Source organism: Peromyscus eremicus, chromosome 8a (assembly GCF_949786415.1).
Source record: "Peromyscus eremicus chromosome 8a, PerEre_H2_v1, whole genome shotgun sequence".
Taxonomy (NCBI): domain Eukaryota; kingdom Metazoa; phylum Chordata; class Mammalia; order Rodentia; family Cricetidae; genus Peromyscus; species Peromyscus eremicus.
In genome coordinates this window covers 27,257,636-27,401,814 of record NC_081423.1, presented here as the reverse complement: position 1 = coordinate 27,401,814, position 144,179 = coordinate 27,257,636, and the positions used below count along the sequence as shown (strand labels likewise).

Below are 144,179 nucleotides of genomic sequence, written 5' to 3'. Positions count from 1 at the left end.
TTCACAGAATGCCATTTGGGGACATGTAGACAAGCCATGACCAGGTACTCAAGAAGGAGGAAGAATCTACAGCGAGTCATTCTCTGACTGTGAAGCCAGGTGGACAGAGCAAGCCCCCCCCCCCCCCCCCGATTAAGACAACAGGAGCCTAGGCTTAACTCTGCCTGGCATCCAGTAGCTGGCTTACACTGGAACTCACTCCCAACTCTGTGCCTCAGTTTTCATACCTGAGGAACGGATCAAATGTCGGTGCTGGGCACTCCTCATATGAGAGCTGTACGAGAGCAATGAGTCAGAAACAGCATCACGTGGAGGCCCACAGCTTCTTTATTTCTTGCACTCCTGAGGTTCCCAGCCAGCACTGGAGGAAACCTGAGTCACTTCTGTTCTTAGGATGGCCTCTCGGAGTTCTAAGGCTGACTCCAACCTGACTATGCCCCTACCCCCTTCAGGGATGTTGTTGAACGCACTGTCTAGTTCAGGAGGACTGGGGTGTGCCCATATGATAGTGCTGTTGCTGGGCCATAAGAACACACTCTGAGTGGCCAGGCTCTGCAGAGGCCACAAAGGCCAAGTGGTCACATAATCCAGAGCAGGCTGGTAGAGAAGAGCACAGAGAGAGATGGGCCCTGCCCATGGACTCAGGATGCACAGCAGTAGGACTAAGGATAAGCCTTGTGGGTGGCAGGTGTTGTTCTAAATCCTGTTGTACTTACATGCCCCACAACATCCCTAAATGATAGATATATTTTTGTCCCTGTTTCACAGATTACAAAAGAAAAAAGCTACAGTCCAGAGAGGTTGTATCACTTGCCCAATGTTACACACCATGCTATCCGCAAACCTCCAGCGTCAGAGCGGCACCCGGGGCAGATGACAATGATACATGGCACATTCTTGGACCAGCTGCCCCTCTAAACCACACAGCAGAAGGACAGTCCCTGCCACAGCACACGCCTGAAGCCTGCTGGGAGCTGAGTCATTTAATGGCAGTGGCCTCAAGAGACTGTCTCCAGCTCCTCTGGCTCCTGCCCCCACAGTATCTCTCTCCTTTCCACACTGTGAACAGCTACAGCCAATGGCTGTCTTCCTTTCACATTCCACAGGGTTTGAAAGCCTGGGTTCTGATCTCAGCTTCACTCAGCTTCACTGCCTACAAGTCACTTCGCTTTGCAAGACTCTGTTTCTGTGGTCTGTTCTCTAGGATAATCAGTGTGGAGTCTACAATGGGAAGATGTTTTTTTCTTTTATGTGCAGTTTCATGCAGCCCACACTGGCCTCAAACTCACTATGTAGACAAAGATAAACTTGAACTTCCTCTCCTCCTGCCTCTGTCTCCAAGTACTGGGATTACAGGCATATACCACCATGTCTGGTTTATTCGATCCTGGGGATTGAACCCAGGACTTCATGCATATTAGCCAAGCACTCTAGGAAACTGAGCTACAACCCCAGCCTGGAGAGGATTACTGTGAAAATGAAGGCTGAGCACTTACCCTACGGACCCACACCCAGCACAGACTCTGTTATCATTGCAGATGTGATCATTAAGGTAAAAATCAAAGTGGGCTCCCAGCCCTTGGAGCGATTCAGCCTCTGGGCTTGGGCGGTGTGAATGACTCCACTTCTGGTGAGAAGTTTCCAAGCTATTGCACCTGCCAGCACGTTCACACCGCTCCTGTAGAAAATGGAGACAGTGTCACATGGACATAATCGCACATCAGGGAAGCGTTTTGCACAAACAAATGTTGCATCAACTTTTCATGGCTCTGGCCCCGGGCCGGCTATGAGTCAGACTTGCAAACCCATCTTCAAGCCAGAGGTTGTCCTGAGGCTTCCACGGCCTTTCTCCCCCTCCCCTCCTACCTGCTGTCTCCAGCCACTGCCCTGCATCCCCAAGGAGCCAGGGATGAGACAAGCTGATGAGGTGACTGGCAATTGCTACGCTGGCCCTCCAGGATTTGTTAATGCTATTAAAAGATACCCCAAGTCATTATTGCTGCATTGTGGGGCTCTGTTGATTGCGGCTAATCTCTGACTCCTTTTGTGTTCCTAATGGAGGGGAGCCTAGCATAAAAAAAAAAAAAAAGAGCCCATTCTGTGCCCTTTTTTTCTAAAATTTAGCTTAAGAGAAAATAGCTTGGGACAAAATGTGATATTCAACAGCTAAGAATGAGTGAGATAAGAATAAAAATACAGAGAAGGTAAACTGCAAAATGAAGCATTTTATTCAGCCCAGCAGACCCGGGAGACAATAGCCACACGCATGAGCTCAGGGCCAGAGGACAGGAGGCACTTGTGCCCATACTGTTCCCTCTCCACCCTCTTTCGCCACCTCTGATTACATCAGTGAGAAATTCTCTCAGTGCTAGTGAGACTTCAACACCCTCTGCACAGCTCATCTCCCTTTCCTACCAACAGGAACAGCCTGCACCAGGGGCCAGTGCGGGGCGGGCTGCTGGGCGGGCTGCGGGGCTACAGGCTGAGTACTGGGGCTCTGTGAATAAACTGTTCTGTGGCTCAGTTTCTTCAGATGAGATTAATAACAGTCTCCTTCCCGAGAGTCAAGCATCTTATATTGTAGATGACTAGATGGGGTTGGGGAGGGTTGTCAGGAGAAATTTGGCAACACTAAAAGTTTTCGGATCATGGGGCAACTGAAACTTAATTTAAAAAAATCTAAATGTAGTGAATACAAAGTGCTTCTGATAATTCCAGACTACGTCATACTGTGCGTCTTCACTGAACACACAGCACGCTGGGCATGGTATCAGGCCACAAGGCAACAGTAGGCTGCCTGGATCCCCTTAGCTCAAACCGGAGATTGATGTGTGCTATGAACTTCATGTTCTTAATTACATGAAAAATTCTCTGCTCTTAAGGAAACATAATGGCTTAATTATGGGAAACGAAGTCTTCTAATATTTTCTTACCATCATTTAAGCATCAAATTAGTGAATCTTTGGGTTGTATTGTATCATGTTAAACAAGTGCGTCTTCCCATTTCATTAAAATGCAAATTGGTCCATTTTTGCTAAATGGTAAAAAAATCATATGTATATCAAAGGAGTTTTGAAATAAAGTTATTTATGAGTTCTTAGCAGTAAATGTGTGGCTCTCATTTACTTACCTATAAAACCCATGGTCATGTAAATGTTTTTCTCATGAAAAGGTTTGTCCTGGTTGACTTTAACATTCAACTTCACACAGACTAGAGTCATCTGAGAGATCCCATCTGAGGAACTGCCTAGATTTTATTGTCCTGTGGGCATGTCCATGAAGAACTATTTTTGATTCTTAATTGATGTAGGAGGGGCCAACTCAATGTGGGTGGTACCATTTCCTGGGCAGGCAGTCCTGGGCTATATGAAAAGCTAGCTGACCATAGCTTATCTGCAAGTCAGCTAGCAAGCAGCATCCTATGGTTCCTGCTGTACTTCCCTGACTGTAATGAGTTTCTCGGTCAGAAGTAGTGCTATGTGGAATAATAACGAGCAGGCCTGCCTTCCGGCTCCTGTCTTGACTTCCCTCAGTGATGGCCTGTGGCCAGTAAGCTAAAATAAACCCATTACTTCCCAAAGTCCTGGTACATTAACCAGAAAGACTAGTAAGGAGCTTCCCAGGACACAGCCTTGGCCACAGCTAGTAGGAGCTCATTGAGTGGCTGATGCGCTGGGACATGTGCCTGGAGTATAGTGGTCTTTCCATCCTTATACTTATGCATAGGGTTACCTTTCACTTGGAGAACGTGCTCCCGTTTTTCTGTTTTTAACAACAAAACAAAAAACATATATATGTAAAACAGGTATTTCAAAGCCAGCTCAAAAGAGTATGTCAACCTGAAATAATAGAAGATTGCAGCAAAAACAGTGAAAATAGTCCTCAAATGACTAAATTTGAGGAAGCCTGAACCAGTTCAACTCATGAACATTCCAAGGAATGCCCTAAAATTCAGAGAAGGAAAAATGGCATCCGAAGGGAAGGGAAATAATGTCGGAAGTTCACACCACAAGCTAGCAACAAAATGATTCTAGGATCTTAACACACTGATTGTGGTAATAAGATTGAGAGTCTTTAGAAAGTACACAGGTATACTGTTGTGGCATAATCTTTTTGTACACTGTAAATATGTGTCTGGGCCAAGGCACCTTCTGATTGGTTTAATAAGGAGCTGAATGGCCAATAGCTAGGCAGGAGAAAATAGGCAGAACTTCTGGGAGGAGATAGGAACTCTGGGAAAAAGAGAGGCAGAATTCGCCAGTGAGACAGAGGGAGTCAGATGTACAGTATGGAGGAGAGACAATGAGCCATGTGGCATAACCTAGTGTGGTGATATTTGTAATCTAATAAATAAAGCTTGCCTGAAGATCAGAGGACAGGGCCAGCCACAGAGTTAAACATAGAGGTCAGGCAGTGGTGGCACACACCTTTAATCCTAGCACTTGGGAGGCCGAGATCCATCTGGATCTCTGTGAGTTCAAGGCCACACTGGGCTACTGCGATTGATCCAGTCTAGGAGAGAAACTGAGCCAGGCAGTGGTGGCACACACCTTTAACCCCAGTATTTGAAAAGCACACACACCATTAATCCCAGCAGTAGGAAGTGTTGAGATAGGAAGTGAAAAATGGCTGAGCAGAGGAAGGCATATTAAGACATAAGGAGACAGGAACTAGGGAGCCTTTTGGCTAAGAACTCAGAGGTATTCAATCTGAGGACTCGTAGAGACAGGATCAGCTGAGGAATTGACAAGGTTAAAAAGTGGATGTGACTTGTTTCCTCTGATCTTTCAGCATTTACCCCCAAATCTGGCTCCAGGTATTTATTATAAGACCATTTAGGATTCATAAACAATGTAGATTAATATAAATAAGTTAATTTAAGTTTTAAGAGCTAGTTGGGAACAAGCCTAGGCTAAGGCCAAGCTTTTATAATTAATAAGAAGTCTCCATATCATTATTTGGGAGCTAGAGGTCCAAAGAAAGACTGACTACAGTATACCTTAGATGGGGGAGAAGGGGAGAGGAGTGTCAACCAAGACTAAGGATGTCTGATAAAACCATAAGGAAACCTGATGCTTGGCAAGCAAATTAAAGCAAAATGTTTTTAAGAATTTGGCCAACCATGGTGGCTCACATCTTTAATCCCAGCACTCAGGAAGCCGAGGCAGGAGGGTCTCTATGAGTTCTAGGCCAGCCTGGTCTACAAAGCAAATCAGAGAATCTAATGCCACCAAAAGAACACATGTTATTGCCATTGTAATTTGTTGCCCACAAAAACTAGATGACAAGACCCTTTTGCTGAAGATGCCATACACTGTAGTTGTAGGACATAGAGAAATCAAGATGGAACTGAACTAGAAGCTTCCTCCCTGCTGGCTAGGCTAGCTTTCACAGAACCAGAAGGTGTTGTACAGGCTGATAGGATAAAAGTCATACATGGTCTTATTCTGTGAACCCTTCATGTTACAACCCTGACATGCTGAGCACAATGGGTGCATTGGTGTGATAGTGGCATGAAGGTTATGGGGGTAACCAACCACTTCCTCATTAGATTTGAAGTCCTCTATACAGGAAGGAATTTATGCCTGGTACTGTAAATCTGGTCAAAAGCCCATGGCTGGGGGAAAACATAGACACTAAATGGACATGTTTCACCTATCAAATTGCCTCTAAATACTTGAGTTTATGCCTGTAAGTTAGTACTGATGTCAGCTTTGGTCAGAGAAGCTTTTTTTTTTTTTTTTTTGCTGTGGACAGTGGTTACTGCAAAAACTCAAAGCTGGCCAAAGTCCTGTGCACGAAGGACTATTGGTCACTCAGCCCTAAACTAGACAAGCACATCACAGAAGAGGAACCAAAAAGAATCAAAGAACCAGAGGAAGGGGCAGAGTGCTGTAGAATGCTGTCTTCCAGGCCTGACATGACTGGGGTACTCATGAACTCAAAGCATTATTAATCACCTGCATGAGATTGAGCCTGTAAACATTTTGTCACTAGACATGAGGAAGCTCACCAGGCCCTATTCTTCCCTGGGGATCTGTAGGTAATTGATGGCTGCTGGTGGAGGGAGAGGCATTTTCTTCAGTGGTGTAGCCACTGGCAAGTTGTCCATGTTCCTGTAAACAAACCATCGTCCACATTCCTGTGAGTAACCCTAATGAGACTGTTGGGTTACAGATGCTCAGAGGACATGGAGCTATTTGAAAAGAGGATGAGAGGATGGAGATCAGAGGGAGTGGGGAAAGGCCAGAGAGGCAAATTATTATATATATATATATATATATACTAACAAGAGGCCAGAGAGATGGCTCAGTGGGTCAAGTTGTCTGCTGCCAAGCCTGATGACCTGAGTTTGATCCCTGTGTCCCATGTAGCAGGAGGCAAGAACCAACTCCCATGAGCCCTCCTTTGCCCTCTACATACAAACACCATGGCATATGCATGCCCACATGCATACGCACACAGTATAAATAAATAAAATGTAACAATATATACTACTAAAAAATAAAACAGTAAAATAAATAAATAGGGTTAGGGAGCTAGCTCAGTAGATAAAACACTTGCCACATAAGCATAAAGTTTGGATCCCCAGAACCCACATAAAAGGCAGACAGCTGTGGCAGCTAGCTGTGATTCCTGTACTGGAGAGACAGAGACTGGGGAACCTGGAGTAATCTGGCTGGCTAGACTAGCTGGGTTCAGCAAGCTTTGTGTTCAGTGAGAGACCCTACCTCAACAAAGTAGAGTGATTGAGGAAGACACGCAATGCCAACTTTGGGCCTCACAAGGAAACACACACAGATGCACCCCCATACATGAAAACACACACCCACACATGACAGACACAGACACACACACACACACACACACACACACACACACACACACACACAAAAGCAAATTAATAAATAGCATCCCTGGAAATGAGTGTCCGCCCCTATTAAGGCCTAGAACAAGGAGTAACTATCAGGAAGTCGTCAGCTACAATGAGCCACTTTGCTTCACAAGACAAATAAATAAATAAGGGAACCAGATCATTTTCAGGGTTTTCAAAGAATTCAGGCCGGGCACAAAAACAACTTAGAACTCTGGATACTGTTTGCTTTGGCGAATGTGCAAGCCATGCCTTTGGGTTCCTTCTTTGCACAAAAGCATACTCAGGCGGAAGCAGCAAACACTGCTGACTTTTCACAGAAGCAAAAAGGGCAGTGGGGGAGCATCGGACTCGGTGCAGAGCAAAGGATGAATTTGTGAGGTCATCAAGTAGCCTTTGCTTAACAAGATTACATCTCAGGGGGAGAGCAGTCCAACAGCAACTGACGAATAACAAACAAATCGTTTTCCAGCCCACACTGAGTGGCTACAGGCCCCGTAGCCAAACATCACATTTCCAGCCTTCCTTCTTTTTGCTCTTTAGTAGGCAGACTAGAAGTCTTGTTTTTTGTTTGTTTGCTTGCTTGTTTTGATTTGGGTTTTGTTTTTTTTTTGTTGTTGTTGTTGTTGTTGTTGTTGTTGTTGTTGTTTTTCCTCTTGAGATAGGATGTCACTGCATAGCCCTGGCTATCTTGGAACTTGCTGTGAAGACCAGGCTGGCCTTGAACTCACAGAGATCTTCCTATCTCTGTCTCTGACATGAACCCCCATACACAACTTGGAGGTCTTGTAATTCCCGGATTTGCCTGGCCAGCCACTCTAGAAACTGAACACTGGGCTCAATACTTTAGCATGAGTGGGCAGTCTCCTTCACACCCCACTTGCTTCAAAAAGCACATTAAACCTCAATAACATCCATCCCTGTTGGAAGACCAGGGACCAGGGAAAAGAGAAGAATTTGATCTAAAAACAAAAAGATCTACCTAGGGGTACAGGCTCCAGGAAATAGGGGTACAGTCAGGCTGGAGCACTGTTCATGAGGATCCCAAATGTGCACGTCTTCAGCAGCCAGGCAGGTTGTGGGGTAAGAAGAATAGGCCCCTAGAGACATTTGGGAATCAAGAGATTGTGTTCATCTCTCAGAGGACAGCTCAGCCCCCATCGCCTATTTCCTTGTGATTCAGGCTTATCACCAAATATTCCCAAAGCTAACAAGCAGCCAAGATCCAGGCTCGGGATGTACCTCCAATGGCATAGTAATTGCCTAGCACGCACAAAGCCCCCTAATTACTACATAAACCAGCTGTGATGGTACAAGACTGTAATCCCAGCACTTGGGAGGTGGAAGCAGGAGGATCAGAAGTTCAAGATCATCCTCAGCTTCATAGTAGCATAGTAAGTTTGAGTCCAGCCTGGGCTACATAAGACTCTGTATCAAAAAAAGAAGAAAAAGAAGAAAGGAAGAGGAGGAAGAAGAGCAGCAGGCAAGAATCTAGATTTGGTTTGTGTTTAAATTAGTTTGATGTTTAAATGTCAGTAACTAGTTTGTTTTTTCTAAACGCCCCTGGAAGCTCCACAGAAGCCTGTCTCCTGCAGCCATAGCCTGTGGTGTCTCAGTATCCTGTCCCTGAGGTGACTTTCTCAACTTCAGTCCCCAAACCTGAGCCGTGACTCCACAACTTACACTCCAGTCTGTTCCTCCCCATAGCTGTAGGTCTGTCCTTGTCCATCCAAGACCTCCTCTCTGCTTGAAGAAGGGCAGCGCTCTGTTTGTTTCTGGTTTTGTTTTTCTTGAGGCGGGAGACAAATAAGATTTAAGACATTAAAGAAGGGGAAGGAAGCAAGAGCAAAGAGGAGAAGTCATACAAGGGTCTCCAGCCTGGTGAGAAAGCCCAGTGACCTCTCGTCCCCCACGTTAGCTTATGCTTAAACTCAGAGTGTCAAGTACACAGTAGACACATAGTAATAATGTTGATGACCGAGTGGCATAGTGAAAGGACAGACTTGCAGGCACATGGAGTTGTCACGCTGTCTGTTCTGGAAGGAAAGATGCCACGGTCTGCAGCAGAAATGGTCAGCATGGACAGCCTGAAGCTGATGAAGTCAGGGTCAGACTGGAATTGGAGAAAGGTAGAGAATTTCAAATCACCTCGCCTGAGTCAGAGTTGGAATATGTCACTTGGAGACAGAAAGTCTGTATTTGAGTCATCGCTCTGCTAATTAGCAGCCTTGAGACTTGGGACAAATCATAAATTCCATGTGGATGTGGTTTCTGCATCTGGAACCAGGGGCCAGGAGTACCATTTCCAGGGGTGATTGGAGGGGGGAAGGTGAGTGAGAAAATGGCTTTTAAAGTGCTTTGTAAACAGAAAATCAGCCCAGGCAGGAGAGACTGAAGCAAGGGAGTCCAGTCACGCAGAGGGTGGTGAGTCAGAGGGACAGTTGGGGGTCAGCCTGTTTCCTGGGCCATCTGCATCACTGGACTGTCAAACAGCTGTTGGCTTAGCCTTGCCTTGAGTCACCCTGAGCAACAGGTGCCTGTTTCATCTGAAGTTTGACTTCAACCTAGCTGGTTGGATGACCTATCGGGGATCAGCTCATGAATCTGGCCAGTAAGTGAAGAAAGCTATGATTGAAACCAAAAGAGAAAGCGGCATTCTCCACCTGGCCCAAGGACGATTAGATGATCTATGAAACTCAACCGATGGTCTATCGCCAAGGTCCGCCTGTGATGATTCTTCCTGGGCCTCCATGTTGGCAAAGAAGGCGGACACAGGAACAAGTGCATCCAGGGTGTGGATTATTTATGTTCCTAGCGTGTGAGTTTACACAAATCCACTAGCAAAAATCATGTCTGGCAACCACTTCTAAACAATCACGGAATCTGTGGTTTTCAGTAGTGAATGAGGCAATAAAATCCAGCAGCCAGTTGAGTCTGTCTGCCCTTAGCAGCAGCAGCCAGAGGCTTGATAAGTGGTAAAGAATGTGGGCCTTTGCCACAGCTATGTCACTTTGGGCCACTTAACCCCTCCAAGCCTCAGCTTCCTCGGGAGAAAATGGAAATAATAATGGCCACTTTCAAGAAAGGTTGCTGGGACTAATGTGTTTGCAAGATGCTGAGGACAAAGTGTGTCTCAGGGGAAGTCCAAGATGGTAGCTAAGATTTCTACTTCTACAGAAACCTCAGAACCCATGCTTGGGTCTAGGCCCTTTCTTATGGAGATATGGTAGATTCTAGACTGTTGAAAGTGGAACTGCCCCTTAATCAAAACTACTTAATAGGGGCTGGAGAGATGGCTCAGTAGTTAAGAGTACATACTGTTCCTGCCGAAGACCCAGATTTGGTTCCCAGCACCAATAACATCTGACTCACAGCTGCCCATAACTCCTGCTCCAAAAGATCTGATGCCTTCTTCTGACTACCATAGGCACCATATTCAGACACACACACACACACACACACACACACACACACACACACACACACACCAGAAGGCTTGTTTCCTTTGATGTCACACACAATCTTGAAGGCCTGTCCTAAGCTCTTTGAGGAGACAAAGAGGACCTCTCCTGGGGAGAGTTCCAAGCCACCCAGGATGGCTGCACTAGGGTATGTTTGCCTAGCTTTGTGTTGTTGTTCTTGTGTGTTCTCTTACAGGAAGTTATAGTTCTTTGCTTGATGAAAGGTCTTTCCCTAATAAAAATAACTCAACCTCTTCATTGTGCAAAACACAGAAGCTGAGACCCGCAAAGCAGTAACTGGTTCAAGGACACACTAGGACTGTTAGAGACAGAAGTCTGGATTCCATGTCTCCAAATTCTTGTTAAGCATAAATCATAATTAGTCTAAATTATTAATTATTGGGTAATTACTATCTCTGGTGCAGCTCTTCTGTCATTAGGTCAATGTTACAGTTGGTACAATCCATTCCTTCTCCTGGGACACACAGGTAGAAAAGGTCCTTTGTCCCATCCAGAGGGAAGGGGAAACTCCCTCACCACTCAGTGCACTTATAGCCTACCTGGGACCAATAATACAAACCAAGAGACATCATCCTGCTGTTTTTCATTGATATTCAAACTGGTTCACAGAAATACAAACCACAACAAATAAAAGATGGAGAAAACAAAGGTTGGGGAGAATCCATTAAATCCTGAACAGAAGGGTTCTGTGTACGTACAGAATTTACTCCCGAGAAAGCCATTAAGTTTTCAGTGTGATATTCCCACAGGCGTATCCCAGGCAGCTGTTGAGTATTTATTGGAGCCAGGCCTGGCCCCAGGACTTAACACCTGTCTTCTCGGGTAAGTCTCTCAAGAACCTGACCAGGCAAGTATTATTATTCCCATCTATCAGACGAGAAAAGACAGAGAATAAAGCAAGTAGGGAATGCCCTAAGTCAGGGAAAGGCACCGTTAATTTGGAAATGATATCCTTGCTCTTAACTATCCTGTTAGTAGGCTTTCAGTTACTGTCACGAAACGCCAGAGGCAATCAACCTAAATGGAAGAAAGGTCTACTTGGGCTCATGGTTTTGAAGGTTTCGGTTCAGGATAGCTTGGCCGTGTTGCTGCCCGTGGCAGCACAGTATATCACAGCTGGAGCATGTGATAGAAGAGGCCCGGTGGCCTAACAGCTGGGTACAAAAGGCAGAGAAAGAAGAGATCAGGGCTCCACAATCCCTTTCAAGGACACCCCACTGACCAAAGACCTTCCACCTAGCCCCATTTCTTAAAGGTTATATCACCTCTCAATAGGACCAAACTTCAGACCAGGCCTTTGATATACAGGCCTCTGAGGACGGTGCCAGCGGGATGGCTCAGTAGGTAAAGGTGATCGCTGCTTAGATCTAGTCACATGATCTCCATCTCCAGAAACCACATAGAGGTGGAAAGAGAGAACCAACTTCACAAAGTTGTCCTCTGACCTCCACACACATGTCATGGCACATGTGCCCCCAACACACACACACACACACACACACACACACACACACACACACTGATTATCAATAAAACTTTTACAGCTCCAACATGTGACATATGATACTCCTTGGGCTCACTCTACAGACCCACACAACTCATGCCGATCAACTGACTACGCTCAAGCAAGCAAACACGAGAGGCAGAGCAGGCAAAGTAAGCAAGCCACAGCTTCCCTGTCCCTCTCTCCAATGACCACAGCACCAAGATGAGTGTGACACATGAGGTGTTCTGTGGTTCACCCCAACCACGCTGCATGGGGACAGTGACCCTAGAACTTAAAGGCACACTTTTTCACTACATTTACATGTGAGCCAGCTACATCACCTGAGGCTACAAATAGCAACAATATGGTTCAATACTGGGAGAAAAGTAGACATGTTTTGTCACTATTTGTCTCCAAGAGCCAGCTAGTCCTTCCGGGGAATGCTCAGAGGAAGTTTGAACCCTACCATTCCTCTTAGATATTCCCCTTAGAAGCCCCCTCCCAAAACTGTGCTTTCTGTCTCCTGACCAGAGGACAGTGATGGGGAGAAAAGCTTGCTTCTGTTCCTTTACTCTGTCATCAAATGGATGGAGACAGGAGATAGACAGGTAGCTCAGTGGTTAAGAGCTCTCTTACTGGGTGTCCCACAACCACCTGTAGACTCCAGTTCCAGGGGATCCATCACCTTCTTCTGGCCTCCACTAGCATTACAAGCACATGGTGGACATACAGACAAACTTGAATATGCACATTAATTTCTTAAGGGAGGAAGATGCTACATCTCTTCTCAAGTGGCCACTGATGATCCAGTTGATTAAAAAGCCTTCACTTTGGACTAGAGTTGAGTCTCTGCAGCCTGTGGGAACTGGAGCAAACCAAACTGAGCCCCCCCCAGGGGACCATCTACCCCCTCAGGAGACTCCAATCACATGGCACACACCCACCAACTTCCTGCCAAGGAGACCTGTGTCATTTAGATCTTCTTCCTGCTTCAGTGGAGGGGATAGAAAAGGACTGCTTCTGGGCACATCTAGGCTGGAGCTCAGACACAGACAAAAGGAAGACAAGCTACAACCCTCTCTACCCAAACAGCCCTCCTCCTCAACCCCAGCAATTGGGTACTTGATAACCCATGTCTCCACAACATAAAAACAGTGGCAAGAGCCAAGAGAATGGCAGCAATCCTTTCCAGGAAACTCAACCCAGCTTGTTTCATTACAAATAAAAGAGGAAAATGGGGGGATGACCAGAGGGAACTAGGGAGGGGTGGAGGGTGCCCAATGAAAGGCTTCAGATGAAACACGATGCTAGCAGTTTAGCCAAACAACCCTCTACATTGTCTCTGTGCTCTTGAAATGGATTGGCCTATTTCATTTGAACAATTTGTTTGGTTTCATTTGAACAGCAATTGTTGCCATGATGGGCAGCATAGTCTTTAGTGTTCCACTGGAACTTAATGAAGTTTCTCACATGACAGCCTTGCACACCTGCCCAGCTGATGGAACATGCAACTTAAACACGTAGGCCATGAGCCAATGTCATGAAAAAGTCAAACAGTCTGTGTAAGGAAGGTCCAAGGCCCTTGGAACTCTTCGGAGCTGGACCCAATCACAGAGGTTAGATCCTTCCCTGGTAGAATTGCACTCACAAGAATTGGAATGCTCTAGAACAATGGTTCTCAACCTTCCTAATGCTTCGACCTTTCAATATAGTTCCTCATGTTATGGAACTATAAATTATTTTTGTTGCTACTTCATAACTGTATTTTTGCTACTGTTATGAATCTTAATGTAAATACCTGTGTTTTCTGACGGTCTTAGGTGACCCCTGTAAAAAAGGTTGTTCAACCCCTAAAGGGGTTACAACCCACAGGTTGAGATCCATTGCTCTAAAGACATGTTTAGACCTATTTGTTTTGCTGTTTAGAACTTGCTTTGTGGTATGATGTACCCTGAGTCCTAAGGCCTGTGCACTGGAGAGGGTCCTCATGCTCCTAACTAGAGTCCTCTACTAATCAGCCTGCTTATCTGGGACTGAAGAGCCAGGCCCTCCATGCTTCCAAAGGTTGAGACAAGTATCTGCTATTGACACACAAGTGTGTGACCATGCATATGTAATTAATGTCATGTTTATCTATAAAGATATAAGTATGTATCTTATGTCTTAGGCCTGTGAGGGGTAATACCACACAGGAACGTTCACCTCCCATTGCTTTATTATTACTTACTAATATTACTACTCTTGACTTGTCTTGTGGGTGTATTTGTTACTTTAATGTTGCTGAGACAAAACAGCTGACAGATGCAACTTCAGAAAAGCAGGGTTTGAGCCGGGTGGTGGTGGCACACACCTTTAATCCCAGCACTCGAGAGGCAGAGCAAGGTGGATCTCTGTGAGTTTGAGGCCAGCCTGGTCTACAGAGCAAGATCCAGGACAGAGATACCCTGTCTTGAAAGAAAAAAAAAAAAAACAATAAAAAAGAAAGAAAGAAAAGAAAAGCAGGGTTTGTGGCAGCTCATGGTTTGAGGGGACATGAGCTCAGCTTGCTTTCTCCTTTGTATTTGATCTGGGTCCTCAGCTCAAGAGATAGTGCTGCCTACATTCAGGGTGGATTGTCCCTCCTCAGTTAAGCATCTCTGGAAATGCCCCTAAAGACATGGTCTGTCTTTAGGTGTGTTTCCTAGATGATCTCAAGTCCAGTCAAGTTGACAATGAAGATAGCCATCACAATAAGATGTCTCTCCTTCTTTTTCCAGATTATATGTCTGGTGTAGTCAGAAGTTTTCCCATATCCTGCCTGGTACCACAGCCGCTCAGAATCAAGTAAACACACAGAGGCTTATATTACTTAAAAACTGTACAGCCTATGGCAGGCTTCTTATTAGCTAGCTCTTTCATCTTAAATTAACCCATTTCTATTAATCTATGTTTTGCCATGTGGCCGTGGCATTACCAGTCTGCTGGCATCTTGCTGTTCCTTGGGCTGCGGCAGCTGACACCTCTCTCTGCCTCTGCCTTTCTTCTTCCTGTCTCATTTGTTGAATTTCCTGCTTGGCTATAACCTGACTCACTACAGGACAGAGCAGCTTCTTTATTAACCAATCATAACAACACATATTCACAGCACACAGGAAGACATGCCACAGTACTTCCCCTTTTCTATCTAATCAAAAAGGAAGGTTTTGACTTTAACATAGTAAAATAATAGAATAGTTACCAGTCACATACCATGGCAGGAAGTACCACCTTCTTTGGGCTGTATAGCCCAAGGTCATGGGTGGAGCAAATACCACTACAGTCTGGGATGTATACATGTGGGATGGAACTAACTCTCATGTCCTCAAACCAAGAAAAGACCAGTGGATCCTAAGAAAGATTTCCCTGGAATGTTTTCCACCCTGGTGTTTGTCTTTCTGTCCCAGATCCCAGTACAGAACTAGCTCACACTTGGCACTCAGTAACTATTTAGCAGCCTAATCAGGAGCTTGATTAAAAGGCTGACTAGAGTCAAAGGCATTTTCAGGTCCTTGACCCTGTCCCCTAGGTTAGGCAGAGCTGGGGGGACCCCAGCCAGGACCTAATAAACATATGCACCCATGACACCATAAGCTCCACAGAATGAGTTAGGCTCTTTTGTCCCTTCTCAGAGCTGTCACTTAACTAAGCATTTAAGTGCAAGCCCTTCATCTGGGAGGGGACCCTAGAAAGCACCAGTGTGGGAATTTAGAAAAGTAGCCATGGGTTAATATGCAACTCAGTAATGCTCCCAATAGGATTTCCAGAACACAGCATAGCATAGGCCCCCTGGCTGCCCACACTGAGGGCTGTTTTCTAGTCACTCCCACCTGTCCAGGAAAGGCTACTCCTGCATGAGTCAGTCTCCAGCACCTCCAGAGAGCCCTGCACATTGACTAAGTTGTTGCCACAGCACAAGGAACTTGAGGGGCAGAGTCCTGGGTGCATGCAAGAAGAAGCAGCTGAGTAAAGTGTCTTAGAGCTGAAGGGTGGCAGCGCAGCTGCACAACCGTAACTAATGCAACTGAACTCTAGAGCCACTATAACACAGCCTGGCATGCACTGCATATTAAAATATATACATATATATTTTTAATATATATATTTTAAATTACAAAAATACATATATATGAGTACATTTATTCCATTGGTTTATAAACTCTTCTAGTTTAAAAAAAAAAAGAAAGAAAGTCACTTCTTTCAAGGGAAATCTTATAAACCAAGTTCAAAATATAATGGAGATTAAAGAAGTATGCCCTGGGGCTGAAGAGATGCCCCAGTGGTTAACAGTGCTTGCTACTCTTGCAGAGGACCAGAGTTCAGCTCTCAGCCCCAGTGGACAACTCAACTATCTATAACTCCAGCTCCAGGGGTTCTGGTTTCCTTTCCTAACCTTCAAGGGCACCCAGACGCATGTGGCACACACTCACACAGACACACATACATGTGCATCAATAAAAATGTTTTTTTTAAAGAGGCATTCCCTGCATTAAAGCTGAAAGCCCCATCGCCCTCATCACACACAGGCATATCAGAGGAGCATGGTGGGGGGCGGGGTAGCTCAGAGCAGAGGGAAGCCCTGAGCTAATTCATCCCCCTCATTTCACAAATAGGACCCCGGGAGCCACATCTCTGCCATGAGTTTGTGCTGGTAGCTGGCAGCTAGCCGGGAGGGTGGGACAAGGAGGATGAACAGCACACCTGAACTCAGATAGAGCAGGAGTCTTCATGGAAAGTGCCTGAGAACCCTGTCTGAGCACTGAGCTGTTCCTATCCAAGCCAAAAGTCATAACCCTCCATCATTTCCAGAAACACATTGTCATTCATGTCAACACTCCGAGGCCACATGTTATCAGCCAAGGGACAAGTCAGCACAATCACTGTCAGCATTGCAGCACCTCTTTCCACAGGTGCCAGAGGGACTGTCACCATGGCGAGAAGACTCAATCCACCCACGTGGAATTGGGTCTCCTCATACTCTCAGAAGGTGTGCTGCATCTTAAGAGAGTGGCCTGGAGCGAGCTCCCGAGGAGCTTTGAGTACATGTGTTTGCACTAGGAAGCCAAGTTTGAGGTCAGGAAGCTGGAATGAACAGTCTATTTTTCTGGACAAGGAAGGAGAACAACATGGAAGGAAATGCTTCAGCCTTGCCTTCCAGGAGCTGTTAGGTTTCCTATGGCAACATCTGGATCAAGGACATGGAGCCCACCCACCCGCAGCCTCTGAAGCCAGACCTCTCACTGCCAATACTGAAATTCCCAGGCCAGCTGCTTTGCTTCCAGGCCTGACATCAGGCAGCCAAGTCACCTACCAGTTTTACGGATCCATGGGTAGGGGAGAAATATTCTTGCCTTGTCTTTATGCAATTCCTGGGTGTTCCCTCTGCTGACCTGGAAGGTGTATGGAGTTACTATAATGTGTGCTCCAATAGTGGACAAAGGTTATGTCTCAATAAAAATAATTTTTTTTTTCAAAAGAAAATTAACAGAGTGACTAGGGGTAAGCCCCAGTGGGAATTAGCTCTCTGTACTGCTCCAGTCTCTGAAAGGATCACTGATGGCTCAATCCAAACAGGACATCTTTCCTGACCCTCACATTTTGTTTATTTTGTTTTGTTTTAGTGTAGTGGGTAGCTCTTCCAGCTTTGACCTGGAAGTACTACCTCCATTGAGGCTTCGGTAACTATCACGCCTACAAGGCGGAGCCGAGATCCAGAGGGGTCAGCTCTCTTGGTTCCTGGATCCTGGATGCTGGAGGTAGATGGAGCAGAGTTCTCCAGAGAACACCGCTGGACTGCACTACACCTTTCCCAGACCCTGTAACCTATCCCTTTACTTGTAAGTTACCCCACAAAATAAACTTCCCTTTTAAGTACGTGGAGTGGCCTTAATAATTTCACCAATATTTTAGTGTGTGTTTGGATGCAGTATATGCATGTGTGTGCATGTGTTTGCAAGTATGTATACTCACTTGGAAGCATAAGTTTGACTTTTTTTTTCTCCTCTATTGCTCTCCACCTTATTTTGAGGCAGTTGAGCCTGGACCACATCATTTTGTTAATCTGGCCATCCACTGAGTCCCCTGGATCTACCTGTGTCCACACCCCCAGTGCTGGGGTTACAGACACACACCACTGCACCTGGCTTTTATGTAAGTACTGAACTCTCTCAGGTCTTCATGTTGACATAGCAAACACTTTACCCACTGAGCTCCCTCCTCAGCCCTCAACTTCGGCTTTTACAGATGAAACTCAGAAGAATGAAATAGGGTGTGGCAGTTTGAATGTGAACGGGCCCCATAGGCTCATATTTCTAATGAATGCTTGTTTCCCCATTGGTGGGACTGTTTGGGAAGGATTAAGAGGTGTGGTCTTGGTGGGGGAGGTATGTGACTAGGGCAGGCTTTGAGGTTTCAAAAGTCCACACCATTCCATTGAGAGGCCCCTCTCACTCTCTCTCTGCCCCCAGCCCTTCTCTCTCTTGTGCTTGTGGACCCTCAGCTACTGCTCCAGCACCATGCCTGCCTGCCTGCTGCCATGCTCCCCACCACGATGGTCATGGGCTCTAACCCTCTGGAACCGTGAGCCCCAATTTTTTTTTATACATTGCCTTGTCATGGTGTTTTGTCAAGCAATAGAAAAGTAACTAAGGTGGGAGGGTGGCTATTTGGCTAAGATCCTGAAGGTATCAATGGAATGTCCATGGCTAAAATATCAGTTTTCTCTGTTCCCGTCAGGCAGGTTTTTCTTTTACTTTTCATACACATTAGTTCTTTGAGAACTCCATACAGTGTGAACTTTTACCTATATCAAACAAAACAAAGTCCATTCTGTTTTGTTTTAGCTGTGCTTTTGTCTGCTTTTTCTTCCTTCCTTCCTTCCTCCCTTCTTTCCTTTCTTTCTTTTTTCTGTTTTCCTTTTTAGCTCTGTATCTAGCCTGTAAATTCTCATCAAGTGTTTGTTGAATGGGAGCTGTGGCAGTTTGAATGAGAATGGCCCCCACAGGCTCCTATATTTAAATGTTTGGTCCAGAGTTAGTGGAACTATCTGAGAAGAATTAGGAGGTGTGTCCTTGTTGGATGGAGGTATGTCACTGGGAGTGGGCATTGAAGTTTCGAAAGTCCATAACTGGCCCAGCCTCTCTCTCTCTCTCTCTCTCTCTCTCTCTCTCTCTCTCTCTCTCTCTCTCATTGCTGAGGGACGTCTTTCTGTATGCTGTAAATATGTATTGCTCTGATTGGTTGATAAATAAAGCTGCCTTGACCTATGGCAAGGCAGCTTAGAGGCAGGCAAGAAATCTAAGAAGATAGACAGGAAGAAGAAAGACAGAGGCAGAGAGACACCAGCCGCCACCAAAGGAGCAGCAAGATGCCAGCATATTGGTAATGCCAAGGCCATGTGGTTAAGTGGTTAAGAAATGGGTCAAGTTATAAGAGCTAGCTAACAAGAAGCCTGCCATAGGCCATACAATTGGTAATTAGTATAAGCCTCTGAATGATTATTTTATAAATGGCTATGGGACCTCAGGGGCAGTCAGGACCAGAGAAAACTTACGGCTCCTCTCCCTCTCTCTCTTTCTCTCTCTCTCTCTCTCGCTCTCTCTCTCTCTCTCTCTCCCTCCCTCCCTCCCTCCCTCCCTCCCTCCCTCCACCCCAGGTAACTTGCAGATCAGATATGAACTCTCAACACTACTCCAGCCCCATGGCTGCCTGCTTCCTGCCACACTCCCCATCATGACAGTCAGTCTAACCCTCTGAAACTGTAAGCAAGCCCTCAGTCAAATGCTTCTTCTATCAGCTTCCTTGGTCATGGTATTTTTTTCAAGGCAATGGAGCACTAGCTAAGACAGAAACTGAGGCAGGAGGCTGAATCTTTTTGATGTGTTATTGAATTCAGTATTTTGTTGAGAATTTTCACATCTAACTTCATCAAGGAAATTAGTCTGTGTTTTGTTTTTGTTGCTTTTATGTCTTTATGTGCTTTGGGTATCAGGATAATACTAGCTTCATGTTAATAGCTTGGTAATGTTTCTTTTCTATTTTATAAAATGGTTTGAATTTGGTGTTAGTGCCTCTTCGAAGATGTGATAAAATTCACCAATGAATCCACCAGGCTTGGGCTTCCTTTGGGTAGGAGTTTTTTTTTATTTTTTTTTTATTTTTTTTTTGGTTTTTCGAGACAGGGTTTCTCTGTGTAGCTTTGTGCCTTTCCTGGATCTCACTCTGTAGACCAGGCTGGCCTCGAACTCACAGAGATCCACCTGGCTCTGCCTCCCGAGTGCTGGGATTAAAGGCGTGCGCCACCACCGCCCGGCTTGGGTAGGAGATTTTTAACTATGCTTCTATCTCTGTGTTATAGATGCTTAAACTGTTTATCTCAGTTTAATTTCAGTAGGTCATATACATATTAGAAATTCATTTCTTTTAGATTTTCCAACCTAATAGAATGTATGTTTTCAAGGTAAGATCCAACAATGTTCTAAATTTCATTGGATTTGTTGTAATGGCTCTCTTTTGTCTCTGACTTTATTAATTTAGGCCTTCTCTCTCTTTCTTTCATTGAGTTTGACGGAGAGATTGTCAATCTTGTTTATCTTGTTGAAGAACTTTTTTTCAGTGATTCTTTGTATTTTTTTCCATTTCATTAATTTCTGATCTTATGACTACTTTACTTCAGTCTATTGATTTGGGGTTTGGCTTGTTCTTCTTTTTCCAGGACCCTAATGTGCATCACTAAGTTATTTCTTTTAGATACCTATGATTTCTTAATGTAGGCACTTGGAGCCACAAACTTCCCTCATAGGACTGTTTGGTATCCTGAATATCTCCCACATCTGGACTGGCATCACTTTTCCTAAGTCAGGGGGTGGAGGGTAAGACAGGGTCTCTTTATGTAGTCCTAGATGTCCTGGAATTCAACAGGTAGACTGGGCTCAGCTTAAACTCACAGAGATTTGCCTGCCTCAGCCTCCGAAGTGCTGGGATTATGATTATGATCTTTTCAAAATGTTTTCTATGCCACAGTTAGTTGATGTTATCACTGGGCAAATACCATACTTCCAACTCTAGCAGCAGACCACTTTGCCTTGAGAACTATTGAAGATTAAGCAGCCAAGGATAAGGTAGAGTGTATTTGGATTTTAGTTAATAAGATTAGAAGTGAGACAAGTTAGATGTTAAAGATAATGATTATGAGATCAAATCTGAAGAGGAAAGAAAAAGATTGAGGTGGGTAAAGTGGCCAAAAAAGGAAAGTTAAGATACTGTTAGTGCAGTGGGAGCAGGGGCTGTCTCCGAGTCTTTTACTGGTCTACGACCCTACTCCTCATACTGGGTCTCCTTGCCCAGCCTTAATACATGGGGAGGTGCTTAGTCTTACTGAAACTTGATATGCCATGTTTTGTTGATACTCATGGGAGACCTGTCCTTTCCTAGATGGAAATGGAGGAGGAATGGATTGGGGATTGGGAATGAGAGTGGCGGGGGGCGGGGTGTGCTAGGGAAGGGACTTGGAGAAGAGGGGGGATTGTTAAAGCTATGAAAGATTATAAGCAATAATTAAAAGGATAGATGATAAAGAAGAAAGAAAAAAAGAAAAGACTTTAGAATAAGATAAGAAGCATATAAGAGATGGCTGAAGAATATAGTTATAGACTGCATTCCTACTGAATTAAACTGAGAAACATAACCAACAGTCATAAAACCTTACTAAGGCCTGGGTAAAGGGAGGAGGGGACTGGACCTGCCTCGACTGAATCTACCAGGCTGAGCTGAATCCCCAGGGGAGTCCTTGCCCTGGCGTAGATGGGAATGGGGGGTGGATGGGGGGGAGGGCTGGAGAGCGGGAGGAGGGAGGACAGGAGAATCCGTGGCTGAGATGTAAAATTAAATTAATTATAAAATTTTAAAAAAAACCTTACTAAGAAATATACAAACAAATCCAAAAAACATCATGAGACATACATGATAGAGTGTACAAAATAAGAAATAAAAAAAAAGAATATTTATGAAGTGAATTGCTGGTGTAGCCATACCGAGTTGAACAGCGAAGTTCTCAGACTCTACTGCATCCAGCAGGCTCTCTATGGTGCTGGGTCAACTCCCTCTTTCATCCCCTTTCTCGGTGCCAGGCACTGTGCTCCAAGTCTCAGACCTTTGCCCCAATTCAGTACAGCAGGTTTTATTGTACTGTTGAGAAACCCAAGGCATGAGAAGGCCAAGTGACTCACCAGAAATACACAGCTGGTACAAGAGAGTCAAAAAGCCAAGCTGAGCCTAGTCAGTAACGTTGGAGGCAGGCACAGGGATCACCCCATGTGGGGAAACAAAGCCAGGATAGTGTGTCCTTGTAATGCCAATGCTGAAGAGCCAGGCAGCCCTGGGACTTGTTGACCAGCCAGCCTTGGTGAGTTCCAGGCCAATGAGATGCTTTGTTTTATGGGGTGGGGGGGAGACACCTGAGAATGCCTGAGGCTGTTCTTTGAGCCTCCACATATACATACACACTGACTCACACTGTACAACTCCACACACAACATATACACATACACATGTTTCACACACACACACACACACACACACACACACACACACACACAGAGTTGGATTTTTCTTTGGGCTGCCAACTCACAAAAAAGACAGAGATACTTACTAGTAATTGTAAAAGCTCGGCCTATAGCTTAGGCTTGTCCTACTGGCTCTTATAACTTAAATTAACCCATTTATATTAATATATGTTTTGCCTTGTGACTTGTTACCTTTCTTCTATCTTGCACCTCCTGCTTCTTCTCCATGTCCTCTGGTATCTCTCCCACACCTCCATTCATCTCTTCTCTCTCTCTCTCTCTCTCTCTCTCTCTCTCTCTCTCTCTCTCTCTCTTTCTCTCTCTCTCTCCCTGGAAGTCCCACCTAAGGTTTTCCTGCCTAGCTATTGGTCATTCTATTAAATCAATCAAAAGGCACCTTGGCAAAGACACATCTTCACAGTGTACAAAAAGATTATTCCACAGCAGAGAGAGAGAGAGAGAGAGAGAGAGAGAGAGAGAGAGAGAGGATCTTGACTCCTAAGTGGTCACTTTTAAGGTGCCCTGCACACCACAGGGTAAGGCAATTAGGCATAAACAACTGACACTCTACACATTGTTCTGTAATGTATCAATGTTTCCCCCAGGTAAAGGCCTTGTGAACCTGAGGGTTAGAACTTTTCATTAAGCCCAGCCTGCTCCATTCTGCCACCATTCCATCCCTCCTCCTTCCAATGCCCCCCACCACCTGACCACAGCACATACCTTGACCGTGTATGGTCGCGGAGCTCAAGCACATCGCCTCCTGGGACTTTTTCCCCTCATATTCAGCTTACCTTCCATCTGTCACTCATGCCTACTTTACAAACCAGGCATGTAAGCAGATCCTGGAACAAATTCTTAGCTGAAGTGAGAATAATTATAGTAATTAGAAATAGTATTAGATTTCTATAGTATTCGATTTCTATAGGATTAGACCTCAGTTTTATGTTTGCTTATTTATTTGTTTGATTGGTTGATTTTAATTTAAAATTTTTATGGATATATTTTGATCATGTCTTCCCCTCCCTCAGCTCTTCTCTACCTCCCTATCTACCCAGCTCGCTCGCTCTCTCTCGCTCTCTCTCTCTCTCTCTCTCTCTCTTTCTCTCTCTCTCGCAAAACAAATAAGCAAAAGACCAATAAGAGAGAAAAATGCCAAGACAAAGCAAAAATGATAAAATAAAATTGCATGGACTGCATTTTGTATTGGCCATCTACTCCTGGGAACGGAGCCTGCCCTGAAGTGCGTTGGATACAAGGTACTGTGACACTCCATTGAAGAAAGATGACTTTCCTTTAGTGACTATCAATTGCAAATAGGTACCTATTAGGCGTAGGACCCCATGTCAGTGCTGGGATCGCATCTGGATTAAACCTTTGCAGATCTTGTGTGTGCGGCCAGATGCTGCAAGTTCATCTTAAACAAACTCTCATCCCTGTCATTTAGACACTTCTGCCAAGAACTGAGGAGACACCTCACTGTAACTATTCTGCCAGCCAGCCCTCTAATCTTAAACACAACCCTTGCTTTGCAGGTATTTGCCAGCCTGCCCTGACTCCCTGGAGTAGCTCAGAACGGGTAAAGAGGTCAGCAATAGAAATCCCATCCAAGAAGCTCCAAAACCCCTTAAGTTGAACAATGAAATGCGGATCAGTTGTGGTGGCTTGTTCTTGTAATCTCGACACGTGGGAGGCAGATACAGGGAGATCAGTTCGAGGTCATTCTCACCTACAGTCTGGGCTGCACATGACCCTGAATCAAGAAAGAGATACGAAAGGGGGGAGGAGAGGAGAGCAGAAGAGGGGAGGGGAGGGGAGGGCAAGGGAGGGAAGGAGAAAACAAAAGAAACAGGGGAAAGGGAAAAAATAGACAATGTTGCTACTTCTCCTTAAACAAGGAGCTGGAAACTCATTGACAAGATGCCCAGGCCCTGCTGCTCTGAGGTTAGCATATATCCATCAAGCTAGTCATAATCTAGCTGTGTGGCTTTGGGCACGTCATTTTACCTCTCTGGTCACTGGCTTCCTTACCCATGAATCATGAGTAGAACCAGATCACACCTGGCCCTGGAAACACTGAAGTCCTATTTTCTTAGCACCTACTAAAGAAACAATCATCCAGCTGGGCAGTGGTGGTGTACACTTTTAATCCCAGCACTCAGGGAGGAAGAGGCAGGTGGATCTCTGTAAGTTCTAGGCCAGCCTGGTCTACAGAATGAATTCCAGGACAGCCAGAGATGTACAGAGAAACCCTGTCTCAAAAAGAAGAGAGAGAGAGAGAGAGAGAGAGAGAGAGAGAGAGAGAGAGAGAGAGAGAATCATTCTGATCAAGTTTACTCCCATTGATGCTTTTGTCCAATCATTAACCAGGATGACAGGCTGTTTCTGCAACCTAACAGCAAAGTTCACTTAACGGGGAAAGGAGAGTATTTGGGGAATTGTAGATATTGTTGAACATCTCTGGGGACCTAAGCCTGAGTTGGTCTTAGCTTGGTGGCAACAGCAACTCTAAGAGATCCTCACAGAAACAGTGTTCACTTCTGAGCATACGCCGTTGGTGAGTACAAAATTGTTAGCTGGCCATAGCCAAGATGAATCTACTTTTTGAAACTTTGAGTTTTTTGCTTATTTCCTTATTAAGTTTGGTTCAATCACTCGCTTTTCTCTCTGCCTTATGCAATCTTATGGGATGTGGCATCACAAAGCCGTAAGTCATTCATGGAACTCTGAGGAAAAAGAAAAAAGTCATTGGGTATAGCAGGTGAACTTAAGATGGAATGGGAGAAGGTTTTACGTGGGACGTAAAGGAAAAGCATATTTACATGTGGCTTGTAGCTGCATTGGTCACTAAATACCACAGTCACTGTCTGAGTCTATCACTGGGTCCTGGTTCTCATGCTTGGCTCACGGGAGAGAGCTGTACCCTTTACCACTGCAATGTGTTTTCCCAGAAGTCTTAGAAGGACACCTTAGTCTTGATGATCCCTGAGATGGTTGAAGATGACAGCTTTTGTTTCCTGCTTAAAGAAGCTCAGAAAGCTTCCTCTTTGTCCAAAAATGTCCTTTTTCAATAAGCTCGTCTGTGCTGCCTCTGACTCCTGTGTGTTAATTAAACTCCCTTTATAAAGCATAAATACTTTCCTCCTAAAGCCCACACACGAAAACACAAATAGCCCCAGCTGCAGTTAGCCACAAAGCGAACTCTCAAAAAGGAGGTCTTTAATAAAATTGATGTAACTAAATTATTTCTAAGGTGGTAGCTAGGTGTGATGATGTTTCTAATAAGCAGGCAAATTATCTTTCTCTAAAGCCTATTCAATGACATATTCATGACACACTGAGTTTCCCAGGAACAGCATGGACAGCTTTGTGTTCACTCAAAAACTGTAACCTTCCAAGCCCCGTGCTGGGCTGCTAAAGACATATGCAGATAATAACTTTACTTACCCTTGTATCTAGCCATGTATACTACCGTGACAGACACATAAAAACCATTTCAGAGAAGTAAACCTAAGTGCTTTGTCCTAGGTCCAACAGCAAGAAAATTCCAGAATGGAGATTTCCTCCCAAGTTTGGGTTCAGATTTCTCTTAAAGACATCCTACAGCTTTTGTTATTGAGTTTTGACCAGGCAAAGTAAGGAAAAGAAATTCCCCATGCTGGGGTTCTGTTGTTGGAGGAATGGGCTGGGTCGATTCCGGTGGGAACTAGTGGACAGGTGGCTGAAGAGAGAGGCTTCCAAGCAGAGCCCATGAGAGGAGCAGTCCTAGAGGTCAGCTTTGAAAGTTCTCCCTGTCATGGTTGGAGAGATGGCTCCGTGGTCAAGAGCACTGGCTGCTCTTCCACAGGACCCAGGTTCAATTCCCACGCACATGGCAGCTCGTAACTGTCTATAACTCCAGTACCAGGGTATCCAAGACCTTCACACAGATATATATGCAGACAAAATACCAATGCACAAACAATAAAAATAAATGATAAAAAGGAAGTTCCTCCTCTCAGCCTTGAAGGATGTCTGACCAGGGATGCCTGTGTAGGGTTGGCCCTTAAGACCTGTCTTCTTATTCTTCTTCACTTGTACTGAAAATAGTGACATACTCTTAGAGATGTTACTGTGATGGCTATTCCTGGTTGTCAATCTACTATATCTGGAATGCAGTAAAATCGAGATATGGAGGGCACGCTTGTGATCTGGATCTTGAGGCAGGAAGACAAAATGCCTTTGATCCAGATCTTGAGGCTGGATGGCACACACCTTTAATCCATATCTTGAGGCTGCAAGGCACATCTTTAATCTGGGCCACACCTTCTGTCGGAAATGTGTCACTGTGGGGGTGGGCTTAGAGGTCTTTTTCTCAAGCCTCACTCAGTGTGACAGTCAGTCGACTTCCTGTTGCCTCTGAGTCAAGATGCAAGCACTCTCAGCTCCAGCACCATGTCTACCTGCACACTGCCATGCTCCCCACCATGATAACTGAACCTCTGAACTGTAAGTGAGCCACCACAATTAAATGTTTCCTTTGTAAGAGTTGACATGGTCATGGTGTCTCTTCATGGCAATAGAAACCTAACTAAAACAGTTACCAATGATAAACATTCAATCCCTGCAATACTCTCACAATTTCAGTGATGATTCTTTAAACCCCAAGTTCTGTGGTTCAGCAAAGTTTTAAATGCTCCTCAAGATCTTTGCCTTTTCCTGGTGTTGTGATGCATATTATCTACCCTCTTCGCTACAGATCCCCCAAAAAAGTCCTTTCTCTATTTTCCATAATAAATCTGTGGGCTGGGGATGTGGCTCATTTAGTTGTATGCTTGTCTAGAATGCACAAGGCCCTGGGTTCAATTCCCAGCACCACATAGAATAGGTATGATGGATACATGCCTGGAATCTCAGCACTTGAGAAGTGGAGGATGGAGGATCAGAATTCAAGGATACTCTTGGCTACATAGCAAGCTCATGACTAACCTGGACTGTATGAGATGCTATTTTAAAGAAAATCTATTTTGCTGAAGTTTTCTATGTTTTCAAGAATTCACTGGTGACTGTCTGGTGACAGTCTTGGGGTGATTATACAGAGCACAACCTAGCACAGCTGAATAGTTCACTCCTGTGGCTCTGCAATCTTACCCCTTGTATTTCCCTCACTCCTGCCCAGTGAACACATTTCCTCTCTGTTAACACACAGCTAGACTACACACCCAGAGGCTCCGCTACTGTGGCAGGTGGACTTGTCAAGGGCTTGTCCCGACATCAAGGTCGGTATCCTCAGAAAGTCTTTTCTAATCAGTTGCTAAGACTACAGAAAGTTTCCTTGTTTCTTCCCATTCAATACCAAGATCAAAAACACCAACCACTGCTTTATTATCTCCAACATTTCCTTGGCAAAATGGAAGTCATGGCCTAGAAAGAGAGCTAAGTCATTATATTGCTTGCCACATAGGTATGAGGCCATGAATGAGCTTCATATCTAGAACCCATGTAAAAAAGCCACAATGGTGGCACATGTTGTAATCCCAGAGCTGGGAAGGCAGAAAAAGTGGATCCCTGAGGCTCACTAGCCAGCCAGTCTTGCCAAATCGGTGATCTCTAGGCCAGTGAAAGATCTTGTTCCCAAAAGAAACCAAGGTGGACAGTTCCTGAGAAACAACAGCTGAGGTTGACCTCTAACATCTGTGTGCACACACATGCACCCAAATATGTATGCACACATACAAATATATATACATATATACATACACAGAAGGACAGACAGATGGATGGGTGGATGGATAGATGACAGGTGGATGGATAGATGGATGGATGGATGGATGGATGGATGGATGGGTGGATGGATAAAAACTAACCTGGACTAGCTAGAGAGGATATTTTCATTCTGCCCTAGGAGGTTGGTCCAGTAAGTGTCCCTCCGTTCTAATTCCCATGTTCCGTGGTAGTTCTTCTATTTAGGCAGCAGATGTCCTTATCTTTCAGGTAAGAAATGTCCAGGGGTCTAATTCCATTCTACCATGAACTACATGGTGTCATTAAATGAATGCTTTTTGACTCAGGAGCCTTCATGCCTACGTTTAAGTAATAACTTCTTTTTAAAACTTCCTAGCTATGGAATCCAAAGCGAGGTAGCCTCTCCATATCTCAACTGCTTTATCTGTAAAATGTGTTTCTTGAGAGAGGGTGCTGGGGGTCAAACTGGAGCCTCGTACAAGCTAGGCAAGTACTGTCACTGAGTGACACACTCAAGCCTCTTATCTATAAAAGGGAGCGATTAGTGGTTTCAGCTTCATAGTGTTGTCATGGAGATGAAAGGAGGTGGTCTGTGAAAAACATTTTGGGACCATGGTACACAATTCAGTGTGTTTGCATCAGTATCGCGTGATCTGTGACCACTAGACAGCAGCAGTGTGTCTGAGCTAGACATTGGGTCGCCAGGCTCAAGAACACAGGCATACCTTGAAAGGTAGAATGCCACCTTTCCAGGGTTGATAGTCAGTCAAAAGGTAAGAGGGCATAAAGGTAACTGGAAGAAAAATGCCCTACACAGAAAAGAAAAAAAATAAGTAGACCTTCAAATTTGACTGTTGCTATGAAGAAAACAAAGATTCCATGACAGAGAGGAGAGGCTGGCTCATCTAGACTAGGAGGAACAAATATATATATATATATTTAGGCCTTCTCCTTTTCATGAAGTCTGGGACCCCAGCCAAGGGTGTAGTGCTGCACTCAATCAACTTGGTCAAGATGAGCCCCTCACGGGCAAGCCCCAGGCTGGTCTCCTCGGTGGTACTAGAGCTTGTCAAGTTGACGACTGAGATTAGCCATCACAGTTGACTATTGATGCGGACTTTGAAGCCCAGTTTGTCCACATCTGAGATCTGCAGTCTTGTCACACTCCGCTCTCTCAACCATCATGAAAATTTCACCAACTATGTCCTACAGCTGTGGTCAAGAATTAGACCAAGGTGCTAAGCGACAGCCTCACAAAGAATTAGCAGAAATGCCCTCTCTGGACTGAGGATATGGATTCTGGACAGGATGTAGTGACCCGCTGCTCATAACTCCTTTCAGAAAGGAGTACACAGCTAACATGGCTGACGGCAAACACTTAGGTCAGTTTGAGTTTGTCCATACCACCTACAGACAGGGCCTTGCCCAGAATGGGGCCATTCCATATAGTCCTTAGCCAGAAACCAATAAAGATTTTGCCACTGGGGCTCACGCTAACAACGCTAATGAAGATAGTGTCTCAGTTTCTTCTGTCCAGCCTTGCTTTCTCTCCTACCTCCAGGCATCCATCCCTCATGCCAAACCCTGCCTCCAGCAAGCTTTGGCATTGGCATTGTTCCCATCTTAGCACAACACGCCCCCCCATCCACATATGGTTACAAATGGTGCCCACTATGGTGGCAACGATGGTGGAGGTGGTTCCATCAGCTTTCCTCTCTAGGCTGGTTTTTCAGGTTAATTTACACTGACAAGTGAAGACACCATTGGATGCCAAGACTCATATTGTTGACAATTATTCTTTGCTGCCCTCTCCCCAGGATGAATCACCAAGTACTGAATGGCAGATCTAAAAACACACAGCCATCAGCTTGTGTGACCTTACCTCTTGTTGTTTTCTGGAGGGAGAAAAACGTGTCTTCAGAACAACTCACGGCCCTGGTGGCATTTCCCCACTGGGATTGAAAACACTGTAGTTTAGATACAAAATGGCCACTCAGGTCTCAGGTGGCAGTATTGAGTAGTGATTATGTCATGAAGATGCTGGCTTCTTACCTGTCCATTGATGAACTCATACCTGAATCAACTATAGGAGGTGAGCTCTGGAGCAGTGATTCTCAACCTTTGATATACAGTTCCTCGTGTTGTGGTGACTACCCAGCCATAAAATTATTTCATTGCTACTTTATAATTTTGCTATTGTTATGAATTGTAATACAAATATCTGATATGCAGGATATCTTACACGTGAGCCCTCTAAAAGGATTGTTCAACTGCCCCAAAGGGGTTGCAACCCCCAGGTTGAGAACTGCCAGTCTAGAGAGAGGAAGCGGGTCATTGGGAGCTTGGCTATTAAAGGTCTATCTTGTCCCCTGCCTCTTTCGCCATCTCCCTCTTTTTCCTTCCTGGTCTCCCTCCTCTCATCCCTCCTGCTCATCACCAAGGGAGCCAGTTGCACTAACACATGCCCCTTAACACGATGTTCTGCCTCACCATGCAAGGCCCACAAACAGCAGAAGTGAATGACTATGGATTGCAGCCTCTGGAACTGTGTCAGAATGAAGCTTTCCTTCTGTGTATTCTTTTCTCGGCTGTCTTGCCACGGTGACAAGTAACTGATACAGACACCTGCTCATGTTCCTCAGCAACTCCAACTTGCCCTCTAGATGTAGTTAAGGTTGTCCCTGACTGTCTATAGAATGTTCCATCTGCAGATCCCCTTATTTTTCAGAGGTGCTCAAATTCACTGATGCCTGCCAGCTCCTACAGCCATGATTAAAAGCCCAGAGCCCAGCAGAACTTCTAGAAGCTGTCAAAACCACTACTCTGCCCCTTAGAAAAGATTCACCACCACCACCTCCTCTACATCGGATTCCTTTCTTCACTGTTCCAGCTCACCATGCTCCCATCATGGCCACAAGTTGCTAAAGCTCTGTAGCATGTGACTGGCCTCCCCTACCCCGTACCCCTCCCTGCTGACTAATACCTGCCCTTTGCCTTCTTCGGTGTCAGAACTGCACCCATTATTCACAGCCTCATTGGCATTTCTTCCAAATTCCTGAAGCTGGTGGTGACTCATCCTCTCTTCAAGGATCACCGATATGCTGTACACAATGCTCCACATGAAGTTCATGTTAGCTGTTCTCTGACACCTTTCATCAAAATGCTCTGAAGACTTCATTTGATGACCCAGAGGCAAACCGGATGGTCTCCAATTTTATAGCAGACAGCGTAAAATTAGTCAGCTTGCTTGGCCCCTCTTAGGAGGGAGCCAGATTCCTAGGTCACAGGGCATTCACTTGGCTAGCATGTCCATAGCATCCCAGGCCTTCTTTAGAGGGATCTGGTTGAACTTTCCCACCAACCTGCTATTGGCACACATGGCCCTTTAACACAGGCCTCTTTCTGCACTGTCCTTGCATTCCCCAGGGGTATTTTCATTTTTCTGGAGAAGAACTGATCATTCACTAGGGTGAATTGAAACTTAGAAGGCTGCTGTGAGAAAAATATCATGAGTCTTCCTGGTACTGGTAAAAGTGTATAAAATAGCGAAGTCCTAGAAATCGCCTTCAACGTCCTAGCTTCGTGGCTGCTGCCGTTAATCTTCATTGTCAACTTGACTAGGTGTAGGATCACCATGGAAACACACCTCTGGCCGTTTGTATGAGGGCTGAGACGTTTGGCTGAGGTGGGAAGACCTATCCTGAATGTGGGTGGCATCATGCCATAGGCTAGGATCTCAGACTGAATCCCAAGGAGAAACAGAGCTGCGCACCAACATTCATCTCTTCCTGCTTCCTGACACTCACTGCAATGTTACCAGCTGCCTCAAGCTCCTGCTACCACACCTCCCCTCCCATGATAGGCTATACCCTCTGTGAGCCAGATGAAACCTTTCCTTCCTCAAGTCACTTCTTGTCAGTTATTTGGTCCCAGCAATTGTGGGATGGGGATAAGTTCTCTCCAATCCGTTTGTGTTAGTCAGCGTTCAGCACTATGACAAAATACCTGAACTAAGCAATTTACACAGAACAAAGTTTTGTCTGGGCTCACAGTTTTAGAAGTTCCAGCCCACTGTCGTTTGTCTCATTATTTTGGTGTGTGGAGGCATAGGTCACCATGGCAGAAGTGCATGGCAGAGGCTGACTGCTCACAGGTCTGGAAGTACACAGCTAAAGCCAAGTACAGATGTGTAATCCTTAGGCATGGAAGTGTTGGTTTGGTGCCTGTACTAACCTTTTCTTCATAACTTAAATGTGCACCTCAAAGTTGAGAGATACCACACAAGAATATAGCTTCCAGTTTCTTCCAAAAACTAAAAACATCTGGTCTCAGTGGGATAGCATTCCAGAATCAGAATCGGCACCACCAGCTACAGCCAAATAGAAGCACTAGCCCTTGTACAAGGTACGAGCAATCTCCAATTAGCCTCTGTTGCACGTTTTCAGGTATTGCCCTGGCCCTATGGGTATAGGAGTTTGAGTCCTTTGGATCAAGAGAGGAAAGGGGGAAAGAAGGGGTGACAAATAAGGAAATTTCCTCATATATTAGCTCAACTGCTTTGGGATAGGTGTGAATATGGATTTTCAATGCTTTACTTAACAAAAGTTGACATATTGATGATTACAGGGTTAGAACAGGGCTTGACAACATCAATGCTCTGAATCTAGTTCTCTATAATGTTTCTGGCTTTTTTCCTCAGCTGGCAAAAAAAAAAAAAAAAAGCCTCCATGGCTCCAAATCTTTATACAAATAACATACAAAAGAAAAGGAGGAGGTTCCTCCCGCCATGTCTTTCTCTGATCTGAAAGCAAACTTTTTCCAGAAGGTTCTAGGAAACTTTGACTCAGGTCACATTGGCCAGAATTGGACCATATGGCTATCCCTAAGCCAATTATTAGCAAATAAGAATCAGACTGTCATGTTTGAATGAAAACACACAAAGTCCATCCCTTGGATCTAACAGGCGAGTCTACCTTAGCACATGGCTGTACATACAATTCTGGTGAAAAAGAACATGGGGAAGATGGCAGGTGTTTGTGACATCTACCATTTGTGAAAGGGGCAGCCATATAGGTTGTCTTAACATTCTATGATGGTTAGGGTGCTGAGAAAGTCTACAGAGTTAGAGACGTGGTGTGTGAATTTGGAGTTAAGGACTCTCTGACCTTTCTATATGACTCTGTATATGGACCACTGATAGTATCATCATAATTTAATGAACTTGACCACTCTCCCTTTCATTCATGGGGTCTGATGCTTGTTTCAGACATTTACCAGCCAGTAGAAAGCAGCTCCCCATTCTGACCCAGTTCTAGAACTTTCCATGTTTTCTTCCCCTGAGGGATGGAAGACATTGCTCTTTGGAATTGGCCTGAGACTCAGTGCTGTGGTCAGAAGGTCAGTTTGTCTGCTTAAAAAGCTTTTCTGGAAATACTGCAGATGTGATGGAACAGGAGACTGAATCACTCACTCATCGGGACTCATTGCCTGGCCCTGTATGGTGCCTCACTCACTCTCAAGCAACCCAGTGCTCTGCGCTCTGAGAAACAGATATGATACAAAGCTGTAGCACCTGACTTGTCACACATCCCCTGCTAAGATGAAAGGATCCAGCACAACTGTTGGCCATGCAAGGCCCTGGGACAGCAGAGAGACTCAGTCTGAACTCCTTCCTGCACGATGCACCAGACTGAAAATGTTGCCCTGGGAGGCTGTCCTTAAGGAGCCCTCCAGGCTCTCTGGTTGCTATGTACCCAAGCCAACAGCACATCCATCAAATTCCAGAAACTGGAAAAAAAATGGCTGCTTTCATGCCCTGTGTCAGCACCATGCTCTCCAGCTTCAAATCCCTCCAGGATTTGAAATCCTTCATTTCATCAAATCCTCCTGATGACTCTGCAACCATGAGGGCAACAAATGGCATCTGATCGTAGTTCTTTACTTCCCACTGTGCCTAAGCACTTACATTCGTGATCTTGTTTAACACTCTTACAGACTCTGTAAGGTCGGTCCCATACCAACCCCTCTTCGTAAGCAAGGACCCAAAGATGATGCCACTCACCCAAGGATGCCTAAAGTAGCAAGTAGTCAAACCACGTTGTAAGTTCGGATCTGCCCAACACAAAATCTAAGCTTTTAAGTAATTACTGCTTTCTTCTCAGTCTAGGAAGAGCCCAAATAAAGGGTTCTTGAAATCCTGATGACAGATGACTGGCATTGAGTCATTCCGGTGACTAGTCTCTGGCTGAGCATGTGGTTCTGTAGGTAGACTGCTCGCCAAGCATAAACAAAGTCCTGGGTATGGTCTCCAGAGCTACATAACCTGGACAAGGTGGTACATGACTGTAATCCCAGGCCTTCGAAGGGGGAGACTGAGGATCAGTAGTTCTAGATCGTGCTCAACTACATAGCTTCAACTTGAGCTCCATGGCAAGTCTCAGGCTAGCTTGTGCTACCTGAGATCCTATCTCAAAAAAAGAATTATTCTGAGATTTTTTTTTTAAATCTGATTTTTTTTCTGGTCTCCTTCACTAACTGGCCCTCTTTGTTCACTGACCTCCCTTGGGAACAACCTGAAGGCACATGGGATAGATTGTGGGCCTTGCAACACAGATAAGCAGATTTACATATCTTCAGCTGATATAACCAGAATCCTATGGCTTCATTAGGTCCCAAAATCAAATGGGGAAACTACCAGGCAAAACCAAATGCTAGGGTGATGTCTAGGTCAGGGCCATCAAGCTCAGAGTGACCCACTGGGATCAAGAGTCCAGAGTAAGTAGGCGAGTGTTACCTAAGCCCTGTTCATGACAAGCAGCCAAGATCATGGTCCAGGGTCACAGCATGAGGTTTGCACTGAGCAGCTGGTGTCCAGTCCAAGAGCTCCCTGTCTCAGCTCAGAACACAGTTCATGGTACACTTGAACCAACTGATAGCAATGAGCTGGGAGGAGCACTGAATTCTGAGCCGTCTTTTCTCGTTGCCAAGACAACATACATGAGAACTTAAGGAGGCATCTTAAAGAAGGAGAGGTTTATTGGGGCCCACGGTTCGAGAGTACAGTCCATCATGGTGGGGAGGCGTGGCTGCAGGAGCCTGAAGTACCTAGTCGCATTGCAACCACGGTGGAGAAGCAGAGAGAGGTGAACTCTGGTACTCAGCTCTCTTTCCCAGTTTTTCTTCAGTCTGGGACCCCACTCCATGGAACGGTGCCACCCACATTCAGAGTGTGTCTTCTCATCTCAGTTAACCTAGTCTAGAAACTCCCTCATAAACATGCCCAGAAGTTTGTCTCCTGGGTGATTCTGTAGCCTGTAAAGTTGACAATGAATATTAACTGTCATGGGGACCAAAAGACCAAACAGGCCCCATAGCAGTCTTGACGTTCTGCCAAGTGAGATCTGACCAATCAACTCAACCAAAGTGTTCCTAGATGACAGTAACATCCCACTCATCTTATGTCATAGTAAGCTACTATGCTGGTACCATCTCTAATCTTTACCATGGTCCTCAAAAAGCAGTAGGTACCCAATGGGTCTCCATGTTATAGATGTATAAAATGAGGCTTGGGAGATTAGGGGGTCTGTCAAAGGTCTTCTGGCAGAAGTGGCAGATTAGAGCCCTGAACTGTCTGGCTCCCGGGAGAATATTCTTTTCTCTGTAGTATGTACCCCCCTAAGAGCTAGAGCTATGAGGTCTTTGTAACTAAGAAGTTGACAAGATCACACACGTGTCCCTCCCTCGGCTCGTGTGTCCCTCTTGAGCACCACCTCTATGTCAGGAAGAGTCCTAGGAACTTGTGGGCCATAATGCATGAAGCCCAGAGCCTACACAAGGATCTCAATGCTCAAGAGCCACCCCCACACACACACCCAGTTTTTTAGTGTCCTTCAACACCCAACAAAGGGCTAGAGAGTTAGCTCAGCCAGCAAAGTGCTTGCCTTAAAAGCACAAAAATCTGAATTCAGTCCCCAGAATTGACACAAAAGAAAAGCTGGGCATGATGGCACATATTTGTGATTCCAGCACTGAGGATACAGAGAGAAGCACCCACTGGCCAGCTACCCTTGCCTACTCGGCAAGTTCCAGAACAATGAGAGGCCCTGTCTCAAAAAATAAAGTGAATGGTGCCTGTGAGTGACAGACATGGTTGTCCTCTTGCCTGTACTTACACATACACACACATACGTGCATAAACCACACACACACACACACACACACACACACAGCAAAGAGGCATCACCCCCTCAGAAAGAAGGACAGGTCCCTGGGTGCATACTTCCCATGTCACGTGTTCTGTTTATTACAGAAGCATGACAGAGGTAGAGCATCTGGATGCAGGATTAGATTGTGTCGTTTTGAATCAAAACAGCATCCTTCCTGATCAGTGGCCTCTGTCAGCCTAGAGAGGTTCTATTTGTTCGGAGTTGGGAAGATTTGCTCAGATTAGCATAGGGATTGTCTGGACACTGGGGACAGGGGTTCAGCAACTGCCGAAGGAGCAGCTGGAGCAGTCAGCTCAGCTGCTTCTGTAGCTCCGCAGCAGCCCTAGAGTGACACAGCACTTCTCCTGGCTCCAGCTCCCAGAGCAGCAACAGGCGCCTACCTGGGAGAGAGCACAGCAGTGGGAATGACATCTTTTGGTTATCTGATCACTCTTCATCGGTGGTACTCCTTGGGAATGATTTCAGCCTCCCTCTTGAGCAGTTGGAGCTATAAATAAAGATCCCCAGAGAGGCTGAATCCTGCCCTTCATCCTGGCCGCCTCTGTGACTCATCCCACAAGCCATCTCACTGATGATGAGGGGAGGGTGAGTCTAGGCTGGTCTGGAGGTCAGAGGCACACATGTCCATTCTCACTCCATACCATGAGCAATCCACTTAGGTGCAGTCCACATGAACTCATGCATGTGAACTCATGTCTGTGTGTACACCTGTGTCTCCTGTGACAGGCCGTTCAATTTTAAGGAAGCATCTCTCACACAGGTCCAGGATGGCAGCCATTAGTTAAGACTCCTTATCACATCACAGTACCTTCCCTGCAGAACTGCCCTGTGCTAGCAAGGTGAACAGGACACATCCTCTCACATCTCTGTAGACTACTGTTGCCTAAAGAAAATAAAATCCCTGAGTGGCAGCAGACGTTGAGAAAGCAACACTTCATGAAAAGCGAGCCTCTTCTGAAAGAGAAGAACAGGAAGGCATTGGTCCCTGGGTCCTTCTTCTTCCAGCCATGCTTTCACTGAACACTGCCCAACTCCAGCCTGGGTCTCATCCCAGCATCCGTAGATGGCAAACTCGTCCCCAAAGAAGCTAAACAATCTGCCTAAAATAGTTCAAGCTGTGAGGGTTTGTAGTGAGCTCTCCATCCAGGAACTTGGGGCCGAGTCATAGTGGCCTTCTCATCCCAATGGTCATCAAATGCTTTGTGTAGCCCTCAGACTCATGAACGCTGGTCATTCTGGTCCTGGGTGGAAAAAAACACAGTGCTCAAGGCAAGCGGTTGCCGTTAGCCAGCTTCCTGACACTGGAATGGAACTCCTGAGGCAGACGGCTTGGGATGCATAGGGGTTGACTTCACTCACAGGTTCCGAAAGCACGACACCTGTGCTGGCTCAGCCCTGGCTAGTAATGCATCAACGTGGTCTCGCAGCAGAGGGCAACGGGGCTCACACCTACAGAGGCAAGAAAAGGGAGGCTAGGAGGGAGGCTCCACTGCCGGTTTTTGTAACTCATTCTCCTGAAACTTCACTGAATGCCCCAAGTGTTCCCACACAGAGTGTTCTCGCTCCCTACTTAAGCACCTTCCTCCAAGCCCCACCTCTTAAAGGTACCGTATTTACCACACTAGAAAGACACAAGCTTTCCATCCAGGAATCTACAGGGATTGGTCAAACAATACCCAGACTGCCCCACTCCTCCATCTTTACTCATTGGCAAACTCCTGGAAGGGTTGACTCCCAATCTCCCCCCTTTTCATCTCTTCCCATAAGCTTTCTTGTGCCCTCTGGCAAGAGAGAAGCCAACCCTAATCCCTTCTTCTTATCATTGCCTTTCAAATAGCCAGTGACGGCCACTGTGCTGTTTCCTCACAGAACCAGACTTTCAACCATTTCACACTTGAAAAAATTTCAAATCCCTAAATGTATTTGTTCATCACTGTATCCTTTGGGCTGGTACCCACAGTACTGTCCAGTTTAGGTTAGATAAATGCCAGTTGGAAGGATGAAGGGAAGAGTGAGCCCTTTCAGGGACCACGGTGCCATGACTTACTGCTTGAAGTCTTTTGTCTTAATTAAGGGTTGGCTGGTTGCCAGAAGAAAGAAAAAAAAAAAAAAAAAAAAAACTCTGTCCTGGCTTGTTCAGGAAAAAGTTCAGGTTTGATGGAAGGATGCTTCATACTGGAAAGAAAGCTCTGTGTAGGAAGATTGGAGTGTCTAGTAGAATGAGATAAGTATAAGAAACTACCGCCCTCTTCCTCGACCCCTCCCCTTCCCTCTTCCGCATTCCTAGCTCTATCTCGTTCTCTGAGTCTGTGTGTCTGTCTCTTGGCATGCAGCTTTCCTCTACTGCTCGTTGTCCCACATGGCAGCCGTCCAAAAGCCATATCCACACACAGCTGTGTGTTCACCCAGACCTAAATAACAGAGGCTCCTCGTCCCAGGCAGGAGAAACTAATTTGTGGCCAGACCTGGCCCAGGTGACTACTCCTAGACCAGTGAGGTGAGGAGAAATGACCTAGAAGAAAACACGTGACCGCACCTTGTTAGCAGGGATGGTTGTGTTACAGGAGAAGGAAGGTTTCGGGGGAGGCGTATGGCAGAAGAGATACTTCTTACAGAAATTGCTTTTCTTTTAAGACAGTCTCACTACATCATCCAGGTTGGCCCCTAACTCAGGAACCTCCTGTCTGAGCTCTTGAGTGTAGGGATTTCAGGTGTGGTACCCCATGTTTGAGTCATATATATATATATATATATATATATATATATATATATATATATATAATTTTTTTTTTAGTTTCAGTATTGTTCGGGAAAATTATTGTAACTGGATTTTAGGATGAGATCAGAGAAGCATTTGGCCTTAGCACATCCAGACATAAACTATGGGGACTCCGAACTGCCCAGCTCTCTTTGTGTTTCTCAAATTCAGACTCAGGCTCTACAGAGCCATGGAAAGTTTTACTGATGGCTGTAAATCCTGGAGATCCCCCAGGTTCCCCTCTTCTGGACTTGTTTATAGTCCTTTAGCATCTTGTCAACGATGCTAATGATCTCCAGAGACAGATGACCCAATCAGCAAGCAGTGAACACAAAACCCACCCACATCCTTCTTTCTTAGATTTATAAACTGTGTGGGTGCACTCATGCAAGGGAGGGGTGTGCACTATGGTATGTATCAAAGAAATTAATAGAATTATAAACTGGACAGTACCTTAGACATTGCTAGCCATGCTGCCACCAAAACACCAAAAGCTTCTTCAAACTTTTGGAATCTCACAGAAGTACCTGCAGGACCAAAAGTGAAGAAAATGGGAATCAATGGGTATGCAGGTTTCCACCCTGGAGCATCCTTCTGGCTGTCCTATTGTCATTTCTACATCTTTGGCTGCTATGTGTGGTTTTGCTATTTTATAAACGAGGAAACTGACTTGGGAGAAATGAAGGAACCTAAGTATAATCAAGAGCTAGCAAGGCCCTGGGTGGCATTGCTTCCCAGCTGTGCCAGCTCCCAAAGCCCTCTTTACGCTAGCACAGGTCATATTGAGACAAGAAAGAGAACAGTGATTTTTGACAAGGACAAGTGTCATGACAGCTAACCATCTGTGCCTTCCACCTGCAGCGAGGCGCCAGGCATTTACTACTGATGTTTCCATGGCTCAGTAGTCTGAGCATGCAGCTAGCTGTATGCTTGGCAGTGTCCACGCTGCTCAACAGTGAGGGATTGTCAGTCTCCGTCTCCCTACAGTGTCAAACTCACTCCTTGAGGATATGTTTATCTTGCAATTACTATCTAATTGGTAAAAGGGATAACTGGATGATTTCATTGCAATGGACAGATCTTAACTCTAACTGGGAGAAAGAGGGAGAGACCAAAAAAAGCAGACACACTGACTAAGAGGACGTGTTGAGTAGCTCTCCAAGTGACAGTGTCAAGGCCCCATAGCTGAAATGAGTAATGACGAATCAACATTGCAGAGAAAGAGACTAGCTGAACTCATTCCCATGGCCACTTCCACAGTGAACACATATTCACATATTCTCTTCAGCCACTGTTGGCTTTCTCTGGGCCACCTTGTTTATTGTCACGTTTATTTATTTATTTATTTATTTATTTATTTATTTATTTATTTATTTATTTATTTTGGTTTGGTTTTTTGAGACAGAGTTTCCCTGTGAACCTTGGCTGTCCTGGAACTGCTTTGTAGACCAGGCTGGCTTCAAACTCACAGAGACCCCCCCTGCCTCTGCCTCCCAAGTGCTGGGATTAAAGGGGTGTGCCACCACCACCTGGCTACTGTCACTCTGGAGCCAAGTCTTGGATGTGGTGACTCTACAGAAGCCTGTCTGATGAGTGGCTTCTCTCCCAGTCCCACCTGTGGCTTCTCATACCTCCATTTCCTGCATCACAAGACCCAAGCCCTATCAGTCCCTCAAGCAGAGTTTCTTTGCATTACCACAGTCTTGCCGGCTGGTGTTAGGATTCTTATATTTGACTCACACAAGCTATTTCTTACCACGACTTCTTTTTCTAGGAACTTTGAAGGGATCTTTGGGGTTGGAATAGAAGGCAAGATACAGAAAGTGTAGCCTACAAAATTATCACTTCTCTGAACTGGACCCAATTAAGGCAATCCTTACCTCATTGTGGTTGAAGAATTTTAGCTAGAGCAAACATTCAGCTCCAATATGTTTCTTTACTAGTTCTCCTAGAAGTCACATGGGGACTTCATACAAACAGAACCTCTGTCTTAGAGTCCCTGCAGCGGGACTCGAATTAGGTTCTCTCGGTGGACTGGCTGCAAAACCATTCAAACACATAACCTCCAAAGTCACTCCTTGTTTTAAAACATGATCCTCTGATGAAGCGAGTGGAATTTATTTCTAAAGAGAGTGCAATGAACATCCTAGTAGATGACTTGTAATTCACTCTGCCTGACTCCCAAGACTGCCTGGCTGATTCCGGAGAGTGTTCCCATGATGCCGGATTTCTACTACTTGCCTGGAAGTTTATGACATCAGAGAGCAGGGGCCTGACCTGACCCTATGAGGGAAAAAATGTTATCTCAACTATGAGGTAATACATTCACATCTCCCCTCAAAGCTAAGTGTCCCTTTCTGGGTGCCTCCGGCCAGTTGAACAACAAATGATGGGACTCTCTATATTTGGCTGAGCTGGCTGCAACAGGCAGAAGTGGTCTGAGCCATCTGCTCACCAAACAGCTTTCCCTGTGGCCAATGAAAAATTAAAAAGAAAAAAAATCAATTCAGTTATCAGTGTGGATCTAAGTCATTTCTCAGGGTGGGGTAGCAAAAACAAATCAGTTGTCCCATGCAACTAAGGAATACTTACACAACCCTCAAATGACACACTATTATGTTTAGGGGTTTTTAATCCAAAAATGGGTATGGTTTTTCATCAAGCCATCCACATTGATCCTTCTTCAAAATACAAAAAGTAATTTCGAAAAAGAAAGAAATGTGTTAACCATACAATCTGTGTCCATAGAACACAGAGGAGCTAGCTCAGTGAGCTACAAATGTTCAGATACATGCTTTTGCAACCAGAACAATTTGGGGGTTGGCTTGCCATCTCAGGTAGGGGGTAGATTTGCAGGCTAAGGTGGGAAAAGACGTTTTGTCACATAGCCAATGGTATCAACTCAGTTACACAAGACACTGGTGTGAGTGACAGATGTTGGAATCTTAAAATTAATTCCCGTTGGCTGTTTCTTGAGTACTTGGCTATTCCACATGAGGTATTTCTAAGGAGATAAGAAACTTGGAAGCAAAAATGGTACATTTCGAGTCTTTTCTCATCAGAAGAGGCAGGGACCAAAATTAGCCCAGCCCACACTGAGAACTCTGAGTAAGATCCGAAACACGGACTTTTGAAAGTGAAAAGAGACTGAAAAGCAAGCCATCTGTGGTAGTTAGTGTTAACTATCAATTTGATAAGATATAGAATTACCTAGGTGATGAGCCTTGGAAGTGTATTTAAGAGGGATTATCATTATTGAACTGACATGGGTGGGAAGGTACACCCACTGTGGGTGGCACCATTCCTTAGACAGGATCTTGAACTGCATACAAGTAGAGAAAGCAAATTGAACTCTGTTCACAGTTCTGTTCTGATTATGGATGCCATGTGACTAACTAGTTCCATCAATATCCTGCTGCTGTGATTTCCCCTGCTTTGATGGACTATAACCTGAAAGTATAAGCCAAATCTAATTGTTCTCACTAAGCTAATACTTTTCAGAGAGTTTTATAAAAGCAACAGGAAATGAAACTAAGACACAGTCCAATGTAGAAACTGATTATAATAACAGTAATAATAAAATAGTAATCCCAGTTGTCTGTATCCCAGCAATATGGAGACTGAGAAAAGAGGAATTGAGTGAGTTTGAGGCCAGCCTGGGCTATGTAGCAAGTATTATACCAGTGTGGGCTACTCTGTAAGAGCTTGTTTAAAAATATATATAATAACAATAATAGTACAGACAATTTTTATTGAAGAAAACACACATATGGACCGAAATATTTCTAACACAAAAACATGTTCTCGATCCTTTCACAAGGAAAAAGAATCAGAAGCCAAGGACTCTCAGAACCTGAAAGGTGCTGCTTCTCAAAAACACCAGTGCCATCCAAGACAAAGACAGGCTAAAGAATTTATTCTGATTAACAAATATGAAAGAGACACAAGTTCTGCGAAAACTGTTTGATCCTGTGGAAAGGAAGAGTGAATGTAAGAAAAAAGACTAAAACAATAGTGAGATGTGAATATAGGCAATGTGCATGGCACACTTTTAAACTAGTGACGACACATCTGATGTTCTTAAATGTTAAACCAGCTTTAAAGGGACATACACAAGCTTTTAGAAAATACATGCAGTAAGATACTAGCCAATATGAACATCGTATCTTCAACTACTATATAGATCAGAAAACAAAGTGATATGTATAAAGAGAAATAAGAAGAGAGGAAAGGAAATGATGAGGGGGGAATTCAGAGACTGGATAAAGAGCCTATGAGTTTATATGTATGGCTCTAAAATCATATCAAAATGAAAGAGAAACACATCATCACGATGTATACTTAAGGGGTTCATGAAGAAGCACTAAATTTGGAAATACTTGGTGGTTTCTAGTTCTGCACGTCTGAACAGTTCTTGAGGAAGGAGTGCAAGTGCCACTTCTGTCACGAATAACCCAGAGAACTATTTAATTCTGTAAAACCATGGGCATGTAACATTCGAATTAGGCTTGAGTTTTAAGAATGGCATTTCACCTGTTAGGTTAACTCGTATTTAAACGGCTGTGGAGGGCTAGCAAATGCGAGCTAATGGAAATCAGCATTGTCATCCCACCACTGCTCTGGGTTAGTCCAGGAAATATTTAAGGGCAGTTTCACAATATTGACAGAAACCAAAGGCATCCGTGGGTGGTGAACTAACATTACCTTACCTAGAGAACTATTATGTAAGAGAGAACACAAATATATTACCGTAGTTTTATAATTATCCACCACACAACACATGTAGGAGCAAAGCACATTTTTATAAACTTAAACTGCATTGTTCAAAATAAATAGCTCAATCTATTATCATGCATAATTTATATCTAATACAAAGTTGGTAAGCTCTATTTACTTGTTTGGAAATACCTCCATGATGTATTAAATAGAAAGCTTAAAAGCATTAATACAGGGGGCTGAGGATTTTGCTCATTGGAAAGAGTGCCTGCCTAGCATGCAAGAGGCCCTGGGTTTGATACCCAGCACTGTATAAACCAGGCAGGTGGAGCAGGAGTAGCAGATGTTCAAGGTCATCCTCAGCTATATAGCAAGTTTGGGACTGGGTTAGAAACTCAACCTCCAAAAAGAAGCATTAATACAAAGATCAAACATCTACAAATCCCACATACATTTATATAAACATAGAAAAGTTACTGGCTACTATATGCACCATGAATGCTTAACTCATCATTACTGTGGAATGGGCATGGAAGATTAAGAATGAATGACCAATAGGATGCTTTAATCACTGTTGATAGTCATATTTCAATGTACTAAAACATCTAATGGAACAGTAGTTTAAAAACACAACACTTTAAGGGCAAAGTATCAAAAGGCTTAAATATTTCTCCCACTAATGAATATAACTACATATTTGATCATGTAGAGGATTCAGAAAATGGGTACAAGGAAAGACGTTCTTTGTGTAACTTCTGATTCTAAATCTACCAAAGATCCTCTGGAGGAAATTAGACCTGTGTGGTAGGCTAGGGGCTGGAACATTGTGTGCTGGAGTCCAAATCTGGCCAGTATTTACCCACTGTAACTACTTACTAGGGTACAGTTTAAGAATTAGCCATAGGTGGTGTTGCACGGCAAGAACACATTCCTCATTGTAACAATCTGGCCTGTAACTCTGGGGCCTTAGACCAAGCTTTCTGACTCCCAATATAAGATGACAGGTTGTGTTATTTTCTGTTTCATGTACTGTCGCCATGTCTGATTAGAACCAAGATCAGTCTGAACTTGGAAAATATTAGCATAAGAGATTAACTGAAATACATTCATTTAACTTTGCCATTAGAAAATGAACTCCACTGCGTGTAACATAAATGGGTATATTATTAAAAAGAACACAGGTCATACCTCAGAATCTAGCTGAAATGCAATAATAATACAGTGAGAAAAGAGACATGGGTTGTACTACAAATTTATGAGATTATTTTTAAAACCAATAAATTTTCTGTTCGCTGCTTCCACCTTGAACTTGGGTTCCAGAGAACTTGGACTATCAACTAGAGTTGCCACACTTGAATGGAAAAATGCCTTTTTCAACTGAGCCATCTCACTAGCCATCTCACATCTCATTAAATCATGTGTTGGTAAACCACATAGACTTTCAAAGAAAGGGATTATTGTATAGTTGTAAAATACCTCTGGCTAGGGTGCTGATGGCTCACGTGTAACTCTAGCTCCAAGGGATCTGACTTTCTCCTCTGACTTCTCAGGTACCTGACATGCACATACCCACATACTGATACACATGCATACTCACTTTAAAAACTCCTAGCAATTGTTTTTACTATTAACAATTATTAAAACAGGTTGAGAAATGCAGACAGTAGTTAGCTGGTGAACAGTGTGGTTTATAGTCTAAAAATAGGCAACTAATTATTTAAAATAAACAGGATGTTATATTGGCTTCACTTAGTTTAAACATAAGTGAAAATCAGCACATTGTGGAATAAACTAAAATATCTTCTATACAATTTGATTTTTACTCTAACCTGAAAGAATATTTGTTATACCAATAAAATTATGATGACACCACACATTCTACAATAGCATCCCCCTGGCTCTCCTTATCAATGCAAGGGCAACACCTCTCTACATCCTCACAGATGCAATGGTATCGATGTCTAAATGTTGGAGTACTGGAGAAAAGGCAAATCACAGAGACTTATATTCCTGCCCCAGACGGAAGCCAGTGATGTCAGTAAAAACAGCAACCTAAGGATTTCCTCTAGATAATGCCATTGTGTAAGACACTCTTCTTAGGGCCTGCCTAAAATCTGAGCCTCTTATTCAGAGGGGGGTGAAACTATCTCACAAATGATGATAAAACTGGCACACAGGAAAATTCAATTAGTCAGAAAACCTTGTTATCCTCTGAAGTATACAAAAGAACCTCTGTGTACGTTAATTATACTACCCACATATAAAAGTCTCTTCCATTTTCAAAGTAAAATGTGAATAAAAATACAATGGATAAAATGCAATATGAGAGTACTCAACATACTGAAACCAGAAGTTCTGGAGATTCCAGACAATTACTTGACAAAATCATGTCTTTTCTATTTCTTGGAAGTCTTCTGCACAGATCGCGAGGAAATAAGGGTGGAATAAGACCCTAGAAAGAATAAATAATAACTCTATTTGGAAGAAGCTGTGGACAAAACCTCTGCAGAGGGTACATTTGATGCACTTTTCAAGATGGTCACCACATGGAGCAGATGCTTGTTTGGTACTTGCTTTTAAAGAGGCCGTTTCTGTTGTTGACATGGGAAGAAGAGGTCTCAGTGTTGCCAAGCTGACCTCAGACTCGCACAGTCCTCCTGTTCTAGTCTCCTGAGTAGCTAGGACTACAGTTGTGCAACACTGTTCCTGGATTAAATATAAACCACATTCTTGAGGTTGTATAGGAAGACTAAATTTTAGAGAAATCTATTCTCTCCTACCAAATCTGTTAAACGTGGTGCAAATGAAACTAAACGTCCTTTTTTTTTCAATTTGACAAATAATTGTAAGCATCAACTCTGTGACAAGATACAGGTGCTATTTTATGAAAACCCTGAGATGAAGCCAATGTCATTTCCACCAGTCTATTTTTATCCATGCAGTAGTGTCCCTAACACTCCAGTTCCTGAGTTAGTCCAACAGCAGCCACGAAAAGGTCTTTATAAACATAAAATACTGTCTTCAAAGACACCTTACCAGCTATCCCTGATTGCTTTGTTCATTTCATTTATTGATTGCAGAGATGTCTACCATATGTCTAGCCAGCAGTCATATCCTAATTAATTTCCTAAAAGCACATCAGTTTTGTTTAGGCCTCCACACAACCTCGATGAAGTGATGGCAGCCACTAATTTGAGAGTGTGCACCAATGCTCAAATGTCTCTTGCCAGTGATAGGTGAGAAGAAGCACATGGCCCAGCTCTGGTCAGCAAGACACAGGAAGACATTTGTGATTGGGATCCTATTTCCTATGAAATATTTCTTTATTCCAAATAGAGTCCTAAGAGAGACATCCTGCCTATCCCACTTCGTATCTAAAAGCCATGCCCTGGACTCATGTGAACATCCTGACATCCCAATACCAGTTAAGGTTGGGCAGCTGAAGCTCAGGATTACAAAATAGAAACAGCGGGGGGGGGGGGGGAGGCTCCCTCTGTGTGTATGTGTGTGACGTATGTATATGTGAGCATGGTTTTGGTGTATATGCATGTGTGTGTGTGTGTGTGTGTGTGTGTGTGTGTGTGTACGCATGGCAGAGGGTGGGCATGCATGTGCCACAGCACACGTGTGGTGTTCAGAAACCAGCCTCGGGTGTGTGTGCACCTCCTACTTTATTTGAAATTGGTTCTCTTTGCTGTTGGCCACTGTGTATACCAGGCTAGCTGACCCACAAGTGTCCAGACATCTCCTGTCTTACCTCCTGTCTTGCTATAGGAGTACTAGGACTGCAGCTATAATGACTCCACTGCACCAAGATTTATATGGGGCCTGGAGATTTGAACTTGGGTCTTCTCAAGCACTTTATCCCTAAGCCATCTCTCCAACCCAGACTCAGGCTCTTAAGAACTTCACGGAAACACCAACTTAACCAGCCCTAGAGACAGCTTCTTCTTCAATCTCTGCTCATCACACTTGCATTTGAAAGTCACTTGGAGTAGGAGGTTTGACTGTGGCCAAAAGCAGCCTAAATGAGATGATGCTGTGTGGTGGTCACTGCACTTGGTACTCTACAGACATTCTTCCTTAACCTTTGTGACAACTGTGTGAGATTGGGAGCAGGCTAACCCCATTCTATACAGGACAAATCTATAACCACACTGCCCTGAACATATCCCATCTCTTCAAACTTGGGGGCGGTGGGGAGAGGGGACACACAAAGCTTGAAGAGATTAAATAATTTGCTGTGAATCTACTGGTAAATGGTGGAAATGAGGTTGAAAACTGAAACAGAATGGCTCTAGGACCTGCACCCTTAGCCTCCATCCTGTATCATCCCCATAAAGGGAAAAAGCTTGTTCCAAAAAGCACTATAAGTCAATGTCATCTGAAAGTTGAAAAGAAGATGCAGTGCTCCTTTGATGCTCCTGTGACAATGATCTCAGTTTGTCACCCCTGCGCCATAACCTAAGCATCCCTTCTCATGAGACCCAGAGCTGGCCCTAACTGGTTCGGCCCATTCTGCAGTCACTGCCCTGTCCCCTTGTTCTCTGTGCCTGTCTCCCTACTACCATCTTTTCCATGTCTGCCTCTACAGCTCTTTCACTGACTTGGTGAAGCTAGTTGACAGACATGTCACTCTTTCTGGAGAGTCCCCTGCAGGTTGAGCACTCTGCCAGTGGGAAGTTCTCACCAGCAAGAAAGTCAGACTGTCTGCTGGGGCCTGGAAGAGAAGCTGGCAGGTTTCCCATGCTAATTGGCTTTGGTCTTGACTCAGCAGGTCTCCTGAGCTGGCCAACAGACTGCCCAACTGTCTCAAACATAGAAAGAAGGCAAGTGGAGGCCTAGTTGCCAGAAGCTCCACCCTGGAAACCTCACATGCCTTGGGGTGTGACTGAGTGAGGTGACAGACTGATGTTGGTACTATCACCATGCTAATACGACAAAAAGCGTGGGGCGATCACCTTGCATTGTGGGGTTCATGACATAGGAAGAAAGTTATGGGGTCTTATAATCGAGACATGGCTCATGTCTGCTTCCAGTCCAGCTATTTGCTAGACGATAAATGCAGAACAGTGAATAACAAGGCCAAAGAGATGGCTCCATTATGAGAACATGAGGACCTGAATTATATCCCCAGAACCTATATAAAAATACCAACATAGTAGCACATGGCTTGTAATCTCAGTGCTGGGGAGGCTGAGACAAACAGATCTAGGATTCTAGGGCCACAAATCTCTCCTAAGTGGTGAGCTCCAGACCAGGGGCAGACCCTGTCTCAAAGGATATGGATGGGATTCCTAAAAATGACACCTAAAAGTGTCCTCTGGCCCACACATATGTGCGCGCGCGCGCGCACGCGCGCACACACACACACACACACACACACACACACACACTTCTCTAAACCTACTTCTTTCTCTGTAAGAGGAGGGTGGGGATATAGCTCAGTTGGTAGATGGCATTCCTAGCATGCAGGAAACCTGTCTGCATAAACCAGTGTAGTGGTGCATGTCTGTAATCCCTGCATTAAGAAAATGAGGGCAGAAGGATCAGAAATTCAAGATTGTCCTCAGCTGTATAGTTAGTTAGGGGCCAGCCTAGGCTATACGAGGCCCTGTCTCAAAAAAAAAGGAATAACAATTATAAGAGTAGTAAGATGGTGAATATTAGCTATGATAAGCATACTACTTGACACAGTGATGTGCAGGGTCTTCAAAGATAACAATGTTGACTGAATGATGAGGAAGACAAAGGGGCGGGGCGGGGGGGGGGGGGTTGGTGATTGATGGTGGTGGTGGTACTGGTGGTGGTACTGGTGGTGGTGGTAGTGGTGGTGGTCGTGGTGGTAAATTTAATGAAGAGAAAAATTTGTGACAGTTTTCATGGTCAAAGTTTCTCCTTCGTAGCAACTCAGAGCAAGTCTCAGCCTTGTTAGAAGAGACTCTGTCTCTAATTTGTCCTTTGGCCCATGCTTCTTCCCTCCTTAATGAAAACAAAATTCAGCACATAAACTTACCCAAAAATATCAAATGTCTCCTCTGTGATTGCCTGCAAAGATAATTCCCCATTGTGTCAAGCTGAGATAATGATGAGTACCCACCACCACTCAATGGGTCGCTCAGTCAGCTGATGAGCCAACACAGATATGGCTCATTTCAAGAGGCCATGTTGCTAACAGGCAAACCAAGCCAAGCATTCAAAGACTTTCTGAACCGAAATGTTCAACGATATTCTGATGATGCTCTCAAGTTCATGGGGAAAAGATTTGGCCTATCTTCTTAAGACATCCCCCCCAGGATTTCATGGATATGTGTCCCTGAGTTGGTATGGTCCTTAGAGGAACAAGATATGTGTGTCTTATTTAACATGAATTTGAGGGAAAATTGCATGCAGATTTATAAGTCTACTGATAGATCGAAGGCCATGTTCCAACTCTCATTTGAGCAATGTACAGTGACGTACTGAGTGGTTTTGATCCTCACTGTGTAGAACTGGGATGTGTAGAAAAAGCCATCTAGCATAGTTATCCCCATCGTCCAGGGAGCCCTCAGGGTTTGGTATAGGTGCCAACAAGTGTTTGGGCACTTAGGAGCAGTGGAGCTAATTCTACCATTTCCACCCTTCACAGCAACAAGCACGCCTATTTCTATCTTCCAAACTGAACATTCAAATCACTTTACTTACAACTTTTAAAAGTTTGGAAATCACTATCCTAATGAAACACACTAATTTCTTGGGAGAAGAAACTGCACCCCAGAGGAATCAACTAATCTGTCCAAGATTACACAGCTAGATACTAATCAAGTCTGGGCTAGAACCTCAGATTTCAAGATCAGTGCACTTGCCTAATAAAAGCAACTGGAGGGTTGACAAGATGGCTCAGAGAGTAAAGATGCTTGCCACCAAGCCTGACTACCTGAGTTCCATCCCTGTAATCCACGGAGTGGAAAGAGAGCACTGATTCCCACAAGTTGTCCTCTGACCTCCACACATGGCCGTGATATGTGTGCCCACATATATACAGACAGATAGACATAAAAAATAAAAGGAAATGTTATTAAACGTTTCTTCTTTAGCACATACACTTGCAGTCTTCAGAACACTCACTGCAAATAAGCACTGCCATCACTTTGTATGGGACACTGCATTTGACCCTTGGGGGTGAGAGTAGTAGCAGAGAAAACTTCCTGGGAGAACTGGTACCAGAATGAAATTTTATATGGCATGTGTGAGTTCATCAGATAGAAGGGAGAAGACAAAGTGGAGCAGTCTAGACACTAGAACTTTTTGCTGTTGAGAACTACGATGCAGATGGATATTGTTTTTCACCAAATTAGGATGTATAGCAGAGTGTACTCAGGAAACTAGAACCATATGAGGAATTTCAAGTGGGGGGGGGGGAGATTTGTTCCAAGTAACTGGTTGCAAAGTCTTGAACATAAAGGGGAGAGGAGCAAGAACCAGAGACTAGGATGTCCAGAATGTAGCCACCCCTCAGGACTGGAACAAACATAAGAACATGCCATCATCCAAGCCCAGGGGCATAACGCATGTCAGAAGGGGAGTCGGAGAAGCAAGTCAGGACAGAGTCCAACAAGGGTGGCCTCTCAGACCAGCACCAAGTTCTTATGGCTAACGTTGAAATTATCAGAGTCAGTCGCTCCCGGAGCCCACACAGGGGACAGCAGCGCAGAGTGACTTCTCTCTCCAACCAGCCTTCCGCCTGCAGGGATCTGTGATTGATAGTAATCTGGGACTCAAGACAGCACAAAACATGGAACATAAGAAAGACACTGGGAATAAGTAAGCAGCTAGGCAACACATCCATATTTTCTAAATGCAATCTTCTTCCCTACTTCATTCTCTGGAGTTTTCAGATTCAAGGCCTGATTTCCATTTCATCTCAAAAATGCACATCAATATTCAAAATGCCCATAATTACAAGTCCAGAACAACCCAGAAGTGAGCATGTGAAGTTTGTAGTCTGTCCAGTACTTAAAGCACTTTGGCATCTGGGGAGATTTTTCCAACCATACAAAGATTGCCTTCTACAATAGTGGTTCCCAACCATCCTAATGCTGCAACCCTTTAATACAAGTCCTCATGCTGTGGTGACCCCCAACCATAAAATTATTTTCTTTGCTACTTCGTAACTGTAATTTTGCTACTGTTATAAATTATAATGTAATATCTGATATGCAAGATATTTTATATGTGACCTCTGTGAAAGGGTCATTCGACACCCCAGGGTTGTGACCCACAGGTTGAGAACCATTACTCAGAGTCTTGCTTTCTTGAAGCTAGGAGACAGCACATCACCTACATTCCACTAATCAGGCACATCTGCTCCTGGACTTGGAGTCAGAATCTAGTTACCAAAAGAAGCAGAGACAGGGAAGTTCCATCCAAAGAAAGAAGTCACACCCAGGTTCTTAGGACTTCAGTGATGGTCATTCCAGTGGCTCCATCTGGAGCTCAGCAATACACAAGTTCTAGATCTATGAAAGTCTCACATGCTGGCTCTCTCTGTGAACTGGCTTTTGTTCTCTAATTTTCCCAGGGATAAGAATTTCAACAATTTCATCTTCTGTTTAAATCATGGAGAACTGTGTGTTATTTACAACCAAGAACCTTTGTGAGCATGAAATCTTTGTTTAAGACCACAGATCTTGCATCTTGAACTCTGAATTTGTTGTTACCTAAGGGATTATGAAGGTTCATCTCCAACTCTAGCATAGAGAAATAAGCAATAGAAGATAAATAGGTACTGCCATGGAAGTTCTAGAAGTTTTGAGATATGGGCATGTACTGGTTTCTTAAAGCATCCAGGGGTCCAGGAGCATGCTGTTCCAGTTGTGACCATGGGGAAGGGTGCTTACTTATGACCTTGAGGGTCAACTCAAAACCTAATGGCACTCTGTCCAGTAGACACCAGGAATAAGTAGGCAGCTAGGCAACACAGTCATATTTTGGCATTCTGAGTTGTCTTCCTGTCCAGCTCACAAGGATTTGACCTACCTAGAAATTTCTTAGCTGTACCCCTGCCTCTCCCAGACCCTATCTGGCCACAAACTAATCCTTGCAAACTCTGAACCCCAAAATCCTTCCAGTGTCAACCAGGGATTGTTTAAAGAACAAGATCCTTTCCCCACACTCCTGTTCTAAGCCATCATCTATTAAATCGATCCCTTGTAGCTGTATAACAAGTCACCCCAAAACTCAATGATATACAGCAATAGTTCTTTATCATTGCTTATGGTGTCTAGGGATCAGGAAGTCAGCTATGGCCCTATAAAGATAATCTGTCTCCAACCCATACATGATACTTTGAGGTCTCAACAAGAAAACTCAAGGACTGGAGGCTGCACACTTATAGCTCATTCATTTATATGTCCAATAGTTGGAGCTGTCTGTTAGCCAGAGGCCTGGCTGAACTCAGCCACTGAAACACCCATATATGACTCCTGGATTCTCTCTACAAGATGGCTACTGGCTTCCAGGAGCCAATAGAAACTGTATTGCCTTTCACAGTCTACCTTCAGAAGCCGCGTAATGCTGCTTCTACAGTTAGTCAGTCAGGTGCAAAGATCCGGCCTTACTCAAGAGAAGACAATGGAGACGCCTGCCTCTCTGGTAGAGTACAATGTCACATGATGAAAACCAAGCCTGTGGAGTGGGAGACATTCAATGCCACCACCTTGGATAGATATTTCTGCCACCGTCACTTTTAGTAATCTCCAGGCTAAAGAGACCATTTTGGACTCACTGTTCTTGGGGCATGTGACAACTCAGTCTTACCCTGCACATGCAACCCACCACCTGAGTACAGAATCCCTGACACCTACCCACCTTCTAAAGGGGTGTCTGCTCAGTGAGATTCAGATGGTCTCCTGGCTTCTTCATCCAAAGAAAAACAAATAAATGTTATAAAGCAAATGTCATCTCAAAGGGCTCTCTGCTACAAGCATTAACTCAACAATACTCATTTCAATAACTCTCTGAGTCATACACTGCTTTATAGTTCATATGGCACTTCAGCTTGCCTAGGCCCCTTCAATCAATAAGCGCCAAGATGGCTTTTCTGATGAAAAGGTAAATAAATAAAAATGCATGCAGTGTTAAGTACAACTAAGGCTCAATAATTGCTCACACCATACTTCCTCTGCTCAACTTCTGCTTTCCTGTGTTGTATTCATTAATCCCTCAGGGGCGGGCACCCCAGCATGCACCGTTCCAACAACTCTGCTGAGAAGGGGGGGCAAGATCCAGGTAAAAAGGTGGCTTCCACTCTCCCAAAGGGGGTTGGCCATACTGCAGTCAATGCTTCTGAGCTAAGAACCCTGCAGGAACTAGATAATTTGAAGGTGGAAAAGCACCAAATAAACTGACTTCTCTTTTAGCCCTCAGGGGAACATCAGTGATTCATTGCTTAGGGTTTTCAGAACCCTCTCTTGCAGCTGCACACCCTCAGTCCTACGGCTGCAGGCCAGGCCTGCCTCCCTGGGAGACCAGGGCAAAGCTGTGTTCAGGGGAACCAGAACTGGGTCTAAATGCCAGACTGTCCAGCTAGTGTAGACACACCAGGTCCCAATTACATGAGGAAGAGCAGCTTTGGGTCTTGCTTACTTACCTAAGAGCTTAAATATTTGAAAGAGATTTCTGTGGCAAACAAAAATATTATTCCTTGAGCGTACTTAGGGTCGGCCCATCCCTGAGCTGAAGGCTTCTCAAGCAAGCACTATTTGTTCTGAGAAGAATTAATTAAGCAAATACATGTCTTTGTATACCTACCAGGATTATTATTTGATGTATTATTTGATGCTATTAGAGATCTGACTGAGAAGCGGCTGTGTGAGGTTCCAGAGCTGGGCACATCCGCAGAATCCCATGGTGATAACCCTAGTGTCTTCGGTGATGGTGCAAACGGTCCAAGGGTTGACATTGCACTGCAGGATTCAGCAGGCCAAGCTAGGAGTTTAGTACATGCCTTGGTAAACTGTGGATTGACTGGAAGGAGGAAAGCGGGGAGGCTTGAATGGGCCCAAGCTATGCAGAGGCTCATCAGGCCTGGGTTTTGCATCCAGCTCTACTACTTCCTAGCTGTGTGGCCTTGGGTGAGTTACTTCACCTCTCTGAAAAAAAGGAATAAAATGGTGAGATAATGAGCTCACTTGAGCTTCTGGCCCATGGGCAGTGGATACTCAACGCTTAATGAGGATGAAGAGGAGGAGGTTGGGAGGGGTACTCCAAGGGGTGTCAGAACCTGGAAATTCAAAGTTGCTAACTGACAGCAAACAGTACCTGCCTTTGTGTCTCTTCCTAGTGCTGTAATGAAACACCCTGACGAAAGCGGCTAGGGGAGAAAGGCTCTTTTTAGTTCTCAGTCCCACGACAGTGGGGGAAATGGAGGCAGAAGAGGCTTGCAGCAGCTAGTCACACTGCGTCTGCAGTCAGAAGAGAACAATGAATACAAGCTGCTGCCCAGGACCTCTCTCCATATAGACAGTTCAGGGTCTCGGTCAGGGAATGATTCCACCCATAGTGGGCAGCTCTTCCCACATCAATTAACATAATCATGGTAACCCTTACAAGCATGCCCAGAAGTCCATCTCCCCAATAGGCCCTGTCAAGCTAACAATTCACAGCCTCTGACTTCAGCAATGTTTTACTTTACAATAGTGTGGAACGAAACCAGTTCGGTAGAAACTGTGCTTTGATTCTGACTTTTCATCATTTCCTGGGATGGTGATATGCAATCCAATACTCTCTTGGTGCTCTGCAGTGGAGCTAGCCAGAGCTCAGTTGCCATGTATCAAGTGGGGAAGCCACTGGTCTTCTATACATGTCCTGTTGCTAAGTGACGGTGGTCCATAGGTCACATGTATCAGACACATTTCCACTTAGAATGGTTGCAACTTAGAATCGGTTTCTCAGGATGTAACCCCACCATAAACTGTGGAGTATCTGTTTACTACAAAACAAAATGGGAAGCAAGATGCATGGACCAGTGCCTCATAGGTAGAGACTAAGCCAGGAAGATTTGATATCACATGTCAAGAAAGATGCAATTTATCAATTACTTCATTCATCTATATATCCATTTATTCAGTAAATATTTCCCAGGTTCTTGCTCCATACGAGATGTCCCATTCTACTCAATAGAGGCCAGGGGCAGTGCTGTCTAAGGAAAGTGGTCAGAGTGACAGTTAGCACAACTACAATTCCAGAAGGAAGCTACTGGAAATACCAGTCCAGAGATTTGGAGGCCATTTTGATGGGTCAGAAAGCAGGCTGGGGACTAGCAAGCTCTTACAGTTCTAATACTTCAGCAGGCATCAAATCTGTGCTTGGAATGGGGACGTTAAGAGGCCAGTGGACTGGATTAGAAAGGGCACGCTGTATGACCCGTCCAAACTCTCCCAAATAAACCCAGTCACTCTTGGACCCAATTTTATGGGAATCACACCAGCCTTTCACATAGCACAAGTAGATAACATCCTATGACCACAATAGGCCAGCTGCACGTTGCTGAGCTACCAGTGACCCCCTTACCACCACCAGACATCATACTCAATAGGCACATGCCCATTGAATAGCTCTGCTCACAGATACAAAGTGCCTGCTTTGGTCCAGCTCTGATGCAGGAATGCAAGACACAGCCTTAAACCATCAAACAAGACCCCTCCTATCTGAGGTTCGTGCACTGGCCTGGGAAAACCAACAACTAAGAGCCCACAACCTCTCATCTGCAGGCCTTGTCGCCAGTTGTTTGGGAGATAAAGTTTTTTGTTTTTTTTTTTTCTGGTCTTAGAGCGATCCTGTCTGACATGTTCACCATCATCTCGTGTGTGCTACCCTGTAGCACCTGGGCCAGCACTGCAGTGTCAGGTGTGTTAACAGTTCTGCAGCTGTGCATGTAAATATTGACACCGCAAGAAGTACATTAAGAAAACAGAGAGTTTCACATCTATCAAGGTACAGATTTTGCTACAAAAAAAAAAAAAAAAAGACTGCAAATAGATAGCTTGGAGAGATAGCTCAGTTGGTAAAGCGCTTGCCTTGCAAGTATGAGGATCTGAGTTCAAATCCCCAGAACCCTTGTAGAATCACGTGAGGCAGATGGTAAGCAGAGACAGGAGGATCTCTGGAAGTGCTTGAGCCCAATGGCCTGGCCTGTGTGACAAAGTCCCTTTCCAATGAGAGACCCTGTTTCAAACCGAAAGTGAAGGGAGCCTGAGAAAAAACACCCAAGGTTGTCCTCTGACCTCCAAGTGCACACTGTGAATGTACACACCCATATCCACAGGTATGACACACACACATAAATGCACATTTGTATACATCCAAAAAATGAAAATTTATACTCATGTTATATTCATATTTTTAATATCTAGTTTTCAAGGTATTTGGGTTTTCTCAGAATTGTGGAGAGCAACTGTAAACAAGATAATTTTAGATAGTGGTATGAGAAGATAATATGAGAAGGTAACATGAAGTGGAACTAGAAGCGTTCATTCAAAGCACCACGCAGCACCCTTCACACACGTGGTCCCCTCATGTCACCCTTCCAGATGCCTAGAGGGTAATGAGGTCACTGTCAACTTGCAAACTCAGAGACAGAGACCTGGTACCACTCAAGATCTCATTCTAGGTCAGTATTCCTACGCCTCCATCAAATAAGTACCCCATGACACAATTATATGCAGCTCTTTGCTGGTCCCCAAAATTCCCCTTTACGGTCTAAGGAGGGAAGAAAGAGAATCGGATAGAGAGGGGAAGGGATCTGCCGAGGGCGGTGGGGAAGAGAGGAACAACCTATAACGACACATGAGTGATGATGCCGTGACAAAACCCATTACTTTGTACCCTAAAATGTTTAATTCGCTTTTAAATTGAATCTTTTTTAACTTACATTTATTTTAAAGGAAATGTTATGAAAAGAATGTCACAAATAGAAAGATGGCATCTTTGCAAAAACACACAGCCTCGTAAAAACTCTTCGGTCCTTCAGTATGGACAGCCTCAGTGATATCTATGCAGAGCACACTGTGAGAACTCCTGGCACAGGCCCAAAAATGGACTAAAACCTATCAGTCACTCTTTCGGACCAATGTGAGTCTAATGTCACAAATCTAGCCATGCTCCACACCGTGCAACACCACGCCATACCCTGCGCTGCTTCCTTCCCATCCATCCGCTCCCCACACCAGCCTGGCTTGGTAAGCAGACCATAGACAGGGAAGCCCCAGGCAGGGCTGGTCCAAGGCATTCTTCTGCCTCTGCCTCTCACTTAAGGAAGCCAGTCATGCAGAGGTCTCAGCAGCTGCCATATATGATTTCCTGTCTCTAAAATTCTAGTGACAACCACCTGACACCCTGACACCACCATAACCCTATTCGTCACCTGGTGTCCTGTGAACACAGACAGCAGGAAGGAAACCAAGGGACAGAGACAGAAAAAGAGACAAGGAGACTCTTGAGACAGCTGTTAGTCTCTGCCCCATCCTCTCATATTGTTAAAAACTACAAGTACTGAATTTCAAAGGGTGTGTGTGTGTGTGTGTGTGAGAGAGAGAGAGAGAGAGAGAGAGAGAGAGAGAGAGAGAGAGAGAGAGAGAGAGAGAGAGAAAGAGAGAGAGAGAGAGAGAGAGAGAGAGAGAGAGAGAGAGAGAGAGAGAGAGAGAGGAGAGACTGGGAGTAAACTGAAACTCTGATAAGCATCTAATTGCCAATAACACTCCCTAGTATTATTTTTATAACTTAGGGAATAGACTGAGAATATAGAATACAGAATGTGTGCAACTTCTAACAAGATGACTTTAAACATGCTGAGCCTTTTAGATGTTTATTATTTTAAAATACTAATCATTGGTCATTTACAAGGTGTTAGTCACTTTCTAAGGACTTTACTTGTATTATCTCATATAATCCTAGAGAGTAGGGTAAATGCCCAGGAGAAAATCATTCTGAGGATTGAGGATAGCCTCAGTCTACATACCTAGAGCAATAAGGTGAAGAGGTTTAGGCTCAGGTGCCTGCTACAGCGAAAAACTGGCAAGAAACTGGAGGGCTGAACGAGAAAGATCCCGAGACCAAGCCTGGACTAACAGGGAAAAGTGGTGTGATTGATAGGCCATGCCTGTCAGTACTGCAGGCAAAAGTGTCACTACATGAAACAAGGATTTGCCATCTTAACCGAAGAACTGATCCATCTTCCAGACGCCTAGGGATGCCCACACAGGCTACACTCTGCACAGTGTTAGTGGATACCATGCATACAGATGGTGACATCTATGGGAATTCCTAGACTTGTATGGCTGAATATCCACACAGCTGCAGATGACAGTCCTGCTTTCATGATACCTCGTGAAAATTAAACCTGGGCTAGGAGATGATAAGCTGGGCTATAGAGATGAGCTCTTAAAGGAGTGTTTCCCAACCTGTGGGTCGAGACCCCTTGGGGGTCCAATAACCCTTTCGTGGGGGTTGCCTAAGACCAATGGAAAACACAGACATTTACGTTGTTATTAATAACAGTAGCAAACTTACAGTTATGAAGTAGCAAGGAAAATAATTTTATGGTTTTGGGGTTGAAGCATTAGGAAGCTTGAGAACCACTGCCTTAAAGGGACATGCTCAGTGCAAAGAGCACCAAATGAAAACTGCAGAACCCTTGCCCCCGTTTTATGTGTTTTGTGTCTTCTAGAAAGTTCCTTCCCCTTTCTGGACCTCAGTTTTATAGGCTGTGAAATTAGTTATTTAGAATACAGTGTCCTCAGAGTCGCTGCCAAATATGTATGCAGTGAACTTTGATCTTGGGTTTGCTATTGCACATCCCTGTCCGGTGGCATCATGCGCTGTTGTACTCGGGGATCTGCCCTCTCCACCCTCAGCTTTTAAGCTTCCTCCCAGTGGTGACCATGTGATTGAGCTAGACTAAGCAGTGTGACTCACTCACCCTTGACCACAGAGATGCTCAGAGCCAGACCCACAGTCCAGTCAGGCCCAATGTGTATACAGAAACCTGGGGATTTTCTTTAAAAAGGGTTGGCTTGAGATCTTAGAGGATGTTGCCCCCAAGAAGTGTGGGCAGTGCTTCAGGTGACAGTGAAGGAAAAATTTAAAAATAGGACCCTTACCAAAGATTTGTGATCCACAAACAGAGAGACCATATTGTGGCCATGCCATGTGAGCTCTGTTCCAAGCTTCACCTGCACCAGACAGTCTCTAACATGAGCCTATTCAGCCCTTTTGCTTCATCAGTTTGGGATGCTATGTATGCAGGTATGATCTAAAGAGTGAATTTCTAACTCTGGATGAAATGTGACCTTGCTGTCACTGACAAGAGCCACACAGAGGAAAAGTCTGTGAGGTGTTTGCTCTGCGCCACCCCAGACACATCTCAGATCTTCTTGTGGCATGTAATGAGGCTGGGAATGAAATTCCTATATATCAAGACTTTCATTTCCAAATGCCATCAAAGTAGTCACTGGGAAGGGGACTATGAATTTCAATTTTCTTATCACACATGCTTCCAGTACTCTTTTGAAGGCCTTCAGACCTAGTCTGCAGAACCTGCCAATAAGACTCCAGATCAAAAGCCAAGCATGGTGATGCATGCTTATAATCCCAGGGCTGGGAAGGTAATGACTGGTGGATCCCTGGGGCTTCCTCGACAGCCAGTTTAGCCTAATTGCTGAACTCCAGACCATAGAGAGACCCTTCTCCAAACACAAAGGGTGCAGCTCCTGAGGATCAACATCCGAGGTCACCTGCCCTCTAACACATGTGCACACTGGCATATACACACACTCACAGAGGAGTCTCTAAACCAGAATTACAGCCAACCCTTATGACTACCTATCAGGTGAAAGGGGCTATTACAGACACCAGGAGCTGGGCAGGGAGAAGAGGTGCCCTCTGTCCACACAGTTGGCTGGTCTGTGCAGCCATCCTAGGTCCAACAGGCTTAGGCAATAAATACCTTGAGTTTGTACACAGACTTCCATGGGAATGTGGGAAAATGAGGTGGGCTTTTGGTGCCTCCTTCCATTCTAAGGTGTCCAAGTTGGGTCATTCTGTGGTCTTCATTCTCAACACATGAACCAAGCAAGGTTTTGTTCTGTACCATGAAACAAGAGACAGGGACAAAGAATGTATGTGAGGTTTGCTAAGGGCCTGCCCAGGATCACAGGTCCCTATGGTAAGTAAGCCCAGCTATATAATATCCTTCAAAGTGTACATTATACTCAGTTGGCCTGTAATAAATTCTGACATACGGGAAAACATAAAGTCCTTTAGAATCCTACCTTCCCTCCGCAAACAGGATTTCAGTTGATACACTCACCCATGCATCACGTAGAGGTGGAAATTTGTTCTGATAAATGCACCATCTGATAACTTAGTTGTTGTGTAAATGAATTATCTGATAATTTAGTTATTGTGTGAGAATCATAGAGGTCTAGCCTGCTACCCCATATGGGCTATTTAGTGTTGCCTATTGCTCCTAGGCTACAAACCTGTACACATGTGGCTCCCTGAATACAATAATGTATTGTAACAAAATGATAAGTCTTTGTGTATCTAAATATGCAGAAGACAGTTTTTAAAAAAACATACCAGACAGTAGAGATTTTTTAGTTCTCTGGTAACCCTATGGGACTGCTCTTCTCTGCCACTGACCTAAGAGCACAAGAGGCAGGCGGATACATTTATACAAACACGCGTTTACATAAACGCCTCTTTAAAGCATCTAATATTTATGTTTTATTTAGGTAGATTTTTAACCATTCATGTGACTTGATATCTGGTTTTTTTTCCACTTTACATTATTTTGTTTACACGATGACACTAAACACTGACTCTGGTGTGATTTTTTTTTTTTTCACCATCAACTTAAATAAATAGTGGATGGAATTCTCTGCAGGAATGTGTGAAACTGGATGTTTCAGGCAGTTCCCTACAAGTGAGCACGCTATGCAGGCTGCTCTCTGTTCTGTTGGGAGTATAGGGTGGTGCCGCTCTTTTGTATCAAAACTGAGAAATAAGACTGTGTATAGGTTTACATTTTTAAATTTTTTTTATTCATGTGATTTGGTGTTTTACCTGCATGTATATCTGTATGAAGATGTCAGATTCACTGGAACTTGAGTTACAGACAGTTGTAAACTGCCATGTGGGTGCTGGGAATTGAACCTGAGTCCTCTGGAAGAGCAGCCAGTGCTCTTAACCACTAAACCATCTCTATAAGCTTTGTTTTACATAACTATGCGTGTGCGCATGTGTGTACATGTGTGCGTGCATGAGCACGCATATGTGTATATGTGTGTGTGCATGAGCACGCATGTGTGTGTGTGTGTGTGTGTGTGTGTGTGTGTGTGTGTGTGTACATGAGTGCAGACACCTGTGAGAGGCCTCAGATACCCTGGAGCTGGAGTTACTGGCGGTTGTAAGCTGCCTGGCATGGGTGCTGGCAACCAACCCAGATCTTCTGCAAGAGCAATATGCACTCTTAACTGGAGGGCTGTCCCTCCAGCCTGTGGGCTTGCGTTTTTGAGGACAAGTCCAAGAAGTTGGATTTACATCTCAAAAGGGGTGTGTTGAGTCCTTCTCCTACTCTTTACAGATTACATCTCATCCCTTTCTCTCTGCGTAGTAGCTAAAAAGCCCAGGCATCTTTGGTGTGTGGTTGGCATCTACTTTACTACCTTACTGCTTTTATGTTACCATGGATAGTTTTCACATTTTTTGTTTGGGTGTTTATTCACTTTCTCATGACTGATCTCTAAGGATTTTTCTAATATCATAACATTAGTTGCCTATGACTCATGCATGCTCAAGATATACTTTAATATATCCTTTGTGTTTTAGCTTGGTAACATGGAAGTTTTGAAACAGGAGTTTTATATTTTATTTATATTTTTAAGATTTATTTTATGTTTATGTGTGCATGTATGTCTGGGCACTACCTTCATGTAGTGCCTCCTGGAGGACAGAAGAGGGCATCAGATGCCTTGTAACTGGAATTACACTATTTTGAACCATGATGTGGGTGCTGGGAACTGAACCCAGGTCCTCTTGCAAGCGCAAGCCCATACTCTTTAACTGTTGAGCCATCTCTCCAGCCCCAATACATTTTTATTTATATTCTCCCTTGTTTTAATGGTTATTCCTGGTTGGTACCATAGTAAACACATACACACACACACACACACACACACACACACACACACAAATAGATTTTTCTGAATTTTGAAAGCATTTACCTATACTTTTCTACTTTTATAATTTATATGTCTATATTTAAATCTAATTTATATGTATATGTATACAACTGTATATGGGGATAGGAGCCAGGATCATGTGCATGTTAGTTAAGCGTTATTACTGAAAAACACACATAGCCTAGGCGTCATAGTTTGTGCAAAGTAGGAAGCAGGTAGGGCTTTGACTTTAGCCTTTTCAAACATCCAGAATCATTATTGCTGCAACAAATAGATGTTACCTGTATACCTACATTGAGTCTCACCAACAGCCAGACATTGAGATAGACAGTCCGTTCCGGGCTAGCCTCAGTCAGCACTACTGTCTCACCCCAGTCACATTATCAAGATCCTAATCCAGTAGGACATTCCCTCTCTAGCCCCACTTTTTTTTCAGATTTTATGATCTCTCTTTAAGCATTTATTGCAGAAGAATTTTAGAATCATTTTTCTAAGTTCCTTCCAAATCCTTCTGATATTGCCTATGGAGCTGCAGTAAATGGACAAATTGAATTGTAGGCCACTGACATCTTCTCAATACTTCCAGAAGCATAATGTGTCTTTTCATTTGTTCAAGCCTTCTTTTATGCCTGTCAGTAAAGTTTTATCATACAGGTCCTTCAGGTCCATTATTAAAATTATTTCTGGATATTTTATATCTATGGCTACTATTGTGTTCAGTTTTATAGTGAATCCATGCTGGTATATAGCAAGCCAATTGACACACACTGCTGTATACATGTCTGGTGGAGCAAAAGTCATGGAGGTGATGAAGCTGGACCAGAATAGTCCAAGGCAGAGAGGGAAAGAGGAGGGGAAGAGGAAAATGAGGATGAGGACTGGGACAAAGAAAGTTTCACATATCTTGTCCCCCCGCCCCACCACGTCCACTCCCCCCACCACCCCCAGCTACACCTCCACTGAGAATCCAGCTGGAAGCTGATGAGGAGTCAACAGAGTCATAGATAGCCTCAGAAATGTAAGCAAGGGCAGCCATGGAACAGACCCGGGACAGACACAGGGTCACCTCGTGATGTCCTCAAGGCACCTGACACCTCTAAAGATCATGCTTTCTCTCCAAGCCCGTGCTGTCACCACCACAATATCTACTGGAATGTGCACCAGTTTGAGAACGCCAAAAGTTGCATAACTGAATGATGGAGGCAAGCTTATCACCTCCAATGGGAAGCTTGCCTCCAGGCGCATCTACGTTTTGTTTTTGTTTTTGTTTTTTTTTTAGGTAGAAACAGAAATGTAGAGCTATTTACTGTGTAAAGTGAGTGTCACTCCAAGAGTCTCCCAAGGACCGGGATCCACAGGTGCCTTATTCTGGAAGAGCCCAGTGAATCTGACTTCCCTCCTCTCCACCCTAGAGTAACAGGGTCACATTCCTCAGAGGATAAAGTAGGGGACTTCTCAGCAAGAGCACCCTCATACACTCACCCTAGGCATCCAGAAAAACTACAAAACCCCCAGCAGGATCGATAATATTATCAAAGTCTCTCTGAATACCATTGTAAACTGGTAAACTCCTAAGATGTAGTTTCAATACTATATGATGCAGCCACCTACATTACATTGACGAAGACCTCCCTCCATCAAAGCCTTCCAGAAGGCTTCATGGGAATTTTATAATCAGCTCAGCTCTCCTCCGTATCAGAAATAAATACTCAAAGAATATGTGTGGTGGCAGATAACAAAGTTTCAAAATGAGCAAAATGATAGACATTTCCTTCAAAGATGATATATAAATGACCAACATTGAAAAGATGCTCACTATCACTAATCATCAGGAAATGTGGATCAAAGCCATGAGATATTACTACACACCCATTAGAGAAGCCATCATAATGATGAAAAGGTAATTTTTTTAAAATGCCAAAGAATTGATAAAGCACTTGCCACACAAGCCTGAGGAGCTGAGTTCAGTCTCCACAACCTAGATTTAAAAAAAAAAAAACAAAAAAATCTGGGTGCTGGGACTGGTGAGTTGACTCAGTGGTTAAGAGCACTTGCTCTTACCAAGGACCTAGGTTTAGCACCCACATGATGGCTCACAACTATCTGTAAACCCAGTTCCACAAGTCCAGCGCCCTCTTCTGACCTTTGTGGACACTGCACACCTGTGATGCACAAACACTCATGCAAGTAAAACACCTGTATACACCAGGTAAAATGAAAATGAATAAACCTTTTTTTAAAATCTGAGTGTGCTGGTGCACACTTACGATGTCAGCACTGTGAAAGTAGAGGAAGACAAATCCCGGGGGGTCATTGGCCAGACATCCTAGCTAAATCAGTGAGTTCTAGGCTAATGAGAAGCCATGTCTCAAATGACGGTATGAACAGTATCCTGAGAAACAACAGGGTTGACTTTCTGGCCTCCTCTAACATACACATACATGTGTGCATACGCATACCATAAATAAATAGATAGATAGATAGATAGATAGATAGATAGATAGATAGATAGATAGATAGATAGATATTTAAGCCCCCAGGGGGAATAAAACAGAAAATGACAGTGTTGGTGAGGATGCAGGAAGACAAGAATCCCTCTGCAGTGTCGGTGGGATTATAACCAACAGCACCACAGCACCGAAGTGCTCATAAAAGCCAGCACCCCACCCTCTGGGTACAACCCGGAAGAGCTGGAGACACGATCTCAGAGTGCTGTTTGCACTGTCTTCTTCACAACAGCCAAGTGGTGGGAGCCACCCAAGTGTCTGTCCGTGCATAGATGGAGAAAGGCAAGTTCACGCTTACCTACAATAGAATATTACTGGTCCTTTAACAAGGAGATTCTGTTGGATGACACAAAGGGTATGAACCTCAAGAGTGTTGTGTTCAGTATATTATGCCACTGGGGAAAAAAAATGATAAATATCACATGATCTACTTACGTGAGGCATTTAAAGCAAGTGAGGTCACAGACACAGGAATGGAAAATGGAGCATCCTGCTGACCAGGGGGAAGAATATATCAAAAATTGCTTAATAGGCACAGTGTTTCCTTCAAGTCAGATGGGACATACAGGTCACAAGACTACTGGGACCATTTATAAATTAAGAGGGTAATTTTGTGCTATGAGCTTTTACTACGATGAAGAAGATGAGGCGGAGGTGGAAGGGTGTGGAGGAGGAAAGGGAGGTGGAGGAAGCGAAGGCAGAGAAGGGAGGGAGAAGGAAGAATAATGGCTGTAGTAAAGTTGAAGTATTCAAACACGAACACCAACAGGCCCACTCTTGGGGCCTGCACCTTTCATGGCAGTCCCCTGTGGACACATCTTATTCCTTCCCACTCAGTCAACAGCACTGTTGATGGTACCATCTGTATTTTGCTTATGTTTATACCTGCCACGCAGTCTAACTCTGTACCTGGCACAAAGCCACTATTCCATCAATGTTATTGAAACTAATAATAATAAAATTAAGGCATTGTTCGAGTGGAGGCCTCAGCTTCTCCATCTATAGAAGGAGTCTAAAACACCTGCCTTTTTTAAAGTCTGTGCGCTGGAGAAATCCCTTCAGGTCCCCTTTGATCATGGGAAGTGAGGATGTGGGGGATATCCTTCCTCCCACACCACCAGCTTGTGTCTGCTTCCATCCTGATGAGTCACCTGGGACCAGACACTGTCTCTCTTGGACAGAGCACGTCAAATAGCTGCTGGGAGCAGCAGGCACATAAATCTCTGCTGTGTCCCCCCACTGTTACCTAGGGAACACCCAGACCCAGCCAAAAGGGAGGTTCTCGGACACAGCGGGCCCTGGCCAGTGTCTCAGGCCTCTCCCTTGACAGCTGGACAGGCGCTTCCTCCTCCCACACCAGTCAGAGTCCTGTCCCAGTGGAAGGCTTTTAAAAGAAGATGCCAGCCAAGAGGCCCTGAAAAGTGCCAAGGTCTCTATTCCAAAAGCTGAAGGAGGCAAAAACAATCAGCAACATGATGGCACCAGGAATCAGGGCTGTCAGGGTCTTGTTCTACCTGTCCATCTTCCATCGGAACACAGAGGCAGGCACTCTTTCTCCCACACTTCATGGGTGTGGAAATTAAGTGGAACATTTATAAACTACTTGGCATAAGTCCTGACATATAGTAAGTAGTTAATAGACATAGCTATAAGTTTCATTGTTTCAGTTGTTCAGAGTCATAGCGATAATAGTAAACACGTATTACCCTCACTATACCCTCTCAAGCATTATCCCATTTACAGATGAGGAAACTAGGATCAGAGAGGTTAAGCAATTTTCTCAAGGGCCTTCAGCTAAGAGTAAGATCTGGTAATAAAAACCAGCTAGCTGCCTTAAAGGATTGAAGTTATTCTGATAACCCCATGGAAATGAGTGGGGGAAAAAAACAGCCAGAGTCTCCCAATGCACTCAGTTCCACTCACCCAAATGAGCGCTCCCCCACCCCACCCCACCCCGTGGAACACCTCCAGACCCTGATTCAAACACATCTTTTTATTTTCAAATTCTTCATTAAAAGAGTCTTGGGCACTGGTGAGCTCTGGGTGGGTCATGTGTCCACCCCTGAGTCTAACAGAAAGGTCAGTGAGCCAGAGAACAGCCAAACAGTATGTATGTTTGTGTGTGTGTGTGTGTGTGTGTGTGTGTGTGTGTGTGTGTGTAAGAGAGAGAGAGAGAGTATGTGTGTCTATGTATGTGTGAGTGTGTGTGTGTGAGACAGAAAGAGTGTGTGTGTATATGCGTGTGTATGAGTATATGAGTAAATGTGTGTACATATGTGAGTGTGTGTATGTGTATAAGTGTGTGAGAGTGTGTCTGTATGAATGTGTGTGTATGAGTGTGTGAGACAGTTGTGAATGAGTGTGTGTGTGTGTGTGTGTGTGTGTAAAGCCTAGAAAACATCTTCTAAAAAATTAACGGTGGTATTGTCTGAGTGGAGGATGAAGGCTTCCTATTGGCTTTCTATTACTTTCTACAGTTCATCATCTGCCTTATATGTGCCTTTGTATATGCCTTGTACTTGTCTTTCCACAGTACAATACCCCTTGATAAATCTGCTGTTATTCATTTAGTATTTAAATTATGAGAATAATATGTGGTTAATTTGAATACATTTATTTTCATGACTATTGTCTGGACATCAGAACCTCTGCCTCTGGGTGACCATGGTCAAGGCATTTGTCTGGCCTCAGTTTCCTTGCCTGTGACATAAGGGAAGGACCACATGACTTCTGCAATCCCCACCAGCTGTGATTCTGAACACTTCTTTCCTATATACACTCAAGCAAAGTAAAAAGCACAGATAAAAAATCAGTCCTGAATGTAAATGGGCTCATTTGTGAGCCCAGAAGATTTCATCAGAAGTTGAATGTGCTCCGCAGAACTCAGAAAGATTACTTCTCAGTGAAGACCAGCTAACCATTCAATTCGGGAAATCTCTCCAGTCCTTTTATGGGAAGGAAGAATTAACATTACTGAGCAGGCCTACTGTGTGTTAGGCCTGGCACAAGGTTCATTATCCACACTCTAATCTAATCTATAGCACTCACTATCACCATTGCTTGGCATGGAACTCATGAGTGAAGTCTCTTGAGGCGTCCAGTGCATGTCTTCGGGTCACCAGAATCCTGAAATCATTGTTTCTTGGGCTCTATAGTCAAGGATTTGACACTCTTATGGGTGCACGTGACTAATTTAGAAAGAATAACTACAGCCCAAATTCAAAGGTAAGAAAGAGGAGCAACAGAAAAATGCTGTCTCTCACTGGCAAGAATCTTACCCTGTAAGGTATTCCTGACACTTCCAAGTCTCAAGGAAACAGAACATGAGGCTGGCTGACTTTGTCTTGGAGCAAGTTAGAAAGGGTCACAGTCTAGGAGTTGCTGAAGGCAGCAATGGGACCTTTGGGTTCACTGGGCTCTTGGCCCAGTGACAGAAGAAAGGTTACAAAGGGCAAGCAAAACTAATTTCCAACACAAGTTTTCCCCCACAGAAATACAAAGTTTATATAGAGTCGAGCTAATCAAGCTTTCTCCTGCCCAATTTTACATTTAGCAAACTCTGGTTTCAGAAATGGGATGCACAGGTAGCAAGAAAGTGCTGGCCCAGAAAAAAGACCCACAACTTCAAAAAAAATCTATACATGGGGCCTGGAGAGATCACTCAGTGCTTAAAAGTCCTTGCTGCTCTTACAGACAACCTGGGTCCAGTTCCCAGCAACTAAATGGCAGCTCACAACCATCTGTAACCCAAGTTCCAGGACACCCAAGAGAACCAGGCATATACATGGTACACAGACATACGTGTAGATACATATACATACTCATAAAAGAAATCTTTAAAAATATCCACACGCAGCCAGGTGTGGTAGCTCACATCCATAATCTCATCGGTTAGGGGCCTAAGGGTTCAGGCAGCATAAATTTGAGGCCAGTCTTGGTTGTATAGTGAGATCCAGGACAGCCTATGTTAGTTACAATATGAGACACTGTCTCCGGAAACATCCAAAAAGTGGGCTGAGGATATCTCAGCTGATAGAGTGCTTGCCTGGGATACAGGAAACTCTGGGGTTTGATCCTCAGCATGATATAAACCAGACATAATGGAAAACAACTGTAATCCCAGCATTCAGAAGGTGGAGGCAGGAAGATCACAGGTTCAAGGTCATTCTCGGCAGCATCATGAGTTAGAAGAAGGCTGAGATACATGAGACCTTGCCTCAAAAAATTAATTAATTAAATGAATCTAAAAAGTAAAAATAACCACCAACAAAATCATTTTAAGTGGGATGCCACGGGACGGCAAAGCCTTCACGTGCCTCTCAATCATTTTGACTCTCAGTTAAGGCTGCTGTCAACCTCACATGGAGCCTGAGTCTAGGGAGAAGGGCAGATGATGCAGAAATAAACTCAGGGAAGTGTGTGGCCCCAGAGCAAGGCCAGTGCCACGAGCTACGAGCTACGATAGAAGCAGAGAACAGAGAAACCTCTCCCCTCCCGGAATCAGGAGGGAAAGCCAGACATAGGAAGGTCATAGGTGGGGGCGGAGCATCATAAAACAGAAGGTGAACTATTGGAGGGAAGGCAAGGACCAGGAGAGAGGACCACAGAAGTACGGAAGGGCCAGGAGAGAGGGCTCCACAGGTAAAGATGGTTGCCACCCAGTCTGACACCTGAGTTCAAGCTCCAGGCGGTGGATGGAGAGAACCAACTCCTGAAAGTTGTCCTCTGACCTACACACACACACACACACACACACACACACACACACAATTAATTTTACAGTGTTTAAAGTCATGGGTCCATAAATAGGAGCAAAGTATAATGATAAAAATGCATGACATTGGCATAGTGAAAACTAGTATTTCATACGCTAACGTTTTCAATTAAAAATTTTTTAAGTAGAAAACAACAAGAAGTAGCCATGCCTGAGAGAGTGACCTGTAATCTGGGGTATGTATGATGAAGGTGGGGTGTGTGGCAGGAGTAAAGTATAGCAAGTGGGGGGCAAGGCCATTGGTCATGAGCCCCACGGAGACAAAAAGACCAGGACTGTCAATCAGATAGCCTGGATTAAAAACCTTGGTCCTTCAAAAAACTCATGTCTAGGACCCCCAGATAAGTCATTTGTACTTTCTGGGCCCCTATTTGATTATCTATGAAATGGGCGCAATGAACTAAATGATATCTCCCAAACATGGTCTGCCAGTCTATTGTAAAAGAACCACTTAGGTTACCTGTGCAAAACACAAACTCCTAGACCCACATCAGAGTCACAGTGTCAGCGGGCCCAGGAGTCTGACTGTAGGCTTCACTGACAGTGACTTCCCCAGCTTGACCAGAGAAATCTACTCAGGCCCTGGAATTTAACTGAAAATGTGCATCCTTCAGCATTTATCCCCTGCTTTCTGTGCCCTTCTCTTTGTCCCCTTCCGTCTCAGGGTCCTGGCCCTCTCAAGGTCTGGGATCAGGGAGGGTCTACACGGGCATCCTCTTCCCTTTCCTTCCTCGTGCTCATAGGGTGTGAATGGTCTCCCTGACTAAAGGGTTATTATCTATCAGCCTCGTTGGCCTGATACACAAGGAAAATTCCTACTGACATAATTGTTCCAGTGGCCAAGAATCACAAGCCACGAGCTTGCTGCCCTGCTTGTGGAGTTCAGCTCTTTCTCTCTGCACAGCAAACTCCATTGGGCCAACTGCCCACCCTACTCCACTCCCTGAGATCGCCAACACCCACACGAGCTTTGCCTCCAACCCAAGAAAGACGGAGTGATTGCCAGAGAGCTCTGGGCTCTCTGAATATGGCCATTTGAAAAGGCAGATAGATTGTTTCTGTGGACCTGGTAGGATTCTTGTGTTAAAATGAAAGAATGTGGGCTGGGAAGAGAGTTCAGCTGGTAATATATCTGCCTTGCAAAGCCTAGGACCTGAGTTCAATCCCCTATACCCACATAAAATATATGGTTGTGGTGGCACATGCCACCCAGTCCTGACAACCTAGACACGGACATATCCCTGGGGTTCACTGGCCAGAGAGCCTTACCTAATCAGTGAACCCCCAGACCCCAGGGAGAGATCTTGTCTCAAAAAAAAAGCAAAGCAAGGTGGGTGGTACCTAAAGAGGAATGCTGTCAGAGATTGTCCTTGACAGACATACACACCACTGCACGTGTGCATATACACACATGCACTGACCTACACAACGCATGAAGAGGGTAATCTTTGTAGAGCATGCAACATATGTATCCTGGGATACAACAAGTTCTCTACAAATGTTCTCTATTGCCTGTGTTCTTGTTTTGGCATGGAAATTTACGTCAGAAAAAAATAAACAAAAGAAAAGAATCCATCAGTTATGTCAATTGTCAATCAAGAATTAGAAGGCCAGATGAGAGGCTGGCTCAGCAAGCGTGTACTTAAATCATCCAGGACTGAGAAATCCGTTGTGTACTTTTAAGATTATACAAAAGTATCAACAACAACTAACATTTGTTGAAAGCTTTCTAGGTTCCAGGCAGAGTTCCATTTAATCCTCTCAACAACTTGATGTGGTAAATATTATTAAAACCCCCATTTTGTAGACAAACAGATGGGAGGTTAAACAAATGAAGGAGCTTTTCCAGATCACAAAGCCCAGAAGAGGCAAGAGCGGAAGTACGAGCTGTCCAGATGAAACCACTCTGCTGTGTAGCCAGCTATTTCCTTAAGGCTAACTGGCACCTCATGCTGTCACGGGGGTCTGTATCTACGCCACCACCTGGCTCTCGCTCGCTCGCTCACTCTCCTCCGCTCACTCTTGCTCCAGCAATGGCTCACTAGCAACATAGAACCAGCAACCTTTACAGTCCTTAAAAAGACAGCTGTTTGCGGCTGGAGAGATGGCTCAGAGGTTGAGAGCACTGACTGCTCTTCCAAAGGACCCAGGTTCAATTCCCAGCACCCACATGGCAGTTCACAGCTATCTGTAACTCCAAGATCTGACACCCTCTCACAGACATACATGCAAGGCAAAACATCAGTGACATAAAATAAAAACAAACAAATAAATAAGTGTCAATTATTTAGTTGGGTTTCTATATTAGTAAGGGTTCTTTGGATAAACAGAACTGATAGAATGCATATATATATATAAAAGGAGTATTTGTTAGACTGACTTACAGAACAGGGGCTTGGGTATTTCAACAATGGTTGTCTCACATCAGAAAGTCTAATAATCTGGTAGTTGATCAGTCCAATAGGCTGGATATCTCAGCAGTCCCAATTTGGTATAGAAGGCTTGGAGGATACTTGGAGAGTTGCTGGTCTTCAATCTATGTTGGAAACCAGGAGAAATTGGTTCTAATTGCAGTAACAGCAACAGGAAAGATGAACTTGCCAGTAAGAGTGAGGGTAAGCAGGCAAAGGAAGTTTCCTACTTCTGTATCCTTTTATCTAGGCTGCGGCCAGAAGGTGCCACACACATTTAGGGTGGGTCTTCCCACATCAAATAATCTGATCAAGAGAGTCTCTCCCAGGAGTTCACAGTGGCTTCTGTTTGGGTTGATTCTAGATTCCTGTCAAGTTAACAACCAAAATTAGCCACCACAGTCTCCCACACTTCTTGGAGAAGTTGAGGTAGGGGCCTGATATAAGCTCACTTGAGATGTCCAGAAAGATTAAAAGAAGAATGTTTTTAGAGAAACACATGACATTTGTGGGGTACAATGTGATCATCTATTGTGTATACACATAGTATGATGATCAAATCATGACAGCTAGCGTTTCTACCTCCTGGACCATCTGTCTTATTCTGTATTGGAAGACTCTCCTAGTTATTTTCAAATAATCGTATATTGTTAGCCGTACAAACTCTACTATGCCCCTAGAATTACTTCCTCCTACTTCAGCTCCTGGTACCCAGACTCCCTCTGCCCTTCCTGGTCTCTAGTGACTACTCTGCTGCTCTCCTCTCCCTCAGAATTGACATTTATAACTTCCACAGATGAGTGATGTCATTGCTTTTTACCCTTCTATGCCTACTGGCTTAGTTTGCTTAATATGAAGTCATCCAGCTCCATCTATATTACCCATAAAATGAGATTTCAAATTTCTTTATAGTTGTTTTTAATTATTTGTTTATTTTAATTCTATTTGAGAGTTTTTCCTTTGTGTATGTGTGCTGAGTGTGTGCCTACTTCCCACAGAGACCAAAAAAGGGGGGACACCAGATCCCCTGAAACTAGAGTTACCCTTGTATGCCACCACATGGGTGCTGGGAACCAAACCCTGGCCCTCTACAAAAGCATCATGTAATGACTGAGCCATCTTTTCTACCCCAGATTTCAGATTTCAATTTTTTATTCATTTATCTTTGTTCTTGTTATTGTTTGTATTCTAGACTGGCTTCCAACTTGCAATGTAGTAGAGGCGAGCCTTGAACTCCTGACCTTCCTATCTCCTCCTCCTGAGTGCTGGAATTGCTGGCATGCATCACCACACCTGGCCCAAGATTTCAATTTTTATGGCCAAAAACATTTCGTTTGTACATATAACACATTTTCTTTATAGGAAGAGAGATTTCAGCCTTGGATCCTACAGAAGAGGGCCCACATTTGCACTTTACTGTTACACCACCCCAAACACTTCTGCCTCCATAGATCTGTGTTCCTGGTCTACCGAGACTTGCCCAGAACTTTCTGCAGTGTTTCTGCTGTTGATTTTTTTGCAGCAGCAGCATCAAACTATAGCCAAATGTGGGGTACCCAAGAGATGAAGAGTATCAGCTTTCTTATCAGACAACCGCCGTTCCAATCCCATGTTTACATAATTCCAGGCAAGTTACCAAATCTCGCCCAGCCTCAGTTTCCTTACCTATAAAACAGAGCCAACAATATCTGTCACAAAAAAAAAAGTGTTGTTGGGGGGTCAGACTAGGTGACTCACGTGGGTGGCCTTGGCATATGTTGGTGCCTATATGAACCAAAAAAATCATAGTTAATGTAAATGGGGCCAAAGGAAGAAGGCGAAGTCCACCACCAAGTACTTCTCACTTCTGCAGGAGCAGGAGACAGACGGGGCCCTCCTAGGAATGCACATCATGAATTTAACTTCCATCATCCCAGATTTCTCTTGTTTAGAAGTTTCCAAAACATTTTCTGCTCACCAGCACAGTCCCCATAAGAAGCAGAAAGACCAGGAAGCCTCCTCTCCCTCCCCTCATCTTTTAAAGACTCCCTAGGCAAGCTTCCAAATCTTTTAATTTGGTGTCCAGTAAACAGCTGAGAATCTCCGGGCACTTCCTGTCTCATCCTTACTCAGTGCTCTAGTTCTCACCCTCCTCCCCCTCCCTCACCAGGTCCTTGTGCCCAAAGTGATGCCCCACACAACTGACAAGCTTGCCTGGATTCATCTCAGGACATTTCTGCCCAAGAATGAAGACAAGAAAGCAGAAACCAGTCCGGGTTCACTCCTCTGCCTTGCTCCCCTGGGGCCTGATTTGTCCCCTCCAAAGTGAGGCACTTTGTCCAGATACAATTTTTAGATGCCCCCAAGGAAAAGACTCCCACCACTTCCTTCAGAACTCTTTGAACTTGGTGACCATCACAAGTGAAAATCCCCCAAAAGGCTTGTGCGGTTTGGATCAGAAAGTGCAAAAGAGGAAGAAGAGAAGGGATAGGGAAATTGGAGCTTTGTATCCGGTATTTCTTCCTTTGTTTCTTTAACTCACATCCTTGTTCAGGGTGGGACCCAGTCCTCTGCCTCCCCATTATTTATTTCAGACCGTGAAGTCCGTGAGGACCAGGGAGTCCAGCATCAATTCACTCAATGCGATTCAAGTTGTGTTCTGTGATAAATGACAAATAGTAAAACACTGGGTTCATTCTGTTGCCCCAAAGTAAAAGAGAGAGGGAGGGAGACAGAGACTAGGAGAGACTCACAGACAGCTGTAAGTAACAGAATAGAAATAAATCTGTTAAGGGTCCTAACAAGAATTTGACCCTGAGGAAGCCACAAGGAATTAAGGAAAATCATAGGACAAAGCAATAGATACATACATACATATATACATATATGATAGGTAAACACATACATGCATAGACACATATACATGATAGATAGATAGATACACACGTGATAGGTAATTGACAGATAAATGATAAATACATAGATGCATAGATGACCATGATAATATACATACATGCTGCATACCTAGGTTATAAATATAAAATCATAGAAAATATTAATGTAATAACAGTGGCAACCCTTTGTTGAGGGTTTTTGTAGACAGCTTCCAGCCTAAGCATTAAAGACCAGAACGCCTTTCATCTACACAGCCACCTACTACATGCGTTGTCTCAAGGAATCGAAAGCGTTATCCCTAGGGTACAAGCAAGTTAAGGAACTGAAACAGCTTACATAGCTTGTCCAAAGGTCACACAGTCGAGCTATTAAAACTGTGCTCAAACTCAGAGCCTGTGGCATGATGCGGAAACATGATACCCGTGGCAACTGAGTTATGAGCATGGAGTCACATCTCTTGGCTACTGACACTGGCTCTGCCTCAGGCCAGCCCCATCCTCTTCCAGGGCCTTTGGGTCCCCACATGTAAAACAGGAAAGTCAGACTCAATTAAGACTTTTCTGCAACATTTCAGATAGTAACTATTTTCGGCTGTACAGGCCAGATGACCCAGATGTTGCAACTACTCGGCTTTGACACTATAGGGTAAAAACTGCCATAGTCTGTACATAAACAAAACGGGCATGGCTGTGTTTCAATGAAACTTTATTAAAAAATAAAATAAATAATAAATAGGCACACAGGTTGATTTAATTCATAGTCTATAGTTTACATGCCCTGAACTAGATGATATTTAGGGTTTGGGGCATTAGTGGTGGTGGTGGTGGTGTCGCTGCTGATGCTGATGCTGATGATGATGATGCTGATGCTGATGATGATGCTGATGCTGATGCTGATGCTGCTGATGCTGATGCTGATGCTGATGTTGCTCCAACAATTTAGGAGTTCCTGGTCCTGGCTTATAGTGGTAGAGCTCAGAGGAGCCAGGGCAGTGAAGAGGCAGCTGTAAGGAGCCTGTTGCCATAAGCTTTAATGGCCGCAGCATGTGTTGTTAGAGTGACTCTGGCATTGTTTTCTAGTGCAGTGGCTAGCTGCATAAAAGACTTGTTCTCCAGACCTATAGAGAGAACTGTCGTATTCTATGCACAGGCACCTTGGGCCTGCACCCTGGGCTCCCAGGCTCTTCCCCAGTGTGGGATGTGAATTTAGCCCCTGGATGACTTGGCAGTTAATCTTCATCAGCTTGCTGCAGAGGGCTGTTGTGGATCTCTCCCTACTCACAGGATGGGGTTTGTGCACCAGATTAAGGGAATCCAAGCTCATCAAAGTTTAACACAGACAAAAGCCGTTCTGCACAGAGGAAACTGAGATTCCTCACTCTTGGGGGCCTCTGACGTGTATGCTGTCTTTAGAAGTAGCAGATATGTCTGCTGCAGTCAGCATCCCATGCCCAGAAGAAAAGACAGGCCCCTTCTTGTCCCTCTAACCTAGAGGTTCAGAGGAACAAAATTTCTCCTTTGAGAGCCCACAGTCCCCAGGGTACCTGGTGGAGTGGACACCTCACACCATCAGTGCTTTTTTCCTTCTCACCTCATTTATGGGATGCTTTGTATCCTGCCTATACTCTCTGCCAGTCCTATTGCCTCAGGCAGGTCATTTAACACTGAACCTCAGTTTCCCCATCCACCCAAAGTGCACAATAGCAGCATCTACCTAACATCATTGTCACGATTAAGTAAGATACATTATGTCAAGCATTTTGGCCCCGTGCCAAGTACTTACTGAACGCCTTGCAGTCCCTGGCTGATAGATGCTACTATCCTCTTGCACTTTTTACACAACATCACACTCAGTCTTCAACATGGCCTTGGGAAGCAGAAACTACGGTGATCTTCATCTCACCAGTAGGGAAGCTGGGAGTCCAAGGCGGTTATGTGATTTACTCAAGATCACCAATTATGAAAGTGGGATATAAACCCAGTCAGCTAGATGCCAAACTTCTGCCTCTCAATACTTTACTCTCCCCCCAAAGCCACATTAGTTGCTCTTAAAGGATGGAGCGGGGTTACAATGAATCCAAGACAGCCTTCAACTCCTTGGCAGACCGAGTACAGGGAGGATGAGCAGGCTGGTTGGTCTGAGGAATGTCTCTGCAGACCCTTCTATGGAAGACGGTTCTGCTGTCCTCCTCCCTGACCACTGCTCACGCGGGACCCTGGCCACACACACACACACACACACACACGCCATTTTCTGCCATCATTTCTTTTAGGCTGACATGGAGCCTTGGGCTGCATTTTTTTTTTTTTTAATCTCAGTCTGGTGCAGAGAGAAGGTTGCATTGCAGCTTTGAAGCCAGATAATGATGCTAAGAAAACTGAGGCTGACTGCTCACTGAAGAGCCTTGGTGATGTCCAGAACCTTGTTGAGCCTCAGTGCCCTCATTTGTAAAATGGGCATAAGTTGAACTGTTGAACTGTTGTGAGGAGTGCCTGGCATGTGGAAGGTTCTCTCTAAAAGGTATTTTTCCTTCATTCCCCATGCTTAGTGGATGGTGAGTGCTAAGTTACTGTTTGCTTAGTTAACTCATCTTTGATTCACCCACAGCACTTAGTGTCATACCTCTCACAAAGCGTATGTCAATATCCAATTGGATTGAAACTGGAGAGAGCAAGACAGAATAAACCATAGATGAAATAAATGTATGATTCCAGAAGAGAGATCACCTCCCATAAATGCTCTAAGTAAAACACTGCCAGCCTCAGTTTCCCCTCCGTCCAGATTCAGTGACCGCTTCTCCTAGAGGACTCACAGAAATGGAAGTTTGCAACATCAGAGATTTCTAATGTAATAAGATGGGTAATGAAAAGATTCTTCTGACCAAAGCCCTCGAGTGAGTCAGAGCTCTGTGCTTGGCTTTGCCCCAGGGAGTACCGAGAAAATGAAATATCGTCTGTATCCTCATGATACCTAAACAATGCCATGGGTCAAAACTCAGCCAGAAGGGCGAAGAGGCATCTCCAGTGAGGCTGGGGACAGAGGAAACCAAAGAAGTGACCATCAGCAGGGCTTGATGAGTGGGGGCCCTGCTTCCTGTCTGCTATTAAGGCTGCTACCTGTTTGCTTGGTGGTGGGACATGTTTGTTTTGCCTCTGTGAAACACACTGGTAAATGACAGCATGTCAGAAATCTGCAAGGATATCTGACTTCCCTCTCTGCCTCAATAATCTCTTCCACATCCTGACACATGAATGGAGACCCAAGTCCTCACCTAGACAATAAACTATTCTCTTTGGTAATAAAGATAAGCCAACTTTGAATCTCAGATTTGTTCTTTATGGTGTGTGTGTGTGTGTGTGTGTGTGTGTGTGTGTGTGTGTGTGTGTGTGTGTGTTTCTTCCCTCCTGGCCTTTTGCCAGGAGACACTGGGTTTTTACATTGCATTGCTTGTTGTGTCTATGTAGAAACAGCCTCAGTGGATTCTGTGGTGTGCTGTTGGCTGTTTAGTAGCTTCGAAAAGTAATGCCCCAGGAAGTGAGAAATGGGTGACCACAGTCAAAATGTGGACTGGGACCTTGTTCTTCACTCTGCCTCTCCCTTCCCATCCCCACATCCCTGACTTCATACAAATCAGCTCTGCTCCAGCTCACCAGTATTCTCTTCCTACCCCACATCACCCTGAGAGGAAACAGCTCCAGGAAAGCTCTGTCCTCCTAGCCCTCAGGATATGTAGGAAACTGGGATGATATCCCACTGCCACCTCCCAGAGGAGATGCAATAAAGAGAGGGCAGCAGGGTGGATTTGGGGGCTAGTCTGTCCAGCCAGCACACAGGGTATCTCAAAAGGTCATCTGGACTAGTCTCCATACACAATCATACCAGAGCCATCCAAAACCAAACATCCTCATTAAGATCCCTGGCAGATGGCTGCGGACACTGTCCTGGTCCATACCCCACTGTGGAAGAGTGGCTGTTGGTGGCTTTTCTCTGCATCAGGAGAAGCCCCATTCTGTGGGCCAGAGAAAAGGGTCAATGCCCTGACTACCTATGGGAACTGGCCAGTGCCCTTTGCCTCTACACCATCTCCATGATTGCAAAACGGGTGAGTTAAGGTCCTAGGAGCTTCTACAGATCCACATTACCACAAGCCTAGGCATCTCATTTTTTAATCTCTAAAGACAATTTAGGTCAGATAATTGAAATGGGGGGGTCTGTTTTCAAAAATATCTGTATCACAATTGGGTTTTTTTGTTTGATAGATTGATTGATTGATTGATTTTACCTCAGAGAAACTCCTTGAAACTGTATATTTTGTGCAACTGGAGAACCTGTGTGTTTTCATGGGAGAAGATTCAGACTTTAAATGTATAGTGATACATGCTGGTAACAGCAGTGCTTAAGAAGCTGGGACAAGCCAGGCGGTGGTGGAACACGCCTTTAATCCCAGCACTCGGGAGGCAGAGGCAGGTGGATCTCTGTGAGTTCAAGGCCGGCCTGGTCTACAAAGCGAGTTCCAGGAAAGGTGCAAAGCTACACAGAGAAATTCTGTCTCGAAAAACCAAAAAAAAAAAAAAAAAAAAAAAAAAAGAAGAAGAAGAAGAAGAAGAAGAAGAAGAAGAAGAAGAAGAAGAAGAAGAAGAAGCAGATGGGACAAAAGGAAGATTACCATGAATTTGTGGTCATCCTGGGCTAACAATGAGTTCTAGGCCAGCCTGGGCCACAAGTATGACCATCTCTCAAACAGACTATCAAGGGCTGAAGAGGTGGCTCGTCAGTCAAGAGTATTTGTTGCTCTTGCAGAGGACTCAGATTCAGCTCCCACCACCTACATGATAACTCACAGCCATCCCAAATCTAGTTCCAGGGGATCCCATGCCATCTTTTGACCTTCACAGGCACTAGGCATGAATGTAGCATGTAGCACACAGATGTTCATGTGGGTAAAACACTCATACACACAAAATAATACAATAAAACGCCAGGCAGCAGTGGTGCACACCTTCAATCCCAGCACTCAGGAGGCAGAACCAGGTGGATCTCTGTGAGTTCGAGGCCAGCCTGGTCTACAGAGCGAGATCCAGGACAGGCACCAAAACTACATGGAGAAATCCTATCTCGAAAAGAAATACAATAAATCTAAAAAAACACAAACAAGCAAATAAACAAAAACCTTAATCCTCTCCAAATAGTACAAAAAGAAAGAGATGAGGAATCCAACTTCAGGTTGAAGAACTTGCATGTAAGTCACCTTGCTTCAGGCCTGCTTCCTCAGCCCTTAATCAAAATACAGTGATTATCAAAAGCAGAAATGAGAAGTTTGGGATGTGGCTTGTGGACTGGGGGAAAGGGGTATCAGGTGTTTCCTTTCAGTTCAACAGCCACCACCCTGCACCCTGCCTTATGTCACCAGTGAATGACTCTCTACTCCACCACTTTCTTGTGTGTCCATGGAGAGCAGTCATGTTTCTCTCAAAGACATGTTAAAGAAGAAAGAAAGTAAGCAAGCTGGGTGTGGTGGGTTATGCCTGTCATCTTAGCCCTGGGGAGGTTGAGGCCAGAGGATTTTGGAGTTTGGGGCCACCTTGGTCTACATAGTGAGTTCAAGGCCAGTGTGGGCTACACAGCAAGACCCAGTCAAAGAGAGCAAAGAAGAAAGAGAGGAAGGGGAAGCGGAGGGAAGTAAGTCAATGTTTGACTATCAGCAGGAGCTCAACAAACGTGAGTCCCTTGCCAGCAGCAGGATCTTGGTCCCCAAAATGAGCCATTTAAAAAGAGTTCCATCTACAACACTGTCCCCTATTTTGCCCCTAGAGGAACAGTGTGAGTCTGCAGCTAAATGCTCGGCACTGAATTAGAGAGATCCAGCAATGGGGTTCAACTCCAGCTCACAGCTTCTCTCCTCAATGGGTGTATGTGCTTGAACAGAGTTCAATTTCCCTAGGAGCTGGAGTCCCATCCTCAAAACAGAAATCAGAATGAGACTAGTTCTCCTCTCATTGGGTCATGAGAAAAGGCAAAATGAACTTAGCACACAGGCTAGGATCTATGTGTTGAGTTAACCAACACTGGAAGATGGAGAGATAAGGAACTTGAGTTCAAAACCAACATGGGGTATATAGGGAGAACTTGTTTCAAAAAAACTAACAAGAAAACGTTTCCTTGATTTGCCTTTCTTTATTCCTTCCCTTGTTGTAATTACAGACCATGACCCACCCCTGAAAAGAGGCCTTGTAGCTTAATATCCAACATGACTATAAGATATACAAGAAAAGAGATAACCAAGATAACCAAGGTCCCCCAAGCCCCTGCCCCAGAGTTTGGCAGTCTGTTTGTCCTCTCTTTACTCCCATAGGGCCAATTAGCTCCCTCCTTCCCCTCCATCCCTTACTTAACTATCTCTTTAGTGACATTCCAAGCACCTACTTAAATGTCAAGTTCAGACTGTAGACGCTGCTCAGTTGGGAGAGTGTGTGCTTGCCTAGTATGCCTGAGGCCCTGGGTCCCATCCCCAGTATTGCATAAACTGGCCATGGTGGTGCATACCTGTAATTCCAGCCCCCCGGGAGGTAGAGATAGGAAAATCAAGAGTTCAAAGCGATCCTTATGCTACATGGTGAGTTGCAGGGCAACCTGACTGTCTTTAAAAACAAAGCCAACTTCCAGTTCATATTCCTCCACCCCCTGGTTGCATGTCCCTGTCTTAGGTTAATTTTCTTCTTCTTAACTCCTGCCATCAGATGCCATACCTCAAATTTTGCTTGTTTCTTTCTTTTGTCTGGTCTCAATAGAATGGAAGCTCTGGCCTACAGGTCAGGAATCTGACTATCCCCTGCAGTTGTTAGAGAACAGTGCCCAGAACCAAACCATTGTCTGGAGGTGAACACTAACAACCCACTGAAGGAATGTGTGCAGAAATAAATGAACAAACGAATGAATGAATGAATGAATGAATGAACAGAAGCCTCTAGGTTTTATCAAGGCCAAAGAGGTTACAAGGGGGGAATAAACTACATGGCTGGTCTCAGATGTGACTCAGGTCCCTACCACCCACCTAACGCTAGGCTTTTCTCCCTTTTGTAGAAGCCGGACAAGTTGCACATCCCTCTAAGCCCATGGCTTGACTCCAGGAGCCCCCATTAGAGGTAAGCATCCCCCGCCCACCTTTTAACTGAAGCATGAACAGGGGGGGAAAATAATCCCAGAGGGCCCCCTGGGGTGTATGAACCGGGATGCCCACACCCGGATCCCTACCCCATCCCTACAGAGGGAACATTGCCGGGCGCGACTGGTCTCCTGGCCGACCCGGTTGGCGGCGGCGTCGGGGCTGCGCGCCTTGGCTGGACCCGCATTGCCCCCTAGTGCCGCACAGAGTCAGGGCGCCCGGGCTTCCCCGCCTGATGTCACCGCCGTGCAGTCAGCCCAGAGGCGGCTCATTGAAAGCAGACCCTCCTCGCGATCGCTGGGCGGAGAAGGCACCGCGGTCCGCAGACCCGCCGCGGGCCGGGCACAGCCGGGCACCCCCGGCCCGGCGCCCGCTCCTCCCCGCGCTCCCGCGCCAGCCCGGCCAGGCGCGCCTGACGTGGACCATTAAACTTGGAGCTGCCGCCTCGTCCCCTCTCTCCTCCTCCTCCTCCCTCTGACAGGCGAGCGAGCCGCTGGGTGCAGGCAGGCGACGTGCTGCCGGGCTAGGCTGCCCGGGGGAGATGACTTCTTGCCAGGAAGACGCCTCTGGAAAGAAGACCACGGAGGGAGCAAAGTTTCAGGGCAGCTGAGGAGCCTTGGTCGCAGCCCTTCCGAGCCCAATCTCCTCCCTGGCTATGGAGGGCGGACTCTAAAATGAATCCCGATCTGGACACCGGCCACAACACATCAGCACCTGCCCACTGGGGAGAGTTGAAAGATGCCAACTTCACTGGCCCCAACCAGACCTCGAGCAACTCCACACTGCCCCAGCTGGACGTCACCAGGGCCATCTCTGTGGGCCTGGTGCTGGGCGCCTTCATCCTCTTTGCCATCGTGGGCAACATCTTGGTCATCCTGTCAGTGGCCTGCAATCGGCACCTGCGGACGCCCACCAACTACTTCATTGTCAACCTGGCCATTGCTGACCTGCTGTTGAGTTTCACAGTCCTGCCCTTCTCCGCTACCCTGGAAGTGCTTGGCTACTGGGTGCTAGGACGCATCTTCTGTGACATCTGGGCAGCGGTGGATGTCCTGTGCTGCACGGCCTCCATCCTGAGCCTATGTGCCATCTCCATTGATCGCTACATTGGGGTGCGCTACTCTCTGCAGTACCCCACGCTGGTCACCCGCAGGAAGGCCATCTTGGCACTCCTCAGTGTGTGGGTCTTGTCCACGGTCATCTCCATCGGGCCTCTCCTCGGCTGGAAAGAACCTGCGCCCAATGATGACAAGGAATGCGGGGTCACCGAAGAACCCTTCTACGCTCTCTTTTCCTCTCTGGGCTCCTTCTACATCCCACTAGCGGTCATTCTGGTCATGTACTGCCGGGTCTACATCGTGGCCAAGAGGACCACCAAGAATCTAGAGGCGGGAGTCATGAAGGAGATGTCCAACTCCAAGGAGCTGACCCTGCGGATTCATTCCAAGAACTTTCATGAGGACACCCTCAGCAGTACCAAGGCCAAGGGCCACAACCCCAGGAGTTCCATCGCTGTCAAACTTTTTAAGTTCTCCAGGGAAAAGAAAGCAGCCAAAACCCTGGGCATTGTAGTCGGAATGTTCATCTTGTGTTGGCTCCCCTTCTTCATCGCTCTCCCACTTGGTAAGTTGGGGACTGGCAGAGGGGAGATCAACCTTCTCCTTGGGTTTCCTGATGGTCTCGCCCCAAAGTTTTCGTGTGGGTTTGGTTATTTTTATTCAACCAATGTGTGTTTGGGGATTGGATGATATTGTTTGTTCTGCAAGGGCTTTGCAGATTGGGGAATTGGCAAAGAACCAACTCAGGTGTTGGTGAAAAAAAAAAAAAGCTAAGGTACTAGGCACTTGAAATAGAAGCACGGGAGGAGAATCTGGGATGTGGAGTGACTCACTCACTGGCCTCAGTTTAATAATTAAAAAGGACACTGGGCTCCAACATCACACCAGTGTTATTTCGGTAGTAACGATGTGTCTGAGAAGGCAGCGTCACTAACACAGCATACCAAGTAGTTTGTAGTTACTGCAGACGCGGCATTCGGGAAGCAGGGAGGCGGCTCCTACAGAGAGAGGCAGTGTTCATTCAATATTTGCAGGGACCACGTTTCCCAGCCTTGCAGTGGCTGCGCCCCCCCCTCCTCCCTCCCTGCTGCCTCATCTTTCTGCACTGTCGTCCTTACCAGATATTACAGCATTTTACAGCCACACAGCTTTCAGGGGCCTTTAAGTTTCTGAAGCTTGGGATTTCAAAGAGAAACACTCTCAGTTTTCACCCCCAAAAAATGCTCCCAACTCTGGTGATTGATGAAATGTTCAGAATTTAATTATAGCTGACCCTCACCTTCGGCTATAAGAAGCCACAACTAAGCAAGGTGGAACTCAGTGCCTCCTGCCCCATCTATAAAATGTGTCCATCATTTTTGGTTTGGTGGTCCTAGTAAGTAAATTGTTTAAAAAAGGTTGCCCGTTTCCTGCTAGGGAAGAAAAAAAAAAAAAAAAGCCGAGGGCTAGCTAAAATAAACAGAGAGGAGATGCCATGGCATGCTATTCACACGGCTTGGGAAATCCTTGCCCCTTCTCTGGTGCATTGATCTGCTTTGATTTCTTCTCCTATCCCTATGAGAACTGGAGGAAAATGAATGGAAGGAAGTGCTCAGGGCATGGTACCAGAAGAGGGAACAGCTACTGCATGCTACAGACCTCATACACTAGTCATACCTGCAGGGTCTCAAGGGTGACCAAACCCCTCCAGCAGCTATGACTCCAGAGTCACGCTGCTTCTGCAAGAAAAAGGTGAATGAAAAGGAAGTCAATGGTTACCAAGAGTTTCCTTTTTTTTTTTTTTAAGGAAAAAAAATCTATGTAACATACTGTCTCTTTAATCTTTTCTAAGGAAGTCTGGCAGACTAATGCTGTTCTGAAATATTTCTCAATGGTGTTAAATAGAAAGAGCTTGAAATTCTGCCCCAGGAGTGATGACATCCCACTGCAGAGGAGAATGATTCTCCTTCTCAAGGTCTTAGGACCTTGGGCAGGCTTGTTTGCTTAACAGTGTGTTAGCTTGAACTGCACTGGACCATCGCTAAGATCATGGTTCTGTGTAGGTGTGAGTTGGTCTTTTATCAGCCATATGACCTTGGAGTAATCACTGCGCCTGTGTGAGCCTCAGTTTCTTCATCTACAAAATGGGACTAATTAGTATTTGCTCCAAGGGGTTTGTGTTGATGTAAGGAAAAGACAGAATAGAATCTGAACCTCAGCAAGAATTTAATCCAAGTTAGGTGTCAGTGCGCTAAACCAAGCCCCAGTTGCTCTATTGGAAGTAGCAGTAGGTTTCCCCTGTACACCTTTGCCAATCCAGTACCTGTTACTTCCTCCCAGATCTACCTACCAGCATACAGAGGCTATGACCAGGATATGTCCAGTAGGACTCAGAGAAGATCACCCGTACAATCCTTGGCTCTGAGATTCAAGGGGAATGGGAGCTTCCAACAAGTTGAAATGGAAATAGTAGACTCAAGTGGTACAGGCTACAGAGTTCTGCTTTGATCTTGGCCATCAGTTAGCTTTGTGACCCTGGAATTGTTGCTGTGCCTCCCTGAGCCTCAGATCTCATGTCTGAGAACAAGACAGTTGAATGAGACCAAAGGAAAATTTACTGAGTATAACAATCACCTGAGGAACTCCATAGTAACATGGCCCCTGGGTCCAACCTGCAGATGCTCGGATTCAGTAAATCAGATGGATATAGAATCTATATGTTTAATCAGACTCTCAGGAGATTCTGAAGGAGTGTATCACAGCTCAGACTTGGAAAGTCATTGGTCAGAGCATCTTAGTCCCCTTTAGAGCCCAGCATCCTCAAGTGCTGCAAGCTTGGACCTTCCCCAGCCACCCAGTGGTGCGAGATGGCATGGCTTCTCTCTGGATCCTATGCTTCAAGTTGCCAAGCCTGCCTTCCATGTCTTCCTTTGCTTTCTACTCATGCCTTTTGAGACCCTGTCCTTCTAGTGTTTGGGGTCCTTAGTGTCCATGCAATAGCAGTGAAAGGTCATCTACTTCCGCTGCCTGTGGTGCCCTCAGAGCTTGTTCTCCTCTCCTGTCAGTAAAAACTCTGATTATCCATGCCAATGATCACCTGAGAACCCTCCAATGTGTTGTCTCTGAGTGGGCCCAATGAGCATCCTTCATCCATGGAAACCCAACAGTTGAGGTCATCCATGTAGATGAGCTGTGGGTTTGTAATGGCTGCCGAAAAGTAGTCAAGAACTCAAACATCTTGTTGTAAGAACATTACAACAAGATGGAGCTGTAGGCTCCTACTTCCTCCAGGTAGGACAACATCCAGTGAGAAGTAGCATGTTGGGCAACAGGGGCATTTTTGGAATCTGAAGAAGGCTCCAAATTCTAAATTTTCCATCAAGGACGTTTTCCTCAGAGGAGGCAGAAGCAGATGTGAGGAAGTCTACGCTTGACATGCAGGGAAGTACAGGTAGGAATAATTTCCAGTCCAGCTAGACTTGCAGGTGCCTGGATGGCATGAGATTTCCATAGCTGTGTTTGTTTTCTCCATAGGAGAGAAGGATTGGGATTCCTTCTGGAAGGAGGGAAAATAGACATGGCCCTACAGGACCCTGCTCTGGGGCCCCATTTGTTTTTCTTCCTCCCTTATTTTTATTTTTGGTAACAGGGCTGGGCCACCTGCAGAGAAGTCTCCTGTGGAGGCCTCCCCACCTGCCCTACCCCACTCCTCTCTCCCCACCCTTTCCCTGTGGCCTCAGACCAAGTTGCATCGGAGACCAGTGCTCGCTTATTCAGGATCAGGGATGCACTTCATCAAACAAGGACCTCTTTCTTTGGCCCCTGGAATTGGGCCAGGGAGTGACAGAGAATCTGGACTAGAATATAGTAGTATTTCTGTCCCATGGACCATGCATGATGTCCAAAAGAACCTCCAGCTGCTTGGTATGACAATGAAGTCCAACTCCCACCAGAGGGGAGCCAGCCTGGTCAAGGTCTGATGAAGTGGCAGGACTCTTGAGGGAGTGTATGTTTCAGTATGGGATGTGAGGGTGAGTGGCCAGAAGTGCCAGGCAGCCAACCAGCGGCCGGGTCTAGTGGGCTGTTTAGAGAACACTGGAAACTTGCCTTGCTCCAAATCTTTCTTCTGCCTCTTAAAATGCTGAAAGGCACCAGGAAGCCATTATTGAACTAAATGCTCTCCCCTCCAAATAAATGAAGGTCAATTTCAAAGAGACAGTTGTGCTCCATATAGTACTGGAACCGAATAGCAATCCCTCCCCCATTGATTTGTCCCTCTTCTCATTCAAATGAGGGCTGAGGAATTTATGAACTATCAGCCCAAGTGAGAATGAGGGTCTCAGACATAACCTAGGACAGAGCTACCCCACAAGCATCTGTGTGAATCCTCCAGTTCAGCCTTTGAAAATCCCTCAAGAAAAACAATTTCTTTGAGAACCCAGTGAGAAGGAAAATTTTTTATAAACAGGGAACCTTCCTAGAAGAGGGAGATGTTACTGAGCTAAAACACACTTGGCCATTTATTAAATATTTAACCAAAAACTTCCTAAAGTGCCTACTGTGCCCTTGGTTCTGTACTAGGAGTTGGATTGTTGAACCAAAACTAAGCATGGTCTCTCCCTGCCTATTCAACATATGGCTATTGAATACATTCCTCATACAGACATCCTACTGGGCTTCCAATGGTATTATCCCATGAACCCTCACAGAGATGCCCTGTGGGGTAACTGCTCCTCTTCGTGGATGAATGTACCAAAGCTCAACACAGTTAGATTCTTACCCAGGGTCACACAGCATGTCAGTGTTAGGACCAAGGACTGAGTCCAGCTCTGTCAGAACAGGCCGCTACCTGTCCCACCACACCTGGCCTTTCTGTCCACTGATAATAACCTGCTATCATAGTAAATGTTCTCCGGGAAACTGCAAACCACCGTGTCACCACCCTGTCAGAAGATAGGAGGGACACTGTCATTGTAAAATCCTGCCCACCCCCAAGGGAGGAAAAAAAAGACCAACTAATGAAGTGTCAAGGCAGACCCTCCATGTCCAAACGTAAAGCTAGGTTTTCTCCAGAGCTCCTGCAATGTGGGTGCTTAAGCATCCACAAGGCTCTTGTCAGTCAGTCAGCCAAGCTGAAGGGGAAAGTGGGAGGGAACTTGCCTTCCTCCTAGGAATGTGGGTCACATCTTTAATCATGCATCCGTTCACTGAGTTAATATGAATTTACCAAATGGGTACTGCATCCAGGAACTTTCTTAGAGAAACTATAGTAAATAAAATAATGAAGTGCCATAGAACTTACTTCTAGTGAGGTAAACAGGTATTTGAAAAAAACACAAAAAGAAGCACAAACGTATCTGTGAGGAGAGACCAAAATTATTTAAAAGGGATAAGTATATGACGAGGTAACATGGAGGCATTAGACCGAACAGTTTAGAGCAACTACTTCAATGATATCTGTAGAAGAGAGATCCATGCAGCAGGAAGGTCTCCTGGAGCAGGAAATGATGGCAAGGTCCCAGAACTTAGGACAGGAACAAGCATGGGCAGAAGCCCAGCTATGCTGGGACTTTGGGGCCACATTCTGGAATTTGAAGAGATGGTTCCGTGGCTGCTTTTGCACAGGACCACAGTCTGGCTGCCAGTACCCACCCACATGGAGCAGCTCAGAACCACCTGGAACTAAATTTTCGTATTTGAGCTTGGGTTTTTCATTTAGGTGGTTTTGCTTTATTTGTTTGTTTGTTTGTTTGTTTGTTTGTTGATACAGGGTCTCAGGTAGCCCATTCTGGCCAAAACCTGGCTATGTAGCCAAGGATGACCTTGAACTTCTGATCCTCCTGCCTTCACTTCCCGAGCACTGATATTGTACACATGCACCACAGTGCCTGTTTATGCACTGCTTGGGGTGGAACTTGGGGCTCTGTGAACATCAGGCAGGCACCAACTGAGCTACATCTCCAGCCCTAGATTTTGGTCTTAACTGTTATCTTTGTTGGCCGCTATGGAAAAAGTTGAAGCACACTGAAGAGTCTATCAAAATACTATCTCTAACATGGTGTGGGGCTGGAGAAATGGTTCAGCTGCTGTTCTTGCAGAGGACCACAGTTTGGTTCCCAGCACCCACCCTCATGGGACAGTTCAGAACCACCTGTAACTCCAGCCAGGTAATCTGATATGCCCTCTTCTGGCTTCCAAGGACATCTACACTCATATGCACAGATACACACACACACACACACACACACACACACACACACACACAAACACGCACCATATACACACAAAGCTTTTAGAAAAGGTCACTCTGGCCAACCTACAGAGTAGACTGGATATGGGACCAGTAAATGTGCTGTGAGAGGAAACAGTGACTTAGGCCATGCAGCTGATGATGGAAATAGCAAGAGGCAGACAGATTTGAGGACTTGGTGTGGAATGGCATAGGAAGGTTAGTGAGAGAAGTGTATCCAGAATAGCCCTGATATTGGCAGAGAACCACCTGGGTATCACTTGTTGAGCTGGGGAAGACAGGATTTGGGACTGCCTGAGCCCAGGCAAGGATTTCATCCAGGGTTTTCTCCAGACATCCTCCAGGACTCATAAAACACCACAGTGGGCAGGATCTACTAGGTGTTATTATGATTTGAGCAAAGAACATCTAACCTAAGGCCAAAAGCCCCCAGTGAGCATCTAACAGGAGCAGTTTTGACAGCCCAGGCCCTTGGGCCCCACCATAAACTTATTATACCAGAATCTCTTGTGAGACCAAGAACCTTCAGCCCTTACCAAGCTTTCCTGGGTGAATTCTCATGTGTCCAGCACAACTTAGTCCTCCTTACACCTAGGCAGCCCTGGATGGGATACCCCACAGAAATCCAAGAAAATGTGATCAAGCTTCCATTGCACAGCCAAAAGTATCCTCAGTCCTACCCAGGCCTTTGGTCCAATCCATGGGGAGGGAGGCAGGAGGGATGATGGTGTCTTTGAACTCGAGTTCCCCAAATACAGAAATAGAAGGAGCACTGTGGAAGCATCCTTACCACACAGGGCATACTGTGTAGAGTTGGGACCCTGCAGGCAAGTCACATCATCCCTGTCTCCCGAGATGAGGACACCAAGTTCAGAGAGGCTCGATCACTTGCCCAAGGTCACACACCTAGTAAATGGTGGAATCCGTCAGACTTGGTACTCAATAAACATCCATTGTGTTATCCCTATTGTTAGTATACTGCTTCCCCAAAATTTGTCAGAGATCCGATGCCCAAAGTTTCCACTGGCTCATGACAAAATGAGGAAAACATTGTGTTCTTTTAAAAATGAAATGTATTCAATCTAAATGACTGTACTTTCAAACTGAAGACTACATCCTTTCTATTTTAAGACGCCAAAATAGCATTTTAGATGGAACGATGATAATGAATGGTAATAGTTATATGTAGTGTGTATGTGTGTGTGTATGTGTGTGTGTGTGTGTGTGTGTGTTGTAATGTCCTACTTGATAACATTTTTTAAAAAAAGCTGGCAACCATGTCAGTCGCCTTTAAAAATAGTCTGAAATTTGAGTTTCCTAAGGTCTTGAAATCACAGACAATACATAAAGATTAATGGGGGAAAGAAGGAAAGAAAGAAGAGAGAAAGAAAGAAGGGAGGGCTGGAGAAATGAGCCAGCCTCAGCCTTCCAGTGAAACCAAGTAGGATGGGTGGGACAGAGGAGCAGGAGGGAGGAATGGACTGTGCGGAAGGATAGGTCAGGTACATAGGCCAGGAGCCAATGGTGGACACGGACATGTCTGCTGGGTACCGAGGGTCATCAGGGGCCCTATGAAGGCTTTACTTTAGTATGTGTGAAGCTGTAAAAATAATGGATGGCTGCCAGCCTCCATCTGGAAATTGCTTTCTCCCACATCTGCCGGCCTTGTCTGCAGCCACTGCAGCCCTGACCACCTCAGATAACGATATGCTAATGACTCCCATACATTAGACCGTGTCACTTGGTGCTAAGGGTGAGGGCTACCCCACAGCCCCTGACCTGTCCTCTCCTTGGGTTGGTGGGGTGGCCACTGAAATGATCCCTAGTGCACAGTTAGGGGTGTGACCTCAGAGGAGATGGGGAGCTTTGCCTAGAAACAGCTGGTGAAGAGCTGACCATCGGTTCAAACCCAAGCCATCAAATGGGCTTGTCATTAAAGAACTCTTGGGTGGCAGTGTATGACAAAACTCAGGAAACCTCTATTCTTAGAAGGTGGCAAGGAAGGGCAGATGGCTCCTGATCACAACCTCAAAAGGATATAAAGAACATAAATGTAATTGTGTCATTCCACTGGCAAGATGAACCAAAACCTCCCTTTTATTGTTGCCACTTTTGGAAGACTTTTCAACTTCATGGTTTATTGCTGCTAATGACAAGCACATTTGATCAGACTTCCATCGAACGAGGGGAAAGAAATATTTAGAAAGCTTTTCCCCGGGGCTGTTTCTTTACATTTGAGACTGGATCCGCCTCCTCCACCAGCCTCCAAATGATGCCAACACCACAGGACACTTTTCCATCACAGGTCATCCTCTGTCCTTCCCTTGATGTCACAGGCCAGGCAGGCTGGCATTATGGAAGAGAGTATTTCTAGACACTGTGTTCCGCATCGGCTGGCTAGTGATGACCTAGCTATGCAGAAAGAAAAGCCTATGAACTACATACACGGAGTGGAGAGAATTGCAATGGAACAGGATGTGGCTTAACTCCACTCACTTCCCCAGATTCTAATGGCCCCTGTAGCAACACCTGCCAGGGGAAAGGGAGAGCAGGGAAAGCGATCACTCAGCAGGACAGAATCATGGAAGAGAGAGGGGTCCCTGTTGACATCGGCTAACAGGCCTTACTCTGGAAAACTATGTCATGGCCCTGGACCCCTGAGGTTTCTTCCTGGGCTTTAGAAAATCCATGAAGAAAGGAGCCTGTCGGCTGGGCAGATGGGTCCGTGGATAAAGCACTTGCTGCACAAACGTGAGGAGCTGAGTTTGAATCCACAGAACCCACAGTAAGTGGGTTCAGCTGCATTCATCTATAATTCAAGATGGTAGAGGAGCAGGGATGCAGCTGGCCAGCTGTGGGTTTCATGGGGGGCAGAGGTTAGTCGAACCCTTGGTAGGAAATTTTCAAATCACGCATCCCTCGTTTAATTCGCTTGCTCCAGCTCTCTAAGTGAGGGCCTGAGCTAGGGCAGGGATGCACAGTGGGCTTACTGGCCCTAAATACTTACAGACCAAGAGAGTGAATGGAAGAAATGGATCTGTTCCGGAAGCAGATGGAGAGAATGCTGTGAACAGTGAAAGCCTACAGATTATAGAGGGAAAGAGAAAAAGGTGGGCTGGAAGGAGAAGGAAATCTAGTTGTATGTTTAGGACCTTGTAAGGCTGGCGTGACTGTTGGGGAGGGGGTCCTCAGCCCATCGTCAGCCTCACCTAGCCTCTGGCAAGGCACAGCATGAGTCAGGCCAGGTACCATAGAATCCAAGCTCCCTGGAAGCCTGTCCTCTTGGGGTGGTCAGCATTCTCATCCTCACCCACCCACAAGATGTCTGAGCTCTCCTCCACACACACTGTGCAGCAAGTCAGGCCACATCATTCAGAAACACAGTGTTCTAGCTCAAGCAGACCATTCTTCAAAGAGCCTCCATTGCACTTTCGAATGGGGTGTCTACCCACAGTCTCCCTTCCCCTAAGCTTTCCCTCTGGCCTGGGGGGATGAATTGGGGGGCTTGGCTTAACACTTTGCTGCAAGGCTAATGAGTGTTTTGGAGGCTGAGCCCCAGAAGGAGGTCAGAATGAGATCAACGGCAGGTGGGGCTCACTGTCACCTGCAAGCGTGGATCACCCTGGGGTTCACAGGAACAGCATAGGGCAGCAGATGCGGGAAAGTATCTGGGTGAGGAGGAAGATCCACCAATGAACAACAAAAATGTAGTAGAACATTGTTTTAAGGTGTGTTGCTTTTGTTTATGTTGCATTTGTTTAACTCTGTGCAGCTGTATTACTGTGCCTGTCTAAAACACCTGATGGTCTAATAAAGAACTGGCCAACAGCAAGGCAGGAGAAAGGGTAGGTGGGGCTGGCAGGCAGAGAGTATATATAGAAGGAGAAAACTGGGAGGAGAGATCTAAGATCTAGGAGCAGCCAGAGAAGGAGGAGGACTCCAGGGGGCCAGCCATCCAGACACATAGCAAGCCATGGAGTAAGAGTAAGATACAGAAGTAAGAGAACAGGAAAAGCTCAGAGGAAAAGGTAGATGGGATAATTTAAGATAAGGCAAGCTGGCTAGAAACTAAGCCAAGCTAAGGCTGGACAGTCATAATTAAGAATAAGCCTCCATGTGTGAATTTATTTGGGAGCTGGGTGGCAGGCCCCCCAAAAGAGCAAAAACCAACAACAACACAAAAGCTTAACATCTCTTCATATATTCAGACCATATGCAGTCCCCTAGCATGAAGAGAAGACAGAGGGCCCTTTCTCGAAAAATCCATTTGCACCCAGCTCTTCAGAATTTACTTGAACACAAGTGTTCTTGGGGGGCGGGGGGGGGGGGGGCCGGCGGGCGTTGTTATACTTCCATGACCAGTTTGACAATCTAATAAAGCCCCTCCTCAGAGTAAACACATAGAAGAGGCAAGAAGTCAAAGCTTACCAATTATACTAAAATGCAGTTATTATTATGTTGAAAAGCAAATTGATTGTAGAGCGGAAAAGGTGCTTCTTAGCATATTAAATGAACAAGGCCTGGCAGCCAGTCAAATAAGCAAGCACTGTAATTTTGAAGTGGTGATAAGAGGAAATGTTTCATGAGCTCTGCAACAAACGGAGCAGGTTAGTGTAGACCTGACTTCTACTGGCAACAACCCCTGCAGAGTCCTCTGTGGCCCCTGGCCTGCATTCCCGCCGAGCAAAGGCAAACTGGAAGCCAAAAGGTTGGTTTGGTTTGCTTTGCTTTGCTTTGTTGAAATATTTTTCCTTCCCATCCAAATTCATAGACTCCTCAAACCCTAGGCTAAGAACCTCTCCTTAGGAATTCACAAGAATTGGGTACGAGGTTTCTAGACTCTGGTTTACAAAACAAAAACAAAATATATAAATATATGTGTGTGTATACATATAAGACATATATACGTGTGTGTATATATATATATATATATATATATATATGTCTATATGTCATAAACTACTGTCTTAGGACTGCAAGATGTTTAGTCTACGTTTTTGAACTTTCTCTTTTGTATGAATACTTTTAGCAATTGGTTTGATAAACTACTTGTGTTTTTAATTTTGATTAAGTCAGAAGAAAAAGAAAAATGGAAGAAAAAAAAAAACCTGCTTCTTCCAGGGCTAGAGTTCGCATACATCCAGTACAGTATCTTTCCAGCAGTAAAATCACTGGTAAATTACTACAGGTATTTAATTTCTGTTATGTTCAGTTTTAGTAAGCAATCAATTTAAGTACAGGAAAATATAATGTGATGTTACAAACAAGTTGGTTAGATATAGGTCTATTAACCTATCAGGACGTAGGAATGTCCATGATACCTGCACAAGAAAGGCAAGCCTTTGGATAATACACAATCTCATTTTTTAATTTTTATTACGTTTTACTTATTTTGTGTGGTAGGAGGACACATGTGACAGAGAGCAGAGGTTAGAGGACAATGACAGAAGTCAGTCGCTCTTGCCTTCCACCACTTGGGCCACAGGGATGGAACTCAAGCAGTCAGGCTTCCTGGAACCATCTCTGCCCACTGACCCATCTTGCCAATCAGCAATCCCACTTTCAAAAGCACTGAATTGGTCTGCAGAGATGGCTCAGTAGGCAAAGTGCTTGCTGAAAAAGTGTGAGAGGCTGAGTTTGGAACCTGAGAACCATGGAGAGGCAGGCTCAGCACCTCCTGCCTGTAATCCCAGGGTTCATGCATCGAGGTGGGAAGTGGAGGCAGAGAAATCATGGACCAGCTAGCCTGGTGTGCACAGTGTTTAACAAGAGACTGTCTCAAACAAGACAGAGGGAGACCACACCAAAGGTTGTTTTCAGACCTACACACACACACACACACACACACACACACACACACACACACACACGCTCATGAACATGCACACACACTCGTGCAAAACAAAAGTTAAAGCTTTTAGCTTACTCATTTTCAGGGGCCACTTTAATGAGTAGGAGTAGACTATTAGCTTTTTCTCCCCTCTTCTGAGTTCACATACTGCCAAAAGCAAATACTCCATTTGTAATTAAAGATATCAGATTAAGAACATTAACAGAGTGAAAATTGGGTTTTAACAGAGTTATTGTTTGGACTTCCATCCTGTTTAATGAGTTCAGAGGAAAGACGGTCAAAAGAAAAGGTATCTATCCTTGGTCATTTAATCTATGTGCACGAGTGTGTTCACATTACACCTTGTTTATTGTTCACTTTGGTGTAGTCAGGCTATCTGGCCCTCCAGCTTCCCAGGACTCTCCTCTCTCCATCTCCTACCTTGCTGTGGGATCACTGTGATAATAGCTGCCCCACTCAGCTTTGTATGGGTTCTGAGGATTTGAACTCAGATCCTCACACTTGGGCAGCAAACATTAGCTCATAATTTTTACTGTAATTTTACCTTATCCTGATCTCTGCTCCTCAGTTTTGGGAACATTACAAATTCTCCTGGTTCTCCCTGATGCTGCCACAGCCCTGACCACTCTTCCATTCAAAAACACAGCAGGTAGTTTGATTTTTTTTCCCTTTTGTGTTCTTTTCAAAATAAGAATTCTTCCTACTATTCTCAACAGCAAGAAGCCATTCATTCATACATAATATCATAAATGAAAAAGACAGGAAAGGTAGACTCGCTCATAAAATGTCTCAGCCTTTGGTGATTAATAAGCAATGGGAATTTATTGCTCACAATTCCAGGGGCTGGAGAGTCGAAGGTCAAGACTGTGACAGATTCACACCCAGCCCTCACAGACAGCACCTTCCATGAAGGACGGTACTGGTGAGCTCTCCCAAGCCTCTTCCATGAGGACACTAATCCCAGCCATAAAGGCTCTTTTCCTGTGACCTTCTCTTCCCAGACGCCCTTCTCCCAGTGCCACAGACAGGGATTCTTAACATGCAAATACAAGAATACAGATCCAGAGTACAGCACCGTCTATAATATCATGCTTGGTATTTTTCTATGGACTGTGCAGGAGAGAGAGAGAGACAGAGACAGAGACAGAGACAGAGACAGACAGAGAGAGAAATTAGATCACCCAGGCTTTTTTCAACACTCATCAAACACAGACTTCTTGCTATACCAATAAATCCTCAATCTGCTCATTTTCTTTCTTTTTGTTTTTCCCATCTTTTCAGTGTGCTTTTGAATTCTATAATAAAAGATACAATAATGTGCCTAGCCAACCCCATTATGTAAGCAGCCCATTTAAATAAGTAGGCAATGCGCTCATGAGGCCACCCACTCACAAGGTACAAGTTTACACAAAAAGTATGTCCTTCTCATATTCTGGTCATCTCTTTGCTTCTTGGAGACAACTACTGTCACCAGTTCTTGGTATAACTTGGTATAACAGAAATATTCTGTGTGTGTGTGTGTGTGTGTGTGTGTGTGTGTGTGTAGGTATGTGTGTATATGTAGGTATATTCATAGACTCCTTTCCATGGAAATAGCATACTATAAATAATATGTCACATTTGCATTCTCGTTGTACAATGTATAAGGAAGACCTTTCCACTCCAGTATAAATAGAACAGCCTTGTTCATTTTAAGAGCCGCATCGTATTCCCTTTTCTCCAAACAGAATTCTGTGGAAGGGCATTTAGATACTTACAAAGTTTTTGTTTTTACAAAATCATATTCTTACTTCCCACACATGCTTCTATCTTGGTAAATTTTTATAAGATCAAATTCTTGAAGTGGAAACGGAAATCTGCAGGGATCGGGAGAGGCAGGGGTGAGACCGGATCTCATGTAGCCCAAGCTGACCTTGAACTTGACTAGTGGCTGAGCTGCTTCTGATCCTCCCACCTCTACCTCCTGAGCGCTGAGATTACAGATGTGTTGAGCGCTGAGATTACAGATGTGTTGAGTGCTGAGATTACAGATGTGTGCCACCAGACAGGTTTACGCAGCGCTGGGGATGGAGCCTGGGGCTTTGTGCGTGAAGGACAAGCACTCTACACTCTACCAACTCAGCTGCATCCTGAGCCCAAAACTGCTTTTTAACGGAGAGCTCCTTGCCACTCAGGGCCCAGGAAATTTCAGGTGTCAAGGTAACAAGTTGGCTTCCTCCCTGAGGCTCCCAGATAGCTGAGTACCTAAGATCCTCCCAGCTAAGCCAGGTCAGCTTCCCAGAGTTCAAGCAAGGCTTGGTGCCGCCCTCTTGGAATGAAGCAGCCATCTGCCAGAGGAAGCAGAAGCCTGGAATGTGCATATCACCCAAAAGCTGGGAATAAAAAATAGCCGCCTATGGTGTAAACCAGATTCAATCTTTCACTTGGCAGCCAAGCTCATCATGGTCCACATTGGTGGCTCCAGGCTCCAGAAGTGATATCCCAGTTTTAAAACATGAAGAAATGAAAGAAAATGCTGACACTGGGCTGGTGCTGTGCCTCAGTTGGTAAAGTGTTTGCCTAGCATACACAGAGCCCTGAGTTCCATCCCAGCAACAAATGAACCAAGAGTGGGGGTGCACATCTATAATCCCAATACCAGTGAAGTGGCGGCAGGGGGATCAGATGTTTAAGATCATCCTCAGCTATATAGGGAGTCTGAAGTCAGCCTGGTCTGGAGAGTTTGTCACAGAATAAGAAAATGTTGTATATCTGTAGCTTCCAGCAGCAAGGGGCTGTTAATAAGAAAAGACTCCTCAGGCATCCAAACCCAGCCCACCCCACTGTGGCGGCCTCAGTGGCTGGGATGCAGTGGACAGTCTATATTTAGGCAGGAGGATGACATGCTCTCCACTTTGTTTCAGTATTCAAGCTGTCCCCTGAAGTGCTCCACCTCACATGCTGGGCACTCACTCAAACACCACTCTGCACCTTGTAAGGGGCTTTTTAACAAGTGGATGGGCTCTGGCCGGGCAAGGGTTGTAACTCAATCTTGACCTTGAACTGCTGATCTGGAAAGAGAGGCAGGGTTATTTTCAGACTGTACTAAATCTGGGGCTGTTGAGACCAGCTGCTAGATAGACAGAGAAGAGGTAAACTTTGACACACTTCCACAAGACCAGGATTTCAAGAGGACTGTGCAGAAGCAAAACCTCAGCCAATGGAGTCTCAGAACCAGACTGGGAAGGCCTTCCTGTCATCTGTCACCATTGCCGCCCTGACACTCCTTATCTTGGTGGAGGGAGCAGTGCCCTGTTCCTCAGAGACGTCTTCATATGTTCTTCAGGGCTCCTGGCTTCCTAGAGTACGAGAAGGAATAGAGATGCTAAAGTCAAACAAATCCAGGTTTTTGGTTTTTGGTTGGTTGGTTTAGTTTTTCGAGACAGGGTTTCTCTGTGTAGCTTTGGAGCCTTTCCTGGAACTATTCACTCTGTAGCCCAGGCTGACCTCGAACTCACAGAGATCCACCAGGCTCTGCCTCCCAAATGCTGGGATTAAAGGTGTGTGCCACGGCCACCAGGCACATTTCCAGGTCTTTAGTCCCGGCTCCACCCATCTCACTGAGAGCCTTAATTCGTTCATCTGTTAAAGGGGACTGAATCTTCCCCCTTGTAGAAGTATACTGAGGAATTGGTAAGAAATACACAGGAAGGATTCAGCCAGGTCGCAAACACTAGAGAGTAGTCCATAGGCCTCAGTTACTAACACATGAGACGAATTCAGCCTTGACCTAAGAACAATGATAACAACCTATCCATATTGTCATGATCAGTTCATTGTCATGAACTCTAAGAAAGGAATATATTTTTGAACAACAATAAAACAGTAGTGTTTCAAGCCTGTAATCCCAGCACTAGAGGTTCGACAAGAAAGGTACCAAGTTCAAACCCCAGGACCTACGTCGTGGAAAGAGAGGACCTACTACTGGAAGTTGCCCTCCGATTTCAACATGTGCATTTTGGCACATACACATGCATGCATGCATACACACACACACACACACACACACACACACAATTAACTCATTAATTTTTAAAAGAAAAACAAAACTCATAGTGCCATAAGTTAGTCTAATTTGTCTGAAATACTTCACACTTATTCTTTCACTGGATGATCAGCCAGGGGATCCTTCTCAGTAAAGAATGGCAGAAATCCAGCACTGTTTCTTCTATGTACCTAAGGTTTATTCTATTTGGTAAATCAAAGAAGAAGCCTTGCCTAAACACATCAAATTGCAGGCTAATAGAGTAACTGGGAGCTTTTCCTCAACGCCTGTCTGCTTCTGACTCTCTGCGCAAGAGGAATTGTATCATCACTTTTAGCCTCAGAATTGGTTCATTGAAACCACAAGTATTCCTCCAACCCAAATGAGCCCAGGGTCTGGCATGGTCATATGTAAGTAAATAAGGCATCTTAATTAAGTCAACTTCTTGGCTCCTGCTCTCAGGGCCTGACTTCCAGTGGCTCGGGGAGCCCAAGCAGTGAGGTAGAAAATGGAGAGGAGGGAAGAATGGACCCAGCTCCTCTAATTCACCCCAGGCATAGGGGGACTTAGAATATTCTGCCTGTGATTGTCCTGGGAAAACCAGCTCTGAGCCATCTCCCCTGAGATTCAACAACATCACCACTAACATGTTCCAGTGGTGGTTACTGAGGCCCACCCCAGAGCAACTGAGTCAGGAAAGCAGGTACAGTCAAGGATATCTGGGTTCCTGCCCTCTGGGCTATGCAGATACAGGCTGGAGTTCAAGAATCAGTGGAGGAATGAGGTAGGAGCACGCTCCCTGAGTCAGTTCCTGTTCACACTAATCCAACACAGTTCAGAAGCTGAGGGACTATGTTCTTGGTGTTACAGCTGACATATACCCCTTTACTGTCACAGCAAGAATATTAAGTTCTTTGGGAGGAGAGGAAGCCATTGTTTAGCATTAAAACAGTGCTCCCAGAGCCGTCCCTACAGAAAATGACTAGGAGCTGGGCCTGAGTTGGACCAGCCAGATATTAAATTCTACCTTCTTAAGAATAGCAGCCCCCTGCTTACCTCATGTCACTGTTCCTACATGTCTTGAGAAACATCTCTCTTTGGTAGGGGTTATCATGTCTCTAATACAGCGCATAGGGCTTGAATGTCCAAAGCCATGAGCAGAAGCTGGAGAGATGGCTCATAGGTTAAGACCATTTGGTGCTCTCTCACATGGCACCTAACAACCATCTAGGACAGAGAAAATCCAGAGGGAACTCTTCTGGCCTCCACGGGAACTGCATGTGTGTGGGACTAATGCAAGATCTCGTTCAACAGCCTTTCTAAAAAGCTGTTTCCCAAAGCGACATGAAGGGTCCTTTTCTCTGTTGTGTGGTTATCACTGTTGTTGCATTGCAAGAAAAACTGAGGCAGATAGCTCTGGGTTTCCTGACTTCTTTTATATTTCCCATAATGAATATTTTTATTGCTTGAGAGTCTATAGAGCAGTAAAGTTGTGTTTCTCAATAAAAAAAAAAAAAAGAATAGCAGCCCCCTGCCCAGCAATACTGAGAAAGACGAAAAGAGAGTGCCCTAGTTAAGGTTACTATTGGTATGATGAAACCATGACCAAAACCAAGTTGGGGAGGAAAGGGTTTATTTGGCTTACACTTCCACATCGTAGTCCACCATTGAAGGAAATCAGGACCAGAAAGGAACCTGGAGGCAGGAGCTGATGCTGAGGCCATCCAGGGCGCTGCAGTGGCCTGCTCCACAGGGCTTGCTCAGCCTGCTTTCTTACAGAACCCAGGACCACCAGCCCAGAAGTGGCACCTCCCACATCAATCACTAATTAAGAAAATTCTCTACAGGCTTGCCTACAGCCCTTTCTTATGGAGGCATCGTCTCAACTGAGGCTCTCTTCTTTCTGAGAACTCTAACATGTATCCAGTTGACATAAAACGAGCCAGCACAGTAGGCCAATGAGATGTCTCACTGGATAATGGCACTTACCATCAATTTTGAGAACCTGAGTTCAATCCTTATAACTGACATGATAGAAGGAGAGAAGTGATTCTGGCAAGTTGCCCTCTGACCTCTACATATATATTATGGCACACACACACACGTGTTGAGGCATACTCATGTGTTAACACACACACACACACACACAGGGTTGGAGGAAGAACACAAATCAGCAAATAAGCACTCCCCAAGGGCCAAACTGTGAGCCTCATCATCATTTAGTGTTCCTTGGTCACTTGTCCTGAGATTTGCCTGGGCTCCCATTTCTCATCTATAAGCCAATAATAATAATGCATTCATATCAAGCTTATTGTGAGAGTTAATCAGGATACCAAATACAAACATCTCTAACCCAGTCCCTGGAGCACAGTAGAGACTAATGAGCTGTTGGTTTTCTTCTCTCTCCTCCACTATCAAAACTACCCCATCCAGGATTGATTCTCTGCAAGTCTTGTTTATTGACCAATTAGCTAATATGATGAGTTAATCCTTGCGGAGGTGTGAATTTATGATAATGGTTTTCTGTGTTAGCCTCCAAAATACCATTTGCCTCATAACCTGGGGCCTTGTGGTTTCACCCTTAAGGTATGATTAAGAATGGAAATAAAGGGGGAGGGGCCAATGCTGAGAGACTACACACACACACACACACACACACACAGGAGCCTTTCTCCACTTCTTATCACTAACCATCATATCACCAGAGCCAGAGTGAGAGAATCCTAAGGAATTTGCGCCCAGACAAGAAAGGGAATGTGCCTTTAAAGCTGCACGTGGCTTTAGAAAAAGAAGGAGGGGGAGGAGGAGGAGGAAGAAAGAAAGGAACCTCAGGCATCTGAATCTCAGGATAGGATAGGTGTGAACAACACCAGATAGAAATCAAAGACTGATGGGTCGTTTGCCAACATTTAATACAATTGCTTGGGATCTGCGGAGTTGAATGTAATAAGGCTTCATTAAAAAGTAGTTATAACAACTAATAAGACCCTAATTAAATTAGCTTTCACTGGGCAAGCTGCTTGTGCGGTCCTAATTAGGTTATTTGCTGCCATTGGCTGCGCCTGAAGACAAAGGATGACTGTGTTGTGCCTTCAGTGATGCTTAGAAAGCTGGGCCTCAGACTGTGCAAGACACAGTAAGAAAGCCAACATTGACTGGGAATATGGCTCAGTTTGTGGAGGGCTTGCCTAGCATGCATGAAGTCCTGGGCTTTATCCCCAGTACTGCATAAACCCGGCATGGTGATACATACCTATAATCCCAGTACTCTGGAGACAAAGGCAAGAAAGATCAGAAGTTCATGGCCATCCTCAGCTATGTAAGGAGTTTGAAGCCAGCTTGAGCTACATGAGGCCCTCTTCCAAAATGGATGAATAAATAAAGACAAATAAAGAAGCTATGTGTTTTGGGACAACCAAGCCTCATCTAGCCTTAGCTCCCCCCAAATCGTGGTGCTCGGCTGGAGTGAACCTTCATAGGCCTCATTACTCTGAGAGCCAATTATAAAGAAGGAAGGGGTAGTTAAAGGAAAATGCCAGGAATTCATGCCTAGATAAGGAAAGTGAGCTTGTGTGAGATGAGAATCTCCTTCTGTCCTGTCTTCTGGAACTAGAACAGAGCTCAGGACTTCCATGCTGGTTTCCAGTTGGGAAATGAGAGAGAAAAAAGAATGGGTGGGTGGGTGGGTGGGTGGATGGATGGATGGGCAGATGGATGGATAGTTGGCTGGATGGCTGGTTCATTGGCTGGTTGGTTGGCTGGCTGGCTGGTTGGTTGGTTGGTTGGTTGGTTGGTTGGTTAATTTTAAATAGAATGGGGTATGTGTGTGTGTGTGTGTGTGTGTGTGTGTGTGTGTGTGTGTGTGAGATGTAGGTCAGCACAAGATAAATTAATGAGTTGCTTAAAAGCAGTCTACTCACTGCTGCCACAGCACCTTTCCTAGGACATAACTCCTGTAGTTGGCTGCTAAAGTTCTGCAAGTACAGGACTAGCTCTCCACATTTGTGGTCTAACCTACTCTATCACTTACTTTTCTTATTGCTATGATTAACACACACACACACACACACACACACACACACACACACTGAGAAAAGTAACTTAAGGAAGGTTTGTTTGACTCACAGTTTGAGGATGTATCCATCGTGGTGGGAAAGGCATGACAGCGGAAGCTTGAGATACCCACAGCTAGAAAGCAGTAGTGAATGCTGGTGCTCAGCTTGCTTTTTTCCCACTCAGCTAAGACTCCAGGCCACCGTACCACCCACATGGAGAGTGCATCTTCCAAGCTCAGCTAATCTACCTAGAAAATCTCTCACATAGCTGCCCAGAGACTTATCTTCTAGGTGATTCTAGAGCTTGTCCAGCTGACTGACAAAATGAACCATCACACCTACTTCATCTCTCCAGACTTTGTGCTTTGTCTCTCCCGAGCTGTGCAACCTTGGGGACATTATCTCTCTCAGCTTCCACTTGCTGCCTATCAAAAGGGTGGCACTTGATTTTCACACTGTGTCAATAAGAATTTAAGATTTCAAGTCAGGTAACCTATGAGTGGCCCACACTTATACCCTTCCAGCCAGAGGAGTAATGACCTCCCCGGATCAGACATACCCTAAGCCTATACACCTGGGGCCCATAATGCTCTTTCCCCTCTGTTCCATACATTCTACTTTTATTTACTCTTGATTTTCAAAGGCACAGGGTATCAGGTATCCCAGGCTTACTTCAAATGTGCTATTAAGCCAAGGTTGGCCCGGAACTCGAAATTCTCCTACCTCCACCTCCTGCAATCTGGGATTACGAACATTCACCTCCACACTCAGCTCTGCACTGTGAGTTCTTCTAGCTCAAATGTGGATTCTCCTTTGCAAATCTGCCTCAGTGCCCCAGGGAGGAGCCATTACCTCTCTTGTGCTTTCTCTGTTCAATGCCACCCCTACTTTGTCACTCAGGACTCAGATAAGCTTAGATGTCCATCTGCCTCAGGAGACAGGGTCTCACCTCACAGAGGCCTGGCCCACAGTAAGGACTCATAACATGAAAAAAAAAATGAAATCAAAGGAAGTGTAAGGAAGGAGTGAGATTGGTCCCAACAGCTGTCCTGTAACACAAACCTTAAAAGGTCTTATTAATAAAATCAAACCCGGAGCCAGGTATTGGGGTGAACGCTGAATGATCAGAGAAACAGAACAAGCCACAGCCAACCTCACCTTGCCAATTCCTCAGCTGATCTTGTTTCCTCAGACTGGAAACCTCTGTGTCCTCATCCGAATGGATCTCAGCTAAACTGCTGCTAAAAGCCTAAAAGCTTAAAAAGGCTCTAGTTCCTGGTCCTCATGCCTTATATACCTTTCTGCTTCCTGCCATCACTTCCTGGGATTAAAGGCGTGTGTCACCATGCCTGGCTGTTTCCATTGTGACATTGAACTCACAGAGATCCAGATGGATCCCTGCCTTCTGAATGCTAGGATTAAAGGTGTGTGCTACCACTGCCTAAACTTGTGTTTAATATAGTGGCTGTTCTGTTCTCTGATCCCCAGATAAGTTTATTAGGGTGCACAATATATTGGGGGACACGATACCACCACACTGTCCAGCTTTGGAGCCAGCTGCAGTATAGACACAGAGCATTTTGACAGATTCCTTATGGATCAAATTTCAGCCAGTCTCCTAGACCTCCTCTTAGACTGACCTTGGCACTTCCTTGTGCAGTCCAGTTTTAGCAAGAATCGGGTTAATCCGGGTAGAAGTAAACTCCACCCCACTCTGTCTCTGCTTAATCAGGCATCCATCCCCCACCAGTCCCCCAAGGACATCATTACCGTGGCCTGTCTTCAACAGGCATCCTATAGAGGTGAGTGCGGCACCAACTCCCTCCACCTGTCATTTCCTCCTGATGCTTTCCTCCCACTGCCCCCTTCCCCCTTTACCTTGGCCATATATTCCCACTTGTATTTGGAGTTATGCCATCTCTCTCCTCACTGCAAAATCTCATTGCTGCCGTTTCTACTCCTGTCAAGACGGTCCTGGGTGAAGATGGTCCTGGATGAAGTCTCCTCTACCATGCTTCAACAATATCATTGGATTTTTTTCTTTAATGATGGGATAATATATACGTGAGTACATAGCACATGTGGCAGCAGCTATAAGCATCTATGGTGGTTTTTACTCTCCTCTCATGCTTCTCAGTCAACCATGTGTGTTGATTTTATAGTAAGAAACAAAACAGCAAAAACAGTCATTTAAGCAGGTGAGCTAGGGCTGGCAGGATGGCAAAAGCCATGCAAGCCTTGTGACCTGAGTTTGATCCTGGAACCCATCTAAAAGCTGGAAGGAGAAAACTGACTCCACAGAGCTGTCCTCTGACTTGCACATGTATACTGTGGCATGCACATACCCACACATACACCATGACATGCGTACAATAATAATAATAGTAGTAGTAATAATAATAGTAATAACAATAATAATAAATGCCTTAAAGAAGAATAGACAGGCAAGCTCCTGGGAGCTACACAGCGTGCCAGCTTCACCGAACATATATCTGCTGATCTGGGTGTTCCCTGGATCTCACTGCAGTGTGGCTCCGGTTGGAGGCCTGGCAGCCTTTGGATTTCTCTCACGTGACATCTGTGGTCAAAGCTTCTTTTCAGCTGCGAAGTTCATGTGGGAAAGCTGGTTGTTGTCTTCATGGTGACCTCTTTGGTAGCTGCAAGTTTTACCAACATAAGAGAGTCAGCAATGTGTCATCTAAAACACAAGCTACTGCCATGGAGTTAAGGATACAGGTAAAGGAATACCATCTTCATTTAAAAGAAATCGATTGATTACATGTATAATTAACACCTCAAAGTTTTTTTACTAGAGTAAAAATATTAGTTGGATCACCCCTGGGGCAGGAATATAATAAAGAAGTTTTAAAGAACTAAGTACCGGTAGCTGACCGGCAGGGAGAGGTAAAGCATTGGGCTGACCAGAGGAGCAACCGGGAACAGAAGCACTGCATTTCAGCTCAGTTACTTATGGCGTCCCCTAAAATTGCTTCCCTCTCTTGGGGACAAATGAAAAGACAAGGCTCTACCTTAACCTATAAGGATTGCCAAGTCTGGCCAGGAGGCAGTCGGGCTTGGGATTGGAGAGAAACAGAAACTGAGTGTTCTCCTGGGGTGCAGCCTGCAGATGTAAAGGAAGTCACTGAGTAGGGTGTGCAGCCTCTTGTGATGGGCAGAGGAATGAGTGAGGCCTTGAAGGTGTCTCCATCTGCTGTGGAGTACCTGCAGAAACAAGGCATTGATGTGCGGGTCCTCCAGACAGAGCAGGCAGTGGAGGAGTGTAATGCCTTGGTTGTCCAGGGGGTAAGAGTAGGAGGTGTTTTCCATTCCACCTGCTGATGGGACCCACAGAGGAGAGTAAAGCACTAAGCAACAACAAAAAAAGAAAAAGAAAAAAGTACCTAAGCCATCTCAGTTACTCCCATTTGTTAGCTGAGGATTTCCCTCAAAAAAACATAGCCCACGCTGGCCTTGAACTTACTATGGAGCCCAGGTTGGCACAGAAGTGGCAACCCTCTGCCTCTGCTTCCCAGCTGCTGGGACCCTGGGTGCGAACCACTGCGCCTGGTCTCAAACTGAACTCTCTAGAGCTGAGAACACACCCACAGGGAGATTGCTCTGGTTAAGACTTTGCCGGAGAAGCTCTGACCCAAACAGCTCTAAATCCCCAACTCCAGACACGTAAAGTGTTGAGTTAGGCTTTGATTTCCTGCCCGTGATGGCTGACGTCACCTTTCCCTAACCAGATTGCCTTGCAGCCCCTACCTCCAATTTTTTTTTGCTTGTTTGTTTCTGGTATCCTGAACTCTGTGAGAGGATTGAGGATCTATCGTGTGACCTACTTAGGAAAGGGTTTTCTCTTTTTCGTGGCTGGAGAGAGGAAGAGATCTGCTTGTCATTTGATTTGTCATTCGTTTTCCCCCCAAACTTTTCTTCTAGCATAAGAAGAGAAAAGAATATTTTTAACGGAACACGGTGGACCACTTTCTCATGTAGCTAAAATCCCGCTGTGGTTTTCTTGCAGCATGGGCAACTAAACCACTACCACAGCTGACCCTCATCCGTATTCCCTCTCTAGCCTCCCTCCCCTCTTTCCTCCACTCCTCTTCTCCTTGATTCTTATTCCTTCTTTGATCCCGCAGCTTCTCCCCTCCTTTCAAGTCAGTCGCTCTCTGTTTTTGCTAACCTTTTTCAGGTTCTCACGGGCTGTTTTTTCCTGGAGCTTCCTAAGTAACTAACATCCTAACTAATATGAGACACGGTGTGAGTTACTTCTCTTATTACTGTGACCAAATTATCTGACAGGAAGACACAACTTATGGGAGGGAGGGCTTGCTTTGGCTTACGGTTTGTGGGGAACATTGGTCATGGAGAAGAAGACATAGGGACAGGAAGCTCCATGGTGGCGGGTGTGTGCTACTGGGACCCATATCTGTGTGTGTGTGTGTGTGTGTGTGTGTGTGTGTGTGTGTGTGTGTACAAGCATGCCACAGCATGCATGAGTCAGAGGACAACTTTCAGGACTCAGTTCTCTCCCTACACCATATGTGTTCCAGGATTGAACTCAGGTCTTCAGGCTTGGTGGCAAGCTCTTTTACCACTGAGCCAGTTCTAAGGCCCTTGAGTCAAGTCTTTACCCAAGACTTCCTGGTTTACTTCAACATCTCTCAATGAGCGCTTTTACCTTTGCAAACTCACATTTGTGTAAGAGTCAGGTCCTGTCCATTTCTGACTCTCTCAAGCAAATTTTGTTTTGTTTTGTTTTGTTTTGTTTTGTTTTGTTTTGTTAATAGAACATTTCTATAGATACCAATTTACTTAAGATGCCCCAGAACCAAACAGCCCTGTTCGTTCCAGCTTTGTCTCTGAACTTCCTTATAGTTGCCATCTCTTAGACAGGGGATCCGTGCCTCCATTGCATCTCCTAGACAGAAGGTTGTGCTGTGCTTCTGTTGTTACATGCATGACCACAGTGCAATACCCTGGGCTACTTATCCTTCCACATCCAGATCCCCTATCTTCTGAACAATGATCCCAAGTAGGAGAAGGCCTCTATTCATGAACTATTACACATCACACAGTACCACACTGTGCCTAACACCTAGACAAGGAAACATCAGAATAATGCTAAGAAATCTAGTCTCTCCGCAGGCCATGTTACCATTTTGTCAAAATGCCCTTAATAACAGATGATTTCAAGCTTGTGATAGCTGAATTAAAAAGTGTCTGGTGGATGAAGTCTACCAAAGGCTCACAGTTAGCACCACAGGCACATGGCCCCACTCTGTGCCGAGGAGCTCATCCACATTATCGCCTTTAATCTTCCTAAGAACCCTGGGGGCATGGGAGAGACTTGTCATCGGCCTCATTTTCCAGATGTGAAAGCTGAAGTTCAGAGAGTGAGAGGCGTGTGAGGATCCACAGTCAGCTCTTCCAGGCACCATCTATATACCAGATGTTAAGAGGTGCTGCAGATATGGGAATGAGCAAAAGAAACACAGTCCCCCCCCCCACACACACACACACTTTGATTTAGTAACGTCTCAGACAGACAAATATCAGCTGCTTATGAGCCTTAGTGAGGAAAGAAAATGAACTGGTGAGCTAGAGGAGACAGGGTGCCGAAAATCAAAGTAAGGGAATGTGGGGGAAACACTCCATGTTCGTAGACTGACATTCAAGTGACTTGGAGCTGCCCTGCAGCGATCTCGAGGACCACTAATGCAAAGGTCCTAAAGTGAATTTGTATTTCAGGTGGCTGTCACATATAATGACAGTAGAGTGGAAAGAAGGAGAGGTGACATATGGTGTCAGATAGGAAGATGGCATCTTGCAATGCCTAACACCATGATGAAGAGGTTTGAGTTTTCTCTAAGGGAAGGCAAAAAGTTGCTGGAGGGCTCTGAGAAGGAAAAATAATATGATCTGGCTTCTGTTCATAAAGACCTCATTGGACGAGGCATGGCTATTGCCCATGATCCCAGTATTTGGGATGTGGAGGCAGGAGGCTCCAGGCCCACCCACATTAACCCATTTCCCCTAATAAGCCTCCACTTCCTTAAGTTTCCACAAGCATACAAAACAATAACACTAGATGGGAACAAGTGTTCAAACATGTGTGCCTATGAGGGACATTTTACATTCAAACCTCAATAGACCTGTTATCAAAGAAAATTAAAACGTGGAAACTAGGGATAAAGCTCAGTTGGTGGTGGAGTGTTTGTCTAGCACAGACAAAGCCTTGGGTTTGATCCTCAACCTACATAAACCAGATGTGTTGGTACACATCTGTGATTCTAGCACCTAAGAGATAGAAGCAGGAGTATAAGAAACTGAAGATCATCTTTGACTACATAGTGTGTTGTTGGTTGTTGTTGTTTTTTTTTTTTACTCTTTTGAGAGGCCCACCACCCAGCTCCCAAATAAATCACACACAGAGACCTATTCTTACTTATAAATGTCCTGCCTTAGCTTGGCTTGTTTCTTGCCAGCCTTTCTTGAATTAGAACAACTATTTTTGGCCTCAGGACTTTTTATCTTTCTCTGTTCCTTTTTCTTTCCTTATTACTCTGTGTCTGGCTGCGTGACTGGGTGGCTGGCCCCTGAAGTTAAAGGCTAGACTCACCTACCTCATGAGACCAAATTCTGGAGATCCAGTAGGAAGACTTGTCTAGAAGAATAACCAATAACCGGGAACTCCAACAGCATGGGCAGTGAGCCTGAGATCCACAAGCCTGTAACACAGAATGAGGACAGGATTTCAGAACTCTCTGAAGAAGGCAAGACATGGGTGGGAAACTAATATTTATGGAGTCCTTATTATATCTTCAGAAGTAAGCTAACTGTTTCTCTGTGTTATCTTATCTAATTGTCATGGCCCTTTGAGGCTGATCCATTGGACCACTAAGAAAACCAAGGTTTGGAAAGGTAAAATCATGTCCCCAAGTTCTCGAGGCTCACAAACAGCAAAGCTTACAACCAGCTTTGTGAGTCCCCCAAATCACTCAACCCCAAATCAAGCCACTTCTTGTGTGTTTTGTCCTTTGATCTACACTATACAGACTGGAAATGTGGGTCTCAATATTCAGTGGCTACAATAAGCTCCATTTTCTCCAGTGGTTTCTGCTTTCACTCTCTTTTTCATACATTGACTTTCCAATTAACGGCAGAGCCATTCATAAATGTAGTGGGGAACCCTGGCTGTGACTTTGCTTCTTTTCAGAGAGCAATGGCTCTTTAAGGCTGATGAAGTCTAATGCTTGCCGTAAATCCAGGAAAGAAATGAATGAGCACTATTTAAATTGCCCAAGCCTGGAGTCAGACCATGGGAGAGACCCAGGAGCTACCTCGACAGCATCATATTATCTGTCACTGAGAAGGGAGCCAGCAGTTAGCCAGGCAATCTAGACTGACCACAGTAACATCTCAGGGAGAGGAAGTCATGATAGTTTTTGGTTACCCGGAAGCTGGCGCAAGTTATTGCTGAGTTCTTTGGCTTTTGTGTCATGAAAGAAACTGATTTGATCAACGACACTGCTGCTGTCTAATTAGCAAGCATAGCCACCCTCCTGCATCAGTTCCACAGAGATTAAACTTGGAATCCTGACTGCAGACCAGTGTTTGCAGCCAAATGCCGCAGTCCCTGACATCCTCAATCCATACCAAGTTTCCCTAGAGTCAACCACAATGGACAATGGCTCTGTAGCCCAGAGCTGGAGGTACCTTTTCAAATATCCAACTAGCTGGGCTGTTGCTTGGATTCTAATGGCTCCATCAGGGGAGGGGGTGAGAAGGTGCAGTGTCAATGACACAGACACCAGAAGTCCATTGAAGGTAAATAACAAACTCATTTATTCAATAACAGGGAAGGCCTTATATACCCTCCTCCCAGCACCCAGTCTGTGTGGTAGTCCTTCATTGGCTGGGCACGATCAGGAACTCCAACAGTGACAGTGACTAGGAACTCTGACAGCGACCCTTGCTAGGCCCTCAGGCAGACTCCAGGTTGGCTCTTAAGGAGTATGTTAGGTGCATGCCTTGGCAACGGGTCTGAGCCAATTTCCTTGACCCTATGGGCCTGTCCTATTACACTGAGCCTCTAGAATACACAGCTCGCAAACCAGATGGCTTTGTGATAGCCCTGAAGGTGAAGGAGTCTCCCTTCTCCATAAGTGCCACCCAACCACCTGAACTAAGCATGTTTGCCCTTCTTGTTTGTAACTCCAGCCCTCTGGAGGTTGAGGTGGGACAATTGAGGGTTCAATTGCCCATCCTAGGCAGTCAGCAAAACACTGTTTCAAAAACACAATACAAAATAACAAAATTCATTTGTATTTCCCACATTCTCAACAAGAAAAGAAGGCACAGCTCTCATTTTGTTTGTTTGTTTGTTTGCTTGCTTGTGTGTGTGTGTGTGTGCATGTGTGTACACATGTGCATGCACGCTTACACATGTGTGAGTATGAAAGCAAAGAACCTCGGGTGTTGTTCCTCAGGCACCATCCACTTTTTTTTTTCCCTTATGATAGACTGTCTCCTTAACTTTCTCCAAGCAAGCTAAGATGGCTGGCCAGTAAGCCCATGGATTCTAGACTTCCCAAAGATGGAGCTGCAAGTGTACACCACCACGCCTAGATATTTTTCTTACATAAGTTCTAAGGATTAAACTCAGGCTTTGGGGCTTGCAAAGCAAGATTATTACCGATTGAGCTATCTTCCCCCAACCCTTTGGTTTTGGTTACTTGCTAATCATGTGTAGCTGGAGTTTTCTCCAGTCCTACCTGGCCCATGATCAGGACAAATCTCTCTCACCCACCAGTCCTACAGCCGCTTAGACCCAACCGAGTAAACACATAGGGACTTTTTTTTTTTTTCCGAGACAGAGTTTCTCTGTGTAGTTTTGCACCTTTCCTGGAACTCACTTTGTAGACCAGGCTGGCCTCAAACTCACAGAGATCCACCTGGCTCTGCCTCCCGAATGCTGGGATTAAAGGCATGTGCCACCACCACCCGGCCACACAGAGACTTATGTTGTTTACAAACTGTATGGCCGCAGCAGGCTTCTTGTTATCTAATTCTTATATCTTAAATTGACCCATATCTATTAGTCTATAAGTTGCCACGTGGCTTGTGGCTTACCCGTACCTTACATCTCACTTTTCATGGCAGTGGCTGGCAACATCTCTCTGACTCAGCCTTCCACTTCCCAGAATTCTCCTCTCTCCTTGTCCCACCTATACTTCCTGCTTGGCTACTGGTCAACCAGTGTTTTATTTATTAACCAATCAGAGAAACACATTTAACATACAGAACATCCCACAGCAATCATGTGTGCATACATGCAGGCATGTATATCGAGGTCAGAGGACAACCTTGGGTGTTGGTCCTCACCTTCATCCTTGTCTGGTGTCTTTCTTTTGTTGTGTGATATTTTGTTTGTGTTCTGACAAATAAAGCTTGCTTGGAATCAGAGGGTAGAGCTAGCCACTAGTTAACCATAGAGGTTTGGAGGACTGTAGAGAGAGGGACAGGAAGTGGTAAGGCAGGGCTGATACAGGATCTCAGCCCCTTTGGACTGGAGGAATGGAAGAGGAAGGAAGCAACTGTGGCTGCTCTCCTGCTTCTCTAATCTTTCATATTTTTACTCCAATATCTGACTAATAGTTTTTATTGATAAGATTAATTAGATTTACACTTCATTCTTTTCCTTTTGGGGGATGCTAAGTATTTAAACCACAGCCGCAAGTCTACTAGGCAAGCACTCTAAGCACTGAGCTCTGGACCAAAACCATCTGTTGTTTGAGAGAGTCTCTTATTATTTGCTGCTTTATATATTAGGCTATCTAGACCAAGAGCTCTGAGGATTCTTCTGTGTCAGCCTCCAATCTCACATAGGAGCACTACTATTACAGATCATCATGTCCTATGCCCAGCTTTTATGTGGGTTTAGGGGATTCGAAGTCAGGTGCTCCCATTGAACAAAAAGCACTTCTGCCCACTGAACATGGCTGTGGTTTCTTGAGACAGGCTCTCATGGAGCCCAGGCTGGACTCAAGACTTGCATGACCTTGAGTTCCTGGACCCTCCTCTCTCCCCTCCTGAGTACTGGAATTATAGGCATGTGCCATTCTGCCTGGCTACAGATTTTCAATTTCCAGCCAGGCCTGGCTTCACACACATTGTATCCCAACATTCAGGATGCAGAGACAGGAGGATCTCTGTGAGTTCTGGGCCATCCAGAACCATGCAATGAGACCCTCTCTCAAAAACAAACTGACAACAAACAAAAAAACTCTCCTTTTCTTCATAAGAAAAGGAATCTGCCCCCAAGTAGTCAAAGTCATGGCACATTTCTCAGCAATGACTCGTCATTTTTTTTTCATGAATTGATTTTATTAAGTTAGTTTTGTCTTATTGCAAAAAGCTACATGTGTTCATTACAAAAAATTTAGAAGATACAGGAAAGCAGAAAGATCATAAAAACCCATGCCCCAAGCAAAGCCACTGAGAAGCCTAGAACATTTATTGAGCCGTTTTTTTTGTGGAATATCATACGTGCTGACTTCCAATCTCCCCAGTGTCTTTCCACACCACAAACATTTTAATATAATATTTTATTAATGTAATTAACTCTGAGAATTTCATACAAGGTATTTTTATCATATTCACCTGTGACTCCTTCCCCTAAGTCCTCTCAGATCAGCCCCTCCCAATTTCATTGTCTTTTTTAAATTTATTTTTTAATAACAGCAGTTCTAACTTGTGGCGCCCATATACTCATAAATGTAGGGTCCAACGGTGTGTGGTTGACCTAATAGTGACCACACCCTTCGAGAAAACCAAATCTCCCTCCTCCAGAGGCTATCTGTCACCAATAGCTCCTCAGAGAGGGGTGAGGACTCATGAGCCCCTCCACCTCTGTGCTAGAATGCTGAGTGGCTTAATCTTACTCAAGTCATATGCAAGCAGCCACGCTGTTGAGCTCATCAGTACAGTAGTCCTGTCATGTGCAGAAGACACTGTTTAACTACAGTCCTCTCTGGCCCCTGGTTCTTACCATCTGTCTTCTCCCTGTTACACAATGGAGCCTTTGTGGTAGAGGATGTCCCATTTGTGGTTGAGTATGCCACTGACGCATAGTCTCTGCACTTTGATTAGCGGCGAGTTTCTGCACTGCTCACCTCCCACTGAACAAAGACTCTTCTCTAATGAGATCTGAGAGGTGCACTGATTGGGGAGTATAGAGCTATAACTACAGAAGGTAGTTTGATAGGCTGTACATTTAGTAAAATAATAGAAGGTTTGCCTCTGGCGCCTGTGAGTTCCACGACCATGGGTTCTTAGCCAGATTTGCAGTACCAGGCACAGATTTCCTCCTGTGGGATGGACTTTCATTCAGAAAGCAGTTGATTCCCTTTGGAACATGTGTCACTGTTGCATGCATGGCCCGTCTTGACACCCTGGTCTTTATTGCAGTTCACAGGGTTCATAGATGGAGAAGACTGTTGATAACTTTTCCCCCAGCCACCTACATAGAACCTTCTAGTGCTATGATAACTAGCCAGTGAATAGGAAGCTTCCTAGTTAATATCAACTCAGTTTTTCCATGCCAAGTGAGCTATGTATGTGGTGTCTTCAGCAATAAGATTTCATCAAATTCTGGTTGGCAACCAAGACCAGTGGTGGGTACCTGTATTGTTTGGAGGGTTCCAGGATATCCTGAGCAACAATTTGAGGTGAGACTGGGCTTTTGCTTAGCAATCTATGGCTTCTGGGAGAAGGATTATTCATTGTGTAAGAATACATATACATATGCATATGTGTGTATATATATATGTGTATATACATATATAGAAAACTTATAAAATATATACACACTTTTCTGATCATACTCACTTCATTAATCTTAACTGGTTAAATGCCATATATCATTAGGCCAATTACTTATGTCACAGTTTTGAAGTTGGTTCCAATTTTAATCATTATAAATAACATGGCTATCAAATTTTTGCATACAAATAGTAACCAATATTTACTGATTCTCTCCATCCACTGTGTGGGTCCCAGGTATTGAACTCAGGTCATCAGCCTTGGCAACAAGTGCCTTTACCCTCACTTGCAGAGTTTTGATGCTTTGGATGCCATACTACATGTTTCACATGTATATTTTCATTTAACCCTCCAAAGAGCTCCACGGATAAATAATATCTCCATTTCGTAGATGAGGAATATATAGCTTAGAGAGATCGACTTCCCCATAGAGATAGAGACAATAACTCTAAATTTTAACCTGTCAGTCTAACTCCAGAGTTAACAACAGTAGCTGCTAAGACACATTCTCAGAACTGCAATTCCAGAGAAGTCGAATACATAATACTTTAAAGCTTTTCAGTCATCTCTCTCAATTTCCCTCCAGAAATCATGAGCCAATTTATACTCCCACAATCAGTGCATTCTATTCTGTTCCACTTGCATCCTCACCAACACTATTAGCTTCGAATTGTTCGTTAGAGAGATGGAGCCCATTCTTCTTAGTGCTTGGCCCCGCGTGTGGACAAGCCAGCTCTTGATTGAAACCGTGATTTTCTTTAAATCAATGGTCCTTATCCCTTTTTTTAGTACAGAGCTCTTTAGAAAACCTGATGGAAGCTATGAAACCGTTATAAAGAAATTGTACATCCGAGCATCAGGCAACTCTTTCTTCTCAGTGGTTCACAGACACCATTTTTAGAGGCTTGATGCATTAACAACATTGAAAGTAAAACAGAAAGTGGGGCTAATAAACCCTGACTTCAAATGCTGGTTTTACCAGATTGTCCTTTTTCTTTGAACAAATCCATAGGGGAAAGATGCAGATCAAGAGAGACTAGGATGAAGCACCCGGATCGACAAAGGGAGCGCACTAGCCACACAGAGGCAGGTGGCCTGGTCAAGACTGTCTCCTAAGGTTACTCTGTCCTCTCCTAAGCCAGCAAGAGCTCAGAGCAGATGGGCTAGCCTGCCTCCATTCATGCGTGTCAGCAACCTCGGAAGAAGGAGTCTGAGATGCGTTTGCCAAATGTGTTTGTTCACACGCTGGACTTGCACATGGCGTCTCCTTGCATCCTACCCTTTTGGTATTTGCAAAACCCGGAGTCATCAGAGACTGTGTCAGCTCTCCTGATGCCCTCCTGGGACAATCAGTGGGTTAGAGCATGGGGAAAGGCACAAGGGAAGATGAAGACCAGAGCCCAGCTGGTCACTTCTCACTGCTACTGAGCTAGGTGGATTTTTCTTTATGCCCTCATTCTAAGCGTGCACCTCTGGGAGAAATAGGGCAATTTTTCAGAATGACCTACTGAGGCTCAGTGCCTTTGTCGGGTTTAGGGTTGAACATCAGATTGAGACTATAAGGAAGGAAGTAGACAAAAGAATTAGCAAGCCTGAGTAATCCCTTTGGGGTGACCCAGAGCAGAATTGTGTTACATTGGAACAGGAAGACCGCCAGGAAACAGAAAGAATGTAGCAGCTCCTCAGACTGGAATCCAAACTGCCCTGGCCTGACCACCCAATCACAGCAACCGTTAGGGTCTTATTGTGCACAAGACCCTTTCATCCTAGTCAAAGATATGAGAATGTGACAGGAGCAAGGATTTTGGGGGTCCTTTTAACACTGGCTTAATTCTGTGTTTTCACCTTTCTTTGCTTCCTCCATTCTCTGGACACCCCTTTTACTGTTCTCTGGTTCTTTCGAGGTGTTGCCCATCTACAGATGGCAGGAAGATCTGTGACTTAAGATCCCTCCTCACTCCACCTTCTTACAAACCTTGGTCTGGGAGGTCCGGATATAGGGAAAGATGATTTTTCAATTCTAAATAGTTTCTCCCAATTTGCCTGAGAAGAAAGGTCATCTAAAACCTAATGCATTCATGTCCTAACATGCTTTTTCCTCTCTTCTTTAGATGCGCTCCCTTGTGAATTCTGTTCTACATTTGGTTTGGTTCTGGTTTGCTTTGGTTCGAGATAGGGTCACGTAGCCTAAGCTTGCCTCAAACTCCTGATCCTCCTGCCTCCACCTCCAAAATGCCGACAATTCCATGTTCACCTTGCTCTACTTTCTTATTGTTTGTTTTGTTTTCTCCGTGTTCTAAGTGTGTGTTGTCTTACACTTTTACCATAAAGTTCCAGTGGACAGCCCAGAGCAGTGGTTGTCTTGGGGAATCTCCAGGGCACTCCTGACCACCTCAAGGGGAGGCATCCCACATCTGACACTGGACTTTTTCTTTGGCATCCTTTGTCTCTGGAAGGAGTATTATCCTCTGGGTAGAGTGACTCCATTTCAACTCTTTTATGCAAATATTAATTTGTGGAAAGGAAGAGAGAAGGTGAACTTATACAATAGGCAGCTTCCATTTGGTTTTTTTCAGACATCCTTAGTGTGAGTTATCCCTCCCCTGGTCCCTTCCTCTACCCTACCCTCTCATCCCTCCCCTACATTTAAACCTCCCTCCGCATTATTCCCCCTTTCCTCCATATCACACATGTTCTACCACACCCCCTCCCTTAAGCCCCCTTGTCCTCATCTCCACCAGTGGCCCTTTTGTTACTACTTCCTTTGATTCAACACACAAATCTCCAGGTAAACACACAAATCTAAAGATTCCATGCTAGGATCCTCACATGAGGGACAGCATGCAATGTTTGTCTTTCTGGATCTGAGTGACCTCACTCAGTATAATGTTTTCTAGTTCTACCCATTTACCTACAAATTTCACAATTTTATTTTTCTGTGCTGCTGAATATGATTTCACTGCGTATAGGTAGCACATTTCAATTACCTGTTCATCAGCTGATGGGCATCTAGGCTGGTTTCCATGTCCTAGATATTGTGAAAATGGCTATGAACATGGATGAGCATGTGTCTCTGTCAGAAAGTAGAGTCCTTTGGGTCTATGCCCCGGAAAGGTATAGCTTAGTCATACAATTCACCTATTTCTAGTGTTTTGAGGGAACTCCACACTGATTTCCACAGTGTTTGCACCCATTTACACTACTTATTTAAACTTCTTTAGGAAACCTGCTATCTTGATATTTGTGTATTATTAAAACCACAGAAGATAGTAACCCAAGAACTCACAGTTGGCCCTGAGAGATTACTTCTCTACTAAACCTCCACTTTAACATCTGTGAAACGTGCTGAACCTGGTGACATAGGTGTGTCATCCCCACTAGCTAGGAAGCTGAAGCTTGAGGATTGCAAATTCGAGGGCAGCCTGGACAACTTGGTGAGACCTTGTCTCAAAATAAAAGGCGTAACTATGGCTGGGGATATAGCCAAGTGGTATAATGCCTACCTAGCATGTATGAAGCCCTAAGTTCAAACCCTCATACTACAAACAAACTAACAACAACAAAAAAAAAATCTGTGAAATGGGGACAATGGTAGCTGCTACATATAACTTTTGGGTCCTAAACAGAATGGTGCACCATAGGGGTTAGTTAAAGCACCTGCCACCTGCCTGCTATCAGTTGACGGTAACTGATTTAATTGTTTGTTATTTATGTCAGAACGCCATCTTCACATCATAAAGACTGTATCAGTTACTCATTCCCATGACAGGAGCAATTGAAGGAAGGAGCAGTTTCTTTGGGCTCACAGTTCCAGCACAGTTGATTATGACACCAATGACCCCAAGAGCTTGAGGCAGCTTAATCCCGCCGCATCCGCAGTCAGGAAGCAGAGAGTGATGGATGCCGATGCCCAGCCTGCTTTCTCTGTTTTATTCAGTCCAGAACCCAAGGGCAATGTTGCCCCCAGTTAGGGAAGGTCTTCCCACCAGTGGACATAATCTAGATAACCCCTGATGGGCATGCCCAGAGGCTGATTTCCTCCATGATTCTAAGTCCTATCAAGTGGATAATCATCAGTATTAACCATCACAAATTCCCTTTCTAACTACAGTGAGAGTCTGCACCTGTTTCTACCTCTGAAGTCAGGAAGCTGGACACCTCTCAGGAGCTAAATAGCATCCCTACTCTAGGCTTTTCTGAAACATTTATTCAGTTGCTCTCATAGCTCCATTGGTAAAGGGAGTACTCTCCCCCACCATTCCAATCTGTCTCCTCAACATTTTCAAAGATGGGACATATCTTAAAGCAATAATGTCAAATAATGTTTCCTTCTCAAACAATCTCCTACAAGTCTCTCCTTCCCTGTGTGTAACCAGCACCTCTGGTCTTCTTCCAGACACCCCCATACCAAATGCTCCACAGGGCATACAAGTCTCTAGGCTAAAAGAGTCAGCAGTAGAAGGGAGATCAGGAGTTTTGGGGGCAGGCCTAGAACTGAATCTCATTTTTGCAACTGTGCAGTTTTGGACATTTTGCTTAATAACCGAGCTGCTGTTTTCTGTTGTTGTTGTTGTTGTTGTTGTTGTTGTTGTTGTTGAGTGTATAAACTGCACATTATTATTGCACTCACCTCCTAAGCTTGGGGAGGCTGAACAAAATAATCAGTGAAATCTCCTTGATTCCAGGATCAATATTAATCTGCTTGATTAAATGCTCAACTAGCTGCAGGCATCTAGGAGATGTTCGATTGAGGCTCCCTGCAAAGTGGAGCAAGGCTTGGGGACTTCCTGCTGACACCAACAGTCTAAAACCCTGCATCCAGAAAGCCCGGTTAGCTTAGAATCCCAGTGCTTATAGGGGCAGAGGCAGGAAGATCACAAGTTCAAGGCAGTCCTTAGCCCACAAAGAGAGTTTGAGGCCAGCCTGGGCTACATGGAACCCTGTCTCAAAAAATCACAATAATTCAGATCTCCCAGAGCCACCAAAAGAACAGAGATGAGATGGGATGAGCAGGAGGTCGGGGAGCCCAGCATCCAGCATTTTCTCCCCATGTTTGATGTCTTAGTCAGCTCAGGCTGCTCCAAGAAAGAACAACTACAAGGTTACTGTATTTTCAGTACAGATGGGTTTTTGTTTCTCTTCTTAATTATTAATTTTATTGTATGAGTGTTTGCATGTATGCATGTGCATCACATGCATGCCTGGTACCTGTGAGGGTGAGAAAAGGGCATCAGACCCCTTGGAACTGAAGTTACAGAAAGTTATGAGCCACGCTGTGAGTACTGAGAACTGAACCTGGGTCCTCTGCAAAAGCAACAAGTGCTCCTAACCACTGAGCCATCTCCCCAATCAGTGCTTTTTATTTTATCAGCACAGTTCGGTTCTTTTGACAACCTCTTCCAGATTTCAGGTTGACTGTTCTGTCTTCACATGGAGGAAAAAGAGTAAGAAAGCTCTAGAGACCTCTAAGTTTTATTATACTGGGGATGGAAGTCAGGATGTTATACATACTAAGCAAGGACTTTCCTACCCCTCTAGAGTCCCATTTTTAAGGGCACTATTCTTATTTTTGAGAATTCCACCCTCAAGACTGAATCCCCAAAGGCCCCACCTCTACATTCCATTTTGTCGGAAGTTTGGGTTCTAAGCTATGAAGTTCAGGACTCATACACTGCACATGGTGTGAGAGGTTGTTCTCTCATAGGACCATAGCCACATGGGATGTAAGCACAGGGATCATCAAGGGACTGGAAAACAAGAGGCAGGAGAGGCCACGCTGAGGTCAGACACCCCCCATGAATCCAGACACTCCAAGGGAGGGCTTTGAATTTGAAAGTCTGTGGGGAAGTGACTAGGAAACATCTCACCTACTTTCCGGAAGAGCGCCCCCTCCCATCATGTCTGAGTGGCACATACATAAATGATACAGAGACAAATAGAATACATTCAGAATTTCTCATGTGCTCACAGCAAGTCCACCCATCTCTGTATCTATCCTACAGCAGTCTGCCAGCTGAGCAAGGAATTGTTTTCCAGACCCTTCCTTCTGAAACACTCCCTTCTGTGAGCAGTTTTTAAGCTGTGATAAAGGGCAGGAATTTCAGGGGCTTTTTATTGAATTTTTTCAATGATACATAAAAACATACAGTACGTAGTAATGGAATACCATATGATGTTTTGATACAGTTATACATTACCTAATCTCTAAATTGAGGTGAACATATATAGCTCCTCAAACACTAAACTGATCATTTCTCTCTCCTTTCTCTCTTGCATATTTTATATTACTTTTATTTTATAGATAACAATGTTTTGCTAAAGTATATTACATGCACTACACACGTGCCTGGTACCCATGGATACCAAATATGCTGTATCCCTTGGAACTGGATTTACAAATGGTTGTGAGCCACCATGTGGGTGCTGGAAACAGAATCTAAGTCCTTTGCAGGAGCAGCAAGTGCTCTGCACTAATGAACCATCTCTCCGTTCCTCAATCTCCTCCTACTTTTGAGATAGAGTCTCAATAAGTATGCCTGCTGGTCTAGATCTCAGAAGTCCACTTGCTTGCTTCTGCCCCCAGACTAATGGAATTACAAGCATAAAACACCATTATGATTTTGATCATTTCTTTATGGTTAAAAAAAAAAACTTTTGAAAAATCCTTTCTTCCAGCTTTTTGAAATGCACCATGCTTTCTTATTACCCGTGGTCGTGACTCTGTGGAGCAGCACCCAAAATTTCTTGCTCCTATCTGACTGACGCAGCACCCAGGGTCATTTTAGGGCATGCTCACAAACGTAGCCTAAGAGCCAGGATGAACTCCATGTTTCTAGAACCTGGAGAATGACTGCCAGTCAGCAGCAAAGAACAGTCATTTCATCATACCAAATTTCCCAATGCCAGGCAACGTGCTTGGCTCTGGGGACACAAGAAGGCAGGAGGGGGCCTTTGGTGAGGAGACCGGATACCCGGGAGCTGGCGACTGGCATCATTCACACTGCAGTCAAGGACCACGGAGGGCTCCAGATGACAAAGACACCGCGATCCCCCAGACACAGCCTCTGAGGGAACATTGTGTCCCAGATGGGACCAAACAGGTGGAAGGGAGATACGCGGAGCCATCCGGGGGTCCAGAGCCAAGCTAAACATGGAAGACTGGTTTGGAGATAGGAAAAGTTTGATTCCCACCAGTCAAAGGATGGAACAAAGGGATGAGTCAGAAAGAAAACTCAAATGAGCCAACAGCTGCTGGGAGACAGGATGAAAGGAATCTTGTGGAGCCTAATGGCCTAAGTGGTCCAATCTGGCTGGTTTCCCATCTGGCTCCCTGAGGCCGGTAATTGTCCCTGTTCTGTGGTGGAGCCTTTCATCTGAGACACCTAGGCCTTTCAGCCCGCTGACAGGCTCATCTACCACCTTGGAAGGAAGAAGCATGCACTGGGTGGCCTGTTTGTTCTGGGCTCAAAGAAACTCAGGCCAAAGAGACCACGTCCTTTCCTCTAACTTCAGGCCCATTTCAAAATGGTGAGCACAAGGCTTAGGGCCAGAGGAAGAAGAGACCCTGAGAGTTCTTTGGTCCCTTGCTTCGTAACCTATCTGCTTGGACTGGAAAGGCCAAGGCCAGGCCTCAGTGTCCACCAGATATTCTGTGTAGACTTCCCCCTGACCCTGTATTGTCAACCTACCCCTCCCACACACACTCCAGCAAAGCAGCACTTGTTTATTACAAAAAAAAATAGATGCAAAGTGAAATTTTTCATACAATCCATCCTTCAGAGATAAACACTGTCAACAATTCAGTCTTTGTTCATTCAGACTGTTTTTGCTATTAATATAATAGTCTACACAGAGAGAAAGAGTGTTTATAAAAATCAGATTGTTGGGCCTCTAGACAGCCATGAAGAAGACTGGTTTTCCTTGCAGCGGGTCTGAGTTCCATTCCCAGCACTGACATGGCTGTTTGTGATCCTCTGTAACTCCAGTTCCAGGGGATCCAGCGCCATCTTCTGGCCTCATGGGCAGCAGGCATGCATGCAGTACACACATACAGGCAAAAACGTTCACACACATAAAATAAAATAGATGAATCCTTTACAAAGTAGGATGTAGTCATGAGCTCCTGAAATTTGCTCTTTCTTTTTAATACTGTTACATAAGTCGCTGTAGACCAAACTTACCATTTTAGTAAATATATGGTTTTTTCACGGCATGAATGCTGCATGGTTTATTTTACAATCCCCTATTGTTGGCAATCTAGGTTATTTCTCAGTTTGGGGGAGCACTGCTTTGGTTCCCTACTCTTTTCATCTTGCTCTCTTTCAAGAACACTTCTAGAGGACAAGTTCCTGGGTGTCACACATAAATGGAAAACCATGCTCATTTTGATCTTATTAGATAATACCACTTTGCCACCCCAAAGTGACACCCTCCACGAAAGCACACAAGGATGTCTTCTCTCCTGTTCCCTTGGCAAACAGAACATCAGCACTTTTTCCCCTCTAAGTTTTGTGTGTGTGTGTGTGTGTGTGCGTGCGCGCGCGCGCGCGCGCGCGCGCGCGCGTAACAAGTCCAGAAAAGGGTATTAGATTTCCCCGGAGCTGGAGTTTTAGCTGATTGTCAGCCACCCTGTGGCTCTGGTCCTCTGTGAGAACAGAAAACACTCGGGTCTGCTAATCATCTCTCCAAGCCTCACAGCACCTGTTAAGCTGTCGTCTCAACTGTTAGCTCTCAAACGCTTTGCTGCTCTTACTTTGCATTATTTGTAGAAGAATTTTACTTTTCACCAAGTCTGTCGCTGACCACTGTCCTTACCTTATTTGCTTATCCAGCTGATTTGCTTGGTTTTTCTACTGACTTGTTTTTCTCTGGTTGATTTCAAAAAGAGCTTTGCTGTATCAGAGATGCCGTTCCCTTTACTCTCTTGGGCTGGAGATGTAGCTCAATGGTAGAGTGTTTGTCTCACATTCACAAGGTCCTGGGTTCAACCCCAGCGCCTCAAAACCAAATTAATATTTCCCTCAATTCTTCTTACATCTTTGCTTTTAAAGTTTGCAGTCTTTGGGATAGAGATATAGTTCAGTTAGTAGAGTGTTGGCCTAGCAAGCATGAAGTCCCAGTTCAATGCCACTTAAACCCTATGTGGTCAAGCATGCCTGTGATCGAAGCACTCAAAGAGATGGAAGCAGGGGGATCAGAAGTTCAAAGCCATCCTTGGCTATATAGAAAGTTCAAGGCCCTATCTTGTCCCCAAAAATAAGTGAATAAATAAACAAATAAAATCTGAGGCCTTACAGACATATATCAACAAGTTCATCTATATTTCTTCCTTACCAGTCCTGAAATTCTGCCACACCTTAAAATACTCCTTTTATCAAAACCATAAAAATATTTATGTACATTCTCTTCTGATTTTTGTTTTCAATACTGAGGACTGAGCTAGGGCCTCGTGAACCCTCGGCAAGCGCTCTGCCTCTGAGTTACATCTCCAGTGCTATGATGACTTTTTCTTTCTGTTGTTGGTGTTTTTCTTTTTGAGACAGGGTCTCCCTAAATTCCCTAGGCTGGAGTTGGACTGTCGTTCTCTTGGTAAGCCCAGTTAGACTTACAACTTGTGACCCTACTCCTTAGTGCCCAAGGTTACAGATCTTAGCCACTAGGCCCCCAGCTTTCCTCTAATATTTTAATGGGGTTTTTGAATATTTAAAATATTGAATACAAGTCTATTTCTGTATAAGAAGTAAATAAAGAGCCAGGTGTGGTGGCACACGCCTTTAATCCCAGCACTCGGGAGGCAGAGGTAGGCAGATCTCTGTGAGTTTGAGACCAGCCTGGGCTACAGAGCAAGTTTCAGGACAGTCAGGGCTACACAGAGAAGCTCTGTCTTCAGCAGCCAAAAATAAAAAATAAAAAAAATAGATGAAATAAGGATCCAGCCTCATTCTTTTCTAATTATCCCAACATCGGTTATAAATAATCTATTTTTCCCCGAAAGCATTGAACTGACACATAAAATTTCATGGGCATTTGGTTTGTCATCTAAACCATATAACTTTATGGATCTTTCTACCTTCCCCTGTATTTCCTGCCCTAATATTTTATAACAGAGTTAATACACAGGAAGGAGCTCGCTCATTTCCCCCCTATTTACCCCATCATTCCTCTTCATTTTTTTCAAATTTCCTGGACATTTTCTCATAATTGCCCTTCTATATTTCATAGTCATGCATAGGCTTGATTTTGGATTTAAAAAAAAAAACCTACTCCAAAAAAACTTGTTGGAATTTTAATAAAGTTATTTTGAACTTTCAGAGGAATCTGGGGAGAAATGGATTTATGTTGGATAGGAACTTCTGTACAACAGCAAGCTATGTCTCTCCATTTATATATGTCTTCTTTTTATGCCCCTTTATAAAGTTTTGTAGCTGTCTTCTCATAAATCTCACCAATGCTCAGTTTGTGCAAACCTTCTACAGGGAAAATCACTATATCCCACGAGGTCAAAGCATAGAAGCTTGGAAGATGCCTCTACTCCTAACTTTGGGCTGATGCCAGCAGGTGGATCTTAGTTCCATCAATTAATCAATAATTAATAGGTGTTGTCTTATATCCAAACCCATGCTAGCAGTATGAAACGTAGACCCCCATCTATAAAGAGTTTCTATGACCCCCATCTATAAAGAGTTTCTATGGTGCCCAAAGCTATAACATTGGAGTCCTACATGGACCTGTGCACTATGGGCTCTGCTTGGTGGGAAACAAGAAAGAAATAGCCTGAAGCAGTCAGAGAAGGTCTCAAGGCAGAGGTGAGAACTGAGCTGGGTAAAGTAAAAAAGAGTAAAGCTAAGAGAAAGGAAACCAGATGTGATGGTGCTTGCCTGTGACTCCAGTACTCAGGAGGCTGAGGCAGGCAAACTGCCATGAGTTCAAGGAAAACCTGGACTATATAGTAATAGCCAAGACATCCTGGAGCTATAGAGGGAGATCATGTCTCAAAAGAACACAGAGATGGGGCTAAAGAGATGTCTTAGTGTTTAAGATCATTTGTTGCTCTTCCAGAGGACCCAGGTTCAATTCCCAGTCGTACATGGCGGCTCACAGCAATCTGTAACTCCAGCTCCAGGGCACCTGATGCCTCTGGCCTCCAAGAATACTTGCAGTCAAGTGTACATACCCACATACAGAAACACCAGCTAGTCCTAATCGGGGGACTCAGTGCTTCCTGGGTAATCAAAGAGGAGACTCAGTGGGCCTGTGGGTCCCTGAAACCATATGATGTGAAGTTATCTGCTTAACCAGTATTGCTAACTGAAAAGAATCCACAGAACTCTTGGCTTCTAGATACATGCACAGGTTTTAATGGCTAAATAAAAAAAACCTATAATGACCATATCATTTAAAAGACATAAGTAAACAATGCCGCCTTTCCCTCATCCCAGAAATGTGCTAAAGTAGAGAAATAATTATTGTGTGTTATGGAAGCTGGTCCAGCTTTGAGGCCAGAGATATCTGAGTTTGAGTCCTAGCTTTATCACCTAAGAGCTGTTTGTGATATCAGACGAGTCCCATATGCACAGAGCCCCTGTGGGTACCAGTGTAAATGGAGACTACGGAGCCCATCCCTCCTGCCTGACGGCTGCCAGCACCACCCAGATCTTAGCAGAGCCTCTCTGTGTGTTCGTTCCCTGCTCTGTTTTCACACCCCAGAGAAAAGAAGTTGTAAGGAGGAGGCCACTGAGCCAGGTCTGGAAAGGAGGGGGAGGAACGGAGATCCATCTCAGGCCAGTGGACAGCGAGCGCTCACAGGAGGAAAGCGGCCAGAAAAGCCAGCGCCCGTGTTGCTGAGGATCAGCTCACTGCAGCCAAGTTCAATGGGTCTCAAATTCCAGCCCCAGCAGTTTGAACTTTCTCCTACTAACTGTTGGAGCCACAAGAGAGCTGAGGACAAGGGAACTAATCCCATGCTTTTCCCTGAGTACCAAGAAATGCAAGAAAACAAATATTAAAAATAAATGTGTGTGCCTGGGGCTGGAGGCCAGTGCTTGTCTAGTATGTGTGAAAACCATCTCAGTACACACAAACAGGTGTGGTCTGCCTACCTATAATCCTAGTCAGTACTCAGGAGGTGGAAGAAGAGGGGTCAAAAGTTCAAGGTCATCTTCAGCTACATACTGAAGGGGGGAGGAGGAGTTGTTGTTGTTGCTGCTGCTGAGATAATGGTTTTTAATTGTCTGTCAGTTTTATACATTTATACAATATATATTGATCATATCTATCCACTGCCAGCTCCCTCCAACTTCCCCTAGCCACCTCCTACCCAATCTTCCTCGCGGTTTCATGTTCTTCTTTAATTTTTTGTTTACATGTGGAGTGTAAAGCCAGTCTGGACAACACGAGACTCTGTCTTAAAAATGAAATGAACTGGGTGCAGAGGAAAGGGCCCAGTCAGTAAAGCGCTTGCTGTGCAAGCCTAAGAGCCTTAGTTTGATTCCTAGCTCCCACGTTAGAACGTCAGGGGTGGTGGCATGTGCTTGCTGGAGAGGCAGAGAGAGAGAGAGGACTCCTGGGGCTTGCCAGCTGGACAGTCTAGTCTAAAAGCAGGTCCCCATGAAAGATCTCATCTCAAAAACATTGAGTGGATGACTCCTGTGAGTAACACCTGGAACTGACCTGGAGTCTCCACAGTTGAGTGTGTATGTGTACTCTCACACATGAGTTCAAATAATAAGTACATCAGTGTGGCATGGGATAATACTTCTCACCTCAGAGTCCTGTTCAGAAGCAGATCTGATGTACTGGATCAAAGATTCTGTGTTCCTTTTTATTCCTGTGTGTGTGTGTGTGTGTGTGTGTGTGTGTGTGTGTGTGTGTGTCTGTGTGTGTGTGTCTGTCTGTCTGTCGCATATGGCCATGGGCACACATATGTGTGGGTATGCATACATGTGTGTACAAGGACATGTAGAGGTATAAGGTTGGTGCTGGGATTTATCCTCTATTGCTCTTCTGCCTTATTCATTGAGGCGATGTGTCTTAAGCCCATAGCTCCCCTGTGGCTGGTCTCACTGGCCGCTTTACTCTAGGCATCCCCTCTCTCCATCTTCCAGGCAGGTCACAACGCCCACCCAGCAGGTATGTGGATTTCGGGATCAGAACTCCCATCCTCATGGTTGCACAAGCATTTCAACTACTGAGGTGTCTCCCCAGCCCAGATATCACATTTCTAACACAGGCCTAGATATTACTTACCCAGAAGTTTCACTTTGAATGACTATTCACATATTCCTATTTTATTACTTTTATCTCTACTATTATTTGCGTAATGTCGGTTAGTTAAGTGCCCATCATAACCTGCCAGGCCCTATGCTAGGCTCTGGACAGAGAGAGAAGAGTCAGCCTACACTCTTTTCTACACGTTCACAGTCTAATCAGAGATGAGGTATAGACCAAAGAACTGAAATGCAAGGTAAAGAGTGACAGAGGACACATATTTGAGGGTACATTTGGAATGCTCTGGGTAGTAGGAAACTCTTAGATAAGGGGGTGAGGACTACCTGGTGTTTAAGGACATGAGCAGGAGCACTGTTCTCTTCTTATCAGTCAATGAGCAAGAACCCAGGCATCAGAGACGGGTTTTCAGTCCTCGCCCATCCCTTCCTGGGCATGGGACCCTGTTGGTCACTTACGCCTCTGTGTCGTCCTTTACAGTGGAATCACTGTATGGCCATAGAGGGTGTCTGCAAACATGCTACTTGACAATTGCTTTAGGAACCACATACTGTAAACAGCTACTCGGCCGCCTATTATTTCCAGTCTGTTTTACAGCTTAACATGGATCTGTGGGCCCCGAAGACATTTGATTTGTCAGACGAGTTTATGATCTCGTTCCAGGGTTAAACGGCAAATGAAAATGGAAAAACCTCGAAGGGAGTTTCCAAATCCAGGAAGGCTTCCTTTTACAGAGCCAATGCTGAAAGAATTAGCTAGTGTTTTATATTTTTCTAGTTTTTATTGGGCCAGACTGTTTCAGCTAGGGAGACGCAGTTTGGCTGAAGGTGTAGCCAAATACTGCTAATAAGAGCGTGGGGGGAAAAAAAATAAAAAATAAAACCCCACTCAATTTACAAGTTGATCAAAACGGTTTCACCTCCCACTGGCTCCCCTGAGATCATGGGTTTGCCTGATGATAACTGTGAAATAAGTCAAATCCAAATTTATAATCCAGAGCCCCTGAATATCATAGCCCAGAGGGATGCTACAAACCACCCAGCTCGATATTGGTGCTCTGTACACCAGACAAACAGTGCCACAAGCTCTGGTGCCTCCCCATCGCAGTGTGCAAGCATGCTCACTGGTTGTTAGGCGAAGGCCTCTGGGTATGCACAGCCAGGAGTGTGTAAAGACTAAAAAGATTCCCCATTTGTCCCTGCGGCGAGAGAATAAGGTCAGAGGGGTACAGGCACATTGGGGACTAACAGAGTTTCTGGGGTTAGCACTGAAAGGTTTCCTTTCAAGGTCTCTGTCCCTTATGTGCAGGGGCCTTGGTACAGCATTACATCTGTGACACTGTGGCTTCATCTTTAACACAGGGACAATCCTATCTTGGTCATCAAGCTGTCGTGGGAATTACATAAAGTAGATCATTTTTTTTAATTGTCTAACCATAACAAGGAGGTGATTAAACACAATGTCTTTTGGCTTGTTTCGATTTTTTTAGTTTCTAAGTAATATTCACTGGGTTTTAACTGATTTCATAATTACTTTGTATGGAGGCGGCGGCGGCGGCGAGGGGGGGGGGGGTGGGGGGGGGGTTGGAAGGGGGTGGAAAACACCAAAAAGAACCAAAAGGAAAATTCACCTATAATTCCCCCCACCGGGGGTTAAGCAGTGTTGATTGATTTCATTGTCCATTCTTCCAGTCTGTATATCTATCAGCACATATATTCCATTTCCTCTGCGCTGTTCTGCTGGTTAAGAGCTTTTGTTTGAGGCTGCCCAGATTCAAAGACTCAAATTCTAAACTCAACTTCCCACCTGCTCTCTGCCTTCTGGGAACTTATTTGTGGAATCCAGACTTGCTTATGTCAGCACAGAATAACCATGGCCTGTAGACCAGAAATGCAGGCTGGAATATGTACAGTCCCTGAGTGGGGCTGTCCTATGAACAAGGATGGTAAAATGAGGTGTCTAGTCTAGTTTTTTTACCTAGTTGTTGTGATAGTATATGCTGAGAAAAGTGACTTAGTGGGGAAGGGGGGATTGCTTCAGTTCACAGTTCTGGGCTCCAGTCCATCGGTCAAGACGTCAAAGCAGCAGGAACGTGAGGCAGCTATCCATATGCACAGTCGAGAGCAGCGAGGGACTGAACGCACACATGCTTGTGCTCAGCTGCTTTCTCCGCTCTTGCACAGTTCAGAAGCCCCTCCCAAGGGAACTGTGACACCCACCGGGGGCCTATCTCAACTGATGTAATCCAGACAATCCTCCAGAGACAGGCTCCTAGACCAACCTGCTCTAGACAAGCCCTCCTTGAGGCTCTCTTCCAGATTCCATCAAGTTGGCAATGAAAACTAACCGCCACACTGGCCAAAAGCGGCCCTGCTTTTAGCCCAGAGCTAAGTGCTAAGAAAGAATTTTGTTAAATCAGTGCTATAACTCTGCAAACGTGCACTATGGCCACGACAAGTGTTCACTCACAGCAGGTTGAGAGCATGGTTGTTCAGTGTTTACTCTTCAGAGTTGTGGAATAGACCCTTCAGGATGACCTCCTTGGAACACGTCCAACCAACAAATGCTTCTCTCTGTCCAGGTCCGGTTGGGTGTTAGCCTTTGATCCTTCCACTTCACAATCCCCATAAACCACTCAGGCTCCTAAGAGCCAATTGACGTAGGTGGGCTTACAATAACATCTGTTCCCCGACTTTATCCCTCCTCATCCAAGTCTTACCTCCTCCTCCTCCTCCTCCTCCTCCTCCTCCTCCTCCTCCTCCTCCTTCTCCTCCTCCTCCTCCTCCTAGTGCCTAATAGAAGGTAGAAGAAAATGAAAGAAATGTCTCAGGCAAGTGGTGAGGTCTCACCCCTCAGCCCTTTCAGAAGGGCTGTCTCGTTAGATCCACTTAATAAGCCTGATCCCAAAGCTGCCAAGTAAATCAGTGTGGGGCCATGGGGCCACCAGCACCGTGCTTCCCAGGGATATCTCAGCTGCTGGTCAAAACAAATCCGACGTATGTTTGAGTGGTCTACGCGATGGCTTCAATGACACCTATAAATGACACAGGAACCTCTCAATTACATATTCAGTCACTGATCAAATATTTACATAGCATCCACTATGTGCCAGGGACTGAGCTCCCAAAGGAGAAAGGGATTCTCAGGTCACATCTTTCAATACTTTAGGTCCCTCAAAAAGGAATGCCTTTCACCTTAGGATCAAAATGTCATCTCATCTCTACTTGTACTAACCTCTCTTCTCTGAGGAAGAGAGATCAGGCCCAAAGGCCTGCCAGTCTGGAACAATCCAAAAGGTACTGAGAGTGTTGTATTTCAATCTTACTTTTCTTAACCATGGCTTTTCATTTATAGCAAGTGATACATGTTTTCAACTAGTAATAAAAGATTCTCTCAAGACCCTTGATTCCTTTTTGAGGGACCTTGAGTCCAGAATATAGTTCTGGGTTGGGGAGATGGTTCAGTAGGTAAGAGTGCATGTATATGAAGACCTGAGTTCAAATCCCCAGCAGCCACGTAAAAAGTCAGACCATGGTCCCACACACCTGTAACCCCACCCCTTGAAGGGCTAGGTAAAGAAAGGAAGACAGCGGGGCTCTCTGGTCACCAGCCTCATCCCGAGTTCACTAAGAAATGCTGACTTGGTGCAATAAGGTAGAAAGTGACCAAGCAGGACACCAGATAGCCTCGACGTACATTCACACTGATGTACGTACACCATTCATAACACACACACACAAGAGCATGCTTTATGGATTTATGATCATTAGAGTAATGATTAAACACGTGCAAATGTTTAATCGGACGTATCTTTTGTAAGCATCTATTAGACTGTATATTTTTAATTATCCTACAAAGGAATAGGTTTCATCATGGAAATTTTGTACAGTTTGTTTTCGTTAATCTTCCTTCCCCCTCCTCCTCCATCTCCCTGCCCCTCCACCTTGCACTCTATAGTTTAGGTACCAAATGTGAATGAATTTAAAGAAAAGCATTAAGTCAGTGGTGGCTCAGACTGACAGTAGTAAGCCTAGTCTTGAGGGCAGGAGTCTCGGCCTTTGGAGGGTTCCTGCTCTGTTTGCAACCTATCTGTGGTGATAGCTATAGACTGTTTCCTAAGGGGAGGGCAGAAAACACAAGAAGGTGTCATGCAGTTCTGGTAGCTCAGAGACCACGTGGACCCAGCCTTGGGCCCAAATGGAAAAACGCATTACAGTGAGAGCCCTGGCCTGTGGACAGTGGCCACTGTCCCCTTCCTGATGGCAGCCCCACTGCTGTCCATAGCAGAGCAGAAGCTGTGTGTCAGTGTGCTCACAGCAGCCATGAGACCTGAACACACGGAGAGCTTTCAGTATGCCCAGCCTTCATCCCTGCAGAAGAGAACACTCATTTTCCAGGCTTCTGAGCCCCACACTCTCAAGATGCCTTTCCCACACCCCATCCCTGAGAATGCAGATCTGCCTATAACTTTCCCCGACTCCGCTCCTCCAAAAAAGCCTTGAATCCAGTCTACAGAAACAGGAACAGGTCCTAATGACTATCTGCTATTTACCAGGCTGAGTGACCTTGAATGAGTCACTCTCCTCCACTTAGCAGACATACTTAGGAGACTTGCCAAGGCCCAGCAATCTAAGGTGCAGGGCCTGAAGCACTGGGATTGTTTCACTAGCCGGAGAAACGGAGCCAGGCTCAGAGACCAGGGATGTTCACATCGAGTTAGTTACATTGCCAAAGAGCCCTCTGCAGCCTGACGCCCAGAACAGATCACCTGCCTTCCAGGAACCCACTTTTCCTGTTGCGTTTATTCCTGTCTCCTGGCAGCCAACAGATCTGTTTGGGTGCCCAGGGGAAAAGATTAGCATGGCCCATCTTCTTTCGTGCCAAAGAGGCTTAGCACCTTCTCAAGTTAACTATGGCTTTCTGGATCCTACCAGGGCATGGGCTGGTCCAGCAAGTAGATCCTTAATCCTCCTGTGTTGGGGTGGAGGTGGGGAGTGGGACTTGGGGGTGGAGAGCGTGAGGGAAGAAGGCAAAATATTCCTGGAATCTGTACCGGAGGACCAAACAGTCCCTGACTCACAGTGCCCCCGTGTGGTGGACTAAGGGAAGCTCATCTCCACTCTACCCGCAACAAGGAGCCAGCCCTATGTGCCTTTACTGACACTGAACTCAGCTGCAAAGTACTCAGCTCAAGCTACTAAATCAAAGAAGGGAAACTGAGGACCCAGATGGGAAAGTAATTAACCCAAGATGATATGTAAAGTTATCAATCACAGGTCCCAAGTATTTTTTTAATGACATTCCCTGACCCATCAGTACAGGAATAATCACTATGTGGTAAATGTCTATTACTTTGGAGGTTGATTGTAGGGCAGAGACCTCATTCACAGAGCTCACCTACAGACTTAGCAGGCTGCATCTTGCTTAATCCTAAACAACAGCAGGTGTAGTGGCTGCTACTTACTCCATCTTACTGAGGAGAACCTGAGCTTCTGAAGGACAGTATGAAACTTGCCCCGCCACAAGGCTGCAGGCAGGATATTCAAGGTTCTACTCACAAACAATTCCAACCCAACCCATCAGACGTCTCAGAGGATGCTGGGTGTGGTGGCACCCGCCTGGAATCCCAGCCCTCGCAAGGTAAACATAGGAGGATCCCAAGTTCAAGGTCACCCTCAGTTACATAATGAGCTTGTGCTCCATGAGACTCGGTCTTTAAAAAATTAACTAACAGTAAACGAAATCACTGAAGGACTCAAGCATGCTGGCAAATGCCTGTAAAGTCTCCACTGTGGAGACTGAAAATCTTGAATTTAAAGCTAGTCTATATGCTTCCTAGCAAGTTGGAAGACAGCCAGAGTCGAATAGTGAACACACTGTCACAGAAGGGTTTACTGGAGAGCAGGGCAGGATCACGCTAAGGTCTGAAGGACTAGCAAATAAAACGGCATGCAAATGGGACAAGAAAGATCAAAAAGCCTATAGCCAATGAAGCTAGCTGCCAGTGCTGAAAGTGTAGTTGCCCCAGTGATTCCTCACAGGGGAGTTCAGCCTACAGAAACAAGTGTGGGGAGAGTGAATACCTGAGGCTTCCTATCGCGAGGTGTGTAACAGCTAGATATTGGAAATCAATCACCCGCTTGACTGGCATTAGGGAACGTGTTAAATAAATTACTGTGCATCCAGATCAAAATATGATGCGGCTTTGGAGCAGGTGACATAGCTGTGTAGACCGGGGCAAGGGGAAATATCTGAGCAAAGCAATTTAGGAAAAGGTGCATGTAGTATGACCCCGTTTAAAACAAAACAAAACAAAAAAATCCCAGAACAAAAACACAGCTGTCAACTCTAGTTCTCTGCACTTGACTGGAGAAAGAATTTTTATTTGTTTATAGTTTTTTTTTTGTAACAGGTAATCTTTAACTCAGTATATCATTTTTACAATAAAATATATAAATCTGGGGAGGGATGAAAATAATGTTTCCTATCCAGAAGGAATTTACAATCTAGGTAGCGAAGAAGGACTCGGCCAGGCCTGGGACACGGCTTGACGATATTAACCAACAAGAAATGAAACAGTGACATGAAATCTGCCTGGATGTGTCCAGTGGGGTGCAGAATAAAGAAATCACACTAACTTAGCTGGGGGAGATCAGAGCAGAGTTCCTGGTGCAGGCTGAAGGCTGGACAGGACGTTTTGGCCCTCTGTATCCTCTAGTTCTACACCCAAGAGGTTCAGTGGGTGAAGGGGCTTGCCACCAAGCCTGATGACCTGAGTTCAGTACCCCAGGTCCATATGGAAGACAGCTAACTCCGCAAAGATGTTTTGTGAGATCTATGCCCACTCCATGGCATGTGCCGGCCTAACACAAAATTAAATAAATAAATAATTTACATATATATTTGAGGGTAAAGGTTGCAACTGTACTCAAGAGGTACAGACTTCTTTTTTTTTTCTTGCTATTCCGCAAACACTGTAGTATAACAGACACTTGTGTGTCATTTATATTGTACTAGGTGTTATAAGTTGTTGACTTCTGATCAGTCACCTAAGGATGGTGCAAAGTGCAAGGGAGACCGCAGGGAGGTCACATGCAAATCATGCAGCATTTTACAAAAGCAACCTGAGTAGCCACCGATTTTCATGTTTACAGGAGGTCCTGGAACCACTCTGGTGCTGATGCAGAGGCATGTGTGCATTTCAGAACACCCCTCATTTGTAATTATTTTTAAGGTGCCAGATCGTTTGTCAAGGGTTTAATGTGGATATTTTCTTTCTTTCTCTTTTCTCCTTTATTTCTTCCTCTTTCTTCCTTTTTTTTTTATTTCTGTTTTGTTTTTGTTTTTTGAGACAGAGATTCTTGTGGCCCAGGCTGACCTTGAAACTGAATACATAGTTGACAATAACCTTGAGCTCCTAATCCACCTCTCAAGTGCTGGAATTTTAGATGTGTGCCACCACGACCCATGTACATAGATAGTTTCATGGACTCAAAACATTCTATGACACAATTATTTTTCCCACTTTATAGATGAGAAACTGAGAGGGCTAATTAACACTTCTAAAGTCCAGCAGTCAACTCCCCACACTGGGCCGGGTCATTTGAATTCTGCGTTCAGTCACCCCTCACACTGCCCAAACGGTCAGAGAGCAAAGAATGCCTTTTACTCACAGGAATGAACAGCATAAGGCTACAGATTCGCATGAGGAAAACCATCATCAGTCCTCTGCCTCGACTTTGCAAGGCCATGACTGTAGGAGGGCATTTTGTAAGAAGGTTTTAGCACAGGTCTCGAACACAACACGCAGGGCAGATGGTGGCTTGGATGAACCCTAGCCATTGGCATTCTTGTGATTTGGGTAGTTATTCGATTCACTGCCATCCTCAACGAGTTGGACACCAGACAAAGTTACAAAGTTTATCCTCAGCAAACGGCTGTCTTGCTCTGGATCCTTCCCACCTTTGGTCACATCGTGTCCAGAGCCACCATACTGGTTCCCACAGGCCCCCATGCAAAGGAGTGGGCTGGCTGGCTTTATGCTCATCAGCATGTACCTCCCGTGGTGGTGCGTAAGGCTTCCAAGATTCATCATTCCTGTTCCTTTTCCTATTTTGTCAAAACCTCTTTCCTGGACCCTCAGACTCTGTTATGGAAAGAAGCCCATAGCCTAAGACATACAGCTCAGTCCCATCTCAGGACACTGTGTGCTCACATACTCTAAGCTACATTTCAGAAGGGGTCTTCTGCACAGTGTCTCAATCCAAAGCTGTACCTTTGGATTAAGTGATGTGACCACAAGCCTTTTGCTGTAGTATTTGTCAGAATTAGAACATGAAGCAGCACCCTTATCTGTCTCAGCTCCACAAACCCGGACTGCAGCCCACTTCCATGTTTCCCCCAAGTTTAAAGACAGGTCCGTTAACACTGACACACGGGTAGCATTCTTTCCAGGTATAAACTCCTGGCTGGCTTGGGCCTGCTCCAGGAGCCCAGCCAATCCCACAAGAGCCACCACCACTGGACTGCCACACGGAGAAGAGTTGGAACTCGCCAGAACAATAAGGCAAACCTCAAATGACCAAGAAGGTGACGTGTCCCCAGAGAGGAATGAATGCAAGTGCAGCCCGGGATCAAAAACGGGGATTCTTTTAAATGCATTTTATTTGCTTGTTTGTTTGGGTAAAGGCGCATAGCACGCAGGTGGAAGCCATAGGCCAGCTTTCAGGACAGGGATTCTAGAAGCACCCATATCACTTGGAAATACTCTATCCATTCGTGGAGTTAGATTTAACAATCCACAGGTCAGGCTCACAGTGTGACAGGGCACATGAGATAGACCATGAAAGTCTATATACCATAGGCTGTGTGGTGGAGTAAGAGCGTGGTTTGAAAGTACAAAATGTTCTGTAAACTATAGTCCTGTTGTTTTAAATATGTACATAAGTAAATACAACAAGAAAACCTGAGAATGAATCATAAAGAGGATTGTAAGTTTGAATCCAGCCTGCTACATACCTAGATCCTGTCTCAAAAATAATGTTGTTTAAATGTGATCTTTCTGCATTATAAAGTTTTGCTTGTTTTTAAAATAGGTATCTTTTCATTGCTTTTTTTTATATCTCTTCTTTTTCTAAAAAGAATGTTAATGGTCGAATCTTTTTATTTAAAAACATATTTTGTATTCAGATAGAATTTAGTTTCAGGGCCTGCTAAATTGCAGACATGATGTGTAACCAGGGGCAAACCACTTAACCACTCCAGGTCTCGGTTGCCTCATATTTAAAATAGAAATTGTTTTTAATTTGACATTGCCATAAAATGATTTAGGGTCTCAAATTCTGAGAGTAAGCTAACCGTATTTGTGGATCGTAGCATCTCCTCATCATCAGTCTGTGCCAAGCTCTCTCTTATTTTATTGATTTATTGCCTTTTATCCCCATTTCCTAGTCCATGTCCATCTGCCTCCACCCCTAGGCAAACATTAAGTGTTTCATATGGTTTTGTGATGTGTTTTTTAATTTGAAAATGTTTCTGCAAAACACATATGGTTGTTTGGTGAATTACTTAAATGAAATAATTCATAAATCTCACCCTGATTTACACTTTTTACCCCCTGAAGAGTGGTGTAGTTAGACTCCTCCCATATTGCTATAAGGTATGTCATCCTGGGTCATAAGTGTTACACATTATCCGGGTTTACATGTGCCTCCCTTCTATTTCCCCCGGTTTTCTCCTATTCTCTGTCACCACAAACAATACTATCAAAACATCCTCCTATGTGCCGCCTTATGATCCTAAGCTATGGCCTGGAACAAAATGGCCCAGATCAAAGTGTGTGCACACTTAGTTGAACCAAATAATGCCATCATCTTCTCCCAGACGTCTACACAACCTGTGCCCTTAGCAGCCAAAGTCAGGGGTACCTATGTCCCCACAGCCTTACTTGGCAACTTTCTAATGTTTTCTATCATCTTAAAAGATATGTTTTATCCCTTTGTGACTTCTATTTTAATGTTTTTAACTGCTTGATACTTGGAGCATCTTGTCTGCATTCATGTGAAGTAACTGTTTTCTTTACCCACGTTTTTTGGTTTTTTGGTGTTTGTTTGTTTGTTTGTTTGTTTGTTTTTGTTTTTCCTTTGAGTACACTGCCGCTGGATTTCTTATTTTGTCTTGGTTTTGTTTTGGGGTGTTTTGCATCTTGGGCTGGTTAGTTAGCTGGTTGGAGGATTTTTTTTGTTAATTTTGGTTTTTCAGTGTTTGCTTGTTTGTTTGTTTGTTTTAGACAGAATCTTATTTTGTACTGCAGACTACCCTGACTCTGTAGCCCAAACTGGCCTAGAAATATGTATTCCAGGATGACCTCAAATTTTTAGCAATCCTCCTGCCTCAGCCTCCTGAGCATTGGGATTACAGGCATAAGCCAGCCTGCAGATTTTTTTTAATTTAATTTGTTTTTTTAACTTTATTTGAGGTGGTGAAGATATGGGGGTCAGAGGCCAAACTGCAGGAACCAGTTGCCTCTTTTCACCGTATTGGTTCCAGGACTCGAACTCATTGCCCGGCTTAGTGGCAACCACCTTTACCAATGAGTTGCCTCTCTAGCAGACAAGGAGGGAGGCCGTTTGTTGTTTGTTTCTGCGGTCCTTGGAATTGAACCTGAGGCCTTGCACACAAGAACTCTACCACTAGGATGCATGTTCAGCTCTTTCTTTGTGTTAGAGGGTTTCTTATATTCTAAATATCAACATTTTAGCTGTCAGAGAGAATATAAATAACTTCTTCTATTCTTGCCTTGTGAATTATCCTTTTGAAGCAATATGTCATTTTTCTTTGTTCCAAATTTTTCTTAAAGTCTTTCAAATTGTCTTCTTTTACTGTTAAGAGTCAATGTTGTGCATTTTGGGTTTTTAACATGGCTCCTATTCGCTATGGGAACAAATTGGTACATATTTTCTAGCCTTTCGGGAAGGATAAAATGATATAGGTAAAGCACCTTGCATAGGCAAAAGAGGTGTGTGTGCCATTACGGGTAATTATTAAGAACACGTGGGTAAAAGGAGTAAGCGCTGACCTACGACACCTAACAGTTGGGACTGTAGAATCCGTTTACCCAAATCAGGGGAGGGTTCATAGACAGAGGGGAAGTTACTGTGTTGGAATTCAGTCTTCTTTCTTTCTTTTTCCCTTTCTTTCTTTCTTTCTTCCTTTCTTTCTTTCTTTCTTTCTTTCTTTCTTTCTTTCTTTATCTTTTTATTTTTTTGTAAACCTGAAACTCACTAGAGAACCAGGCTCGCCTGAACTGACAGAGATCCACATACTTCTGTCTCCCAAGTGCTAGGATTAAAAGTGAATGGCACCATACCCGGCTTATCTTTTGTTTGTTTGTTTGTTTGTGTTTTTGTTTTGTTTTATTGAGATAGAGTTTCTCTGTGTAATTGCCCTGTCTATCCTGGAACTCACCCTGCAGACCAGGTTGGCCTCAAACTCAAAGAGAGTCACCTGTCTCTGCCTCCGGAGTGCTGGGTTTAGAGGTGTGCACCATCAGCACCCAGGTTTGGTTTTTTTTTTTTTTTTTTTTTAGTGTGTATCTGCGTGAGTGCATATGCACGTGTGTTTAGTGTTCCCAGAGGCCAGAAGAGGGAGTCTGATGCATTGGATCTGGTGTTAAAAGCTGTTGGGAATTTCTCTGTTTGGTCGCTGGGATCCAAACTCTGGTCTGTGTAATAAAGCAGCAAGCCTTCTTGACCAACGAGCATCTGTCCCAGCCCCAAAGTAATTTATTCATTTCAAAACGGGAAAGGCTAGCCTGCAGGGGTAGAAAATCATCTGGGACAAGGCATGCGGGTGGGAAAGCTGCCATCAAACACAGCTTAGTGTACTGACCAACTGCTGTCTTTTCTGTGTGCACCCCTGCAGGCTCCCTGTTCTCCACCCTAAAGCCCCCGGACGCCGTGTTCAAGGTGGTGTTCTGGCTGGGCTACTTCAACAGCTGCCTCAACCCCATCATCTACCCGTGCTCCAGCAAGGAGTTCAAGCGCGCCTTCATGCGTATCCTTGGGTGCCAGTGCCGCGGTGGCCGCCGCCGCCGCCGCCGTCGCCGTCTGGGCGGCTGCGCTTACACCTATCGGCCGTGGACGCGCGGCGGCTCGCTGGACCGATCGCAGTCGCGGAAGGACTCTCTAGACGACAGCGGCAGCTGCATGAGTGGCAGCCAGAGGACCCTGCCCTCGGCGTCGCCCAGCCCGGGCTACCTGGGTCGCGGAGCGCAGCCACCAGTGGAGCTGTGCGCCTTCCCCGAGTGGAAACCGGGGGCGCTGCTCAGCCTGCCAGAGCCTCCGGGCCGCCGCGGCCGCCTCGACTCCGGGCCCCTCTTTACCTTCAAGCTCCTGGGTGAGCCCGAGAGCCCGGGTACCGAAGGCGACGCCAGCAACGGGAGCTGCGACGCCACGACCGACCTGGCCAATGGGCAGCCCGGCTTCAAGAGCAACATGCCGCTAGCGCCCGGGCACTTTTAGGGTCCCTTTCCTTCCCCCGCCCCATACACACCCCGGGGGGGAGGACACCATCATGGGGGGCGGGAGGGCGCGGGGGTGGGAGAAGTGTCAGCCCCGGGTAGACACAGGGTCGCAAGGGGACAAGGGGGGAGGTGGGCGGGGAGAGGGGCAGCTGCTTTTCTGGCAGGGGCATGGGTGCCAGGTACAGCGGAGAGCTGGGCTGAGCATGCTGAGAGCCTGGGGGGCCCCCCTCCGACGCCGGCCGGGACTTAAGTCTCTCTCTCTTCTCTCTCTGTAAATACATAAAAAGAGTCCCTCTGTATGTATTTATCTGTGGGTACACGTGCGTGTGTCTGTGCGGTGTATGTGTGGGCTGCATGGGTGCGTGTGGGGGGCCTGCCCACCTGTGCGTGCTGGGGCGGAGCGAGTGTGCGCCCTGGCGACAGATATCAGGTTTGTTGTTCGTCTCTTGACTTTGTACTTCTCAAGCCCCTCCTTGTTCTCTGGTCAATGCTGGCACTTTGATGGGGTTGGAAACCAAGTCAGATATTAAAAATCATTCCTCCTGTGTGACTTTGAGTGATTTGTGAAGACAAGGAGGGCCTTGCATTTCCTCTTCCTTCAGGTCTTACCAAACCCAAGGTCATTTCTTTTGGGGCAGACAAGGGTGAGAGGGTCTAGACTATCATTATCAGTAGTACTGTTGTTATTATCACTATCATGTTTATTATTATTATTATATTTGTTATTGTATTTAGTTGTAAGGGGTGCCATGGCAGGCATGGAGGCCAGAGGACAGCTTGAAGGAGTCAATACCCCAGAAACTTTAGACAATGTCATCCCAAAAAGTATATACACTTTTTAAAACATACATCATGTATCCTCCATCTAGGAGCCCATGAATTAAATCATGACCTCTAGATATACAGGTGTCATAAGCTGAACCAGAATTAACTCAGCCAAGTCCTTGTTTTTATAGACAGGGAACTGAGGTTAAGAATTTGGCAGGGGTCGGCTAGATGGCTGAGCAGGTAACAGTGTTCACTGCCAAGACTAATGACCTGAGCTGCATCCCTGGGACCCACGTAGTGAAAGCAGGGAACTGAATCTGGCCAAGTTATCCTCTGACCTCCTCTAAGGCACTGTGCTATGTGCTATATGCACACACACACACACACACACACACACACACACACACACAATGCAATAGCAACAATTTTTTAAAGAGCTGGGCAAAGTGTCACCAAAGTTACAAGAACCCATCCACTTTTCTTGTGTCCCCAGGACTGTGTCATCATACACCAACTGAGTACATCCTCCCAAAGGCCTCTGCTTGTTCCTACATAGACTAAGGGACCTAACGGGGGAGGGGGGGAAGAAGTGGGGGATAGACCTTTTCCCAGGGAAGAAGAAACAACTCGGGTCCTCCAAAATAATTTTATTAGCAACAGAAACCTCTTTCAAGTCATCCTTATGCAGGATCCTGATGGAAGAGAGTAAGAATGCAGAGGGGACAGAGTCCAGCCTCCTCAGCTTCCTTCTCCCTCAGTTCCTTGCCCCGGGCCTGTCCCAATCACCCTGGAGCCTCACAGGTCTGGTGGAGTGAAAGCAATTTGGAACAGCACAGTCTGGGGCCAAGTCCTGGCTCTGCACAGCCTCGGGCATGTCATCTTGCTACCTCTGACCTCCTTTCCCACTTCACCATCAGGCATGATCCTACAGCCCACCAGGTAGTACCAAGGTTCACTGGGTTTGTTCCCTGGTTGTAAACACTGACATGCAACTGTCTGGACAGATTGGAGTTACAAACTTGGATCTTGGAAATCTGAAACCACAGGCACCAAAGGCATTTCCTGCACTGCCTGGATACAGTTCATCAGTTTCTGGTATCTGGAGGTCACCCAGACATGGGGGGGAGGCATCGAGGGGGGGGCGAGGGAGGGTTGTAGAGTGGTGGCAGCTGCCCGCCTCCTTCCAGAGTGAACATTGGCCAAGTGGTAGCTGGCACCCCCCAGAGAGTACTGGGCTCCAGATCAGCCTCAAGCCAAGCCAGCATGATGCTGGCCTCTCCACATCCCTCACTGTGTCCAGGCCCAGGAAGGGCAGTTTACCAGAAGCTGTGGGGATGGGCAGGTCCTCTCTGATCTGGACTCCAGCCTCACACAAAGCAGTAGCACTCTACCCTCTCCAGCCAGCCAGATGCTGTTGGTTCATTTGTCACCGCTCAGACATGCGTCAGAGTAAATCTGCCAATCCAAGTAACGAAGCAAGTGGTTTGGCAAGCTGGATTGACAGATCTCCCTTCAGACCGAGGATCAAATCCCACCTCTGCCATTCAGCAGCTTGTCACGTTCAGCAGCTTATGTCACGAGTCTAACCTCAATTTAATTTACTGTGAAAAAGTGGGCAATAAATATGGTATGTACTTTTAACCCTGAGAAGCTTGAAGGAGATGGGGAGGCTACAGCAGCCAGCGCCATGCCAGACACGTGGCGAACATTCAGTAAATGGCAGCTATGAGCAGAGGTATCCCTTATTCCGTTGTCTACATGGATATATGAAATTTAGAAAATTTGAAGATACAGACCAAAATAAAAGAAAAGAACTTCAAGTTGT

At 45.0% G+C, this 144,179-nt stretch overlaps 1 protein-coding gene and 1 pseudogene across 1 annotated transcript; both read left to right on the top strand.

Moving 5' to 3' along the window:
* The first annotated feature begins 83,334 nt into the window (after positions 1-83,334).
* Adra1b (adrenoceptor alpha 1B) lies at positions 83,335-141,610 on the top strand. Its single transcript, XM_059269263.1, has 2 exons — positions 83,335-84,416; positions 140,986-141,610. Exons 1-2 carry the CDS (start codon positions 83,468-83,470, stop codon positions 141,582-141,584), a joined length of 1,548 nt encoding a protein of 515 aa, XP_059125246.1. The 5' UTR covers positions 83,335-83,467; the 3' UTR covers positions 141,585-141,610.
* LOC131915963 (mth938 domain-containing protein-like) lies at positions 106,981-107,349 on the top strand (annotated as a pseudogene).
* Positions 141,611-144,179: the final 2,569 nt, after the last annotated feature.

What these genes read in the sequence shown, in the direction of transcription:
- Adra1b (XM_059269263.1), top strand. Translation starts at nt 83,468, where the DNA reads ATGAATCCCGATCTGGACACCGGCCACAACACATCAGCACCTGCCCAC. An exon ending in CTTCATCGCTCTCCCACTTG is followed by an intron (nt 84,417 to 140,985) that starts GTAAGTTGGGGA and finishes GCACCCCTGCAG; the next exon opens with GCTCCCTGTTCTCCACCCTA.